Below are 144179 nucleotides of genomic sequence, written 5' to 3'. Positions count from 1 at the left end.
TTCTTTGCAGCACGTTCGTGAATTTGGCGAGTTCGATCCATCTATTATAGATCAAGTTGTTGCCAATTATAACTCGTCGGACTCTGACGCTGGCCAACAAGCAGCAATCTTGCAACCCAATAGACGTATTCGCAGGCGCTTTGGTCAAGCAGCATATGTGAGGCCACAAGATGTAGCCTCTGACAGCTCGGGGGATGATCATGCAGAGCACATTCCCAACGAGGCAATGTTTGAGCCCGAGATTGATGAAATGATCGAGACGATCATGGATTCAGAAAGGCTTATCTATGATGATATGAAAAGTGAAGCCGATACATCATTGTATAATGGAGCACGTATGTCTAGATTGAAAGCACTCCTGGTTCTTCTCAACATGCAGGCAAAGTTTGGATGGAGTGACACTAGCGTCACAGCGCTTTTCAGGTGATCTATTACAATTAGTTTACTTTAATAGAACTCATGGTGTATAATGATCTGATAGATTTTTACACGACTGTATCATATTTTTATGTTGTGTAGATTGCTGAAAGAGCACATTCTACCAGCTGACAATGTGATGCCAGATTCCCGAGATGAAGCAAGAAAGATTTTGCGAAACTTGGGGATGGATTACAATTCTATCCACGCTTGTCCTAATGACTGCATTCTTTTCATAGGGGAATACACAGACATGGAGAAGTGTCCGAAATGTGATTCCGAAAGATATCGAGTAGATCTCCACGGGACAAAAATTCCACAAAAGGTTTTGCGACATTTTCCTTTGCTTCCTCGCATCAAGCATTTCTTCGAATGTAAGTCCATGGCCGCCCTAGCATCATGGCATGAGGAGAATAAATCTTCGGATGGTGTGCTACGAATTCCTGCAGATTGCGCAGCCTGGAAACATATAGATGGAACATGGTCGGATCTTGCCAGGGAAGCTCGAAATTTGCGCTTAGGCCTGGCTATGGATGGCGTAAATCCATTTGGTCAAAGATCAACATCTTACAGTGTATGGCCCGTTGTCATCGTCAACTACAACATTCCCCCGTGGTTGACTACGAAGAAGGGGCACCTATGGCTAAGCTTGATTGTGCCAGGGCGATATAAAGTGGGGAATATGGATGTGTATCTTCGTCCACTATTGGAAGAGCTACAACAATTGTGGATTGGCATAGAGGTGGTGGATATGAGCCGACACACAGGACGACGGAATGCTTTGATCAGAGGTATTCTAATGTGGACCATGCATGACTATCCCGGGCTAACAGAATGCTCAGGTGATCTATTGACACTCCTCTCTCAGACACTGTAAATCTTGTTTTTCCCCATAGTTGATCTATTATCATGTGTATACATGCAGGGCTTCAAACAAGCGGATACAGAGCATGTGTCACATGTGGACCTAGACTGAATGCACGTAGGGCACCCTCACTGAAGAAGCAAATCTACGAAGGTCATCAAGCGTATCTTTCGGAGAATCATGTGTTACGCGACGGCTTTTTGGGAAGAGAGCCACCAAGGATGTCTGCACAAGCATGGTTAGAGCAGAAGGAGATGTGCGATGACGGATTGCCTCCAGGGATGAAGAGACTATCTCTATGGTACGAGTTACCATACTGGCCCCGACTCGTGATCAATCACTTGCTCGATCCAATGCACATATTCAAGAATGTGGGTAATCTACTATGGGACCATTTGACCGGCAAGAAAGATACTTTGGGAGCCAGAGTTGACCTTAGAAATGTGGATCGTATGGAGCAATATTGGCCGCAAACAGCGTCTGATGGATCGATAAAACTTCCTAAAGCACCATGGATTTTCACAGGAGCCCAAGAACGCAAAGTAAAAGAGGCCATTCGATCTTTGCGGACCCCCACTGGCATAATGCACTCGCTCCGAACGTGTTTTACTAAAGAAGGAAAGCTTACCGGTTTGAAGTCACATGATTGGCATAAAATGTGTCAGGTACGTTCATAGTGGACTTTAATATCATTGCATAAAATGTGGACTTTAATATCATTGCTGCACATACTTTACAGTTTATTTTACCGGTTGCCATTGAGGGATGTTTGTCTCTCGACATCCGTAACACAATCTACAAACTTGCAAAGCTGGTGCAATGGATCTCACAAAAGGAGATCGACGTAGACTCCATACCATTCGCCAAACTAAATGCTGCGGAGCTTGTGTGCATGTTTGAGAAACATTTTCCTACTACAATGCTAACCATTCAGGTGCATCTTCTTATTCACATAGTTGATGAGGTGGAAATAGCTGGCACAGTTCATTCCAGATGGATGTTCTTCTTAGAGCGTTTCATGAAAACGCTTAAGGGATATGTGCGTCAAAAGGCACGTCCGGAGGGTAGCATGGCAGAAGGTTGGTTGGTATCAGAGTCCCTAGTGTACATTGGAGAGTGGCTAGACGGATTTGATAAATCCCGGGACACGCTATGGCGAACCATAGATGATGAGCGCATATCTGGGATTGTCATGTGCAATCTCGGTGTTGAGAAGAAGATGACGGAAGATCTAGAGGCTAAAATCAACCGATTTTGCATGCTTCACAATCCAGTGATGCAAAAGTGGATTTCACAATATGAGGATGCAAAGCAAGAGCGACAAAGGGCACGAATCGAGTGGAGACGGGGAAGACGACCACCGATGCACTATCCAGCGGTTCTGGAGAGCCTACCAACCTTCATGAGCTTAAGATGGTTGCACAACCAATTGAAAAGTGCACAACAATGCGGTGACGAAGTGACTGAAGAAGAGTGGGAGTACTCTCGGGGTTGCGCGACCAAGGTAAGTTTGCAATGTACGACTAGCAAGTGACTTTATTTATAAACGTTTGAACGGCCACTCATAATCTTTGTTCGTTGTAGTATAAGTCATACACAGCAGCATGGTGTAAAGGTCGACATTTTAGGGTGGAACGAATCGACAAAAAGCGTTTTACTCAAGATTGTGGAATCATGGCAAAATTTGAACAGTCTAGTCGACGACGTTCCTCTGATGCAGATCCCGTGGTGGCGGAACTCACTTACTTCGGCACGCTGCAAGAGATTTTGAGGATCGATTACAGAGGATTTTTTGTCGACTTGTTCGACGTGCAATGGTTCAAGATAATCATGGAGGGTCGAAACGCTACTGTGCGTAGAGGAGAGTCTGGTTTTCTTGAGGTGGATTCTACTAAGAAATGGACTGACCTAAGAGACACTTTCGTACTACCCGAGCATTGTGAACAAGTAAGTATATAAATAGTTAACATCCCCCTTTTACAAGTTATGTGCTTGAAAGCTCTCATGTAAGTTATGTGGCTCTGGCAGGTAGTATTTCATCCTACAAAGTCTACATCAAACTGGTGGTACGTCATAGAGGTAGCCCCTCGTAGTGCAAGGCTCTCCTTTGTAAGGCTTTAATAGGCTCACATGAAAAGCATTGTGTATGAGCCAATGATTGGGCAACTTAAGTTGATAGGCCATCTCATTGATTGGCCTAAGAATCTGGAAGGGACCATAGTACCTTTTTGCTAGTTTAGCATATTACTTTTGGTGGCCCGTAGGATTCTTGCCCGTCGTGTGCCTTAATAGAGCCTTGGGAAACTTTAACAAGACCCAATCGTTTTCTTTAAAGGCTAGGGCTCTTCTGTGCTTGTTAGCAGCAGCCTTTTGCCTTTGCTATGAGATAGAGATAGCATCCTTAATCTTTTGGAAAGATTCTTGTAGGTCTCGGCTATACTCATCTGCAGCGAAGATCTTCCCATGTACCTTAAGTAGCAAGGGACTTTTTGATCTTCCCTCTATTACCTCGAAAGGTGCTTTTCCTGTGGAATTATGTACAGTGTTATTGTAAGCATACTCTACTAAGGGTAAGTACTTCTCCCATTGGGATCTTTGATCTACTTCCGTTACATAGGCTTTTAGTAGATCGAGAATGGTTAGGTTAGCTATTTCACTTTGGCCATCAGTTTGTGGATGATAGGCCGAAGAGAAGTTTAGCCTTGTTCCTAAATTCTCAAAGACACCCTTCCAGAAATTACTGGTCATTCTAGGATCTCTATCCGACACTATGGACATTGGCAAGCCATGGTACTTGAAAATTTGTGAAATGAAGAGGGTTGCCATTTGATGGGCTTTGATAGTCTTTTTGACAGGTATAAAATGAGCTTGTTTACTGAACCTGTCTACTATCGTCCATATCCCCGTATTCCCATGGATAGACTTAGGCAATCCAAAGATAAAATCCATGGATATGCTCTCCCAAGGTGAATTAGGGATTGGCAAGGGTTGAAGCAATCCAGGTTGCTTCCCTCTATCAAATTTTGTCTTTTGACATACCACACATTTGGAAACATACTCTTGTATGTTCACTTTCATGGTAGGCCAATAGAAATATGTTTCAATTCCCTTTAAGGTAGACTGACTCCCTCTATGCCCCGCATATGGGGGAGCATGAGATTCATACATTACTTTCTCACGTAGTGAGTTAGTAACGCATAGTCTATTGCCATAGAGAAGATAACCATCTTGTAAAATAAATGGTTCTTCTTTCTTCCCTAATGCAAGGGCTGAAATCACATCTCTAAAATCGGGATCAATAGCATACTCTTCTATCATTGAAGATAGATCATTGTGAGTTGCTATGGAAACCGCAGTCACTCTCGGTCGTCTTGAGAGTGCATCGGCTACTTGATTATGCTTGCCAGGAATGTGAGCAATATGAAAATGAAATTGCGAAAGGAAATTTGCCCACCTCATTTGTTTGTCGGAGAGCTTGGTCTGTGTCATGAAGTACTTAAGACTTTGGTGATCCGTTCGCAGAATGAAAGGAGTCCCCAATAAATAGTGCTTCCATGAGTCTAAGGCATGTAGAACTGCAAGGAGTTCTTTTTCGTATATGCCTAGAGCTTGCTACACAGGGTCGAGCCTTCGACTCTCATAGCCTATGGCGTGCCCTTCTTGGAGCAAAACAGCCCCAAGGCAATCACCACAAGCATCACATTGGACCTCAAATGGTTTTGAGAGATCCGGTAGTGTAAGCACAGGTTGAGAGATAAGCTTTTCTTTAAGCTTTTCGAAAGCATTGTTCTCCTTAGCAGACCATGTATACCTAACACTTTTCTTTGTTAGGTCATGTAATGGTCCTGCAATTTGTGAGAACTTTTCTATGAAGCGTCTATAGTATGCACACATACCTATAAAGCTTCTTAGTTCATGAAGATTCCTTGGTTTAGGCCATCCTTTTATTACCTCTAACTTTGATGGATCCATTTGGATGCCATCTTGAGAGATAATGTGACCTAGATACTGAATCTCTTGCAAGAAAATTTCACTTTTCTTTCGATTAACATAAAGTTTATTCTCTCAAAACTTGAAATATTACCTGCAGGTGTTGCTTGTGTTTGTCTAATGAATTAGAGTAGATCAAGAACACTCAAGTGAAGGTTCGATGAGGCCTGAACAGCTTCTCCATCAAGCGGTTGAATGTGGCTAGTGCATTGGTCAAGCCAAAAGGCATGACAATGTATTCATAAAGACCAAATGTGGTGCGAAATGCGGTCTTTACAATGTCTTGATCAACTATCCTTATTTGATGATAGCCATTTTTTAGGTCAATCCTATTGAAGTAGGTCGATCCTTGTAGCTTATCAAATAGGTCTTCTACCCGTGGAACGGGAAACCTATTCTTGATAGTGATCCTATTTAGTGCTCTATAGTCGACACACATACGATATGTGCCGTCTTTCTTTTGCACTAATAGCACAGGTGAGCAAAATGGAGATCAGCTAGGCCTAACCATGCCCTTCTCAATTAACTCATGCACTTGCCGCATAATCTCCTCTTGTTGAGCTTGAGAAACTCTATAAGGAGGTTTGTTAGGCGGTGAACTTCCTGGAAGAAGTTCAATTGCATGGTCATCATTACCTCGTTTAGGAGGTAACTCACAAGGGATGTCGTGAATAAAAACATCTTGAAACCCCTTGAGAAAATTGGATAACTCTAATTCCTTTTGGTTGCTTTTATTTTCTTTTGCTAAAGCATTAGGTTCATTTTGAGAATCTTTAACAAAAATCATGTACACGGAAATAGAGCTCTTTATTGACTTGTTGAAAGCTGGTGTATGTACAATGGGGATGGTGTTACCCATCTCCTTAGCATCTATATACATGTCTTTTTCCCTGAACTTAAAGGAGATTCTCCTTTCAAGAAATTTAACATCGGCAGCCAGGCGGTCAAACCATGGTGCCCCTAGGATTACATCCTCATGCTTGAGAGGAGAGATAAAGAAGACCTCTTTGTCCACATAGCCTTGGACATAAAGCCTCAATTTCCCGATTAAGGGAGTGACTGAAGCTTCTTGCCCCTTGAAGGCACTGTCTGCGGGTAGGATATCTCCCATCTCGTAGGATTGTATGCCTAGCTTGGTGGCTAACTCCATAGATATGAAATTGTGAGTAGAACCAGGGTCAAAGAGAATAAAAGCATCATGTTCTCTTACCTTTCCCCAAGCATGGCATAGAGGAGATCCTTTGTGGTGAGTTTGGTGAATCTCCTCCTCTTGGATTTCAACCAAAGTAGCTCTAGGAGGATCTTGGCGGTTGTTCTTTTGGGGACAAGCGCGGTACGCATGCCCTTGTTCGCCGCACTTGAAATACCGGTTATCCTTACGATAACGCTCAAGCTCTTCAGGAGAGAGTTTATTCTTTCCTTTGTAAACTCCCTTCTCTTTAGCTTTGTTGGAATTGCCCTTAGGAGACTTTTGGACATTGTCCTTCCCCTTAGGCTCATTGGAACCCTTGTTTTCCGGGGGCTTATTATTTCTTTTACCCCCCGTTTGGAAATTGATTCGAGAGGCCACCATAGTATGGTGTATTACCGCCGATATGGTACGTGGCCTTTGGGAGTTGACATACTCCGCCATTTCTTCGGTTAAGCCCGCACAAAATTGTTGCTTTTGCTCTCCAAAATCCAACTTTTTGAAGAGAGTGGCTTTGAGTTGTAGGTCCCAAAACTTGTCTACATATTTGTGGATGGATTCATTGGGAGAGAGCTTTAAGCTTCGCCATTCGGTGAGTACTTTGTCTTTGGCATCAGTGGCCAAAAACTACTTCATAATGGAAGCTCTTAAAGCCTTCCATGTTCGTGGAGCTTCACCGTTGGCTCGTAGGCTAGACCACCATTGTCTGGCGGACTTTTGAAAGTGCATAGCTACATGGCATAGCTTAGAGGACTCCGTGAAGCCCTCATCTCCAAACGCCGCATCGAATTGCTGGATAAAGGCCAAGACTTTGTCCGTAGCACTGAAGGTGCCATCATAGGTAAGGAAAGAGATGCTCTTCCCTCCCTCTTTGAATTTCTTCAGCTTGGACGACCTCTTCCATGCAGCATAGGATTTCCTATGGCCTCTTCTTTTTGATGGTTCAAAAGTTGCACCATCACTTTCTTCAGAAGGTGAAGAATTTGAAGAAGGTGGAGAAGAGGGTGACCTCTTTCTTGCCTTTTTCTTGTCTTGATCTTTGTCGTTTTCACCATAGCTTTCATAAGAGGAAGAGGATGAAGAAGATGGAGAAGAGGGTGTCCTCTTTCTCGCCTTTTTCTTCTCTTGCTTTTTATCATCCCTCTTTGAATTGTGGTGAGGAGAAGAATACGATGGTCTTCTCCGCTTTGGTGGTGATGGAGAGCATTTAGCCCGCCGTCTTCGTGGAGCCATCTCCGCCAAGGTGGCGGGAGACTCGCTTCTTTCTCGTTCCTTCGGTGGAGGCTCTTGAGTTCTCCTTTGGGAAGGAGATGCATCATCAAGAACTAAATTCTTGAGCCCTTCATATGGATTCTCTTCTTCTTCCCGAATCGGAGAGAGACCTCTTTTGGTAGTCTCACAAGGAGGCTTCCTAGGTGTTCTCTCGTCATGGTGATGAGCTTGGAGAATCCCGTGAGCACGGAGCTGCCGTTGCACTTCACTTTGGAGAGATGGATTGCCCATGGCTTGTTGAACTAGAAACAAGATAGTTAACAAGCATTGAAGCATCATTAGTAGCTTGCTCATGAGCAAAATCAAAGTTATCAACATTAATTTCACTCTCTTTACTATTGTCAACCATTCTAACAACTTTTAGGTGTAAACTTTTTAGGTATACTTTGGCACTTCAAGCCCTAGTTGCTACTCCTCTTTACCCCTTTAGAAAAAGCACTCAAGCTACTGTACCCGCGGCTCGAATACCATTAATTGCAAGGAATAGAAGAGAGGGTCTTTCGACACCAAAACAGCACCGGCTCCTGTCAAGCTTCTAATAGCTCAATAGTGGTTAAGCCGTAGGCAAGCCCCGTAGGACTCCACTATTAAGACCATAGCTCTCGACGGTGATGCCCCGTTAACTGCACAAAGGCAGGCGCACTGCAAGGCTGAAAAATCCCTATTCTACTTACTCACAGGCAATTAATAATACCAACCATTTGTAGCTAGCTTGAGGACCTCCCTTCTTGAGCAAGAAAAGAGAAACCTTGAGCTCTGATACCAATGTAACATTTAATGGCCTAATAACTTATGTGTAGCGGAAATTAGCATGAACATAGTGGGCATTTCATTAGAATAGATTCCTAATGAGAATTACAAGAGTGCTTGGGTGGAGAGAGCAACAAAAAGCATAACACCTAGTTAGATAGCATCGACAATACTTTCAAAAGAGAGAGAAATTAAGCTATTGACAACAGTTGAGGACCGGATTTGCATGGAGCCGGTCCCCCCTCCAAAAGGCTTTGTATTATGGTTTCTCCCATCAAGAGAGACATTGTACAATACAATTCTTTGTGTTCCTTCAAGACTAGCTAGTGCAATGAAGATGGAAGCTTCATACACCAAGCAAAACACTTAATCAAACACAACTTGAACTATCCCCGTTCTCAGACCCAAGACCTCACACACCTTCGAAGATGGTGAGAGCTAGCAGGGTATGAGAGTAGATTGAGAGGAAGAAGGAGTATCTTACGAGAAAGATGTACATCTCCTCACATAATCACTCATATTAGCATAGCTTAGCTTAGTAATTAGCTTGGTAGAGGAGATGAGCATGCATTGAAGCTTGGCTCTTGGTTGGATTTGCATCCACATGCCAAGAGAGTGTTGATGTAGGCTTCTATCTCACAAGCTTGGAGTAGGTGATGAGCTCTCCATTAAAGCTTGGGAGGAGATAGAGTATTCTTCCTTCACACATGGTCAAGTGTGAGTGTGTGTGTGTCAATGCCAAGCCAAAAATGAGCCCCCCTCTCTCTCTTGGGCGAGCCCTAGCTGCTAATTAGGTCGGGCTTTTGCCTCATTGCACCTCCCCAGGTCAAGCCAATAGGTATTAAGCAACATAAGTGATAGCCTTCTGACATGTGTCCCCCTTTCCCCTTTTGTGAGAGCTTTAGGTAATTAAATAATTAAACTAAACTCTCATTCGACCCCTTTGTCTCCTGGCCAATAGAAATCAGGCAAGCCATGGGGCTTCTGAATGCTCATTGGACCCTTTGGGAGACTGCCCAATAGTCTTCTAGGAGACTTAATTCTCATTGGTTTCTTTTATTAAATGTTTTTTAAATTAATTAAACTACATTTACTCTAGATTAATTCTCATTGGTCCACTTCAAGGGTCTTCCAATAGGAATTGGGCACACCTTGTGGGCATCTGGCCTAGGGATCTGACATGTGTCCCTCATTCCCTTTGTGTAAAGGGAGCCTGTGTGTGTGTGTGTGGATTTCTCTCTCATCCCCTACCTTTGGGGCTCGCCCCCTCCCATGTAGGGATGTGCAAAGACTTTTAGGGCACACACAAAGCATCCAATTTTCCCTAGGGTTGACCTTTGGACACAACCTTTGAATTTTGGAACCTTAGCATTTTGGAAGTCTTAATGGGCTGAACCTTAGGGTCTTTTTAGCCCATTGTTGCACATGGCTCTTTTGCAGATGGTTCCCCCTTTGGATCCCTATTTTCCCTCCTTTGGATCCCTACTGTGGCCGGTCTGCTAGCTTAACCAATATTCTAGCTTTTTCTCCCTTGGCACTTCCCCACATTAAATGATCAGTTTAATATGAGAAAATCATTTAGGAGAATCAGATATTGGTTATTATGACAACTAGGTTGCAGCAAGCTATGGGCAACCTTGTTTTGCAAGACAAAGTTACTCAACAACTTCGCACTTATGGGATTTCCCTTCCTCTCCAAGAGGAGAGAGCCCATACAAGAGGAGGAATCCAAAGAGCAAGAAAGTAATGAAACTTTAAGTTCCTTTGAAGATGTGGCTCCATGAAGACAGCAGTCTAGATGGTTGTCACCTCCTCCTAAGAGGAAAAGATCAACACACAGTCCTTCTCCTTGTCACTCCAAAAGGGAAGAGAGGAAACAAAGGAAGAAAAGGGTAAAAAAGAGGTCACTCTCTTCTCCTTCTTCTTCACCTTCCTCCTTTTCTGACGAAATCTATGGCTATTCTCCTAGAGAATACAAGAGGGGTGGACATCACAAATCATACCCTGCATGGCAAAGGTCACAAAAGCTCAAGAAGTTCAAAGAGGGAAGAAAGAGTATCTCTTTTCTCACCTATGATGGCACCTTTGGTGGTACTGACAAAGTGTTGGCCTTCATCCAACAATTTGATGTGGCCTTTGGAGACAAGGTCTTCACGGAGTCCTCCAAGCTAAAACACGTAGCTATGCACTTCCAGACATTAGCTCGTCAATGGTGGGCTAGCCTTCCTGGCAATGGAGAAGCCCCAAAGACATGGAAAACTCTATGAGTTTCCATCATGAAGCAATTTCTTGCACGTGATGCAAAGGACAAAGTGCTTATTGAATGGTGCAGTTTAAAGCTTCTCTATCATGAGTCTATCCACAAGTATGTAGACATGTTTGGGATTTACATATCAAGGCTACTGTCTTCCAAACGATAGACTTTGCCGAGCAAAAGCAACAGTTTTGTGCGGGACTACCTGAAGAGATTGCCGAGCAAGGGGAAAACCAATGCCCAAAATTCTTCCCAAGGCAATTCCAACAACAACAATCAGTCCAAGGAGAAGGGAGTTTACAAATTAAAAAACAAACTCTCTCCTAAAAAGCTTGAAGCTTTTCGCAAGGACCATAAATTTTTTAAGTGTGGGGAGCAAGGACATGGTTATCGGTCTTGCCCCAAGAGAAATGCTTGCAATGAGACTCCTATAGCTTCCACCATTGAAGCTTCAAAAAAGGATGCTCATTGCAAAGGTGCACCTCTCTCCTATATTTGGGGAAAGGTAAGGGATCATGATGCCTTCATCTTGTTTGACCCTGGCTCTACTCACAAGTTCATATCAACAGAGTTGGCCACCAAGCTGGGCATTCAGGCTTTTGAGATGGGAGACGCTGTAATGGCCGACACTGCTTTCAAGGGACAACGAGCCTCCGTTACTCCCTTGATTTGGAAGTTGAGGCTCCATTTCCAAAGCTATGTCCACAAAGAAGACTTTTTCATCTCTCCTCTCCAACCATGGTTCAACTGCATGGTTGCCAACATGAAGTTCCATGAAGGGAGAATCTACTTCACCTACAGGAGAAAGAACATGTATATAGATGCTAGTGAGTTTGGTCTTACTATTCCACTTGTAAATCCTCTTGCTTTCGATAAATCAATGAAGAGTTCAGTTTCTGCGTACATGATTTTTGTCAAAGAGTCCCTAAAAGATCCTAATGTTTCTCAAATGTAAATGGTAGGAATCAAGAAGAGTTAGGCTTGTCTAATTTTTCAAAAGGATTCCAAGATGTGTTCATCGATGATGTCCCTATGGACTTACCTCCAAAACGAAGGGATGATGACCATCGAATTGAGCTCCTACCATAAATGGTGAGGCCTAGCTCCTCTCCCTTTTGTTCTCCAGTCCTTTTAGTGCAAAAGAAAGATGGTACATACCATATGTGTGTAGATTATTGAGCACTAAATTATATCACTATCAAAAACAAATTTCCCATGCCTTGGATAGAAGGTCTGTTTGATAAGCTACAAGGCTCCACCTACTTCAGTAGGATTGACCTTAAAAGTGGCTATCATCAAATAAGGATAGTGGATGAAGATATCCTAAAGACCGCATTTCGCACAACGTTTGGTCTTTATGAATATCTAGTTATGCCTTTTGGCTCGACTAATGCACCAGCCACGTTAAATCGTCCAATGGAGAAAATCTTTAGACCCTACCATAAATTCACTGGAGAGTTCTTTGATGATATCATCATCTACTCCAAGTCCTTGGAGGAACATAAGCAACATCTCCAAGTGATTTTTCAAGCATTGAGGGACAACAAGCTTTTTCTCAACCAAAAGAAAAGTGAATTTTTCCTTCAAGAGATTCAATACCTAGGTCATATTATCTCTCAAGATGGTATACGTATGGATCCATCGAAGTTAGAGGTAATAAAAGCATGGCCTAATCCAAGGAATCTACATGAGCTAAGAAGCTTTGTTGGTATGTGTGCATTAGTATAGACACTTCATTGCCAAATTTCCTCAAATAGCAGGACCATTACATGACTTAACAAAGAAGAACGTTAAGTATTTATGGACTGCTAAGGAGAAAAATACTTTTGACAAGTTCAAAGAGAAGCTTACCTCCCAACCAGTCCTCATGATTCCGGATCTCTCAAAGCCATTTGAGGTCCAATGTTATGCTTGTGGTGATTGTCTTGGAGCAGTCTTGCTTCAAGAAGAGCATGCCATAGCATATGAGAGCCGAAGGCTCAACACAGATGACGCATCTTAGGTATCTATGAAAAAGAGCTTTTAGTTGTTCTACATGCTCTAGACACATGGAAACACTATTTATTGGGGACTCCATTTATTCTACGAACCTACCACCAAAGTCTCAAGTACTTCATGACACAAACCAAGCTTTCCGACAAGCAAATGAGGTGGAAAATTTTTCTTTTGCAATTCAATTACCATATTGCTCACATGGTTGGCAAGCACAATCAAGTGGCCGATGCACTTTCATGACAACCAAAAGTTAATGCGGTGTCTAGAGCTACTCACAATGATCTATCTTCTATGATAGATGATCATGCTACTGACCTTGACTATAGAGACATAATGTCAGCCCTTGCTTTTGGGAAGAAAGAGGAACCATTCACCTTGCAGGATGGTTATCTTCTCCATGAAAATTGGCTATGTGTTACCCACTCCCTTCGTGAGAAAGTCATGTATGAATACCATGCTCCTCCCTATGTGTGGCATAGAGGCTTTCAACATTCTCTTCGAGGAGTAGAGACGTATTTCTATTGGCCTATCATGAAAGTGGACATAAAAGAGTATGTTTCAAAATGTGTGGTATGCCAAAATACCAAGTATGATAGAGGGAAGCAACTTGGATTACTCAAGCCATTCCCTATTCCAAATTCACCATGGGAGAGTATATCCATAGATTTCATCTTTGGATTACGCAAGTCTTGTCATGCGAATACATGAATATGGACAATTGTCGACAGGTTTAGCAAAGAAGCACACTTTATTCCTGTCAAAAATACTATTAAGGCACACCAAAAGGCAACTCTTTTCATATCACACATTTTCAAACACCATCAATTGCCAGCATCCATCATGTTAGATAGAGATCCTAGCATGACCAGTAATATTTGGAAAGGTCTCTTTGAAAATCTAGGAACAAGATTGAATTTCTTTTCAGCCTATCACCCACAAACAAATGGACAAAGTAAGATAGCCAATCTTACGATACTTGATCTACTAACGCTCACACTGAAAAAAGTACTTACATCTTGTGGAGTATGCGTACAATAATACTGTACATACTTCTACGGGAAAAGCACCTTTTGAAATAATTGAGGGAAGACCTAAAAGTCCCTTGCTACTTAAAGTACATGGGAAGATCTTCATTGCCGATGAGTATAGCCATGCCCTACAAGAATCTACAGATTAAGGAGGCTATACCATCTCTCAAAAAAGGCAAAAAGCTGCTACTGAAGCACAGAAGGGCCTTAACATTCAAAGAAAATGATTGGGTCTTACTTAAGTTTCCCAAGGCTCGATTAAGGCAAACAACGGGCAAAAATTCTATAGGCCATCAAAAGTATTATGCTAAGCTAGAAAACAGATACTATGGTCCTTTCCAAATCTTGAATCCCATTAATGACATGGATTATCAACTTAAGTTGCCCAACCATTGGCTCATACACAATGCTTTTCATGTGAGCCTACTTAAGCCTTGCAAAGGAGAGCCACCAAATGAACCAATTATTGAAGACCCTCCCAAAATCGAAGACCAAGAAGAGGTGCTACAACCCGAAGCTATCCTTCGGCATGAAGACATGGTACTACCACATGACTAGACTTAGTCATCAAGCACAACAAGCACCTCAAGCACCTTAGTCAAGCACGGCAAGCACCTCAAGCTTGGGCCGGGTTCCCACCTCAAGCTTTTTTTCCATAGTAGTCAAGTGCACCTAAAAAAATATCCTACTCTTTTTGAAGGGATGGGTGATTTTTTGCAAGATGTTTCAATGGGAGGAGAAAAAGCCAAAAGATTTTTGAGCAACCATGACAGTAAACAAGTCGACTCTATGTGGCTGTTGGAAGGATCTCTGTGTCATAGCTACAAACATCAAAATTAGACCAAACTTTAGCCAATAAACACATGGAAGTGTGAAAGAAGCTCGACAATTTTTTGAAGGTCTTGAGACAACAAGTTAGCTCAACTAATTATGCAGATGACTTCAAGAAGGCAAGAAAGATTTTAATAAGTGCATTCATAGATGCTTGGGGAGAAAAAGACATCACATATTACTTGGTGAGTGTTCAATTACTTCTTAAAGTATCCAAAATAGTTCCTAGAGTTTTTCACATTGCATCTCATGAGTTCAACTAACATTTTTTTTTTAAAAGCATATTCTTTACCTGAATGGACCATATTTTGCAAAACAAGGACTCCTTGTAGCATGGAATACCCAAGGAATGGAAAAATCACACTATCAAGTGAGGACTTCATTTTTCAGATGTATGAGAAAGAAAGGGGAGAAGCAATCACTACAAGAATCATTTAATTGGTTCTATAGGAGGCAATCACTACAAGAAAAAAAGGGGAGAAGCAATCACTACAAGAATCATTTAATTGGTTCTATAGGAGGCAATCACAAAGGATGAGATCAAACAACCAAAAACCATGCTGCTCAACCACACAAAGACCTTAAGTTCAAAACTTATGATTCACTTCAAAACTTTGTACCTCTTTCTAAAAAGATCCAAATTCAAAAAATATATCTTTGTGCAAAAGATTGTTAATTTTACATCAATTTTTTATTCTTTTAGTATCACTTGGCATGTCACCCCTCTATCTTAAAAACTTTCTTCTTTTATAACCCCCAAGGATGTTGGCATTTGTCTCCTCAGTTGCAACTACATAGATAGAGTAGGAGAGAAAGTATCCCGCTCTTGACACATTGAATCCTACAACATACTCAAATATTCTAAGTGCTACATCTCTCTCCTATGGCAGTTGTTCTTTGATTTTGGAAGGCGGTTTCTCTTCAAGGTATGTATTAATCTTGATCTAGTATGTAGTATGTCTTGGACCCCGTGCTTGATTCACCGGATATGGAGCTTCCTTATAATCAGCTTTTTTATTTTGAGCTTTCTCCACGGGTATCCACTCCTCCTAACCAGAGTGTGCTTGAAATTCTAGAGGATACCAGTAATTTTCTTGAAGCAAACGAATACTTCACGCGATGTGGTCTCCAAATTTTTCATGACCGATTTTGTAAGTTGGCAGTCTATGTTCAATTGCTTGCCACTCAAGTGGAGCAACTCAATGATTTGATCACCTCTTTCATCTTGAAGAAGGTAGTAGCTACCCAAGGGGAAACAATCTTGATTAGCATGGCCAAGAAGAGACTTTCAACTACAGATTTTCAAAGAGCAAGAGTGCAAATATAATGTTTTAACTATTTTGGACATCATAAAAAAAGGCATTGTCCCATGCAGTGGATCCATAGGGATTTAACGTATGTTGTTAATGAGTGTCCACCGTCATTTGCATGCCATCCATTAGATGATTACCCTTTTAATTATTTGTATAGGATGTAATAAACTAATAGATACAACATATGTAGTCAAAAAACTCTTTTTTTTTTCTTTTCTAATTCTCTGAAGGTTTGTTTGTCACATCCATCCGGTACATCTCTTTGTGGTGTTTGGATTTTTTTTGTTAAGCATTTCTCATGTATCAGTAGGACATGGTATGCCTTGTCAGACTACATCATTTTTGGAGAGCATGAACCATTGAACAAAATTGATTTTTTCTACGAATTGCATGATAGGTGAATGCCTACAGAAGCATAATATGGCTATGATCACAATAAATTCATGAAGCTTTTAAGCTGAAGCAAGGCTTCAATGTTAGGCATCTTGCATAGAAGCTTCCAGAGTTTGGAGTATGCTACAACATACAAACTTGGGAAAACTTTGCAATATTTCTAAATACTATTTTACTGGGTGTTGGTATGTGCCATGCCAAGAGGGCATATATGGTACATACAATAGCTCTCAACTTTTCAACATACATGGCTAGGAGCTAGATTCAAACATAGACAACAAACACTAATTGAAATTCACTCTCAAGTGATAATTTCTTTCTAAATTGCACGGCAACTCGCCAAAAGAGGGCAACAAGTGCATTACAGGCCATATCACAAGCAAGGCTTCTACCCCATATCAACATACTGATCATTTACTTGGAATCAAGAGCAACGGCGAGCATAGGCAATAAGAGGATATAAGCTCACATTATACGTTTAGCACTGTTGGCTTGTGATGTACCCATTGTGCAAGGCATGTATAGTATCGGCTCAAACTATTGAGACCGTCATTGGAGCCAGTTAGTCGGACTTCATTCCATCCATCATTGTTTACACTTCCATCTCTATAACACCAGATACTCTATCAAGGACATCCTTATTTGCCCCATAGTCATGGTGGATTCCACTGGTTGTGATGTCCACATTCATTGGACTCGTATAATTTTTAATATGAGGTAAGACCTTATTTGTTTCCGATGATTTTTCTCGATGCTTCTCATGTTGATGTTTTTGCAAGGGTTATACATAGGTGTAACCTTTTACTTGATAACATTTGAGGCTAATATTTTTGCTTGTGATTATTCTATATGACTAAAATAGTGGGCACTTCAAATCATTGTCTCTATGCGCAAGGTTCATCCAATACAGATGATGATTTTTGTTGGGTAGCAAGTAGGCATGGCCTCGTTATCAAGAAACTAATTCATGGGATGACATGAATAGACTAAGAGAGCCTCAAATTAGGTAATCTCTTATTTGAACACCCAAGGAAATCTAGTATGACTGCCTTCTTTGGGATGTTGGGAATCTTTCTCTTATGTTCATGGAGAGATATGGTTATTTCAAGCTTCAGTTGTGAATAAGATTCCAACTTGAGAAGATCTACTGCTTAGGTGTTGAGGGTCATGGTTCGGCCTCTTCACAGTTGTACTTTAAGGAAAGAATTCCTCAATCCGTCAAGGGGTAGTGGATATGTTCAACTCCACAAGTTGATTATAATCACTATTGGACGCGAATCTAACCAAGGGTTTGGATTGCCTAGGCAAATATTCATTTATTTTCACTAACCTTACAATTAGTGTTTAACATATCAAATACATATTCAGTCTTTTGAGGTCTGCTTTTTAGCAATGTATCTTTCAAGCTTGAATAGTGCACTTGACTCCGGGTAAGTGGATATTATTTTCAACCTCAAGGTAAGCATATGATTTGGTTTCATTTCATTTTTGGATATGCCTTGATTAAGTTTTCCAAGTAGGATGTATCTTCTAGAATTCTTTCATCCATTACACTCTTTAGACACATAACAAGTTCATGAGGGACCAAAGGATTTTGGGATAGTAGTGTACCAGATGATTTTCTGCACCCTACAATTATAGATCTACATGGTAGGGTTTTGTTTGGCACATGTTGTTGGTCACCAAGGTGCAACATGGTCTAGGGACTCATGGATTTTGGTTTAGATAGTGTGGAGTAAGGTTTATAATGGTCCCTCTCACTCATGTCACAGAGTGTTTCCAAATACCTCCACACACAAGTACATTTCATACTTGAAGGATGTCATTTTTTAGGACATCCTTATATGAGACATATTCCACATGTGGAGAATATGAGTCTCCGGATTGACACTGGCACCTGCTATTTCAATTATGTGTCACAACAAAGTCCCTAGGTGTTGGTCATATCCTTTTATTAGACCATTTTGAGCACGTCGTATCAAGAACAATTTCAATGGGAAAAATTTATCGGATGCCTAGTATGACTTGTTAAGGTTACTAATATTGTTAAACAACTTCAATGGATGGTTGTTTACACATGTATCAAAGCTATGTTATGTTAATGAACATGTTTCATTTGGCACCTAGATGTGATTCATTTTCACATTCTATCATGGTCCAACTATGGTACATGGCTTTAATGTGATTGCAGTGGAAAGTATTTAGTTCTTTCCCTATGTGTTGTGAGCATAACATTTTCCATAAGCATTGATAGTTATAGCCATGAAAATATAGGTTTGGATCCGTTTTTGCTCAATGCATGCACACTAGGTGTTATGGCCCTAGTGTTTAGAAAAATATGTTTCGAAACGGCATGAAAATTCATGAAGTTGATAGCTTACAAAGCATGCCACACTCTATGCGTGTAGTATCTCTATGAGATCAATTGTGGGTCTACCAATCACCATCCGAGGTCATGGATCGGTTTGGGTTCTTCTAGATAAGTTTTCTAAACTTTGTACAACTTATTCAATCCACCATTCCAATATTTGAAATTAACCAATTTGGTTGTTTATAATCTGTATTGATTATGTGAATTACTTTGAATATTGGGTATTGTTGTGATCCACATGTACCAGTCTAGAGGACTGTTTGTAAATGATTTGGGAGAAACAACTCAATATTAGTACTACCACTAATCTAAAGATGGATAGGTAGTTTAAAAGAATTAATCTATTGCCAAACCTGATATGTTGAGGAAATACGTTAGCGAGAAGCAATCCAATGGGAAAGATTATTTCTCTACTTTGAAGTTTGCTTACAATAGTGATTGGCATGTAGCAATTGGTTTAAGTCTATTCATGTTTATGTATGGTTTTCAACCTACACCACCAGTTATGGTGGGTTTGGCACATCAAGGAATTCCTCCAAGACCGTGTGGATAGACTGGCCCTTGCTCAACAAGCATGGGATCAGTACAAAAAGTATGTTGATGAGAAACGTCGGCAAGTTACCTTCATGAAAGGGGAAGAGGTATTTATACGTGTGCCAGAGCACTCAAAAAGTAGTATGAAGACAGGGTCAACACCTAAATTATCTCAGAGATATTGGACTTTAAATTACTCTAGTGAGCTGGAAAAATGGCTTACAGACTCTCATTTTTTGCGCTCTCACATTCATCGGTATTTCATGTAAGTCATCTACGTAAGTGCTTGCATAGGGTCAACAATGCCATTGACCAATAGAGTCTAGTTGCTTTCATTAAAACTCCAACCTAGCCACATGAACCTGAGTGTATTCTCGACTATCATGATCTACGTACATGTCATCATGTGTGTCTTAGTGCATTAGACAGACATAAAGAAGGTGCCACTTGGGGAAAATATTAGTGACATTGTTCTTGAGAAGAAAATTTTCACTTTTGTTTTTGAGGACAAAAATACTTCTCCAAGGGGAAGTAATGTCAAGCCAAGGGCCAAAGGCCAAGAAACCCAATCCGAATAGGGCTCGGGGTGCTCATATAAGGGATAGAGGTCAGGTGGAGAGACGGGTTCACTAATCCCTAAAGTCTTAGGATAACTTGATTCTTGTAGGGGCTCTAGTGAGGTTTTTTTATGGTTTGATTTTGAGGAGCCCTTCTATGTGGTATCCTAGGTAAGCTCTGTGATTATCATGTGCAAGTGGTTGCTTTGATTTAGCCCCAACTATGAGACCTCTCCTTTCTCTTTTATGGAGTGGAAATATTAGGCAATGTTAATTCAAAACTATATCATTGCAAAGGTGCACACTAGCGCTCGCTCTCTCTCTCTCTCTCTCTCTCTCTCTCTCTCTCTCTCTCTCTCTCTCTCTCTCTCTCTCTCTCTCTCTCTCTCTCTCTCTCTCTCTCTCTCTCTCTCTCTCTCAATGCATCCTTGTTTGTGTTTTATAAACTAGGTGATGCTCTTACATTTTCAAAATTTTATGTATGGTGCTTGGGTTGTGTGTTGTTACTAGGGATGTTTGCATTTGGTCCCAACTCCTAGGAGAAACACGAGAGCCTTGAGAGGTATTGAGAGAATACTTCTCTTATCACCTGCCTTATATAGTCTCATTTTTTGGTACTTGATGGAGGAGGGCTCTCAACTAATTGTGTGTGCTACTTGCATGAACTAGAGACTATAATTGTCTGATTTCTTTGTGACTACAATAGTATATTGCAAGTTCATATTGCATGAAATCTTAGTCTTTAGGATGATTGATTAAGATACAAAAATCACAAACATAAGTATCAACCATTTATTCCCATCACAAACATAAGTATCAACCATTTATTCATAAGCCCTATTAAATTTCCAGGAGGGTAAGTAGCTACAATAAGTTTTGCATAAAGAAGGGCAGTAGCAATTACAAGGAAAACCACCACAAGGTTATGGCAGCTGCACAATATTATATCCATTAGATACATCATGCATCATAGAGCCAGATTCTCCCAACTAGCAAGGTAAAATACCCATGGTTATTATACAAAAGACAATATATCCATCAACTCTATCATGGATATTGTATACCAATTATAAAAGCTATAGGATAGTAGGCAAAAGCAATAACGTATCGATTTTAGCATGTACTTTGTAGACTTTTTGGTCCTCGTAGGCTAGCAAAGATAACCACATGAGTCAATCCATTTATCCTTTCTCAATAGATACAATGTTTGTTTGGCTGTGCACATTTTTATTTCTTCTAGGTTTTAGTTCATGAGTCACATGCAAGCCATGGAATATGATCCAATAATACAGATTTACCCATTCAATTTTGTGCCACACAATTCAGAAAATATTGCTCCTAGTGGGAATATCCATTTCTAGTGGCTTATGTTGTTTCTATTTGGAGCTCAAAGGGTGGGGGAGATTGTAGCATCACCACGATATATCAGCATGCCTTTTATCAACTACCATACATAATTTGGCATGCATGTTTTCATTTTATCTATAACAAATTGTAGCTTAGCAAAGGAGTGAGTGCATTAAACGAAAACAACAAATTCTCTAGATTAAGGAGTTTAGAGAATTCTCTAGAACATCAACCCATTTTTTCTATAAAATTAAATTGGTTTTCTAATCACAATCTATGGCTTATGAACCTCCACAAATTTTTTTCTAGACATGGAATGAGATGCAAATACACTAAATAATAGGTTTAAAAACCCATACACACTCAAGTGACAAGAAGAAGGTTTCTTGTCATACCAAGCTTTATATTAAGTGATAGATTGCAAAGTTCTAGTGCTACACTTCCTAAGCATGTAAACATCACACATGATAGCCTCAAACCAAAATACATGTGGAAAAACTTGGCCTTTGAGCATACTTTATGTCATTTCCATAAGTAACCAAGACTCATACATGTAGGGATAGTGCCTCATATTTTATGGCCTTTGAGCATACTTTATAGCATTTCCATAAGTAACCAAGACTTCTCATACATGTGCAGATGGTGCCTCAATAGGGGAAATAAATGAATTATGTGATAGTTTTTACAAACATAGTGCAAATAGAGCCTTCAGCTTAGAACATTGCTTGATGATATGATTAGTTTCTTTGGAGTAATTGAACCTTGCCATCACCTTTTTAGACTTATTTTAGATTCTATAAGGGATAGCTGCAATCTTGTTACACAAAGAAAACATTGTGTGAAGGCCCATGTGCCCTAGTCAACTCATGTTCATATGCCCACTAACAATATACCAACCATTTGTGAAATTTTTTAGGGTCAATGTAAGTTGCTACTATGACAAGAGAGTGTCGATAATTAAGTAATGTGATACCAAAACATGATATAAGAGAGACTCAAGATATACATAGAGAAACACTTCTTACTTTCTAAAAAGTAGCTACAAACTCCTTGAAAGTGGGTTTGTGGATTGTTGAAAGGTGGGTTTGAAGTACTTGAAAGTCCTCTTATAAAGTACTTAAAACTACTTTTAAGCACTCTAGCTAATACAGTGAACTTTTGCAAGATGTATGAAGCATCATTAAAAACAGCACTTTGAAGAGTGTTGCTAAAGTCGTTTTTGAAAAACTGCTTGAAAGTGCTTCTGTGTGAGAACCCCCTCTTGAGAGGGCGGGTGATTAAAGTTTCTTTTTTTCAAGGGGGAAGAGGCAGTCATCGCAATTGCCAATGACCCTGGCCCCCTGATCATTTTCAGTATGTAGGTTCCCTACTATCCTTAGTAGGCCAAAGCTACCACACATGCGTACACACACTCACACCCACGATGCTCTCTCTCTCTCTCTCTCTCTCTCTCTCTCTCTCTCTCTCTCTCTCTCTCTCTCTCTCTCTTTGTATATTGCTAGCCATTACTAGAGAATTGCACACATAGATCTCTCTCTCTCTCTCTCTCTCTCTCTCTCTCTATATATATATATATATATATATATATATATATATATATATATATATATATATTAATAGCCATTTTTCGGCTCTCCGTAATTGCGATAGTGAGTTAACCCATCCTACCAAAATCATCCAAACATTGTGGCTATCCCTACCATTTCACTGTATATAGGTGTGTGTGAGTTAGGGGACTTTTCCCATATCTTCTTAAAAACCCTCAGCTAGCTAGTCACTAGGCTAGTTGAGCCAAAAAAATATAAAAATATAAAAAATATAAGTATATTATGGCCCATTTGTGTGTAAATATTTCATTATATATAGGGCCTAAATAAAAGGATTTTTCATAATTATTTTCGTATTTATTTAAATATTTCTACCTATGGTGTGTTATTTATGCTATGTACATTGACTCACCATTACGATATTTTTTCTTACCATTTTGCATACTCTTTATTCCATATAAAAATAATTTCATGCAAGCTTCTCTTATTTTTGGTGTAACTCCATCCCAACAAAAATCCAAAAAAACTAGTTTTATTTATGTGTATATTTTTTCACTATTGTGATTTTTCCTTCCTACATCTATTCTCTTTTACTCTCATAAATTAGAACACCAAAAATATTCATCTTTTTATAGTAGACTTATAATGAGAGAGATTTATTTGGACCCCTTTATATTTTTTCCACCTATATTATTTATATTTGACATGTACATATTTTTTTAGACCCCTCAATATTTGATTTTCTTAGTTGTACTATTCACTTATATCATGATCTCAACAATATCTTCAATTATAGACCTACCAAATAAGGTCAAGGATATGTGGAATGCATGCATACACCATGGGGAGCTCACTCTTGGAGGTATTCAAAAGAATCATCCAAAGAAGGACCTCACAAGGACCTTGTGCAGTGGAAAAAACAGTCGGTTTTGCTGAATTTTTAAAGATCCCATGCTCCCCGAATTTGAAAAGGTGATACAAACAAAAGTTTTAGCTCGTGAGCTGAACTTTCACCTCAAATTCTTTCATATTTTTTTGAGCTACGAGCTGTGAGCTATGATTTTATTGGTGGACCCCAGTTTGCCCATGCTATGCAGCCACACTCTCTCTTCCACTTTATCATTTTCCTCTTTCACACACACTCCTCCCTCTCCTTCCCACTCCCAAACCTGCAACTCCCATGTCCTAATTCACCTTCTTCACCATTGCCACATCTCTCACACCTCCATAGCCTTCATCCTCCATTTCTACACCCTATGTGTCCCCCTTTCTCTCTACATATATGTCCATATTACCATATTCTCTTCAGCTTTGTAAAGAACTTCAAAAAATCAGCAAAAATCCAAGGATAACCTCTGCAAATGAAGGCTTTTATCATGAATTTTCCAAGGTTTGAAGATAACATAGCTTCATCGACACGCGCTACTTCGCCATGCTGACTGCTTCTTCTTCCGGTGCTGTAAAGAGGTGAATGTCAACTTCTCCAAAGCTTCAACCTCTCTTTACAAGCTCATCCCTTCTCTAACTTTTCTCATCATATATCTCACCATTTGGTGAATGATTTTGTAAATATTTTTTAGTGATAATTACTAACTACTAACCACTAACCTTATTGTAAAATGCACCCTCTACTAAAGTAGGCACTCCCAAATTATTCACTCAATCCTCTCTCCTTTCATCCTCAATAATTCTCTTCCCTTGAGCCCACATCCATGTGACTCAAAGGACAAGAGAGACCCACCCTCATTAAAAAAATTAAAAAAATGCATAATCTTTTATTCCTTCAAATAAACTTGATTAGGCCTAATCCTAATAGGGGCTTCTAAAACCTATAAATAGAGCCCTTCTCTCCCTTGTAAAACATCACATGATCACACTACACCACACCATTCTCAACACATAACACACCACTCTTCAAGCCTAGTTGTGTAGAGTGTGTGCATTGTGAGTGCTCTATTCCATCACTACACATAGGTGCATGGAGAAGCTTGAAGTTAGTTATGCCATCTAGAGGAGTGGAGTGATACTATACTCTGCAATCACACTTGTAGCCTACTCTTGTCCATAAATAAGATTCATAGTTTTGGGTGCAATTGTATGCTGCAACTACGACTCTTCTCTACAAATTGACTTGATAAGTTAGCTCATCAGGTGGTTGAAGGTATATTGTCCTTGAAGTTTGTTGTACCATTTCATGCTTGGTGGTTTGAGGGCTTGTTGAATTGTTTGCCTAAGAGGTAAATTGTAAGAGGGTGCTTGGTGAGAGGGCTCCCGTGACCCTAAGACAATTTGTGTATTGGCAACAAGGTCAAGTTTTGTGTTGTCTCTCTATTTCTCATCAAGCTTTGTGTGCATCTAGTCTTTAAGGCTAAGACTGAGTTGCTCAAGTTGATTTGTGCTCTTTACCTCTCTCTAACGTGGTGAATGTTTGTGTTTGGTGTGTGTGGCTATCTTGCATTCCCCTCTCTTTGTGCGTTTGAGTACAAGGAGATATCACGTGCATCCTAGTTCGCATCTACAACTAGGTGGTGCCCCTTTTCTTGTTTGGTTTTTGGCTGTGGGTTGTTGTTGTCTCTGATTGTGCTTGCCCCAACCCCAATTGAGCAGAACGGGAGCCTCGAAGGGTGTTTAGAGGCCGCTCTTCTTGTTGCCCGCCCCGGACCGCCTCAAATTGGTGCCCCCACTGAGGACGGCTTGTGTATTTTTGTGAAGGCTCAACCTTTAGCATAATCAAGTAGCTTGCATGAATCACAAGAATTTGTATGATCCCTTCATTCCCATTGCAAGGCAAAAGGTACACATAATTGTTAGTACTAAGTTGCAATTTCAACGTGTAATTCGTAGAATTTTAGGTCCTCTTAGGTTGGCAGAGATAAACGCATCAGTAAATCCTTTTATTTTGCCTCTCATTAGGTACGACCTTAGTTTGGACGTCTATATTTTTGTTTTGTTTTAAGAATTAGGCCATACATAGACCATGGATAATGGCCCAAGAATGGTTTTCCCCTTTCATTTCACTCCACACATTAGAATAAACATTGCAATTAGTAGAAAAATCCATTTTCAACAACGTATGGTGTTCATGTTTGGTGTCCAAAGAGTAGGAGAAATTCTCGCATCACCAAACCCTGTCATCCTGCCTCTTATTGATTATCATAGGTCATTTGATGTGAATATTTTTATTTTGTTGTAGAATAGATTGCAATTTAGAAAACATTATTGTGTAAATTTTTTAAGAAAGAAAAACAAAAACGCGTCACTTTGAAATCAATTCAATGGTGAGCCAACGCCAAATGTATGGATATCCTCTTTTCTTTGGAGAGCCTGGAGAGGATGCAAAATTATTTTTAGCAAATTTCAAGATGTCTTGTCGTATCAAGAGGATAGTAACTGATCAAGAACGTGTAGAGATGTTTGAAGTGGTCCTTAGGAAAGATGCTAGCACTTGGTTTGACTCGTTGCCTGAGGAAGTTAAAGGGAATTACACGGAAGTTGTGAATCATTTCAAGAGATACTTCTTTGATCCACACTCAAAAGCTATGGCAAGACATTGTTTCTCATAAGCAAAAAGACTTAGATGACTACTACTTGTACAAGCAAGAGTTTCTACGTCTTTGGGCTCTATGGATACGAAATGTTGCTAACCCTGGTGATGGTGCAGAGTTCCTAAAGAAGGAGAGGTTCATAGCCGGACTCTTTCCTGACCTTAAGATAAAAGTTGAGGCGGGTGCACCTGCTAGCTTTGATGCAGCTGAAACTAGGGCTGCTGAGAAATATAGGAAACTCAAGTGCCTAAGGGGAGAGGTTCCAATAGAAGGTCTTAGACCCAAAGGTAAGTCACAAGCATCAACATCTAAGGAGATTCCTGAGGCAACGGCGAAAGTGATTGAGAAGTTAAATGAATCTTTAAGCAGCCTGTCAATTCACCTTGCACAAGTTGTGGGTCCAAAAGGACAAGCAAGGAAGTCTGAAGAGCGAGATCCACGACCTAGGAGAGTCTTACATTGTTGGAATTGCGGAGAGTCTGGACATGGGATGTATAATTGTCCTTGGCCCCGTGGGGAGCCAGGGAGACCTAACTTGAATTACCCAATGATAAATGCAGGAGAAGGAACTAGTCAGCAACCACGGCTTCTACAAAGGCCAAATGGAGCAAGACCACCTCCACAAGGAGTGGAAGGAGTTCCACCTTTGCCAGACCCAAATGTGCATGTAGTAGAGGTGAGAAACTCAAATGAGGTTGACATGGAAGCAAATGGCATTAAGCGTGGCCGAGGAAAAGATAAAGAGAAAGAGGGTGTCACATCACAAAGTTATCATGGATGAGAACAGAAGGCAAAGGAGACCAAGGAAGCTAAGAGGACTCGACGTCGTATCAATCTCCAAGACTTCCCTCTTGGACATGGTATGGCTCCATAAAACCTATTGGAAGACATGAGAGGTAAGGGTCCTGATATCTCATGGCCTCAGTTTCTTGCATTAAGCCCACACGTTAGGAGGGATTTAACAAAGGCAGTTAGCACTAGGAGAAAGGTAAAAGAGAGTGTCTGTTGTAAAAATTTCACATGCTGAAATGAATGAGGATATTACACCTGTGCTAGATTGTTACATCAAAGGAAGATTGGTTAGGAAAGGTCTAGTGGATGGGGGTGCACAAATTTGCATCATGACAGAGGGACTCATGCAAAAACTAGGCATGCACATCCATGAGACACCTGAAATTAAAGTCAAGACCAACAATAGCAAAGCTAGGTGTGTAGGCATTTGTAAAAATGTCTCTGTGGAGGCCTTTGGCATTAAGAAGGCAGTGGATTTCTATGTCATGTCTACCAAAGGAAATGGTTACCCATTTATCCTAGGGAGACCATGGCTAATAAAAATGCGAGCTTTGCAGGATTGGGAGAGTGGAAAGCTAATTTACAGGAATGACAATCATAAGAAGGTTGTCTTTGACATGAAGGAGCAACGCCAAGAGGAGCTCCATGAAGAATCATCTCAAAGTGAGACAGAGGAAGGCTGGACCGATAGCACTTCAGAAGGAGAAAGTAGCGACAGCATTACTGAAGAGGAGTCTTCCATCGAAGTCATGGGGGTAAGGTTTAAGCCAAACAACCAAGAGACCTCTTGCCCAGGTTTGGAAGAGGTAGGTTCCCAAGAAAACCAAAAAGTGGAAGATGAAAGAATGCTAGAAGGTATGTTATCTACAACACTTCCAAAGGATGAAAGAGAGGAGCTCAAAGGTGTGTTAAGGAAATTTCCTAGGCTTTTCGCTAAAGACTACACCGATGTGCGTGGAGTAGATGCTGTTCAACACAAAATTGAGTTGAAGCTAGAGGGCACACCTAAGGCTCAAAAGCTACAAAGGCTAGGAGTCATCAAGGAGCAGGCTTTACTCAAGGAGGTAAGAAAGCTTCTAGCAGCAGGTTTCATTTATCCAGTGGAGAATTCAGAATGGGTCTCTCCCGTTGTTGTCACTCCTAAGAAAAATGGCAAGTGGAGGGTGTGTGTGGATTATCGTCCACTCAATGAGGCAACAAAAAGAGATCACTTTCCCCTCTCATTTCAAGATGAGATACTAAATGAGGTAGCTGGTCATGAGAAGTACACTGTGTGTGTGGCTACTCGGGTTACTTTCAAATAGGTATCGCATTGGAAGATCAGTTAAAAACAACCTTCATCACTCCTTGGGGTTGTTATGCTTTTAGAGTCATGCCATTTGGTCTGATAAATGCTCCTGCAACATTCCAACGTTTCATGAACATGGTGTTTCAAGCATTCTTTGGAAAGTCAATTAGGGTGTTCATTGATGATTTCTGCATTTATAGCTCAAAATCATTGCATCTACAAAGGGTAGAAGAAGGTTTAAAGAAGCTCTATGACATGGGAGGTCAACTCAACCCCGACAAATGTCACATAGGTGAGGATGAAGTGATCTTGCTTGGTCACAAGGTTTCCTATAAATGCATTGAGGTGGATCCTTCAAAGGCAAAGGCTCTTATTGAGCTCCCATCACCCAAAAATCTCAAAGAGGTAATCTCATTCATTCAAAAGGTGAAGTATATGTCACGCTTTATTCACTTAGCTTCGGAGTTGCTTCGTCCTTTGCAAAAGTTGACACAACAAGTAGAATTTGCATGGTCTGATGAGCTTGAAGAGCACTTTTGTAACATTAAAGTTATTTTGTCAGAGCTACCAACACTCATGCCTCCTTGTTGGGAGTACACATTCTTTGTTAGCTCTAGTGTTGGGAAAGAAACAATTGGTGCGGTTTTGCTACAACAAGATCCCCACAGTACCAGAATGCGATCCATCTACTTTGCTAGTAGGGTAATGAATGCTTTAGAGAGAGGCTACACGGAGTCAGAACTCATGATGCTTTCTCTCATGTTTGCGGTGAGAAAGTTTAGATCCTACCTGCTACCAAAACTTTTTGTAATTCTCACTGCAGAAAATTTGTTCCCTTGGGTGTCATCTCAAATGAATCTTAGTACTAGGATTTCAAAGTGGATTATGGAGTTGCAAGAGTTTCAATACTCTTTCAAAGTAGAAGATAGTGTGCGTGCATAATTGGCAGGGATCCTTACTTATAGGGTACATGAGAAGGAGATTAAGGTGCCTGAAGTAAAGACCCTACCATTGCCACCACCTAAAAGTATTCCTAATGCTTTTACCTTGTTCTTTGATGGAGCTTTTCGACGAGCCACAGGAAAAGCAGGGGGAGGGCTAGTATTGCTCAACCCAAGTGGAGAAGTGGTCATGAAAGAGAAGGTCAATCTACCAGGTTCAACTAGCAACAATGAAGCAGAATACGACACACTACTTCATGTTTTAAAGATATGCATTGGCCAAGGTATACAACGTCTCATGGTAAAAGGGGATGCACTTCTCATTGTGAAGCAAATTTTAAGCATTTGGGCATGCAAGAATGAAAGCTTAAGGACAAAATTTCATGCCATTCGTAGATTGTTTAATCAATTTGAAGAAGTGCAACTATATCATATTCCTAGGAAACAGAATGAAGATGCCGATTTAATTGCACAACAAGCAATTACATATGTTGAGAAAGAAGTGCAGGTCATCATGGTGGCAGCAACTGTCAAGCAACCGAGATACCAGGGATTGGAGTCATTGACTCCCATTATTAGCTACATTTTGGAGGGTGAGTTTCCACAAGACTTCACGAAGGCTCAGAAGAGGAGACTCATGAAAAAGGCAAGCGCGTATCTCTTTCTAGAAGGATCCCTTTATCAAAGAGGGAAGGATCAAGTGTGCATAAGAGTACCAACTATTGAGGAAATCCCAGCCACTCTAAAAGGTTTGCATGAGGAAGCGTGTGGTGGTTATTTTGCACAGGAACTCACTGCAAAAAAGATTTTTCTTGCCGGATATGTTTGGCCAAGCTTGCACATTGATGTTTAACATTGGTGTAAAAGCTGTCACAACTGTCAGATTAATGGAAACAAGCGTCTGTTACATGGTCCACGTCAGTTAGTCCTTGCAAATGGTCCATTTGAAAAATGGGGCATTGATGCTATGGGTCCATTGCCTAGGACTAAAAATGGGAAATCGTATATCTTGGTGGCCATAGACTACATGACGAGATGGGTAGAAGCACAAAGTGTGGCAAAGGTAAATGAGAGGACAGTGAGCAAATTTGTATACACTCACATTTGTTGTAGATTTGGCACACCTTTGGAGATTGTTTCTGATAATGGTCCAAGGTTTAGAAAGGGCTTGCTCACAGAAGTCTGTGAAGAACTTCAAATTCTACATCGTCATAGTACACCCTACTATCCCCAATCAAATGGTTTGGTAGAAAAAGCTAATGGTGTCATTGCAGGCATCATTAGAAAGATGGTGAAAAACAAGACAAAGTTGTGGGATGACTTCTTGGATGGTGCCTTGTGGGCGTATCGAACCACATATAGGGAAGCCACGGAGTTCACACCATTTCACTTGGTCTATGGTCAAGAGGCTTTACAACCAATTGAGCTCAACATTCCAACAATGCGACTTCATGACAAAGAAACACAAGATGATCAAGAAGCATGGATGGATCGACTTCTTACCTTAGCTGAGCTTGAGTGGAAAAGAGAAGCAGCATACGAGTGCTACAAGAGGAAAGCTACGCAGGCGAAGGAGAAGCTTGACAAGAAACTAAAGGACAAAGGCATCAATGAAGGAGATCTTGTGCTAAGGTATTACAATCGACTCGACAATCGTTTTGATGCCAAATTTGAAACTAGATGGCAAGGGCCATACATAGTTAAGAAGGATTTCAATTCAAGTTACTATCAACTTATGGACTTGAATGGGAAAGAGCACTCCAGGAAGGTAAACGGGTATCGCTTGAAGCCTTATTTGAGTCGCCTTCTACCAAAGGATCTACCAAAGATCTGTCAAAAGGCAGCTATCTCATGTAGGTATTGTTCCGTGAAGCATGAGTGTAACTCAAACCAAAATTCTGAGGGGCGAAACAATGAAGACCTCGTCAAGGACTCTGAAGCACTCTCTTTGGAAAAGATGCTCTATGATGGTACATGAATATACCATCAATATATATATATATATATATATATATATATATATATATATATATATATATATATATATATATATATATATATATATATATATATATATATATATATGTATGTATATTGCTAGCCATTAATAGAGAATTGCACACATAGATAGAACTTTCTCTCTCTCTCTCTCTCTCTCTCTCTCTCTCTCTCTCTCTCTCTCTCTCACACACACACACACACACACACATATCAAAATCACACACACATACACGACCTCTTGAAAAATTGGTGTGTGTGTGTGTGTGTAATCCATATAATATTCTTGCATACATACATATATCCATATGTGTGTGTGTGTGTGTGTGTGTGAAGAAAAAAATTTATTTCCCTCTTAAGTAGCAAGATTTGAGTTCAAGCCCCATTGAGAGTATCCTTGAGGTCTCTTGGGTTTATTACGACAAAACAAAATCCTTCCTGTATCTGAGACACCCTAGAGTTTTTTACAGGATGATGAGAAAATCTCTATATGACTTCGACAACCAATGATCTGTTTTATAGGGTAGTGACAACCGCATACTCAAGCTTGCATGATAAAAGCTTTTAAAATCCAAAATCTCATTTTCTCCATCAGTTAGGAAAAATATGAACCCCAAAGGGGCCTTGTAAGAGCAACCAATCATATTTTAGTCAACAATAGGACATAAAATAGGGGGTATGGATAGCCCATATCTACGTATCTCAAAATTATATCATGTAACATATCTATGGAAAGATATCTACAATGCGATCCAACTACACTATTGTCCAATAAATTTGAAGTTAAAATGCTCAAGTTATGGTCATTCAAAAAAAATGCAAAGACTGGTGGGACCGTGGCCACAAGCCCATTCTCATTGGTGTAGAGAGTATATTCCAAAAGCATCTTTGACCCTAAAGGGCCCTTTTGGGGTTCATGTTTTCCCTAATAGTAGTCTTGTATTAAAACGCTCTCCATCCTTTCTCTCCATCTCTCCCTAGACTTGGTTCAAATTCATTCTTTTCTCTCAAATGTTGAGACACAAATGGTTCTTCATTCACACTCTCTCCCACGTGGTGAAGGAGCTCCTAACCCCCCATTTTCCTCTAAAAGGTGCTCCCTTCTTGCACTTGAAGGCATGTTGAGAGCTCCCAAGAGTGGCCAAAATTCTCCTTGTCTCACTCTCCCCCCTTGCTCTCTCCATTAATGAGAATTATGTTACCCTTGCACACCATCTTCACCCCCTTTTATCCCTGCTAAGTATACAATAATCTCAACGCAACACAAACACTCTCTCTCTCCCTCCACCCAAACTCTCATCTCCAAACCCTAATTACAAGACTTATATCTCATTCAAGTCAGTATTCTCTACATAAACCCTTATTATTGGTAGATCACTAGAGTCTTTGCTTCCCTTGTGGTCAAGTAGAGGCCTAGATCCTCAAAAAAATTCCTCTCCCACCAAGAATCCAACAATGTAACAAGGATGGGCATCAGCATGGTGGAATTACAAATCAATTTCAATGGCTAGTAATGCTTTATTGGTACCAAATCTTGGTAGTAATGATTGTTAAATGATTCCCAATTTAAAGCAACAAAATAGCCCAGCAATGATAAGGGTACCCTTCTTAGCATGGGGCCCAAGAAGGAGTAAACAATTTTGGGTGTGCATTAAGGTAACCTTGCAGTAACTATGGGCATATCCTCACCCCATAGGATAATTAATGTTGATATGTAGATTGCATTGGGGTGACTACTTAGGATTGGACTCAAACCCTAGGTAGCAAATAGTATTCTTGCTTAGGGCACATGTTAGAGCTAAGGGTTCAATGGTAGTTTCTAATGAAGTGCAAGAGGATGCCTCCCTGTGCGCCATGAACCCTTGTAGCAAGGATGGTGCACTCCTCCTTAGGGGAATAACTTGATGCATCAACAAAACTCAATTGGGCCAATTGAGGGTTTTTTATTTTTTTAAATATTTTCATGATGATGATGATGATTTTAATTTTTCTATGTGTCTATGATGTAAATAAACTCTTTTAAAGGTCTTCATCACAAAAATGACAAATAACATATGTTAAACCATCGAGAAAATTAAGCCACCCAAAGAAATTTTCATCGTGTATTGTAGATGTGCAAACCTATGGTAAATGAGGAAACTCACAACTATCTTTTTCTCCTTGAAAAGCGGGTGGTAGGGTGGACCCGAGGATGTGGGTGCTTTCCTTACAAAATTCAATCATTTACTACAAGGTAGAATCCTCATACATGAGGAATAACTTGTACTCCCTCATGTCTAGGTTAGATTGAGGGATATGTAGTCTCTTCACTACACGGGGGTAGACTACCAGGTGGGTTTCCAACCTTGGCTTATGGAGTATGGAGAGGTATCTTACATTTTGAGCACTACTGGGATGATCTCAAGAACCCATAATATAAAGAATCTTACGTAAATCTAATATAACAATACACACATGGAGGAGGGAATTTTACAAAGACTTCGAAGGTCTGAAAAGCTGCCAGATTCTTAAAAGGAAATGTGTGTTCATCTTCTTCTTCACTAACTCACGATAAGAAGTCTAAAAGGCATACACAAGAAAGTAAAACGTAAAGGGAAACTAGTACAACGATCTAGTGCGAACTGCTAGTGAGTGAGGTCAATGGATAAGTGTGTCATCATTCAGGTAGGTAGGCCAAGTCGGTGTAGTCCAGCTGTAGTATCACTAGCAAAGACATGTGTATACACCAAGGCACTCCAATGATGATGACTATCAATGATAGTCACCCAAGAGTAGTATACATTGAGCTTGACATCTCAACATCTTGTATCACTACTTTTTGTGCAGTCAACTCTGGTCGTCTTCCTCTTTTAGCTATGAGTTTATACCGGTCTCTCTTTTTGGAGTCCTTTTCTCCCAATTATTTGAGGGCCACAAATTTTCCAACACCCACTTTCCCTTTTTTCCTAATATTTTAACGTAAACTAACAAAACGTACACTTATGATGTTTGATTTCAGAGAATTCATGAACATGGCTATGTGGCATTAAAACTTTGATCTCTCTATTTGTGGGTAGGATGTCTTCTCTTGGAGTGTGTTGATTATGGTTGTGGCAAGGAAGCTATGGGCTTTTGAATAGATATGAAGGAATGATTTCACTTATCCTCGCACCTTGAGGGCATTTGGCCTTATGCATGTCGTTGACATGGGGGTGAGAATTTACAATGATATTGCTAGTCAATGGCTCTTGGAGAAAGGAGTTGTGGTTATACATCTAGAAACAGACATTGTTGTGACTAGATGCATGCTATCTGCTTCCTATTGGTTGTTTAGCCAACCTCAACAAGAACCTAGATAGTTTTACCAATGAGAACCATGATCAGATTTTTAACTAGACTGTCTAGAAACTCTTGATGCTACTGCCAAGAGAGAGTTTCAAGTGTGCCTTTTCTTCTTTGATCAAAAAGGTCCTGGGTAGGCCACAAGACATTGACATCCATGTTGATTTCATTGGATGCAAAGAAAAGGCCTCTCTCTAGGTGCAACCATCTATGCAAGCTCCTTAAAGGATGTGGTCTTGACCAAGACCTTGACATGGGTGAGACAATGTTTGAGAAAAACGGCGTCCTTGGTGGTGCTTTGGTCGATACATATGCCATAGGTGGTGCCCACCCTCACCGAAGCATGAAGACTTTTTGATCAGCATCCTCTCTAGGATGTCGTCTCTTTAAGCATGTTGATTGGAAGATATGTCCAATTTGGTTATGGTAAGGAAGCTTTAAAGAAACATGTTATGCTTCTTCAAAATCCTTGATAGATTGCCTATCCAAAATTTCTTCTCTTGGAGCATCTTGATTGCAAGGTATGCCTGATATGGCTATGGCAAGGAAGCTATGGGTTGTTTTAACCAAATGCAAAAGGAAGGGCTTTCTCCAGATGCACTTATTTATTCTCACACCTTAGAGGCCTGTGGCTTTATGCAAGATGGCCAAATGTGGTGCCATCAAGAAATCACGAAAAAAAAATTATGGTCACCCTATAAGAAATGTTTTCTCTTGGAACTTGTTTATTGCAAGATATGCCCAACATGGTTGTGTGACAAAGAAGGTCTATACTATACTAATCATATGCAAATTGACGTACTTTCTTTCAAATGCAATCACATATGCTTGCATGAAAGCATAGACCTTACACAAGAAGTTTTTTTATGCTTTGATCGATATATATTCAATTGTGGTGTGCTTACAAGAGCACATAAATTTCTTGATGATGAGCAGCATGGCTATGGCAAAAGAGCTCGAAGCTATTTTCAGTAGATGCGAAGAGAAATCCGCTATCTAGATGCAATCACCTTTGCTTGCACCTTAGCCTTATGCAAGACATCAACATGGGTGAGAGAGTTCATAGAGAGATTGCTACTCATGGGCTACTAGAGAAAATGTTGTGTTTAGCAACATAATGGTAGATATGTATGTCAAATGTGGTTCCCTTGCCTCTCTCTCTCTCTCTCTCTCTCTCTCTCTCTCTCTCTCTCTCTCTCTCTCTCTCTCTCTCTCTCTCTCTCTCACACACACACACACACACACACACACACACACACACACACACACACACACACACACACACACAGTGTCTAAGATGTATCTTCTCTTGGAATGTGTGGCTGATAGGTTTGTCTCCATATGTGACACACACCCATAGTGTCTCACAATCAGATTTCTAGTCAGCGGCTCTTGGAGGAAAATTGTCGTGTTTAATGAACTCTCGAACATTGGCACCCAAACCCTTCATTCTCTCAAATAAGATCTAGCATGTTGTATCAATTTCTACAGGTCCTATTAAAAGAAGAAAGATATCACATTTTGGCTTGGTTATTAAGTCCTTTAGCACCCCATAAAGGACATCACTTGGCTATCCACAAGCGCTTCTTACAAAAGCATTTTATATGTCACATACTTGATTACTATCTCATGCAATCCTCAAAGCTAATTGCAAAACCAACCTCTTCACCAAGCCCGCAACTAAACTCGCCAACAACCCTCTTGGCTATGGACATTGTGGCCACTCTTTTAGGTTGTTGTGTACCTTGCTTCTGCACCTTTCTTGGCTATGGACATTGTGGTCACTCTTTTAGGTTGCTAGATATTATGTATTCTATATTGTTTTCCCTGAAAAAATTTCTCCAATCACAACAAAACCTAGTTCTCATGGACTACTCTATCTAGCTCATTTTTTAGTTTGTAATTGGGAAGAGTTTGTCGTTGCTCATGTATTTATAGCATTGATTGTAGGACAAATGTGGCTACCTTATCAATTGCATCCTTCTTCCAACTTTGGCATGTCATAGACCACAAAGTTCTTGAGTGAGGTTCTGCCCTCCTTTTCCTAGCATGGGATTTTCCCAAGGATGTAGCTCTCCAAAGTGAACCATTTGCTTTCCTTATGATTTTTATAGGTAACACATCAGTGGACGAGGAAAATCACAACTAAAATGTGGTTCTCAATGATTGATTTGACCAACTCATTCTTTAGCTTATAATTGGGCAAACTTTGTACTTTCTATTATGTTGATAGCTCTGGTTGTTGGCCAAATGTGGGTGCCTTACCCTTGCAACGTTTTAAAACGCCCGACCCTTTGGTACTCTTTGGCAACGGCACTTTTCTCCCATCATTATACATTGACCCAGCGTGTTAAAAACGTTGAGGGCTAGTGGATGTTGGTCAGAGCTTGTCTACCGAGAAGGTCCTTGGAGTCAACATTTTGGTGACTCAGAGCCCAAGAGAGGGGCATCCGAGGAGACACTTTTGAAACTGGCTTGGGCAACGAAGAGGCAAAGTTTTTTTTTTTTGGAGCCTTGATTTTTTTGAGGGATCCCACATGGCAATGACAGAGCAAAATTGTGTGGCGAGCATTATATGTGGGAGCGGCTTTGTGCCAATCTTGCGGCTCACAAGAGGTGACCAGTTTGGAGTTTTGGAGTCCAGAGAGGGACATTGGATTTTGTGGAGCAAATTTGGAATTACAGAGGAGTGGAAAAGAGGTTTGGAGATCTTGCGGCTTGGAATTTGTTGCGGCCACACTTGGTGTACGAGAAGTTATAAGATTACTAGATTTTGCAACTTCAACATGCCCCCCCCCCCCCCCCTTCTCGAGCGCCTGCGACGACAATGACCAAAACCAACAAGTGGCTATGGATAGCGGATCCACCATCCAATTAGCGGCCTATGCACTGACACATGTCTCAAGGAACACGACAAATTGTTTGGCTCAAGATTGTGAAGTCAAAAGCAAATGGACAAGTTCGCTAGAGGACATCGGCAAAGGCAAGTTGGACAAGGATGGAAGTACTAGTACTCAGTTAGCCTCCTTGGTTGGTTGAAAATGTCTCTTAATGTACTATGGGCACCCTCCATTCATATCAAAGGGAGGAGTATATGTCTCATGAGTTTAATGCATTTTTGGCTAATCATGGGATAAAACACCAATGTACAATACCATATACACCTCAGAAAAATGGTGTTGCTGAAAGAAAAAATGAGTCACTTACAAAGATGGCACAATATATGGTCAAGAGTCAAGCTTTTCCACATTCGTTTTGGCTTGAGGCTATCACGTTTGCTACTTACGTAATTAAAATGTGTCCTACGAAAGCTTTGTAGTCTATGAATCCTTATCAGGCATGACATGATAAGAAGCCATCTATTGATCACATGCACATTTTTGGTTGTTTAGCTTATGATTTGGTGCCACAAACCCATCACAAAAAATTGGATGATAAGGTTGTTAAATGCATTTTTTGTTGGTTACAGTATTGAAAGCAAAGGTTAAAGGTTATACCATCCACAAACAAAACATATCTTGGTTTCACAAGATGTCGTGTTTGTGGAAGATTCTATTCAACCTTTGTTATCATATACCAGAGACAATAATGTAAGCTCACAAGACATTTATGACACTTTGTTGCCTCTTTTAAATGGTGAAAACTTGAATGTAAATTCCAATGAGACAAATGTACATCCTATAGGGGTTTCTGAAAATTCTAGGGATTAGCCTATTACTAATTGTGGAAAGGGCCGAGAATGAGGAGGTTAGAGGTATGCTAAAATGGCTGGTGCATACTTTGCGTGAAAGTAAATTGGATGCACCTATGTCTAGTGTACTCATTTAGGTTCTCGACATGCATCTTATGCATCACATTGTTATGCTTTGGCTGTTTCTAGTTTATGTGATGAGAGTGAACCTCTTTCTTTTGATGAAGCACAAAATTCACAAAATTGGATGGCTACCATGCAATCAGCATATGATGTACTTATAGAAAATGGCACATGTACTTTATGTGATTTGCTTCCTGGTAAAAAGGCCATTGCTTAAAAGTGCGTTTACAAAGTGAAACATAAGCCAAATGGTGAGATTTTGGTATGTATGAGATTGGTATTCTTCAATCCTTCCCAAACTAAAACCTCAAGAATTTAATGTTGTAATGCCATAGGTCATGGGACATCAGACGTACATGCAATACTCAAAGGATGCAGTTTACAGATCACAGTTCGATTCTCTCTCTCTCTCTCTCTCTCATACATACCAGATTGGTAAGTCCTGGATTGCTACAAGGCTTGACTTGTTGCAAAAGGTTATGCACAACAGAAAGGCATAGATTATGAAGAGACTTTTTCTCCCACTTGTCATATGACTACTATTCGTTTTCATTGTGCATTGGTAGCTCACTTTGGATGGGATGCACATCAATCAGACATTGTTACTACTTTCTTGAGGAAGTTTATGTAACATAGCCTCACGGTTTTGTCAAGGAACGAGAAGATAAAGTGTACAAATATAAGAAAGCTTTGTATGAGTTGAAGCAATCTCCTTATGCTTGGTATGATAAAGCTGGCACTCATTTGGTTAAACAAGGCTTTCATAAAAGTCCAACAAAAATCACTTTGTACGTAAAGCATGAGGGTGACATATTTCTCATCGTCGTTCTATATGTAGATTATATGTTGATTATTTGTCCGAATGAGAGATACATTGCTAAATTCAAGACTAATTTAAATGCTACTTTCAAGATGAAAGACTTGGGGCTTTTGCATCATTATTTTGGCATACAGTTTAAGCAGTGTGATGGTGGTATTACCTTGTGCCAAACAAGCTACATAGAGATATTACTATGTAAGTTTGGCCTTGAGGGCTGTAGATCTATTGCTACTCCAATGGAAACAAGTTTGAAATTAAGTCTACATGATGTTAGTGATCCTACCGATGTTACTCTTTATCAAATTGTTGTTGCATGCCTTATTTATGTATGCAATACGAGGCCAAATATTCAGTTTTCAATATTGCAAGTTAGTAGCTTTATGCATAGCCCAAGATCTAAACATAGGCAGGTTGTTAAGAGGATCTTTCGTTACTTGAGGGCACTTTACATCTTAGGTTGTTTTATCCCAAGGGGAATCATTGCTGCCATTATATGCTTTTTTGGACTTTAATTGGCTTGGTTGTTATGAAACTATCCACAAGTGGTTTTTGTTTCATGCTTGTGTTACCATACATATGTGGTAGTGACATGTGTGAACACACTTAGGACCACCGGGGCATTTTTTCCCTCACTAGGAGGTTTTTTCCCTTGTGCATTGTATATACGCCCGCACTCTAGGGTTAACTCATATTTCCATTGTGCACTGAGCAATACTACTCGCTATTGTGTGCTTTGAGCTTCTTCATCTTCTCCAAGCTGTGTATGTTTCCCTGCAACCCTATTTCCAACAATTGGTATCAGAGCGGGTTGCGTCCTCCCCGGCTATAGTTGCTAACATTGCCAGTACATGCTTGATCACTTTCTCCAATTTGGATGAGCTTTGGTGAGCATCAATAGGTCAAAAAATACTTTGGACTAGCTCGCAGAGCTTGGTCTGCTTAGAATTTTCATTAAGGCTCATTTCGGCCTCCATTTCCACTACATGCTACTATGCAGGCAACTTTGTCCTTTTGTGGAGAATTTTTGTCAGTGCTATTTTCTGCATAGCAAGTCCCTTATAGTCTTCTTTGGGTTGGGCTATATATCACATGCTAGTCCACTTATTCCTCTTTTCATGCAGTTTTTACATCAGGTGCAGGCACTCACCATGGCTGATTTGACAACACAGATGTGTTCAAGATGTTTGTTGTTGCTAAGGATAAATTAGATGGGGACAATTACCCAATGTGGGATTACATGATGCAATATGTTCTTGTGTCTTAGGGCATTTGGAATGTTGTGCAGGGCATTGATGTACTTCCAAATTCTGTGGTTTGTTGTTGCTAAGGATAAATTAGATGGGGACAATTACCCAATGTGGGATTGCATGATGCAACATGTTCTTGTGTCTTAGAGAATTTGGAATGGTGTGCAGGGCATTGATGTACTTCCAAATTTTGTGGATATAGGCATTGTTGAGGATGTTGCAGGTTTTGGTGGTAGTATTGTTGCTGCTAGACCTGTTTTGCCTACAACTGAGCATACTCGTTGGGATGTTAGAGATGCACAAGCTCATGCATTAATTTTATTGTCTACGAAGTGCATTGTTACTCCTCACATTCGCTCAGCTAAATCCGCTATACAGGCTTGAAATATTATGGTTGGTCTTTATGCAAGGCGCAATGAGGCTAAAATTGCATTGCTACGTAAAGAGCTAGAGTCAAAGATTATGCATGAGGAAGATGACATGGACACTTTCCTTGTTGGTGTCAAGGATATTAATGAGAAACTCATTCTTGCAGGCAAAGTCATTTCTGACATCTCACTTGTGCAAACTATTCTTGCTGCTTTTCTAGATTCTTACGAGACTTTTGATAGTACTTGGAGACTTATGACCCAAGGAAATCCTAACGTTGTCAAGTTTGATGCATTATGCACATTGTTGTTGCAAGAGTCACTTTCAAGAAAGAACAAGGCTAAACAACATGCAATTGAACAAGCTTTTGTCGCTGCTAAAAGAAAAAGTGGTAACAGCAATGTAGCCAATTCTCAAGGTTCTTTCATGAGTGGAAAATCACTTGTTGCTAATGTTTCTGTTGGCAACCCCTCATCTGGGAATTCTGGTGAAAAGGGTAAAAAGAAAATGCATCGCAAGCTCATGCATTAATTTCATTATTTATGAAGTGCACTATTACTCCTCACATTCGCTCAGCTAAATCAGCTAAACAGGCTTGAGATATTTTGGTTGGTCTTTATGCAACGCTCAATGAGGCTAAAATTGCATTGCTACGTGAAGAGCTAGAGTCGAAGATCATGCAAGAGGAAGATGACATGAACACTTTCCTTGCTGGTGTCAAGGATATTAATGAGAAACTCATTTCTGCAGGCAAAGTCATTTCTCACAGCTCACTTGTGCTGACTGTTCTTGATGCTTTTCTAGATTCTTACCAGACTTTTGATAGTACTTGGAGACTTATGACCCAAGGAAATCCTGATGTTGTCAAGTTTGATGCATTATGCACATTGTTGTTGCAAGAGTCACTTTCAAGAAAGAACAAGGCTAAACAACATGCAATTGAATAGGATTTTATTGTTGCTCAAAGAAAAAGTGGTAACAACAATGTAGCCAATTTCTCATGGTTCTTTCACGACGAGTGGAAAATCACCTATTGCTAATGCTTATGCTGGCAGCACCTCATCTGGGAATTTTGGTAAAAAGGGTAAAAAGAAGATGTGTTGCCATGATTGCAAAGCTCATGATCAATTGATTAAGTAGTGTCCTAAATTGAAGGCAAAAGAGGCCAAGAAGAAAGAGGTTGGTTCGACTACAAGTGTAGCTATTGTAGAATCTTCTGTGAAAGAATATTGTGATACTGATGTAGATGCAGAGTGGGCATTTAGTGTAGAATGCACTAATGATCCTTTTGTCCATGATGCATGTATGTTAGTTGTTGCAGTTTACATGTGTGGTACTTTGATAGTGGTGCTACAAAGCACATTACCTCACATCATGACTTGTTGACCTCTCTCAAGTCTATCCCTCATGGGAATACAGTCACTTATGCGAACAATGTCTCTTATCCGATCAAGGGAGTTGGAAAGATTGTGCTAGCTGCTGCAAATGACAGTTCTTTCACACTTGTTGATGCACTTTATGTATGTGATAAAAAAGAACCTTTTGTCTATATCTGCACTTGTTATACTTAGTCTTGTTGTCAAATTTGTGGATGATAGATGTACAACTCATGATCTTAGTTTTGGTGATGAAATTATTGCATTTGGCATTTGTGTGTCGTGGACTGTATAGTCTCACTTTATATGACAAGTGTGGGCAAAATTTTGCAAATACAGTTGTGGATTCAAAGGCTATTTCAGATGCAAAACTCTGGCATGCACGTTTGGGTATCTGAATTTTGCTAGTTTGCTGCGATTTGCAGAAATTTGATATTGTTGCTTCTTTGCCACCTCTTGAAGCACTTGTGAAGCATGCTTGTGAAGGCTGTATTTTGGGTAAGATGTAATGTTCAAAGTTTCCAAAGGATGGTTCAATAAGGTCTACATGTAGATTGTAACTTGTGCATAGTTATGTTTGTGGGCCTATGCAAACTCCATCCTTGGGAAATTACCTTTATTTTGTGACTTTGATTGTTGGTTACTCCAGGCATGCATGGGTGTAGCCGCTTAAAGTTAAGTCCGAAGTGTTAAAGTGATTCAAGTGATTTCTGGTGATGGCTGAACATGTCTCTAAATGTACTATGCCTATTTTCAGTTGTGGAGACTTGAATGTAAATTCCAATGAGGCAAATGTACAACCTATGGGGATTTTAGAAAATGCTATGGATCAGGCTGTTACTGATGCAGATGTACTTGATGTGGAAAGGGTTGATAGTGAGTAGGCTAGAGGTATGCCAAAATGACTGGTGCATACTTTGTGTGTTAGTAAACTGGATGCACCTTTACCTAGTCGTACTCGTTCAAGTTCTTGCCATGTATCTTATGCATCCGATTGTTATGATTTGGTTGTTTCTAGCTCATGTGATGTAGAGGTACCTATGTCTTTTGATGCAGCATAGAATTTTGAAAATTGGATGGCTGCCATGCAATCACAATATGATGCACTTATAGAAAATGACACATGGACTTTATGTAATTTGCCTCCTACCAAAAAGGCCATTGGTACAAAGTGGGTTTACAAGTTGAAACATAACCAGGATGGTGAAATTCATCACTATACGGCTTGACTTGTTGCAAAAGGTTATGCATAGTAGAAAGGCATAGATTATGAAGAGACTTTTGCTCCCTCTTTTTGTATGACTACTGTTTGTTTTCTACGTGCATCGGCAACTCATTTTGGATGGGATGTACATCAATAAAACATTGTTACCGCTTTTTGTGATGGTTATATATTTGAGGAAGTTTATGTAATGCAACTTCGTGATTTTGTCAAGAAAGTATAGGAAGAGAAAGTGTGCAAATGTAAGAAAGCTTTGTATGGGTTGTAGCACTCTCCTCGTGCTTGGTATGACAAAGCTAACACTCATTTGGTTAACCGACTCTTTCATACAATCTAACAGAAAGCACTTTTGTATGGTATTGCCTTGTGTAAAACAAGCTACATAGAATCATTACTATGTAAGTTTGGACTTGAGGACTGCAAGCATATTGCCGCTCCAATGGAAACAAGTTTGAAGTTGAGTCCTCATGATGCTGGTGATCTTGTCGACGTCACTCTTTACCAAACTGCTGTTGGACGCCTTATTTATGTGTGCAATACGAGGCTGGATATTCAGTTTGCAGTCTCACATGTCGACAGATTTATGCATAACCCAAGGTCTAAGCATTCGCAGGCTGTCAAAAGGATTTCTTGCTACTTGAGTGACACTTTGCATCTTGGGTCCATTCTCTTAAACTATGCTTCCAATCGGTGGAGGATATTAGGGGTGGAGAGACGTTGGATAGCTGGCTTATGAGATTGGTGAGGGAGTCAACCACATTGAAATGGTACCCATCAAGTTCTTTTTTGAGATTTTGAATAGGGAGATGTTGGGCTTCAATAAGAGCTTGGATACAATCCAGGATTGTGACTGAGGTAAATTTGGTGTTGAGGAGCTATCAGCCAAATGGAGGCATGGTGGTTTCATGTTGAGGCTATTGGATGCTGTGTGGATTTTATGGACTTCTTCTAGGTGCTTGCCAAATGCGGTAGCTTTGGTCATTTTCATGTGAATTTAAAAATCTTCAAGTAATAGAGTGATAATTTCTTCAAAATCTTTGGGTTTGGCAAGGGAGGGTTAGGTTGGGGGTTTCAGCTAGAGTTACTTTTCCTTGTTCCTTGTATAGAAGCCCATCATTCTAGGTCTAACTTATCTTTGTACTTGCCATGCTAAGCATTAATACACCCTTTGTGTATGAGCTTCTCCTTCTTCACCAAGCTTTGTGTGGTTATTCTACTAAAGCTCATACTAGTTTCCTAATTATATCTCATTTTGTGATGTTTTACTGCCAATAATCTATAAGCTAAGCAATTATATATCATATCTATCAAATGCGTATGCTTTTGTTTCTTAATCTAGCAGGTGGTTTTAAGGGGAATCTAAATGAGATTCTCTCGTGACTTTGAAGGAAAAAAGGGAAGAGGTGATTGTACATCTCTATGACTATAGCAAGCTATCATCAAGATCCCTTGTGTATTCAGGCTTGAGGTTTGATTTATAAAAAAACTATAAATTTAATTTAGTTTTATATTTAGCATTGATAAATGAAGTTGTATAAAAGCCAGAGTATTGAATTAAATTCATATTTAATATCTAAGAGTTAAATGCTTTTAACCTTATCAACGTTTTTAACAAAAAATAGACGTTGAATTGGGTATGGAAGCCCCTTGTTTTGGCAATACTCTCACAACTGTGTGTAATAGATAAATTGCATAAAAAAGGATTCTTATCACTCTTTACAACTATCACCTTTCCCCATGTAAGTAGGCATTGGGAAGGCCTTCTTTAATATCCTTATTTTAACCTCTAAAATACGAAATCAACAATACAGTGCCCACAAAGGCCGCATGGAATTAAGCTTCTTGGTGGAAGGTACTTTGGGGAGCCGTACTGACTGGTGTGCAGGTTTGAGCAAGTGTTATTGGTCTAGATAGATGCTCACAATGCAAAATGACTAGTGAGGACCTCCCTCATTTGTTGAAGGAGTGCGTGGTGATTTGTGGCCTGGCTTGGAAGATCTGCAAATAGATTCAAAAGACTTGGAAGGTAGGCTTCTTCAAGAACGATCTCTCCATGGGAGGGAAGGTGATGAAAGGCTAATTCGTACGCAAATTGTTAGATTTTGCTACTTTAAGCACTTTGAAAGGCCAAGAACGATCGGGTCTTTGAGAACGCCTTGGGAACAACTAGCTTCATGAAGATTTTCAAAGAAAGCAGGGAGGTGATTGTTGCCATTGGGAAACGAAAGAACTCTAAAGAGTGGAACTGAGTGCAATTGGGGTTGCGATGGCTGACTTGCACATTTGAGTGGTTGGGGTCTTGCTCATGTCAAGGTGTGATCCCTCGGCAACCAATCTTTGTTCTGGTTTCCTTGTGATTATGGTGAGGTGGCTCCCCGCTCAACTGATGTATCGTGAATGTTTTTGTGGTATTCGAGAGACACCATGGCTCGATAAGAGAATGGCTTCAATTTGTACATCTTTGTGGTTATTCTAATATATTACACTCACCATTGTGAATTTTGGAAAAAAAAAAACGAACAATACATTACAAAAAATTGGGTTCCATGTATAATGCTATTTGTTTACTTTTCAACTTACAAGCTTTCGATTTTCAAGAAAGTTTCAACTCATTTATAGCACTCCAGGAAGACTCGAAACCTCAGTTACTTTGTTGATTGGAGCTTTTGAGAAGTCTTGACCATTTCACTCCTTACTAGTAAAACGGCGCCGCCGCCACTTAGGCGGCATGGCCCCTCTTACCTTACTCTTGACAAATTTCATAAAAGCAGATCAAGAAAAGTGAAGCTCTCCTCTCAAGGGCTCTCTCAACTCTCTCCCTCTCTCTCTCTCTCTCGTGCACACACACACACGTGTATGAGTATCATATTCCTCGTGTGTGTTGGGAGTTGGTGCTTGCTCATTGTCTTGTTGGGAAAGCTCTGCTCCACTAATGAGGATGACATGATAATGTCTTTTGCCATCCTAGCAGTTGCTCCACTATTACCCCCATCCCGTGCTCCTCATCCCATACCTAAATAGCATCTCTCTCTCTCTCTCTCTCTCTCTCTCTCTCTCTCTCTCTCTTTCTCTCTCTCTCTCTCTCTGTGTGTGTCTATGTTGAGTGTCTGCGTTGCCATCGTATGTGCTGCTCGACTTGCTCATTGTCTTGCTAACGAAGCTCTCCTCCTCTTATAAGGATGATGATCATCACGTCGATGAGGTCTCATGAAGTCCAACTACTCATGTAGTCCTGTTGCCCTTGTCCCCTACTCTCCTTAGCCCGAACTTGAAGAGCATCTCTCTCTCTCTCTCTCTCTCTCTCTCTCTCTCTCTAACTTGACATGTTATGATTCAGTACCGTCATTGTTTTGATAAGCTTGCTCATCATCCTATTGACCAAGCTCCCCTCTTCTCATGATGAGGATGATGACGATCATATCGACGACATCTCCTACCACATAGTTGCTCCTCTTGCTGTCCCCATTTCTCGCGCTTCTCAGCCTACCGACCAGCTTGAAGAGTAATGCTCTCTCTCTCTCTCTCTCTCTCTCTCTCTCTCTCTCTCGCTCTCTCTCTCTCTCTCTCTCTCACACACACACACACACACACACACACACCCCTTCGACATGCATATCACAACTGAAAAAAATGGGGTCTATTATATTTTAACCGGGAAATTGACACAACCTTTAGGGTAAATACCGGCAAAAGCTTCAAAATTTGACCTTAAAACTTTTAGTGTAAATATTGGCAAAAGCTATTTATGAAAAAATGAAAGCTATGCAGTGATAGATATGCCTTTTCTCTCTCTCTCTCTCTCTCTCTCTCTCTCTCTCTCTCTGTGCAAAAGAGAGAAGAGTTTAATGTAACATTTCATCTCTCTCTCTCTCTCTCTCTCTCTCTCTCTCTCTCTGTGCAGAAGAGAGAAGAGGTTAATGTAACATTTCATCTCTCTCTCTCTCTCTCTCTCTCTCTCTCTCTCTCTCTCTCTCTCTCTCTCTCTCTCTCTCTCTCTCTCTCTCTCTCTCTCTCTCTCTCTCTCTGCAAAAGAGATTAATATAACATTTCATTCTGTCTCCCTCAGGCCCGGGCAGTGTTCGGGAAAAATCATTTTTCCAAACATACAAAATTCCTTTCCTTGAATTTGTCAATAGGGAATTTTTAAAAATTATGTTATTTTTTCGGTTTTTGCACTATTTTTCTCTATTTTGTAGCGGAAGTTCTCCTTTTCTCCTTGCTCTCAAGTGGCATTTTTTGAAATTGAAATCGACATGGTATTAAGCTAAGATACATTTTTCCCAAACACTGGAGACAAGGGAAAAAAATCACGTGGAAATTTCAAAAAAATAGCATAAACTATTAAAAATGCCAGTTATTTTGCAAATTTTCTATCCTAAAGGGAATTTTGTATGTTCCTGAAAATGGATTTTTTTGGAACCAAGGTCCCTCCCGTACATCTCTCTCTCTCTCTCTCTCTCTCTCTCTCTCTCTCTCTCTCTCTCTCTCTCTCTCTCTCTCTCTATCTCTCTCTGTGGTTTGTGCACCTTGGCTCGTTGCCGTTGAATTGTTGGCCTACCCTTGTTCACCACGCCATAGCTAGCGCCCCCACAACTGCTACGACACTGCAATCGTTGACCCTAGCAGCCCGGGCCCAATGTTCGAGAAAAACCATTTTCCCAAACATACAAAATTCCCTTTCTTGAATTTGCGAAGAGGAAATTTTAAAAAATTAGGTTATTTTCTCATATTTTTACACTATTTTTCTCTTTTTTGGGGTGGAGTTACTCCTTTTCCCCTTGCCCGGGCCCAGTGTTCGAGAAAAACCATTTTCCCAAACATACAAAATCCCTTTCTTGAATTTGCGAAGAGGAATTTTTAAAAAATTAGGTTGGGGTGGAATTTCTCCTTTTCCCCTTGCCTGGAGGCGGGGCTTAAGGCCGTGCGATTGTTCTGGGCCGTCACTATTTTTCTATATTTTGGAATGGAATTTCTCCCTTTTCCCTTGCACGCACCCAATGTTCGAGAGAAACCATTTTCCCAAACATACACAATCCCCTTTCTTGAATTTGCAAAGAGGAAAATTTTAAAAATTAGATTATTTTCTCAAAATTTTACACTATTTTTCTCTATTTTGGGGTGAAATTTCTCCTTTTCCCCTTGCCCGGGCGGCAGTGTTCGAGAACAACCATTTTCCCAAACATACAAAATTCCCTTTCTTGAATTTGCGAAGAGGAAATTTTAAAAAATTAGGTTATTTTCTCAATGTTTTACACTATTTTTCTCTATTTTGGGGTGGAATTTCTCCTTTTTCCCTTACCTGGGCCCAATGTTCGAGAAAAAACATTTTCCCAAACATACAAAATTCCCTTTCTTGAATTTGCGAAGAGGAAATTTTAAAAAAAGTAGGTTTTTTTTTCTCTCTATTTTGAGGTGGAATTTCTCCTTTTTCTCTTGCCCTCAACATGCATTTTTGGAATTGAAAATGGCACGATATTAAGGTGAGACACATTTTTCCCGAACATTGCCCGGGCCTGAGGCCGAGTGATTGTCCCACCCCGTCACTATTTTTCTCTATCTTGGGGTGGAATTTCTCCTTTTCCCCTTGCCTGGGCTAGTGTTCGAGAAAAACAAATTTCCCAAACATACAAAATTTCCTTTCTTGAATTTGTGAAGAGGAAATTTTAAAAAATTAGGTTATTTTCTCAATTTTTAACACTATTTTTCTCTATTTGGGGTGGAATTTCTCCTTTTCCCCTTGCTCGGGCCCAATATTCGAGAAAAAACATTTTCCCAAACATACAAAATTCCCTTTCTTGAATTTGCGAAGAGGAAGTTTTAAAAAATTAGGTTATTTTCTCTATTTTGGGGTGGAATTTCTCCTTTTCCCCTTGCCCTCAACATGCATTTTTGGAATTGAAAATGGCACTATATTAAACTGAGACACATTTTTCCCGAACACTACCCAGGCTTGAGGCCGCACGATTCCATCCGTGTGTGTGTGTGTGTGTGTGTGTGTGTGTGCGTGCTTCTTTTAAGTTTTCTCTCCTTGGCTGTCAGCGTTCGTACACAACTAGCATAAGCTTGGACAACCGTCATTGACTCTCTCTCATGCTCTCTCTTTGCATTCGCATCCTGAGGTTTGTCGTTCGTACACACTCTCTCCCTCCCTCCCTCTCTCTCTCTCTCTCTCTCTCTCTGTCTTTGTGAGGGCCTGTGCCTGTCACACTGACCAAAAGTCTCTCTTGTTCGCATGTTGCTACAGAGCACACTTGCCTGAGCAAAGATTTAATGACACGTGTTGGGGGAGGGCGGAATCCCTCCCCCTTTTATTATAGTATAGATTATTTCCAATGAAAGTCTCACAACTCAATCTTCTCCAAGATAAACTTCACTAAAAGATGGTCTTCTCATTAGCGCTGGGAAAATCAATTTAGCAAACATACAAAATTCCCTTTAGGGTAGACTCAAAGAGGTAATTTTCCAAAATCATCTGTATTTTTTGCAATTTGAGTCTATTTTCTTAAATATTCCAAGAGGAGTTTCTCCTTCTCCCCTTCCCTTCAACCCTGTTTTGATTTTTCTGCTGGCTCAAGGTTAAGTCGAGGCACACTTTTCTTGAGCATTGCTTCTCATAGGCCATATAAAAATGTTTTTATCTCACCTTTCCCATACCCATATGATGTTTTTTTTTTGACAAGAACGGAAGGAAACGGATAGAGAAGGAGTTGGGCTAGACCCACCCCCTTCTTGTGGTACCCATATGATGTTTGAGTTGGCACATGCACTATATAAAACACGTAGCTAACAAAGGGGTGGTTGAACCATTCCCAAGTTGCACAAATTCACGTCTCAATAGCCAATAGATAGAGGACACAAAGCTAAGAGGTTTTCTCGGTTGCTAGTGCCAGGAATTTGTGTGTGTGTGTGTGTGTGTGTGTGTGAGTGAGAGTGAGAGAGAGAGAGAGAGAGAGAGAGAGAGAGCTGATTTTTTGTCACATGCTTGTAAGTTAAGACGAAGATATCGAGCTTGGTTTTGATCTACTATGGATACAAATCATGATCGGTTGAGAGGTTTAAGAATCATCTTAGCTCAACCATAATTGTGCTTGGGAGTGTCCCATGTGTTAGTAGAATTAGGTCGATTACAAAACATCAAGTTGAAATGATAATCACTGTGGGAGCCATACATACCTATGTGTGTGAGTGAGCTAGTGAGAGAGAGAGACTTCATTATCACCCTTGAAGGTCAAATATGACCTATGGGACCAAAAGAAACATAGCATGTGGGGTGTGTGGATCTGATAAGTGACTCTTGATGCTTAAGAATTGTAAAAATGAGCATCTCAATTGAGAGTCCACATTGTGGTTGGAAGAGGAATGTTTGTAGAGAGAGCTCATGGCTAAAAATGTGGGAAAAGCAAGATCTGAAAATGGCTAAAAATGTGGGACTCCTTGAGGGTGCCCAGATGCTTTGTCTCACATGAGAGCTGAGCCGATGGAGGTGATAGTGCAAATTGCATTCAAGGTGATAGGATCGAGCATGTAAGTGTAGGTGATGTTTTTGTACTTGGGGGAAACATATATGGTGTAATGCATGAACCGTGAACCTCCATACTTCTCACAAGTCATATATTTTTTGCAACATATATGGTGTAATGCATGGACCCTGAACCTCCATATTTCCTACATTGGTGCACTTTGACGTTACGTAAGCCACCCATGAAAAACATGTTTTGTTATACAAGCCGCTTCTTCTAATCAGTGATTGGGCCATAAAAAACGTTTAATCTTTTGAATCGTGATCGGTCTTGAGAATATCGTGGCATCATGAAGCAAGGATAATCCATCCCATCTTCCAAACCATTTCTTGATGCCTTGAATCCATCCGAAACTTAATATTCTGCTTTTGTGTGTCTTTTGCAGAGGAGAAGAGAGTTGGACCGATATTCAAAAGTTTATTATTTCTTGACTTTGATTTGTGATTGGACCTTTCTTTTCATGTGAATAATCAAAATCTTCTTTTAGGTTTTAATGTGTCACGATTGGACGTTTCTTTTCATGTCAACAATTGAAAGCTTTTTTAGGTTTTAGTGTGTGCTTTCATTTCACAGCCTTACATATGTACATGACTTGACTTTTCGTTTTATTTTAAAAGTTTTAAAATGGCAATGTGAACCTTTACCTCCGTGTTCGGGAAAAATCATTTTCACAAACATACATCTGAATCGAAAACTTTACAATACTAGCCAGTATTTTTACAAAATGACACTATTTTCCATGTATTTTAAGCAAAAATTTCTCCTTTTTTCCCTCCGTTCAACCGGCTACTTTGATTTTGCAACCGGCTCAAGGCTAAGCTGAGGCACACTTTTCCCAAACACTGCTTCACCTTATTTTCTTACTTTCCATGTAGTTATCGGAAGTCGACACGAAGAGTTTTACTACATCTTAACCATTTAGTGCGTGGATCCCTCCATACCATAACCTCAACTGGAAGTGATCCAAACTCAAAAGGTGAGAGCATGTATGATTTATGGTGTTTCTGTCTTAACTTGGAGAACATTCGTAAGAACTCGTCTTTGGATATTCTCCAACTCTTTCTAAATAGACTTGGAGATGTTACCACCCCAAACTTTAACTCCATAAAGAAGCATCAATGTCACCAAGGTGTGCAAGATGGATTTCTTGTTTAATCTCTCTGGCATTGCATGCGCTCTCATTTGTATAGTAGTTTCTCTTCTCGACTTCCAAGCGTCATGTACTGCAATCATTCCATTTATGATTGGCTGGAGTATCAAGGACTTGAAGCTCTCCACCACTTCAAGGGGCTTTAATTGCACACACACAGAGAGAGAGAGAGAGAGAGAGGAAGGGAGGGAGTTTGTTGTCACATGCTCGTAGGAGGTTGTGGTCCTTGTTGAAACAAAGAGATCCCTATTTTGGCTTCCCCTCTTTTGACTTGAGGTTCTCTCTCTCTCTCTCACACACACACACACACACACGTACATGCATATGCAAAGGCCGTGATAAGTTTATTCAAACCTATATTACCATTTGCATGGATGCCATTTCAATTTTGTTGCTGTACCCAATTTTGAGTGATTGGTGCTATCAAGATATCCCTCAAAAGGAGAAGGGGACATGAGAACTAAGGGGGGCAATCGGGGGGGGGGGGGGGGGGAGATCGGTCTAACCAGGGAAGAATGGCTTGTAACCGGTTTTGCAGGAATAAATGACGCTTGGGGCATTAAATCTTAGGGCACATGTAGTAGGCTATACACATCAAGGTTGGCAATTGGTACAAGTTGCCATTGACGACCTGCACAACCTTTCCTTGCAGATATGCACGATCGTCGACATGCTAGATCATAAACATACCCACACACTGGCACACAAGCTACGACGACGATGATGACTCTAGTCATCGTCTCTAAAGCTATATAATGACCTCATCGTGTGCATTTTTCAACGGCTTGCCTCTTGGAAGAGTCAAAATTTACAAGAGAGTGGTACAAATAAAACTTTATGTAGGCGTAAGTTTAGAGACATGAGGGACTTTGTCGGAAGGGCATGAAAGGGGGCGTGCATAATATACCCTAGAAATTAATAGTTTAATGCATTTCCGAAGAATTACAATGGAATGGGTCTTTAAATTACACATTCATTGCTCGGATTGTCAATAAAGAATACACGACAGTATGGTGTATATTGGGTGTTTCATGCGAATTTCTAGAGAGCTGAAGCAGAGCTCCTCTACAGTGAGAGCTCTAAAAGCAAGCTATGGCGAGACCTAGTCGGTATGTTTCTTTCACGCTGGTAAAAAGACCGTTTTCTTCTGTTGCTGTTCTCTTCCTGCCTATGGGCCCTCGCTCATTGATCCTGCTTCTGCCCAGTTTTGAGAGCCTACAAAAATCCCCTTCTTTTTGGCGCTCATGGATTTTGATGGAGCCCAAGACCCTCACTGTCTGTGTGATATGTTCTTGCATGCAAGTTGTAGAACTTGCAAAATTCCTTGCAAATGAGCACCAAATGATTAAGCTCACAGGAAAGTTCCTTGTTTTACTCTCTGGCTTGATTTGTGGTCCTCTCATCTAGCAGTTTGGATAGTTTGAATTTGGAAACTGCCTGGCCTGGGTTTGGCATTGAAGAAGTGCCAAGTGTTTCGTTTAATTTGCTTTGCAAGCAAGTGGATAGGGGTATGCAGGTTTTGATTTTTTGATATACTTGTATGGTGCTCATGTAATGTGCTGCGGCTGCCTTTGACTGGCACACTGTGAGGGTACTAATATGCCTCAAAGGCAAGGGTTTTTTGGCTGATGCCTGAACAAGTTTTGTGCTTGATGTCTTCTATGCTAAGAGTTACTTACAAATAATCCCTTGTGGAAAATTAAACAGCATTTCTCTTTTGGGTTGGGCAGACGGGCTGATAGGAAGAAATGAGTACGATCATCACATTTTTAAAAAGGATGACCCTGAATAATTCTGTGGCAATTCTATAGTAAGAAACATGTGCTTAATGTCATGGATTTCAAACTATAATCAGCTTATACAAGGCATATTCATTTATCATGTTGTGATTCCAAATGTATGTATTTGGTAGAGTTACTTGCACGCACGAGTGAGATTTGGGATACCCATAGCTGATATTTGGCTTAGAGTCGAACTCTGTGAGCCTTGGAACTTACCATTTGAGTGGATTGATATTAGGTAACAGGCTAATCTAGAGTGCCACGCTAATTGTGTAGATGAGTGTCTCATGACATTTGAATAGTTTGCTTTGAATTATTCACCGAATCATGACAAGCATTCCTTTTTGCTTATGTTCGGTGAATTCATCCAAGTTCTGGCATTGCTTGAAATTGGTAACATATATGTCGAAATTATACTTAGGTTGATGTGTTGAAGAGTCTACTTGTGTCCGGTTCCAATGTTGCCACCAATGCCTGGCTTGAGAGAGGCCCGAGGGTGGACCGCATTTCTTTGGGTCTGTAAGTTTGGCTAATAGAAAAGTGAGACACAGACTTATGAGGAACCGAATCATTATGCCATGGTTGGCATTTCAATCAGATTTTATGAAGTTGGGTAAGCGCTGAATCGAAGACTGCATTGCTGCACTCATAATGGATATGCTTGGTCAGTGCAGTCTCATAATGGATATGCTTGGTTTTGGTTGCTGCCACTAGCATGCAATGGCCTGCTTCCAAAGATGTCACTCTTGGTGGCATGCCTTCTCACTCTGCTTTAGTATCACTGCATGGGGCTGCTACGTGGAGTAGTGTGGGGAACACTATTCATCCTCCCCATCTTTGGGATCCTCAACCTCAAACCCTTCTATAGATCCTCCTTTGCTAGAGGATCATGAATGGCCTATGCTTTTCTTGTGGTGTGGCAGGCTCTCTAGTGCACAAGGTACTTTTAACAACTTCTTGCTACAATTTGTGATTATATAGTTTGTGAGCTTGGGAGGAACATTACACCATGATGCCCTCTTTGCCCTACCATCCACCGGTAGCCTCCTGGCCTCTACACACACAAGCACGCTTTTCCATTCTCTCTCACACACACATGCGTTGTCCTTACCAACTGTCGACACTACGTGCAAACCTGTCATCCAAAGGATCTCGACAAATCTGTTGTCTATCATCAAGAAAAACTACCCATAGAAGGTTGCAAACCTATCCCGAAATTGGTGCTGACAAAAGGGCAAAGAAGTTGTTACCATATACATGTGGTAGTGATGTGTGTGAACACACTTAGGACTGCCGGGGCATTTTTTTCTTCACTAGGAGGTTTTTTCGCCTATGCATTATATATGTCCATGGCTACCAATCTTTCATTGTGCACTAAGCAATACATACTCTCTGTTGTGTGCCTTGAGCTTCCTTTGTCTTCTCCAAGATGTGTGTGTTTCCTTGCAACCCTATTTCCAACAATTGGTATCAGAGCAGGTTGCGTCCTCCCGGGCTTAGATGCTAGCATTGCCAGCACACACCTGCTCACTTTCTCCGATTTGGGTAAGCTTTGGTGAGCATCAGCAGGTTGACAAATACTTTGGAAAAGCTCGTAGAGTTTAGTCTGCTTAGATTTTTCATTTGGGCTCATTCCGGTCTCCATTTCCAATATAGGTAATACTCTGCAGGCAATTTCGTTAGTTTGTGCAGAATTTCTATTTTTTGCATAACCCGGTCCCTTATAGTCTTCTTCGGGTTGTGCTATATAGCACGTGTTAGTCCCGCTTTGTTTCTCTTCTTTTCGGGCAATTTTCACATCAGGTGCAGACATTCGCCATGACTGACAACAACACATATGTGCTCAAGATGTTTGCTGCTGAGGATAGATTGGATGGGGATAATTACCTAATGTAGGCTTACATGATACAACATGTTCTTATGTCAAAGGGTGTCTGGAATCTTGTGCAGGGCATTGATGTACGTTTTGATTCTGTGGATACATGCGATGTTGAGGACTTTGCAGGTTTTGGTGGTAGGATTGTTGCTGCTAGAGCTATTTTGCCTACGACTGAGCAGGCTCGTTGGGATGTAAGACATGCGCAGGCTCATGCATTGATTGCATTATCTGTGAAGCGCACTATTACTCCTCACATTCGTTGAGCTAAATCTGCAAAACAGGCTTGGGATATTCTTGTTGGTCTTTATGAAAGCGGCAATGAGACTAAAATTGCATTGTTGCGTAAAGAGATGGAATCGAAGATTATGTGAACAGGCCTTTATTGTTGCTCAAAGAAAAAGTGGTAACAACAATGTAGCCACTTCTCATGGTTCTTATGCGAGTGGAAAAGCACCTGTTTTTAATGCTTCTGCTGGTCGTCCGGGAATTCTGGTAAAAAGGGCAAAAAGAAGCCGCGTTGCCATCATTGTAAAGCTAATGATCAATTGATTAAGCAGTGTCCTAAGTTGAAGGCAAAAAAGGCTAAGAAGAAAGAGGTTGGTTCCACTACAAGTGCATCTATTGTAGAGTCTTCTGCGAAAGGAGATTGTGATGTTGATGTAGATGCAGAATTGGCTTTTAGTGCAGAGTGCACTTATGATCCTTATGTCCATGATACATGTATGCTAGTTTTGGTAGATGCTCATGTGGTACTTTGAGAGTGGTGCTACAAAGCACATTACCTCTCATCGTGACTTGTTTACCTCTCTCGAGGATGTCCTTCATGGGAATTCAGTCACTTGTGCCAACAATGTCTCTTATCCGGTCAAGGGAGTTGGAAAGATTGTGCTGGTTGCTGCGAATGGCAGTTCTTTCACACTTGTTGATGCACTTTATGTACCTGGGATCAAGTAGAACCTTTTGTCTGTAACTGCACTTGCTAGACTTCGTCTTGTTGTCAAATTTGTGGATGACAGTTGTACAATTCATGATCTCCGTTTTGGTGATGAAATTGTTGCATCTTGCATTTTATGTCGTGGGCTAAATAAGATCACTTTGTATGACAAGTGTGGGCAGAATTTTGCAAATGCAGTTGTGGATTTAAAGGCTATTTCGGATGCAAAACTTTGACATGCACGTTTTGGGCATCTGAATTTTGCTAGTTTGCTACGTTTGCAGAAACTGATTTGGTTGCTTCTTTGCCGCCTCTTGAAGCACCTGTAAAGCATGTTTGTGAAGGCTATATTTTGGATAAGATGCAACGTTCGAAATTTCCAAACGATGGTTCTGTAAGGGCTACATGCAGGTAAGGACGAAGTTTGCATGGGCCCACAAACATCGCTATGCACAAGGCAATTATCTTTACTTCGTGACTTTCATTGATGATTACTCCAGGCATGCATGGGTATATCCGCTTAAAGCTAAATCCGAAGTGTTTATGTGCTTCAAGCAATTTCTGGCTATGATTGAAAATGTCTCTAAATGTACTATGTGCACCCTCCATTCCGATCGAGGGGGGGAGTATAACCAATTACGATACCGTATACACCTCAGCAAAATGGTGTTGCTGAAAGGAAAAGAGGTTGCTTACGAAAATGGCACGATGTATGGTCAAAAGTCAAGCTTTGCCACATTTGTTTTGGCTCGAGGCTATCATGTGTGCCATTTATGTTCTTAATAGGTGTCCTTCGAAAGCTTTGGAGTCTATGACTCCCTATGAAGCCATCTATTGTTCACATGCGCATTGTTGGCTGTTTGGTCGCAGAAAATTGGATGATAAGGCTGTCAAATGCAGTTTTGTTGGTTATAATGTTGAAAGCAAAGGTTACAGGTTGTACCATTTGCAAACAAAGCGTATCTTGGTTTCGGGATGTTGTGTTTGTGGAAGATTCTGTTCAGCCCTACATTATGACAGTTTGTTACCCCTTTTCAGTGGTGCAAATTAGAATGTAAATTCGAATGAGGCAAATGTATAGCTATGGGGGTTTCGGAAAATGTTACAATCAACGTATTACTGATGCAGATGTACATGATATACTTGATGTGGAAAGGACTAAGAACGAGCAGGCTAGAGGTATGCAACAATGGATGGTGCATACTTTGCGTGACGGTAAATTGGATGTACCTTTGTCTAGTCGTACTTGTTCAAGTTCTCGCCATGCATCTTATGCATCAGATTGTTATGCTTTGGCTATGTCTAGCTTATGTGATGTTGAGGAACCTCTGTCTTTTGATAAAGCACAAAATTCAGAAAATTGGATGACTACCATGCAATCAGAATATGATGCACTTATAGAAAATGACACATGGACTTTATGTGATCTGCCTCTTGGCAAAAAGGCCATTGGTATGAAGAAGGCTAATAAGTTGAAACGTAAGCCGGATGGTGAGATTGATTGCTATAAGACTCGACTTGTTGCAATGGTTTATGCATAGCAGAAAGGCATAGATTATGAAGAGACTTTTGCTCTCGCTTGTCGTATGACTACAATGCGTTTTCTATGTGCATTGGCATCTCATTTTGGATAGGATGTACATCAATGAGATATTGTTACTACTTTCTTGAATGGTGAAATATTTGAGGAAGTTTATGTAACGCAGCCTCGCGGTTTTGTTATTAAAGGATAGGAAGATAAAGCGTGCAAATGTAAGAAAGCTTTGTATGGGTTGAAGCAATCTCCTCGTGCTTGGCATGAGAAAGCTGACACTCATTTGGTTAAATGAGGCTTTCATAACAATCCAATAGAAAGCACTTTGTGTGTAAAATGTGAGGGTGATGTACTTCTCATCGTTGTTCTGTATGTGGGTGATTTGCTGATCACTGGGCCGAATGAGGCACATATTGTTGAATTTAAGGCTGATTTAAATGCTACTTTCAAGATTAAGATTTGCATCATTACTAGGGTATACAATTTAAGCTGTGTGATAGTGGTATTGCCTTGTGTCAGACAAGTTACATAGAGACATTGCTATGTAAGTTTGGACTTGAGGATTGCAAACCTATTGCCACTCCCATGGAAACATGTTTGAAATTGAGTCTTCATGATGCTGGTGATCTTGCCAATGTCACTCTTTACCAACCTGCAGTTGGATCCCTTATTTATATATGCAACACAAGGCGAGATATTCAGTTTGCAGTCTCACAGTTCAGCAGATTTATGCATAGTTTAGGGTCTAAACATTGGCAGGTTGTTAAGCGGATCTTTTGCTACTTGAGTGACACTTTACATCTTGGGTTGTTTTATCCCAAGGGGAGATCATTACGGTCAGATTTACATGCTTTTTCGGTCTCAGATTGGGTTGGTTGTTTTGACACGCGAGTGTCCACAAGTGATTTCTGTTTCATGCTCGGTAGTTCATGCATATCATGGTTGAGCAAGAAGCAACCTGTTGTGGCTACTTCCAGTTGTGAGACTGAGTACTGGGCGGTCTTCATAGCTACGATTGAGTGTGTATGGCTCATATGCCTTATGGCTGATTTGGGTGCTGGACAGGACATTGCCAACATTATCTACACTGACAGTCAAAGCGCATCGGCAATTGCGAGGAACCCAGATTTTCATGCTCGCACAAAGCACATTGAGGTGCATTATCATTATGTCAGGGAGAGAGACTCAGCAGGAGAGATCAGCTTGGCTTATGTGCCAACACAAAACAACCTTGCATATCTTTTCACAAAGGCATTGTCTCGTGAGAAGTTCGAAGCTTTCCGTAAAGATTTGGGCTTACTCCCCTTTGCGGACTGATCGTATTCTCGGGGCATGGCACTTCATTATACTTTGTGCTAGCTCTCCTTCACCGCGCATCACTCCCACGGGGGATTTGTTACCATATACATGTGGTAGTGATGTGTGTGAACACACTTAGGACCGCCATAGCATTTTTTCCCTCACTAGGAGGTTTTATACTCTCATCACTTTAGGGCTATCCAATCTTTCATTGTGCACTAAGCAATATATACTCTTTGTTGTGTGCCTTGAGCTTCCTTCGTCTTCTCCAAGCTGTGCGCTTCTCTGCAACCTTGTTTCCGACAGAAGTGACCAAACCTATAGGGCCACACTAGCACCGGGGAAGGAGGGAACATGGAGAAATGGAGAAGTCCTTACTCCAACGAAACCTCCTCGAACTGTTGCCATTGTTGGCTAAGGGTTTGGCACCACATGCTCCACCTCTAAACCTCATTGACAGTCGGATGATCACACAAGAAATAGTTTTGGAGAGAGAAGCATTCCCCTCTACCAATCGAAGCCAACTCCAAACATGCACTAAAACATGCACCTGAATTGCTGCATACTGGATAAACAAAAGTCTACTGAAGCTGGAACTGGAACTTCCATCCTTAGATGGACAATGGAAAATCAAAGAACATTCTCTGCTTCAAGAAGGGAAGAGAGCCCCCTTTGTCATCCATAATCCACAATCTGGTACAAAAGTGCAACCGAATTATCAACCTGCTACTTATCGGATAGGTAGCTCTGTCGACAATTCCAAGAAAGATGTGCATTTGCAAGAGGCATAATAATTTTGCCAATCCATCTTCTCGAAAAATACATAGCCATAAAAACCTCCTCTAGAAGTGAGGAAGAAGATCCTGCTATTGTCCAAACACTTCTCTGAAGAAGAACCTGGAAATGAATATATCCCCCTCTGGATCCAACAACCGCATGTTTGCTCCCCTTGCGGGAAGGCACGATAACATGACTCCATCTGGGAAATCCAAAGCAATCGAGCATTGCTACACATCTTGTGACCTCCTAATGGTTGACGTGGCTGGCTGCACCCGGAATCTACGGAAAGGATGCCACGTGGCAGCGTGTACGGATCTCCGCATTTTACGGCGTGAATTGCGGCAGCTTGTGCCAAATTTTGGTCATTGCTTTTTCTACGCAATGCAGCCAGAGAGAGGGAGAAGTTCTTGCTTTATTTAAATAAAGCATATAAAAAAGAGAGAGAAAGAGCCTTTGCTTTATGAGGGCTTTTAAAACAAGCTTTTAATTTTCAGCTTTTGACAGCTTTTGAAAGCTTTTGGGGGCTCTGCTTTTAGCATCCCTTTGTAACCTTGAAATACGCGGGTTGGCCTCTCACAACTCAGAGCATCTGGACGTAGAGTCTGAGTGTGAGCACCTGCCCGCACTCTTGTACTTTGTACACAGATAATACAAGAAGAAATACCGAAAGGGGCGTCAGTCTTTGGGGCCAATATCTTCAGGCACGGAACTGCGCCGGCCAGTGTCGAATAAATTGTGAACTGTGAACTGTTTTGAAGTGGTTATTTGGTGCTGTCGTGGTAGATTCTTGACTTGGAGTGTCCAAGTCTGTTACAGAAAGTCTCGAACTGAGTGTGGAAACAACTCCTTGTCATGAAAGAAATGCCAATAGATCTGCAAGTGTCCTGCCCAATAGGATCTGTGGTGTCTGTAGTCAAACTGTTTGGAGAAAATGAGGAAGCCCAGGAACCGTCATGAGAATGACCGGAAGCTTGTCAATGCATGAACTTGTACACCCAGTGTGGCCAGGTGGCTAAGCTATGTAAAACTCCAAGAAGGCCAGATGTAGTTATCTGTGTCATAAACTTCTCCGAATCAAGGAAAGCCAGACTAAACAGTCTGCACTGTAGAGGCTACCATAAGCTGCAATAGTCACTGGGAGACCACACGGACCACCACCAGATGGTGTCCTGTCAGTAGGTAGGGTAATCCAAGATGAGGGGAAAGCCAAACTCAACAGTCTACGTTGTGAAGATCCTCTGAGAAGAGGAAAGGCTAGACCAATCTGTCTGCGCCGTCTTGCCTGTATCTCCTGCCTCCAATCCTCCGGTGTGAACCAAAACAAAATCCACGCCAACAATGCCACCAAACCGCATCTCGGTGTGGCTCTCAATGTGAATGAGCTGGGAGTGGCCTACTGCCCAGGTCGGGGGATAAGTCTGCTAGAAGGTTACCGAGGTTGAGTGTAAGCAACTCTGAAGGTAGCCATCCAAATGATCAGGAGTGTAGAAGAGCAACTGCACTACCATCCAAGCCAAGCTCCGGGTGACTCCGGATGTAGTCACGTGATGCGTGATCTCCCGCATCTCGCGGGTAAACTCTCCAAGAGAGTCCAAAGAACTGAAGTCCCACTCCAGTTTGTAGATTCAAGCAATGAACTTGTCTAAGAAGAGATCTAAGATCCTCTCCCTAAGTCCATGTAGATGCTCCTGTGTAAGCAACTGATCTGACGTGTCGAGGTCAAGTGGTAAGTGTCTGTCCACCCAAGATGGTGGTGTCTTCTCTAGGAATGTTTGAATCCCATATGCCATGAGCATGGCCATATCTCGTGTGAACTCCTTTGATGAGTGCACAGGTGTGTCCATAGCAAACCACAAGTCACCACCCCCTCTGAAGTGCGCAACCGCCGAATGATGGTTGGAATGAATGGATCTCTTAAGGATTGTACGCCCGTAGATGATCAAGCCGATGTCGAAGATACCGTGTATTGCCCCATAGTCTAGGCTGTTGTAAGTTGTAACAGACTTGGACACTCTAAGTCAAGAATCAATCACGATAGCACCAAATAACCACTTCAAAACAGTTCACAATTCACAATAGATTTGCACTGGCCCGGCGGAGTTCCCTGCCTAGAGATATTGGCCCCAAAGACTGGCGCCCCTTTCGGTATTTCTTTATGTATTAATCAATTCAAAGTACAACAGTGGTTCGGGTCTCACTCTCAGACTCCGGCCAAGGTGAATTCTGGGTTCCATTTGGAGTAGACTATGCTAAACCAAAAGCATGGAGGTAAAGTTTCACAATTTGAGGAGTATCTGCTAGGTCCTCCTCCTCCATCCACTTCGCATCCAATGCACGGTAGTTCTTGAACTTAACAAGAACCGCCTTCGGACTTTACCTTTCTTTGTATCCTTATGTGCCAAAATCTGTTCAAGAACAAGGATCTCCTCGTTTTCTTCCACTTCGGGTTGCTCATCAGGCTCCCCATCATCAGGCACATGACCTTTAAAAGGTTTCAAGAGACCCACATAAAATGCATTGTGAGTTCTCCAAGTATCAGGCAGTTTCAGTCGGAAGGAGACATCATTTATCTTTTCAGAGATCTGGAAAGGTGCGTAGTATCGCATACTAAGCTTTGGAAAAAGCCTCTCCTTTTCCTTTTTCTTTGTCAAGCGTGCCTTCTCAAAACGTAAGAGCACCCAATCATCCTCCAATTTCAAGTCGCGATGATGGCGATCCGTTGCCTTTTTTTGTCGTTCTTGAGATTTTTGCAAAGTCTCGCGAACCTTGGCAAAAGCTGTATCTAAGTCTCGCGTATATTCATCCGCTTCAAAAAATCTTATCTTTCGTGCTTAGGAAGGGCGGAACGTTCGCAACACCTTCAACAATCTCAAATGGCGTCTTCCCCGTCGAAGAGCGTATCGTGTTATTGTAGGCAAATTCCACCAAAGGTAAGCACTTTTCCCATTGAGTCTTCTGATCCGAGATATAAGACTTCAATAAATCTAAAACCATTGAATTTGCAATCTCAGATTGCCCGTCAGTCTGCGGGTGGAACGGTGACGAGAACTGCAACCGCGTGCCAATGCTCTCCCAAATTGCCTTCCAAAAGAAACTCGTAAATCTGGGGTCTCTGTCGGAGACAATCGTCTCAGGCATGCCATGTAATCTGAAGATCTGGGCCACAAACAATCTCGCTAAGTGATCCGGCTTGATTGTTTTCTTCACTGGAATGAAATGAGCCTGTTTGCTAAATCTGTCAATAACGTTTCAGATACCATCGTGACCACTCTGTGTTCTCGGGAGATCAGAAATGAAATCCATTGCAATACTTTCCCAGGGGCGGGTGGGTATGGGCAAAGGCTGTAACAATCCCTGTGCTTTATGCCTGTTAAACTTGACCTTGTGGCATACTAAGCGACTGCGCACAAACTCTTCCACATCCTTCTTGAGTCTCGGCCAAAAGAAGTATCTCTCTACCCCTTTCATGGTGGTAGCAATGCCGCGGTCACCTGTAAAAGGTGGACAGTGGCATTCAGTCATAACCTTTTCCCTCAACGGATGTGTAACGCACAACATGGTTTTTCTCATCAAGTAGCCATCCTGAATGGAATATCCCGCTACTGTCTCCCCATCTCATATCCGTGTGAAAACGTCTGCAAAATCTGTATCTGTGGCATACTGGTCGACCATATCCTCGAAGCTCCTATGATGTATCGCGTAAATAGCCAGAACCAACGGCTTCCCGAGACAAAGCATCTGCCACCACATTCTTCTGTCCCTGCACATGGACAATCTAGAAGTGAAACTGCGACAAGATGTTCACCCACCGCATCTGCTTTTCTGAAAGCTGCTTCTGTGACAAGAGGTAGCGCAAACTCTGATGGTCTGTAAAGACAGTAAAATCCGCTCCGAGTAGGTATAGTAAGAGCATGGATAACCGCCAAAAGCTCTTTCTCATAAATCTGTGCTGTCATTTCCGGCCTTGAGAACGATCAGCTCTCGTAAGCAATGCTGCAATGACACGGCCTTCCTGCATTAAAACCGCACCCATACTACGACCACAAGCATCACAATATACTTCAAATGACTTCTGCAAGTCCGGCAAAGTCAAAACTAGTCCCATAGTCAATTTCTCTTTCAATTTCTGAAAGGCAGTCACCTCTGTGGGTCCCCACGAGAAAGGGACTCCTTTCTGTGTTAAGATATGCAAAGGGGAAGCAACTTCTACAAACTTTCGAATGAACCGCCTGTAGTACGAAGAGAGTCCCAAGAAGCTTCCAACTTCATGGACATTCTTCAAATCGGGCCAATCACGGATAGTCTCTATCTTGGCCGTATCCATTTGCACTCCTACTGCTGAGACAACGTGTCCCAAAAAGTGTATCTCTTGTAGGAAAAATTCACTTTTCTTTGCATTAATCACTAAGTTGTGATCTCGTAATGCCTGAAATACCTGAAGCAGATGATCTCTGTGTTCTGCCTCATTCTTGGAGAAAACAATGATATCGTCAAAGAAAGTGCCAACAAATAGCCTGTACTCTCGAAAAATCCTGTCCATCATCCGGTTAAATGTCGCAGGAGCATTGGTTAAGCCAAAAGGCATCACCAAAAACTCAAATAACGCAAAAGTCGTCCCAAAAGTTGTCTTTGTAGACGTCTTCCGGTGTGATTCGAATCTGATGATATCCACTCTTCAAATCAATCCTGCTAAAACACGAGGATCCCTGTAATCTGTCGAGTATATCATCGATCCTAGGGATTGAAAATCTGTTCTTGATGGTGATTTTGTTGAGTGCTCTATAATCGATGCACATTGTCCAAGATCGGTCTTTCTTCAAAACCAACAACACTGGAGAGCAATATGGTGAAGTACTAGGCTAGACAAGACCCTTTTCTAAGAGTCTTTCACTTAGTTCATAATCTCTTCGTTCTGTGCTCGGCTCACACGGTAAGGTGGCCGGTTCGGTGGTGTGCTTTCAGGTTCATATCAATAGTAGGACGAGTGGATGGTAACTCGCCTGACAGGCCCTCTGAAAAGCAATCGGCATGAGTGTGGATCTTGGCGTTCTTTTGTTCAGGTCAAAACATATTCGACCTTTATCCATCGTTCAGTGTTCTCCCAAAAAAAAAGAGTAAAGAAACTGAAGTTCATCAAGTATAATCTGTGAGCCCTTCATTTGTAAAAGTCGCTTTCTTGGCTCGATAGTCAACCACGGCGTAATTCTTGTGGTACTAAGGGATTTCGAGTAGAACGTCACTCGCGTGCCTTGAACACCCCTGTCATTGCAAACGACGTTTGCCAATGCTCGGTGTAACGGCAACATCCCGTCCGGGTGCCTCTCGAACTACCTCCGCTTGTGGCCTCAGCTTGTCGGGCGAAGTTCCAAATCGAGCTGCCAATTCCAAGTGAAAAGAAGTTGGCCTTGGCTCCTTCAAAAGAGCTTCCTGATCCTTCGCTTTGCCCCAAAAGCGGCAAAGTTTGTACTTTCATTCATTTGATTCGGTTCAGGTCCCACGCCATGTAGTACATGTAGTACCAGTTCTGCTTTTTATTTGCCTTTTCTGCCATGTCTCTCAGGTGCTTTATAACTTTCTGGCCTATCTTCATCTTGTTCATTCGGTGCCTTGTTAGGGCACTTCGCGGAGATATGTCCATGTTCCCCGCATCCAAAGCACTTCCCCTCCCTGATGAAGCGAGCTCTCTCCTCAGGAGTAAGCTTGGGTCGTGCATCCTTCTTTTCTGGGTTACTCTTTCTCTTTCTACTTTCATTCGCTGAAGTCTGTTCGGCTCGTTGTGTCATGACCTCATCGGTGGGGTAAGTCAGACTGCCAGCGTGAATGGCAAAACCCCGCTTCGCACGACTCATCAACTCCTGAATAGAAGCTGACTTCTGTTCTAAGCAGTGATCTCGGATCTCTGTAGGTAGACCCAAGGTACACCGCTCAATGTGTTCTCTGAACGAGATCTTCTTGAATGACGAGGCGGGTAGAAAAGAGCTCCAAAATCTCTCGCAATAAGCATCCACTGTATCTCTCTTGGTCATTCGAAGATGGTTCCAAGCAGCCGTATATCACGTTTATACTCTTGAGTCAGCTAAGAAGAAATAAAAAGCTTCTTAAATTTCAGCCATTTTACTGGCGCAATCTTGTTTAAAAGAAGCGTGGACCACCAAGTTCGAGCATTCCCCTTAAAATAAGAGGCAGCTCTCCGAATCTTGGAGTGCTCTGAGTAGCGTCCTCCTTCAAAAGCGATGTCAAACTGCTGTATAAAAGACAGCCTTCAAAGCATCTTTATATCCTGGAAAAAGTGTCAAATTTGATCGACTGTCCGCCTCCTTCCTTAAACTCTGGGACTTTCTTGCTTTTATCTTCCAGAAAGTCATACTGGTTGGCTTTATGAAAATTCTTCTTGTTCGCATAAAAGTTGCCGTCATCAGAGTTCGAACTATCTATAGACGAGTCCACTGTAGAACTGTCACTCGCTGGGCGAGATTTAGACTTCCTTGCCTTTTTCTTGCCCTTTCCAAGCGTTGTTTCTTGCTTCGCTTTTTTGCCTTTTCTGTTTTCTTCGCTCGAATCTGAAGAGCTAGAAGAACTGTCAGAAGAAGAAGAAGAAGAAGAAGAAGAAGAAGAAGAAGAAAAATTGGGTACTCCTTCAAATCGAACACGCTTCTTTTGTTTCTTTGCCTTATCAAATGTCGATTGACGACCCAAATAACCCGGGAAGTCAGTACCTTTCTTCTGCTTTTTGCCGCGCTTTTTTGCTTTGTCTTGCGCGTCAAAAAGCTGAGCAATCCGTGCATCGACCACCTCTTCTAATTCCTTCTCTGAATAGGTCTTGTGAGTAGAAGGTTTCGGGGGTGGTGTTGTGGTTTTTTGCCACTGCTCGTGCACTTCCTGAAAAGAAGTCTCGCTCATATATTTTGCCAATTTCGGGTCCTTCGCAAAACTGAGCATCATCTTTGTTGCATCGCCGATCAATTGACAACGCTTCATCTCTCGTTGCTCCGCCTGAGTAGGCCGAGGCGGGCCATACTCTCTGTCGGAATCTTTGTTGTGATCCCTGACCGCATCTACGGATGCAGAGGGAGTCGATTGATCCTTGCGTGAAGCCATAGGTGCCGTGGAAACAAAATTGGGATCGGATTTCTCCTAGAAGAGAAATCGGCCATGCTCTGATACCACTGTAACAGACTTGGACACTCCAAGTCAAGAATCAATCACGACAGCACCAAATAACCACTTCAAAACGGTTCACAGTTCACAATAGATTTGCACTGGCCCGCCGGCGGAGTTCCGTGCCTAGAGATATTGGCCCCAAAGACTGGTGCCCCTTTCGGTATTTCTTTATGTATTAATCAGTTCAAAGTACAAGAGTGGTTCGGGTCTCACTCTCAGACTCTGCGTCCATATGCTCTGCAGAGTGGGAGCCCAAACCACTTATTTAATGTTTACAAGGGATGCCAAAAGCAGAGCCCCGAAAAGCTTCAAATCAAAAGCCTAAAAATAAAAGCAAAGGCTCTTTCCTCTCTCAAGCTCTCTTGAGTTTTTAAAATAAAGCAAAAGTATTCTCTCTCTCTCTCTCTCTCTCTCTCTCTCTCTCTCTCTCTCTCTCTCTCTCTCTCAATTTGCGTAGAGCAAAAGCTGCTTTTTCCCCGCGCAAAATCCGGAAAGCTTCCGTACGGTGCCACGTCATCATGTCAGCGCTTTTTCCGGGATTCAGCTTGCTGCCCTTTTAGGGTTAGGGTTAGGGTTTTCTGCTGTTTTAGGGTTTCTGGCAGATTTTAGGGTTTGCAGGTTTTAGGGTTAGGGTTTCCAAAATTAGGGTTTTCAGCAGCAGTCAGGGTTAGGGTTTCCCGCATGCTCTCGGGCAGACACGTCATCACTTTGTGACAGCTGTACTTGGTCCAGCCGCTTGAGTTTGGGGTCGGTCGCCCACTCTGTCTGGGCGCCCTCATATATTTCCATATATCATTTTCTGTTGGGTTGTGGGGATTTTTATCAGGCCTTGCCCTACCTCCCCTTGGGCATGTCACAAAGTGATGACGTGGCGGACAACAGAAACCCTAATTTCTGCTAGAAGCCCTAAAATTCCTGCAAACCCTAATTTTTGCCAAAAACCCTAAATTCCAGAAATCACGGAGGCGGATTATTATTATTTTTATTATTATTATTATTTTTTTGGGAAAATGATGAGCGACGCGAATTTTGCTTTTGCTTTTTTTTATAAAAAAAAGAGAAAAGACTCTCTAAGAGAGAGAGAGAACTGATGCTTTTGATTTTAAAAGCTTTTGGGGCTCTGCTTTTGGGCATCCCTTGTAACCTTTAAATTAGTGGTGAGGGTCTCACTTCTCAGAGCATCTGGACGCAGAGTCTGAGAGTGAAACCCTAACGGCTCTCTTGTACTTTGATGATTGATTAATACAAAAAGAAATACCGAAAGGGGCGCCAGTCTTTGGGGCCAATATCTCTAGGCACGGAACTCCGCCGGGCCAGTGCAAATCTATTGTGATCTGTGAATTGTTTTGAAGTGGTTATTTGGTGCTGTCGCGGTTGATTCTTGACTTGGAGTGTCCAAGTCTGTTACAGTGGTATCAGAGCACGGCCGATTTCTCTTCTACGGGAAATCTGATCCCCGAATTTTTTTTCCGCGGCACCTATGGCTTCAGGCAATGATCAGTCGACTCCCTCTGCATCTGGAGATGTGGGCTGGGATCACAACGAAGATTCAGACAGAGAGTATGGCCCGCCTCGGCCTACTCAGGCGGAGCAAAGAGAGATGGAGCGTCGTCAATTGATTGGCGATGCAACAAAGATGATGCTCAATTTTGCCAAGGACCCGAAGATGGCAAAATATATGAACCAGACCTCTTTGGAAGAGGTACAGAGGGAGTGGCAGAGAACCACAACCCCACTCCCGAAACCCGCTCTCAAGAAACCTTCTGCCTCCAAGAATACAGAATGATCACGATGATTTTCCGATTACATGGCACGTCTGAGACGATTGTCTTCGACAGAGACCCCAAATTTATGAGTTTGTTTTGGAAGGCAATTTGGGAGAACATTGGCACGCGGTTGCAGTTCTAGTCATCGTTTCACTTGCAGACTGACGGGCAATTTGAGATTGCCAATTCAGTGATTTTAGATTTATTGAAGTCTTGTATCTCGCATCAAAAGACTCAATGGGAAAAGAACTTACCTTTGGTGGAATTTGCCTACAATAACACGATACACTCTTCGACGGGGAAGATGCCATGTGAGATTGTTGAAACTGCTGCGAAGGTTCCATCCTTCCTGAGCACGAAAGATTAGAAATTTGAAGCGGATGTATATTCGCGAGATTTGGATACGGCTTTTGCCAAGGTTCGCGAGACTTTGCAGGAGTCTCAAGAACGACAGAAAAAGGCAGCGGATCGCCATTGTCGCGACTGGAAACTGAAGAAGGATGATTGGGTGCTCTTACTTTTGAGAAGGCACGCCTAAGAAAGAAACAGGGAAAGGAGAGGCTTTTTCCAAAGCTTAGTATGTGATACTACGGACCTTTCCAGATTACTGACAAGATAAATGATGTCTCCTTCCGATTGAAACTGTCAGATACTTGGAGGATTCATAATGCATTGCATGTGAGTCTCTTGAACCCTGTTAAGGGTGATGTGCCTGATGATGGGGAGCCTGATGAGCAACTCGAAGTGGAAGAAAACGAGGAGATCCTTGTTCCTGAGCAGATTTTGGCACATAATGATACGAAGAAAGGTAAAGTCCGAAGGCGGTTCTTGGTTAAGTTCAAGAACTTTCCTGCATTTGATGGGAAGTGGATGGAGGAGGAGGACCTAGCAGATACTCCTCGGATTGTGAAACTTTACCTCGATGTTTTGGTTTAGCATAGTCTACTCCAAACGGAACCTAGAACTCAGCTTGGCCGAAGATCTGGTGCAGTGGGATGCACAAGAGGGGAGTTACTCCGCTCCCTTGTCAACAGATGCCTCGATTTTGATACTAAAGTCACTGATGTCTCTCTGAGCTTCAGGGATACTGAGAGCTGACAGTATTCTGCTAGATGACTTTATGAAATGGAATTCCTGATTATGATACTGATTTGTTCTTGACTTCTTGTGAGTGCAGGAACTGGTAGACGAAATGACTGCAACATTTTGGTCTGATTGATCTCGAATAGACATGGTTGCAATAGGGGTTAGTCAATCGGACATCGATGAGGTCCCGATTGGACCTAGATGTGATTGCTAGCTACATTGCCGATAAATCATGGTCTAAGATTCGAATGAATGTTGAATGTCATGTGATGTCCTGTGATGTCTGGTGATGTCCCGTGATGTCGTGTGATGTGACTGTCGATTTTGTACATGTGCTAGATGTGTGTTCCTAGTACGTAGGTACTAACAGTTAGTGTCTGCTAAGACGGTTTATGGCTTTTGTCGGTTTTGCAGGCGTAATCGCGATCGATTACAATGCTTTCAAGAGGGGGGTATGTCACAAAGTGATGACGTGGCGGACAGCAGAAACCCTAATATCTGCCAGAAACCCTAAAATTGCTGCAAACCCAAATTTTTGCCAAAAACCCTAAATTCCGAAAATCGCGGAGGCGGATTATTAATTTTTTTTTTTTTTTGGAAAATGATGAGCGACGCGAATTTTGCTTTTGGTTTTTTTTATAAAAAAAAGAGAAAAGACTCTCTAAGAGAGAGAGAGAACTGATGCTTTTGATTTTAAAAGCTTTTGGGGCTCTGCTTTTGGGCATCCCTTGTAACCTTTAAATTAGTGGTGAGGGCCTCACTTCTCAGAGCATCTGGACGCAAAGGCTGAGAGTGAAACCCTAACCGCTCTCTTGTACTTTGATGATTGATTAATACAAAAAGAAATACCGAAAGGGGCGCCAGTCTTTGGGGCCAATATCTCTAGGCACGGAACTCCGCCGGGCCAGTGCAAATCTATTGTGATCTGTGAATTGTTTTGAAGTGGTTATTTGGTGCTGTCGTGGTTGATTCTTGACTTGGAGTGTCCAAGTCTGTTACAGGGCACCTATTTATGGGGTCAGGGGGGTACCCACTTCCACACACATCTGGTTTTTGTGTATTGGGTCTTCTGCTCATGGTAGTCATGGGGGGCTGATCGCCCCCTCTTCCTACATCTTGTGTTTGTGGTCTAGAGTCTCTCTCTCTGTCCCGCAGACGCGCACTGTCGCATGGTATCAATCGCCAGAGTTTGGGGCGCATCACCTTCAGCAACAGGTTTCCTCCCAAGGGATCCACACAATCAGCGTTTTCTAAAAATCTGCCAGCGTTTTGCAAAAAGCTAGGCAAGCGACGAAATCTGGCGTTTTTCGTCGCGAAGGACCCCCCTCCACCTGCGTTTTCGCAGATCAGGCCAGCGTTTTTGCTTCTGGCTGCCAGCGCCATGCTTCTGGGGCGTTTTCGTCACCGGAACATCCCTCCCTCCCTCTACTTGTGTTTTTGGCCAGATCTGCTGCGTTTTTGGACAGCAAGGCAGCGTTTGATGCACAGAGGGGGAGCGTTGGGCTTCCTGCCCTCGATCTTCCCTTTCGACACACTGGCTTGGCATTTGGTGCCTTGCCGGCCCGTATCCTCTCCATTTCCGTCGGATTTCAGCCATTAACCCCTTGCTGTTTTCTTTGTTTTCAGCCCATCAGGGGCAGTGGGGCAGTGATTCACCACCATTCCCAGACCCTCTGCACCGCTCCGGACCATGCCGGGAGCGTATGAGCACGCTGAAAATCGCTGGACAGCAGCGTTTTCATCACCTCGCAGTTGCGTTTTTGGGTGGACAGCAGCCTCTTGCTCTGATGGAGCCTCTGTCAATGTCGTGGTTGCCTTGCCCTCGTAGATGTGGGCGTCTAGCTCTCCCGAGCTCAGTGGATGTGTCCACTAATATACCTCTGGTTTAAGTGGGCTCTGAAGTCTGCTGTGAAGCATAGTCATCTGGCTGCTGAGTCCTGCTCTAAAGAATTCAGTAACCTCCCTCTGTGAATGTCTCCCATTGCTCGGTCTCCTCAAGAGACTCTTCGTGTGTTTCCGCAACTCTAGCAAAAACAACCCGAGGCATCTCTGATCCTGATATCTCATGACTCTAGCCAACGGTCCAAAGCCCTCTTTGAATAGACAGTGAAAGCGGCCTCGTATCTCATAGTATACCTGACAATGACAAATGTGATGTAACTCTGTCTCTGGCTTTATAGATATGACAACTAGCATATCCTGGCCTCTGCTGGTACTCTCCTAAATGTGCTAATCTCAATCTGTAGCTGATGCGATGATGTGTGCATTGGACCAATAGCACATCGTATCCCATAGGATAAATGAGATAGATAGATAGATAGAACAGATAGATAGATAGAATAGATAAGATAGATGGATAGATAGATAGATAGAATAGATAGATAGATAGAATAGATAGATAGAATAGATAGAATAGATAGATAGAATAGATAGATAGATAAGATAGATAAGATAGATGGATAGATAGATAAGATAGATAGATAGAATAGATAGATAGATAGATAGATAGATAAGATAGATGGATAGATAGGATAGATGGATAGATAGGATAGATGGATAGATAGGATAGATAGATAAGATAGATAGATAGATAAGATAGATAAGATAGATAGAGCTCCACGTGCTAGGCCCTAGACCAGTGGATTGATTTCAAGGTAGGATCAAAACTTACATACGACATGGTTCCGTACGGATCCGCACCGTACGGAACGATCCGTACCGTGCTTTTTTTTATATAAAAAAATTGTCCGGCTTTTCGTGTGGTTGAGGGTTTCGCATAAGCTGGGCGAGTAGTTTTGGGGCTTCAATTTTTAGATGTTTGAACACCAAGGCCCAGTTGCAGAAACTCTTCACTGCAGAGAAATTGCAGGTTGCAGAAACAAGTGCGCAGGTAAATTCTCTCTCTCTCTCTCTCTCTCTCTCTCTTTCTCTTCTCTGAGTTCCTCCTGCAGGCGCTCTCTCCTCCTCTCTCTCTCTCTCACTCGTGTCTGTCTTGCTGCTTGCGACAAAATCATCATGCCTAAGCCATGCAACACATACTGGAAGGAGCATACGACTGTCATCCGCATTATCAACACTCCAGGCCAAGCGGGTTCCGGCACTGGACTATGGCAATGCAAGTACTGCAATTTTCAGCTCACAAGTACAATTTCTCGTGTTGTCAAGCACCTGACAGGCATTGGCACGACCAACAATTGTGGAGGGTGCAGAAAGGTTCCACAGGATATTAGGGACAAGCTGGTTGCAGAGAATTTTCCGGAAGTACCAACACACAAAAAAGATACAGGTGGACAACATACACTCAACTCTTCAGTGCAGAGAAATTGCAGGTTGTAGAAACAAGTGCGCAGGTAAATTCTCTCTCTTCTCCGAGTTCCTCCTGCAGGCTCCCCCCCTCTCTCTCTCTCTCTCTCTCTCTCTCTCTCTTTCTCTCACTCGTGTCTGTCTTGCTACTTGCGACAGAATCATCATGCCTAAGCCATGCAACCCGTACTAGAAGGAGCATACCAATGTCATCCGCATTATCAACACTCCAGGCCAAGCGGGTTCCCGCACTCAACGATGGCAATGCAAGTACTGCAATTTTCAGCTCACGAGTACAATTTCTCGCGTCGTCAAGCACCTGACAGGCATTGGCACGACCAACAATTGTGGAGGGTGCAAAAAGGTTCCACAGGATATTAGAGACAAGCTGATTGCAAAGAATTTTCCGGAAGTACCAACACCAAAAAAAAAAAACAAGTGGACAACATACACAGGATGCTCTTCATGAAGCTCTTATTGGGGATTTTGGTGGTTCATCTTCCGAGGTTCAAGAGGAGCAGCCAAAATGCTGGTTCTAGTAGAAAGAGGGCTCGAGTTGTGCAAGAGGAGGAGGATGGAGGTGATATGGATGCACGTAGGCAAAGCACCTTGCCTTCGCTTGTGAAATCTCTTTCTTGGGTAAAGGAGCGTCAAAAGGTTATTGAGATGGAGATTGCTCACACTCTCATTGAGTGCAACATCTCCTTCAATGTTTTGGGGATTGAGCTGTGGAAGAGGATGGTCCGGGCTATGGCATATGTTGGCCACACAGATTCATGGTCAGGGGTGGAGTATAGGAAGATGCGCACTACAATGCTTGATGAGCAGAAGGCTTTGGTAAATAAGGCTCTGGTCCCGGTCAAGGTTGGTTGGCAGCAGTTTGGGTGCACCATCGTATCAGATGCCTAGAGTGATGTTCGTAGGTGGCACATCATTAATATTCTTGTGTTGTCTTGTCTTGGCACATACGACAAACGAGGCTGTTCGTCTCATTGAGGCTTCGATAGATGCAGTAGAGGATAATCTACATCAGGCACAAGTGTCCGTGATGGCAGAGCCAGAGTACGACGAAGAGGGCAATGTCGAAGAGGGCAATGTCCTGACGGATGGGGAACTTGCTCTCTTCAACAGTCTTCATCTGCATTTGATGATGATTTTTGAGGATGGGGCCATCACATGGATGATGGGCTAGCTTTGAGCTAGCTATTTAGTGCTTTCTACTACTATATAAATAGGCTTTTTGAGTAGGATGGTTTCATTTATGACTTTTGTACGCTCTATGATGAGCCTTTTGTTATGGTCTGGGCTTTGTAGGCTATCACCTATGGTACTTTGTCATTTGATGTTTTCAGTATTGGTGTGTTCACTGTTATTTTAGATCTCATTGAGCTTTGATGTTCTTGTTCAATTATCAGTGGCGTCTCAACTTTTAAGTCTCTTGCAGTAGTTATACAGTGTGTGGTTGTCTTGTAAAACATGTCTTTGAATGTCTCTATAAGTTGTTGGCTTCTCTCTTGTTTTTTTATTGGAAATGTCCTAGAAAATTTAGTGCTTTGCGGTTTTTTTACAAGAGTACGTATTTTTACGTACATAATTTTTTTCCTGTACGGAACAACGTACAATACGTTTTGTACCACCTTGATTGATTTTCCATTGTGACGAACGGCTCCCCACCTTAAGCAAACACCGTACTTTTACCTACGGTGGTCGCTTAAGGTTTACAAAACCGTAGGTGCTCTACTTGGCCGCCTTCACCAAGTATTTGTTCCCCTCTTATGTCACCTGTGCTGCCTGTGACGGTTTCTTTCCTTTTGTTTTGCTTGCTGTTCGTATTTTTCTTAGTTTCTCATGGTTTCTGTTTGTTTAGCTTGCTTGATTGTATGCGCCTTATTTCTTTTGTGTGTGATGCATGTGCTTGGGGTGAGTGCGTTCTGCATGATTGCTTGTGGTTGAGGTGTGTGTGCGTGTATGTTTGCTTGCTTATTATTTGTTCTTTTTTGTTTTTTCTCCTATCGGATGGGTGATTTAGGTTTGGAACGGGTTTGGTGTGTGGGGGTTGGTGGCGGTTCCGGCCTCCCCTGCAGATTTGCACCATATACTACCTCTGCTAGAGGCTATCTTTCTCCCGGATTTTTGGTGCAGAGTCTTCTTGTGGTGGTGATGTCTCTTCTGCTGGGATGGCCGTTGTATACGGCCTTGGAGATCTGGAGTTGGCTATTGGAGATTCTTTGGTGGAATTTTCGGCCTCCTCTTGACATCAGGTTGGCGTGTTTCTGCTTCAGCTCTCTCCTACTTTCTTCCCTCACTCCCGTGCTCCTAGCTTAATTCTGCATCATTGGTAGTTTTCCCCTATGGTTTGTAATCATTAAATATCATGGTTTTTTTCACTTTCAACTCATTTGTGTGTGCCTACGAGTAAATGTAAATTGTAATGCCTTTGGGCTTGTAATTTTGATTACACAATACAAAAGGGTACAAAGATCCACTTTTTTGGAGAGAGAGAGAGAGAGAGAGAGAGAGAGAGAGAGAGAGAGAGAGAGAGAGAGAGAGAGAGAGAGAGAGAGAGAGAGAGAGAGAGAGGAGGAGGAGGAGGAGGAGGAGAATTTAAACGTCGTAGGAAACTATCCCAAGAGACCTTATAGATCTATGCGACGAGGAGAGTTGAACTCAAGACCTGTTATGAGGCCTGTTAAGAGAGAGAGAGAGAGAGAGAGAGAGAGAGAGAGAGAGAGAGAGAGAGAGAGAGAGAGAGAGAGAGAGAGAGAGAGTTAGAGAGTTTTTTAATGTCTATGAGAGAAAGAAAGAAAGAAAGCTTTTTAATGTCTACGTGAGGCCACCGTACATGTGTGTATGTCCTCTGTTTATTGGAAAAGACAAAGTAGTTCAAACTGGTACAAAATAAAAGAGAGAAGGACGTGTGGTGGGTGATGAAATCTATGGAGATGGGGTGGAGCCCTAGTACTAGGGATATGTTCATGTCTATATGCTGAGGTAGTACAACCATGCAAATGCATCAATCTAGCTAGCTCATCCTGTGCTAATGAGGGGGTTTAAAATGTAGTACATGGGAGGGTCGGGAGCAAGGGCTTCCCTGATGAACGCCTCTGGGTGAGCCATCATCTAGGCTCGTCTCTCCTTAGTAGATCGATGTGCTCCAGTTCGGATCTCCTCGATCTCAAAGTTACCCGGAATGGGAACGGGGGCCTCCGGAACGTTTCCGGAACGGCTTCCCCCCAGGAAAGCGGAACGGGAACGGGGGCCGGAACGGTAAGCTTAAAATATGCTTAAATTAGGTTAAATTTAACCTATATGTTAGTAGAGAGCCATACACACCCATTAATCCAAGTAGAATCCTATTTAGGCATGATTTGCAATGATTCTTCAGTCTTAAGGCTTACACGCGATTGTTTGCTACACACAATACCTGAATTGGGATCATCCTTTACAAAAGCATCTTGATTCTTCATAGAAAGAACATTAACTCAAATTTGAATAGAGTCCGGTCCACACAAAAGCTTGGAGCCAAAAGATGATAGATCATAGATTACAAAGATGGCTTACAAGGCTAGCCAAGGCGCTACAAAAAGACATGTAGAGGCTAGAGTGCTAAAAACAACTGTAAGAGTCACTAGGTGACATGTCAAGACTCAATCACTCATGTGGTAGTGCAATACAAGAAGGGGGCAAAGCCGGCGGCAACAAAGGAAACAAATATCAAAAACCAATGAGCAATGAGTCATGACTCATGCTTTATGTTCACCTCTGGGTAGGGGCAAAAGAGCATCCCACCTCTCAACTTGTAGTGGAGTCCTGGACGTCGTGAATATCATCTCAATCCTCCTGCATAGGCTCATCCTCATGCGTAGATCCTCCTGCCTCTCCAAGCACCTCTGGCTCTGTCTCCATCTCCCACTGTAGAAAAGGATCTGTCATTTTGGATGCTGAGTTGCAACGCATTCTTAAGTTTGCACTGACAAAAACAAGGTCATTTGCTTTCTCCACTCCAAGTCGGTTTCTCTTTCTAGATGTAATGTGGCTATATACTGAAACGAAAGAGGAGATAGGATCTCCCGGCCACATGGACCGCCTACAGATGCGCGTTGGACGAACCACCCGACCATAGCTACCATCCGGCAGCTCCCCCGTGCTGGGGCCAGCATCCGAGGACGTAGGCGTGCACCTGTAAGACCGAGCGTCCCATACCACCCGGCCTCACCTCCTCGAGGTGACCTCGCGCACTCCTAGCCTCGCGGGCTAACCACTGGCACTTTGCCAGTGGGGTCGATAACTGCAAATGAGGCCTTGGCCTCCCTTTTATAATAATGGCCGGCCACACTGGCCGTGTTCACACTACGTCTGTCCGGACACCGGACGCCCATCCCGACGGCATCTGGGCTAGATCCCCTCTCTTGTGGAGTGGGACATAACATACTTTTCCCCTTAAGAACCATTGATGTCCTCATCAATGAAGTGAGGATACTGAGCCTTTAGAGCTCTAACAGGTTCCCAAGTAGCAAACCTTTCAGATTGACCCTTCCATTTAATTAAGTACTCGTCATAAGCCTTTTGGCGCGAATGACGGGTATGATGATCCAAAAGTGCTTTTGGTTCTCGAGGAATATACTCAGTTTGCATATCTTGCCATACATTTTCCTCGCTAGGCACAACAACGTCAACTTCGCCCAAGTTCACTTTAAGGCGGCTGACATGAAACACTGGATGTACACTAACATCCGAAGGAAGAGCTAGTTTGTAGGCAACTTGGCCAATCTTCTTTGTGATCAAGAATGGACCACAATATCTAGCTGAAAGCTTATAATGCTTTCCTGTTCGCATAATCTTGGAATCCTTGGGTATCTTCAGATAAACCCATTGTCCCACATCTAGAGTCCTTGGAGACCTCTTTTGATTAGCATAAGTAGTGACTCGATCACGAGCCGTTCTTATACTATCCTTAGCCAATTCGAGCATTTCCTGCATGTCATACAGGAAATTACGAGCTTGGCGGTCCTTGACTTTCTCTAAGCCAATAGCAATCGGGGATTTAGGCTCGAATCCATACATTAGCATGAATGGGCTACTTCCAGTAGCGGAATGCTTGCTACTATTATAGGCAAACTCTAACTGTGGAAGATACCTTTCCCAATCAGATTGCCTGTGAGAGACATAGGCTCTCAACATGTCCTCTAAGGTCTGATTCATCCTCTCAGTTTGTCCGTCGGACTCGGGATGGTCAGAAGATGACATACTCAACTTCGTCTGAAGATGAGCGAACACATCTCGCCAAAATCGGCCAGTGAACTTAGTATCTCGATCATTGACGATCTCCTCTGGGAGACCATACAGCTTATAAAGCTGATTGACAAATAAAACCGCCAACTCATGGCTTTTTACTGTCGACTTCGTTGGTATAAACTTCGCCATTTTTGTGAGTCTATCGACCACAACCCAAATAGTGTCATTGCCCCGACTAGTATTTGGCAAACCAACGATGAAGTCCATGGAAATACTCTGCCACTTGGCATCTGGGATTTCCAATGGATGTAGCATGCCAGCTTTCCTAAGGCGCTCTGCCTTATTGACCTGACACTGAGCGCATCTCTTCACGTAGCTCTCTATGTAAGAGCGCATTCTTGGCCAATAGAAATATCGCTTGACCAAAGCCAAAGTTCTCTGGATGCCTAGGTGCCCAGCGCTAGGAACATCGTGGAATTCGCACAAAATCCTTTGTTGAATCTCATCAATTTCAGCACGCAGACTTTGCCATTTCTAAACAATAGTCCACCTCTAATGGAATATTGTCGCTGTCTCGTCCCTCCAGCACGACTCACTTGGGTCTCCGGACCACCCAAGCCTGTATGCGAGTCATGCCCGCTTCGACCTCGTTCCATATCTTGCCAAAATGGCCATCGAAACGACATAGCCCTCGGAGAGAGAGATAGAAATCCGTCGAGATTTCAGCCATAGACAAGGCATTAACTTTAGGAATCCTGGTGAGGGCATTGGCAACTCGATTGTTGGATCCTTTTCTATAACGGATCTTAAAGTCAAACTCTTGCATAAGCTCAACCCATCTAGCCTTCCGGCCTCTGAGATCACCCTGATCACAGATATAGCGCAAGGAGTGATGATCTGTCCATGCAACAAACTTAGAGCCATACAAGTAGTGCCGCCATTTCCTCAGGGCGTGGACTACGGCGTAAAGCTCCTTCTCGTACGCTGGATAACGCATCTCAGCGTTAGAAAGCTTCTTACTTTCAAACACAACAGGACGTCCATCCTGGTATAATGCCGCACCAATAGCATAATCACTAGCATCTGTTTCAGCCACAAACGGTTTTCTAGGATCCACAATGTGTAATATTGGCGTAGTAGTCACCAAGTGCTTTAGTGTCCGAAAGCTCTCGTTGAGACGCTCATTCCAGACAACAGGGGGATTACCTTTACGACGAGGACCCGAAGTCTTCGGCCCTTTCACCCCTCCTTTTAAAAGTTGCGTAAGCGGAGCAGCAACTTTAGAGTAATCCTTGATAAACTTGCGAAAGAATCCAGTAAAGCCTAAAAAGGACTTTACTTGGCGCACATTCTTCAGATGGGCCAATGTCGCACTTTATCTAACTTTTCAGGGTCAACGCGAATTTCATCGCGAGTAATTATGTGACCCAAGTACAGAAGCTCATTCTTAAAGAATTCACACTTAGAAGCCTTAGCATAAAGCTTCTCAGTTCTCAGTACTTCGAGAACAGTACGTATATGCATTAGGTGCTCAGACAAACTTCGGCTGTAGATCAAGATATCATCGAGAAATACAACAACGAAGTTGCCTAAAAATGGTCTAAGCAGATCATTCATTATCTGCTGGAACGTAGCTGGAGCATTGGTCAAACCAAAAGGCAAGACCAAAAACTCGTAGTGACCAAAACGCGTATGGAAGCCTGTCTTAGGAATATCTTCCAGTTTGATCCGTATTTGATGATAGCCTGATTGCAGGTCTATTTTAGTAAAATACAACGCTCCATGGAGCCGATCTATCAGATCGTCCATACGCGGGAGCGGATACTTGTTCTTGATAGTGAGCCTATTTAACCCCTTGTAATCCTCGCAGAAGCGCATAATGTTATCCTTCTTTCGAGAAAGTAACACTGGCGCTCCCCACGGGGATTTGCTAGGCGAACAAAACCCCTGTCGAGATAATCCTTCAGCTGTGGCTGAATCCCGTCCTCCTCGGTTTTACTAAACCGATAGGGTTGCTTTGAGAAGGGCTGACTACCAGCCACCAACTCAATGCCATGATCTACTCCTCTCGAAGGCGGCAAGCCAGGAGGTAGATCATCATGAAAAACATCCTTGAAGTCAGTCATGATTTCTCGGATAAGGTTTGATTCGTCGGAATCCCCAAGTTCAACAGAAGAACATGAAACACATTTACGAAATTCAGTGATAGAAGTACCAAGCACTAATGAATCAAACCAAGCAGATGGTACACATTGATAAAAGTCAACATGAGAAGACTTTATTTCTTGATACATTTCCAAAGCATTAACAATTGGTATTGCAAAACCATTATTTACAGACTTCTGATTACAAAGCGACACAGATACATGAGGCATGTTCTGCTTAACAAAAACAAGAGAGTGATGTACATAGTCTATATACAATGATTCTTGTTTATCATAAAACCATGGAATTCCTAAAATAACATCTGCTTTGTCCAGGCGCATGATGTGGAAATCTAGGTTCTCTTTGTAATCAACCAGCTTGAGCAACAAGTCTGGAACCATCCGATTCCATACATCCGTATCCACGCCACGAGCCATCTTCACGTGATACTCATGGTCACTGTCTTGCGTCCGCAGGTTCAGTTTCTGCACCAATTTTGCATCCACAAAATTGTGTGAGCTTCCATTATCAAGGAGTACGGTCACGTCGTGACCATTGATCTTCCCGGGGAAACGGAGAAGATCGTGCTTACCAAACACTTTGGTGCTAAAAGTACAATTTGTGCATGAAACTGTTGTCTAAATGATGGATTTCAACTTGAACAACATCAGAGTTACTTGAGATCTCGTGAATCTGAACCGAAGGATGGCCTTGCGGTTTTTGCGTCTTTTTCTTTTTAGGACAATCCTTGATTTGATGACCCGTCTGGCCACATCCGAAGCAAGCCCCCTTCTTCACTGCTTCAACAACTGAAGCATTTCTGGCTTTCTTCTTTTCCTGAGAAGATCTCGGCAGTGATTTAGACTTATGCTGGAATCGGGGCCGCTTCCCCGAAGCACCCTCACCGGATTGATGGTCTTCAGTTCTTTTCTTCTCATAATTCGCTCCATTTATTAAATGGAACGTCCTGGCCTTTGCCACTGCATCCTCAACATCAGTCGGGGCTTTGTCCTTGATCAAGGCCCAACGGTAATCTTCATGTAACCCCAACAAGTACATGTGCACGGCGTGCGTAGAATCCACCTTGCAGAAGGTGAGCGCCTCTTTGAAAGCTGTCGTATACTTATCAAAAGATAGAGTTTTCATCAAAAGACTCTGCAATTTGGCATAGGCTTTCAAAGGGTCCATTTTGGCGAAATCCCTCTTGAATTTCACACAAAAATCAGCCCATGTCGTAGGCTTCTCTGTCATATCACGTCACTAGGTAAGCGCCTTACTGCGCCGATAGAGAGGAATCGTTTGAATCCTCCGTTCGTCATGCTCCCCATGGAGATCAAAGTATGTGGTCCATTGGTGCAGCCAATTATTTACGGCCAATTCCGTACACTCCTTCTCTTCTCTTGAAAATTTGTAGTTTTATACAGAATTGTGGCAGTCGGACCACCCTGTGAGCGCCCAAAAGCAGCAATCTGCATCTGCAATTGCTGGAGATGGGTTTTCCCCTCGGAAATACGCGCAGTCGTCAACTGAGCCATATTTTCGAGAGTAGAAAGTCGGGAACTGAGCCTCGTACGACCCCTTCGAGAGAGGCCAAGCGAAGGTTCGTCTGAACATTTGTGTTTTCCAGAGCGGTGACATGCTGGTCAAAGCTTTGGAAAGTGCTTGTAATCCATGTTTAGAGAGCATGCGTGAATGGAATTTGAATGGTACCTGGCGCGTTGTCACGCTGCACATCTGAGCTGGAGGAATCCATGGCAAAGTGCGTGAAAAACTGGAAAATTCACGCGAAACCGGGCCTTTTCTGCACTTTTCGATCGCGAAAAGTCGAAGTTTGAAGAGCTCTACGCGTCAGTGTGAGCGTCGGAACGCGAGCAGGTGATGGCGGGAGCGCGAGCAGGTAGAGGGAGGAGCAGTAGAAAGAAGTAGAGAGCTCAAAAATGAGTTTCTCTGCAAACTTTGAAGTCTCTGTAAGTGAGTTATTTTAATAACTCAGGTTTCAGACCATAGCTTAAAAAACTCAAAAAGTCCTGGCCATACTTTAAAATAAAAGGCCCACTTAATAAAAGTCACTTAATAAAATATAACGAAGAGAGAGTAGAGGTGTGTAAAAAAACAAAAAAATCTGGCGTTGAGAGATTCTGCCGTAACCTCGGGGTGACGCGTGGAAAGAAAGGGGCAGTAGCCTACGCGTGCCTGCGTGTGCCGAGCAGACGAAGGAGATGCCAGGTAGGAGCCAGCGCAAGGGGACTCTCCACGTTGGAAAAAAAACCCAGCAACGCTACTCCCTCTCCCAGCCTTTTCCTCACGCTTCCCTGCAGAATTCCAACGCAGCTCCATGCCAAGCTAGCATACAGAGAGAGGTCTCTCTCTCTCTCTCTTTCTCTCTGTGTGTGTGTCTCTGCGTTTCATACAGAGAATGAGGTTGCAGAGAGATTGAAAGAGTCACCAGATGCTGAATTTTAATATAAAACCAGCAAATTAAGGGTAAATACACTGCTTTTCATCGAAGACCAGTAAATTCATCGGAAATCTTTCAATTTCCAGCATTCCCATCTGTTAATTTGCTAATTTTTATAAAAAATCAGCAGTCGAACTGTATTATTTACCTGCAAACATGCTTTCGAGAAGAAAAGTAAGTAATTTCGGCAATTTAATCACAAAAAAATTACGCGAACACGAGGTTTTCCGACCCGAACCGTTCCGTAGGTGTGCACACGGTCCTTCGTGCAGCCAAGCCGGCTCTGATACCATGAAATGAAAGAGGAGATAGGATCTCCCGGCCACACGGACCGCCTACAAATGCGCGTCGGACGAACCACCCGACCATAGCCACCATCTGGCAGCTCCCCCGTGCTGGGGCCAGCGTCCAAGGACGTAGGCGTGCACCTGTGAGACCGAGCGTCCCATACCACCTGGCCTCACCTCCTCGAGTGACCTCGCGCACTCCTAGCCTCGCGGGCTAACCACTGGCACTCTGCCAGTGGGGTCGATAATTGCAAGTGAGGCCTTGGCCTCCCTTTTATAATAATGGCCGGCCACACTGGCCGTGTTCACACTACGTCCGCCCGGAAACTGGACGCCCATCCCGACGGCATCTGGGCTAGATCCCCTCTCCTGTGAGCGGGACATAACATATACACTCCACAATTGCTCCAAGCAAGAGGAGCTAACCGCTTGGCTGAGAATGCGAACGGAAAGTCGCTGAAGATCGGGACCATCTAAACCATTTTCTTGCCACCACAAGACGAAGGAAATCTTGGTGTGATCAATTTGGGCATCGGCTGTCCCAAATGATCCTCGCATATTCCTGTAAAATGCTCACGATCAAGGTGAAGCTTCTTCAAGATGGTGTTCCAATGTGTGCGTACCTCCGAATCATGCTCCTGCCCTGCACCCTGGAACTCTGGGTACAACACAAAAGCTGGACCATGAAGCGGTGAACTATAGGCATTCCACCTGCTACTGCAAAGCTCTTTGATTTCTTCGAGCCTATCTGGGTCCTTCTCATGATCTTCAAGCGCCTCGACCATGCGATCCATTGCTTCATAGACCTTGCCAATGCAAGGTTGCATACCATCCATCACTCTAAGCAAGTGGATCACTGGTTTCACCATTTTATCAATAGTCTTTGGAGACTCCGAAAACTCAAGATCTTCTACCTTCCCTATACAAACGATCCCTGCGACTGTACTTGCATGGGAAGTCTCAGCAAACTCTGTACCGATGAAGAGCTGCCGCATTGCACTTTGACACTCTACAAAGCGGCTTACCATTAGATGTAGGCGAAGCGGGTCCCACAATACTTTAGAAGCACTTTGCCCCTCGACTCGGCTTGAAGTATGTTGTGGTTGTTGATGAAAGCAACCACCTTGGACGTGGATGCAATGAGAGGCTCTATCCAAGGTAGTTTGCCGAAATCCTTCAAGAGGTTGTTAAGGTAATGTGCTATGCAAAAGAACACCGTGATGTGAGGATAAGTGCCTTCCAAATAGCTCCGGCTTCCCTGTTTGATGCTTCCCCATCGGTGACTAGACCTATCACAAGGTCCGACCCAATGGTCTCTACGGCGGAGGCCCACTCACCCGCAAGGATATCTGCTGATTTTCCCGTCTCCGTGGCGTCATGGGAGTGGGAAAAATACATCTCCCCTTTGGAATAGGCAACAATGCCATGGATGGACCTCCTCCTAGTGTCGCTCCATCCATCCGCAATGAGGGTCACACCATACTTCGTCCATTGCCTCTTCATGTTGAGGGTAGCCATCTCCACAACGGCCTTCTCTCTATCGAGTAGAGTAGTGCGGAGGGCCTCGGAAGAGGGTGGTACGTAGCGTGCCCCATACTCTCCAATCCTCGTGCACATGGTCTTGAAGTACTCTGACCTAGACATTGCACACAAGAGGTATTAGTAATTACTATTTAGATGAGAATGAGAATCGAGATGATTGATTGTATGAAAATGATAGTAAGTCTTACCGAGTCTTTATGAAGGGGATGTGATCATGATAGAAAAAGCGGGCAACACTTGCATCCACACCCTCCTTCCTTTTTGGATCCCAAGTTGTATGTAGGGTGCGTTGCTGAGATTTGGGAGTGGAGACGGGAGTAGTATTAGGCATTTTCAACCGATTGAAATGATGTCGCCGTCGTCTCCGTCGTTGCCGCTTTACTATCACCACCATCCAATGAAGAAGGTGTAGTGTCACAAAGTGATGACGTGGCGGACAGCAGAAACCCTAATTTCTGCCAAAAACCCTAAAATTCCTGCAAACCCTAATTTCCGCCAAAAACCCTAATTTCCGGAAATCGCGGAGGCTGAAATTTATTTATTTATTTATTTTTTTTGGAAAATGATGAGCGACGCAAATTTCGCTTTTTCTCTACTTAAATGAGAAAGAGAGAGAGAATGCTTTTGCTTTCATGTTTTGACTCTCTGTGAGAGAGAGAGAGCAATTGTTTTTGATTTGAAGCTTTTGGGGCTCTGCTTTTGGGCATCCCTTGTAACCTTTAAATTAGTGGTGAGGGCCTCACTTCTCAGGGCATCTGGACGTAGAGTCTGAGAGTGAAACCCTAACCGCTCTCTTGTACTTTGATGATTGATTAATATAAAAAGAAATACCGAAAGGGGCGCCAGTCTTTGGGGCCAATATCTCTAGGCACGAAACTCCGCCGGGCCAGTGCAAATCTATTGTGATCTGTGAATTGTTTTGAAGTGGTTATTTGGTGCTGTCGCGGTTGATTCTTGACTTGGAGTGTCCAAGTCTGTTACAGTGGTATCAGAGCACGGCCGATTTCTCTTGTACGGGAAATCCGATCCCCGAATTTTTTTTCCGCGGCACCTATGGCTTCAGGCAATGATCAGTCGACTCCCTCTGCATCTGGAGATGCGGGTTGGGATCACAACGAAGATTTAGGCAGAGAGTATGGCCCGCCTTGGCCTACTTAGGCGGAGCGGCGAGAGATAGAGCGTCGCTAGTTGATCAGCGATGCAACAAAGATGATGCTCAATTTCGCCAAGGACCCGAAGATGGCAAAATATATGAACCAGACCTCTTTGGAAGAGGTACAGACGGAGTGGCAGAGAACCACAACACCACTCCGGAAACCCGCTCTCAAGAAACCTTCTGCCTCCAAGAAATATACGGAGAAGGAACTGGAGAACGTGGTTGATGCACGGATTGCTCAGCTTTTTGACATGCAAAAGAAAGCCAAAAAGCACGGCAAAAAGCAGAAGAAAGGCACTGACTTCCCGGGATATTTGGGTCGTCGGTTGACATTTGACAAGGCAAAGAAATTGAAGAAGCGCGTCAAGTTTGAAGACCTACCCAGTTCTTCTTCTTCTTCTTCTGATAGTTCTTCTAGTTCCTCGGATTTGAGCGAAGAAGACAGAAAAGGTAAAAAGCGAAGCAAGAAGCAACGCTTTGGAAAGGGCAAGAGAAAGGCAAAGAAGGCTAAATCTCGCCCAGAGACTGACAGTTCTATTGAGGACTCGTCTACAGACAGCTCAGATTCCGATGACGGAAAGTTTTATGCGAACAAGAAGAATTTTTACAAAGCCAACCAGTATGACTTTCTCGAAGATAAAAGCAAGAAAGTCCGAGAGTTTAAGGAAGGTGGCCACTCGATCAAGTTTGATACTTTTGAGGATACTCAGATGCTTCGAAGGCTTTGTCTTTTATACAGCAGTTTGACATCGCTTTCGCGGGAGGACGCTATTCAGAGCACTCCAAGATTCAGAGAGCTGCCTCTTACTTTAAGGGGATTGCTCGTACTTGGTGGTCCATGCTTCTATTAAGCAAGACTGTGCTAGTTACATGGCTGAAATTCAAGAGGCTTTTTATTTCTTCTTGGTTGACTCAAAAGTTTGAGCGAGATATACGAGCTGCTTGGAACCATCTCCGGATGACCAAGAGCGATACAGTGAATTCTTATTGTGAAAGATTCTGGAGCTCTTTTCTACCCGCCTCTTCATTCAAGAAGATCTCGTTCAGAGAACAGATTGAGCGGTTTACCTTGGGTCTACCTACAGAAATCCGAAATCACTGCTTGGAACAGAAGTTAGCTTCTATTCAGGAGTTGATGAGTCATGCGAAGCTGGGCTTTGCCATTCACTCTGGCAGTCTGACCTACCCCACAGATGAGGCCATGACACAACGAGCCGAACAGACTTTTGGGAATGAAAGAAGAATGAAAAAGAGCAACCCAGAGAAAAAAAAAAGGATGCACGACCCAAGCTTACTCTTGAGGAGAGAGCTCGCTTCATCAGAGAGGGGAAGTGCTTTGGATGCGGGGAACATGGACATATTTCCGCGAAGTGCCCTGATAAGGCGCAGAAAGAACAGAATGATAAAGACGACGACAGGTCTGAGAGTTCGAGAGCAGCTGAGGAATGTGGCAGAAAAGGCAGATAGAAAAGCAGAACTGGTACCACATGGCGTGGGACCTGCACCGAATCTAATGAATGAAAGTACAAACTTTGCCGCTTTCGGGGCAAAGTGAAGGATCAGGAAGCGCTTTTGAAGGAGCCAAGGCCAACTTCTTTTCACTTGGAATTGGCGGCTCGATTTGGAACTACGCCCGACAGACTGACGCCATAGGCGGAGGTAGTTCGACTGGCACCCGGATGGGATGTTGCCATTTCACCGAGCATTGGCAAACTTTGTTTGCAATGACAGGGGTGTTCAGGGCACGCGAGTGACGTTCTACTCGGGATCCCTTGGTACCACAAGAACTACGCCGTGGTTGACTACCGGGCCGAGAAAGCGACTTTGATAAATGAAGGGCTTAGAGATTGTACTTGATGAACTTCAGTTTTCTTACTCATTGTTTTGGGAGAACTGAACGATGGATAAAGGTTGAATATGTTTTGACCTGAAGAAAAGAACGCCAAGATTTTTTCTCCACGCTCATGCCGATTGCTTTTGAGAGGGCCTGAAGATCATACCATTGATCTGATATCTGGAAGCACGCCACTGAATCGGCCACCTTATCGTGTGAGCCGAGTACAGAATGAAAAGATTATGAACTCAGTGAAAGACCTCTTGGAAAAGGGTCTTGTCTAGCCTAGTACTTCACCGTATTGCTCTCCAGTGTTGTTGGTTTTGAAGAAAGACGGATCTTGGAGAATGTGCATCGATTATAGCACTCTCAAAGAAATCACCATCAAGAACAGATTTCCGATTCCTAGGATCGATGATATACTCGACAGGTTACAGGGATCCTCGTGCTTTAGCAAGATTGACTTGAAGAGTGGATATCATCAGATCAGGATAGCGCCAGGAGATGTGTACAAGACAGCTTTTCGGACGACTTTTGGGTTATTTGAGTTTTTGGTGATGCCTTTTGGCTTAACCAATGCTCCTGCGACATTTAATCGGATGATGGATAGGATTTTTCGAGAGTACAGGCTATTTGTTGGCACTTTCTTTGACGACATCATTGTTTTCTCCAAGAATGAGGCAGAACACAGAGATCATCTGCTTCAAGTCTTTCAGGCATTACGAGATCACACATTAGTGATTAATACTAAGAAAATTGAATTTTTCCTACCAGAGATACATTTTTTGGGACACATTGTGTCAACAGCAGGATACAAATGAACCTGGCCAAGATAGAGACTATCCGTGCTTGGCCCGATTTGAGGAATGTCCATGAAGTTAGAAGCTTCTTGGGACTGTGTTCGTACTGCAGGCGGTTCATACGAAAGTTTGCAGAGGTTGCTTCCCCTTTGCATACCTTGACACAGAAAGGAGTACCTTTTTCGTGGGGACCCACAGAGGTGACTGCCTTTCAGACATTGAAATAGAAATTCACTACAGGACCAGATTTGACTTTGCCGGACTTGCAGAAGTCATTTGAAGTATTTTGTGATGCTTGTGGTCGTAGTCTGGGTACGGTCTTGATGCAAGAAGGCCATCTCATAGCTTACGAGAGCCGTTTGTTCTCTAGGCCGGAGATGACAACACAGATCTATGGGAAAGAGCTTTTGGCGGTTATCCACGCTCTTACTTAGTGGCGGCATTACCTACTCGGAGCGGATTTTACTTTCTTTACAGACCATCAGAGTTTGCGCTACTTCTTGTCACAGAAGCAGCTTTCGGAAAAGCAGATGCGGTGGGTGAACATCTTGTCACAGTTCCACTTCCAGATTGTCCATGTGGAGGGACAGAAGAATGTGGTGGCAGATGCTTTGTCTCGAAAACCGTTGGTTCTGGCTATTTCCGCGATACATCATAGGAGCTTCGAGGATATGGTCGATCAGTGTGCCACAGATACAGATTTTACAGATATTTTCACATGGATACGGGATGGGGAGACAGTAGCTAGATACTCCCTTCGGGAAGGCTATTGATGAAAAAGACTATGTTGTGCGTTACACAGCCGTTGAGGGAAAAGGTTATGACTGATTGCCACTGTCCACCTTTTACGGGTCACCGCGGCATTGCTACCACCATGAAAGGGGTAGAGAGAGATTTCTTTTGGCGGAGACTGAAGAAGGATGTGGAAGAGTTTGTGCGCAGTTGCTTGGTATGCCAGAAGGTCATGTTTGACAGCCATAAGGCACAGGGACTGTTACAGCCTTTACCCATACCCACCCGCCCCTGGGAAAATATTGAAATGGATTTCATTTTTTTTGATCTCCCGAGAATACAGAATGATCACGATGATTTTCCGATTACATGGCACGCCTGAGACGATTGTCTCCGACAGAGACCCCAGATTTATGAGTTTGTTTTGGAAGGCAATTTGGGAGAACATTGGCACGCAGTTGCAGTTCTCGTCATCGTTCCACTTGCACATTGACGGGCAATTTGAGATTGCCAATTAAGTGATTTTAGATTTATTGAAGTCTTGTATCTCGCATCAGAAGACTCAATGGGAAAAGAACTTACCTTTGGTGGAATTTGCCTACAATAACACGATACACTCTTCGACGGGGAAGATGCCATGTGAGATTGTTGAAACTGCTGCAAAGGTTCCATCCTTCCTGAGCACGAAAGATTAGAAATTTGAAGCGGATGAATATTCGCGAGACTTGGATACGGCTTTTGCCAAGGTTCGCGAGACTTTGCAGAAGTCTCAAGAACGACAGAAAAAGGCAGCGGATCGCCATCGTCGTGACTGGAAACTGAAGGAGGATGATTGGGTGCTCTTACTTTTGAGAAGGCACGCCTTAGAAAGAAACAGGGAAAGGAGAGGCTTTTTCCAAAGCTTAGTATGTGATACTACGGACCTTTCCAGATTACTGACAAGATAAATGATGTCTCCTTCCGATTGAAACTGTCAGATACTTGGAGGATTCATAATGGATTGCATGTGAGTCTCTTGAACCCTGTTAAGGGTGATGTGCCTGATGATGGGGAGCCTGATGAGCAACTCGAAGTGGAAGAAAACGAGGAGATCCTTGTTCCTGAGCAGATTTTGGCACATAATGATACGAAGAAAGGTAAAGTCCGAAGGCGGTTCTTGGTTAAGTTCAAGAACTTTCCTGCATTTGATGGGAAGTGGATGGAGGAGGAGGACCTAGCAGATACTCCTCGGATTGTGAAACTTTACCTCGATGTTTTGGTTTAGCATAGTCTACTCCAAACGGAACCTAGAACTCAGCTTGGCCGAAGATCTGGTGCAGTGGGATGCACAAGAGGGGAGTTACTCCGCTCCCTTGTCAACAGAAGCCTCGATTTTGATACTAAAGTCACTGATGTCTCTCTGAGCTTCAGGGATACTAAGAGCTGACAGTATTCTGCTGGATGACTTTATGAAATGGAATTTCTGATTATGATACCGATTTGTTCTTGACTTCTTGTGAGTGCAGGAACTGATAGCCGAAATGACTGCAGCATTTTGGTATGATTGATCTCGAATAGACATGGTTGCAATAGGGGTTAGTCAATCGGACATCGTTGAGGTCCCGATTGGACCTAGATGTGATTGCTAGCTACATTGCCGATAAATCATGGTCTAAGATCCGAATGAATGTTGAATGTCATGTGATGTCCTGTGATGTCTGGTGATGTCCTGTGATGTCGTGTGATGTGACTGTCGATTTTGTACATGTGCTAGATGTGTGTTCCTAGTACGTAGGTACTAACAGTCAGTGTCTGCTAAGACGGTTTATGGCTTTTGTCGGTTTTGCAGGCGTAATCGCGGTCGATTACAATGCTTTCAAGAGGGGGGTATGTCACAAAGTGATGACATGGCGGACAGCAGAAACCCTAATATCTGCCAGAAACCCTAAAATTCCTGCAAACCCTAATTTTTGCCAAAAACCCTAATTCGCGGAAATTGCGAAGGCTGAATTTTTTTTTGTTTTGGAAAATGATGAACGACGCAAATTTCGCTTTTTCTCTACTTAAATGAGAAAGAGAGAGAGAATGCTTTTGCTTTCATGTTTTGACTCTCTGTGAGAGAGAGAGAGCAATTGTTTTTGATTTGAAGCTTTTGGGGCTCTGCTTTTGGGCATCCCTTGTAACCTTTAAATTAGTGGTGAGGGCCTCACTTCTCAGGGCATCTGGACGTAGAGTCTGAGAGTGAAACCCTAACCGCTCTCTTGTACTTTGATGATTGATTAATATAAAAAGAAATACCGAAAGGGGCGCCAGTCTTTGGGGCCAATATCTCTAGGCACGGAACTCCGCCGGGCCAGTGCAAATCTATTGTGATCTGTGAATTGTTTTGAAGTGGTTATTTGGTGCTGTCGCGGTTGATTCTTGACTTGGAGTGTCCAAGTCTGTTACATGTAGAAGAGGAAAACACCAAGTTGTTGGGGTCGATCGCAGCAAGCTTAGGCTTTGCTGCTTCTTTCTCTCTTTGTTGGCTTTGATGGCGGCATCCTTGGCTTCAAATACCTTCAACAATTGCTCGTTGACGGCCTTGCATATTGTCCTCTAGCTTAAGGAGGCGAGCACAGACTTTGGTTGTGCCAGATTGCCGTTCGAAGCCGCATAGTTTGCACTTCCATGCACGTGCACCACCGGACTTTTCCAACACTCGGAAATGCACTTCATCCCACCATCATGCTTTGTCCTTCTTCTTCTTGGCACCCAAGGGGTCACGCTCACTTGATGCGGAAGCTTGCGCCATAAGTGATGAGACTCGAGAGAGGAAGGAAGCTTGAGAGAGAGAGAGAGAGAGAGAGAGAGAGAGAGAGAGAGAGAGGGGAAGATGGAGCTCCGAGCGTGAGGCTTGAGGCCCGAGGGAGAGGGAGACGGAGAGAGCGCCTTCAAACTTGAAAGTTGTGGGAAAGGGAGAGATGGAGCGGTGGTGAGCGAGGGAGAGGTGGAGTCTTGACTCTCAAGCTTGAGCCTTGAGGCCCAAGGGAGACGGAGAGAGGTAATGGAGAGAGATGGAGAGGTGGAGCTTGAGGGAGAAGTGGAGCCTCAAGCTTGAGCTTTGAAGCTTAAAGCCTTGAAGCCCAAGGGAGGGAGAGAGAGGCTTTGCCTTGGCTTGATGAAGAGGTGGAGACTCGAGAGTGAGCCTTGAGGCTTGAAGGCTTGAGGAAACTTCAAGATCTTGCCTTGGCCCTTGAGGCTTGAGGGAGATTGAACTTTGAAGATATGCCTTGAGACCCTTGGCTTATATAGGAGAGGAGAAGACTCCCTCTCGCCCCCCCCCCCCCCAAAACCATTCAAAAGCGCCCAAATATCCCCAATAATCGGATTTTAAAAACCTGTCAAGCAACCGGTTTTTTTTGAAAAGCGTTGTTCCGGTCTACCGTTTTGCCTGCCGTTTCGGTTACAGAAATTTAGGGAAACACCGTTCCGTCCATGTTTCCGTTCCGCCCCCCTCGACCTCTTTGGAAACGCGTTCCGGGAATGGGAGGGGCCCATTCCGCCCGTTCCCTGTTACTCTGCTCGATCTGTCTGCGGTGGAGTCGTGGGGCCTCGGGTGGAATGGGAGGGGCCCATTCCGCCCGTTCCCTGTTACTCTGCTTGATCTGTCTGCGGTGGAGTCGTGGGGCCCCGGGCGTCGTCGGGCCCGGCTCGCCTCAGCCTACTGAAGGGTCACTCCCCTCGGTGGGTTTGGGAGTGAAAGGGGTGTAGCTCTCTGAAAGAAACCTGTAAGCTGTGATTGTCTCCCCCCCCTCCACCCCCCTCCCCCCGGGTCTCTGTAGGTGGCTGCAGAAGTGTCCCTGTGCCTCTGTATCTCTAGCAAGTAGCGTTCCAGCTGTCTCTGATCTCGAGAGTGCATGATATTTCGGAGGGTAGGTTGTCCTCTGAATAGTGGCTCGTATTGGCCTATGATCTCCGCATAAGCTCTGCATTCGCAAACAAAGTGCTCCTTACTCTCCACTTCCTCTCTGCATTCTCTAAACACTCTGCTCCCTGGGAATGTCATGAGCTCGCCCCACCTTGATCTTTAGTCTGTGTAATGACCCTCTGAGTTGACCAATCACCACTCGTGAGTTGTGTGGCATGTAGGCGTCCATATAACGTGGTTGTTGTATGAACCCGTCCTCCAGTATGGTAAGAAAATGGTCTCTGTAGTGTGACATCTTCTGCTGGAGGGGAGATGTGATCCAAGTCTGTCTGATATAGAGCTACCAGAGATGTTGTCGGGTCACTATGTTTCTCTCACTACGTGAGCGATGAACTTCAGGGGAGTTGGGGTCGTATTGGAAAGGTGGAAAACTCTCCATGTCAAGGCCGTGCTTCGAACCATGCTCTAATATGTGTACCATGCTCTGTCATATCCAGCCTTTGATATCTATATAGCTGACTCAAATGCTCGTCGTGTGAGTCTATGGATCGGGAGCTCTCACTCTCTGGATGAAGCAAACTGTCTAGAAGAGTGCATCCACCACCATGGGGAGGGTGGCAAGTTCGGCCCTGATGATGTCCGGTGGCACTATGTGCTTGCCTTGAAACATGCGAGAAATCATATAGATCTATGGTCTCTCAATCCGTGCCCACTGGCTATTTGTCAATCCGGGTGTCCATACTACTGCTGCATACATCAGGGTTGGAGTGACCAATGTGTCGAATAGCCACTCCTTCGTGCGGGGCTCTTGAAAGTGTGCCTGATGGCATCTCCACTCTAGCATGGCCAATGCTGCATATCCTCTGGTGACCCTGTTAGTGGCGGCCTGTGCCATGGAGAAGGGCCCTCGTCTGCTGGTGAATGTGACGCCCAGGTAGATGTTGGAGGTGACCACCTCTACTGGTCCTACTGTTGTATATGTGGTTGCTCCTTGGACTGCTCTGGAGGTGTGGAAGATCATGATCTTGGTTTTGCCAAGATTCACTGTGAGTCCCCTGTTTGTACAAAACTCATCCAAAGCTCTCAATGGCTCAATAGGCCCTCTGGTGACTTTGAAATCAGTCAATGTCATCAACATATAGCATAATGTGGAATGGGTACTTGCTAGGTCCGCTCCTGCCCCTCCCGCTCGTAGGATGTAGTCGGAGATCTCGTCAATGTAGAGTCCGAAGAGGGTTAGGGAGAGGGGGCATCCTTGCTTAACACCAATGGTGCTAGCAATAGATTCATACGGCTTGGGCAGCGAACTCTCCCAGTCACCCTCTCATAGAGAGCATAGATGGCCCATATCATCGCCGAAGGTATCCCCAAACTCTGAAGTCGTCGAAAGAGCCTCTTCCATGGGACAGTGTCAAACACTTTATGGAAATCCACAAAGCAGCAATAAAGCCTCTTCTTCCGCACCTTTGCCCCATCAATGAGGCATCGCAGAACAAAGATGTGGTGATGGTGGAGAAGGTCCGCCTGAACCCTACCTGGCGAGGAGCCCGTAGGCCCTCAACCTCCCCGTAAAAACTAAGCTCAGCCTCAAGAACGGCCCCATATAGTTTGACCATTGTATGGCCAATCATGATACTCTTGTAATTCCTTGGGTCCAAGGTGTCTCAAAACTTGTCGATCGGCACAATGGTGTGCTTGGTCCACTCCTTTGGGAAGCCCTTCCCTATAGCCCCATTGAATGCATGTGCGATCAACCGGGCTATCGTGGCGGTTGCATAAATGAGGTGCTCACTTTGTAAACCTGTATGATCTGATGATTGGCGGTGTTGTAGTCGGTGAATGGCATTCTTGACCATCTCTGTTGTGAAGGAGGAGGAGCTTGGGGTCGAGGCCGGGGAGGTTGTGGAATTGGAGGCTGGTTCAGCACCTCATAGAATTTTACCTGTGGATCCTCAATGGGGGTAGTCGGTCGTGGCTCCCTGAGGGTGCGCCATGCTGTGGCAGTGTCCATGCTCATGAACAGGTGGTGTAGCTCTAGCTCCTGTGCCTCCTCGAAAGCCCGCCGCTTTTGGCGTGTGAGTGTCTTCATGCTGGCGTCCGGCCTCTCGATCAGTGGTCTCTCCAAGAGTCCCTTGTGCACGCAGCCGGCGGTAGAGGTCTCTTCACTCATCATCGTACCAATGGTTCTGTGGCATAGTCCTTGGGGGAAGGTGTAACAGACTTGGACACTCCAAGTCAAGAATCTACCGCGACAACACCTAATAACCACTTCAAAACAGTTCACGATTCGCAATTTATTTGACATTGGCCTGGCAGAGTTCCGTGCCTAGAGATATTGGCCCCAAAGACTGGCACCCCTTTCGGTATTTCTTTTTGTATTAATCTGTGTTCAAAGTACAAGAGTGCGGGGAGGCGCTCACACTCAGACTCTGCGTCCAGATGCTCTGAGTTGTGAGAGGCCTGAGTTGTGAGAGGTCTGCTCACATATTTAAAGATTACAAGGGTTGCCAAAAGCAGAGCCCCAAAAGCTGGAAATCAAAAACTCAAAAGCTTTGATAAATAAAGCCCTCGTAAAATAAAGCAGAGACTCTTTCTTTCTCTCTCTTATGCTTTTATAAAATAAAGCAAAAAGGAATCTCTCTCTTTTCCAATTGCGTGGAGCAAATAAAGCAAAGGTTGCCAACGCACAAAAGCTGCCATGTCAGCTGTACGGTTTTCCGTGATTCGTGCCGCAAAACGCGGACTGCCACGTCAGCACTGCACGGAAATTCTTGCAACTTCCTTGTGGACAGAGAGTGTGTATGAGTTAGGGTTTCCTGTTGCCAGGTCATCATTCTGCAGAAGGTCTTTCCCGCACCTAGGGGTAGTGTGTGTGTGTACATTGGGCAACCACGTCACCACTTTGTGACATACCCCCCTCTTGAAAGCATAGTAATCACCCTCGATTACGCCTGCAAAACAGACATAAGCACCTTCAACAATCTCAAATGGCGCCTTCCCCGTCGAAGAGTGTATTGTGTTATTGTAGGCAAATTCCACCAAAGGTAGATACTTTTCCCATTGAGTCTTCTGATCCGAGATATAAGACTTCAATAAATCTAAAACCACTGAATTGGCAATCTCAGATTGCCCGTCAGTCTGTGGGTGGAAAGATGATGAGAACTGCAACCGCGTGCCAATGTTCTCCCAAATTGCCTTCCAAAACAAACTCGTAAATCTGGGGTCCCTGTCGAGACAATCGTCTCAGGCATGCCATGTAATCTGTCACAAGACGGGCACCACGTGCCAATAGAAAAGAACAGACTGAATAGACTTTTAACACTTCAATAACAGCTGAACTGAGAGAAAGATAGACGACACGCGACACGGAGTGGTGGAATTCCACCCCAGAGAGTATTGGCCCCAAACCTTGGCGCCCCTTTCGATATTTCTTTATATTGCATCAACACAATACAAGCCAGTACTCTAGACTCTGCACCTTCTCTAGGAAGCATGCCAGAGAATGAGCCCTAGCCTCATATTTAAAGGCCTTGGGCCCCAAAAGCAGTTTTACATGAAAAGCCTTCAAACTCAAAAGCTTTTGATCCAAAAGGAATGCCAAAATGCTGCCAGCGTAAATCATGGAATTTCGTATAGCAGTCAGCACAAAACGCGGAAATCCGTATAGCCTGCCACATCATCATGTCAACGCAATTTTCTAAAACTGCCATGTCATGAGTTGCGGGTCTTGCTTTATTTTAATCTTTATGTCACTTGGGGCCCCATCGGATGGGGTCCCCATAAGTTGGTAGGACTTCTTCTGTTACTTGTTCTTCTTAGGGTTTAGGCCCCTCGGCCGGCATCTGTAAGTTGGCTCCATTCTTTAGGCTTTGACACGTCAGCAGTTTGTGACATCTCCCCTTCTTGAAAGAGAGTAATCGTCCGCGATTACAACATATCTGCAAACAACTCAAGTTAGCTCAAAAATTTCCGAGGGTCATTCCGAGGGACAATCAGTTTGCTCTTTTTGTTAAGGAGTGAGCTCCTCCTTTCGTCCAGATTGGAACTCTTGATATTCCGGCGTAGTAAAATTAGCCATCACACCCAGACCGCATTGATCTTCCACGAGTGTCTTGATGCACTAAAATTACATACCCTGTAATCTCATCCAATTAGGAATATTCAATGGTTGGCACACATGATAATGCAACACAAATGCTCACATATGCATGTTACAAGACATAGAAACATAAAGTTGCCGATGAACACTCCCCTTGCAAATAACCATCTAGGTTTGGGCCATGAGCTGTTCAATGACTCCCTCGTCACTCCTCCCGCATAACCTAAAAAGGTCCGCGCCGGGAGATATAGAGGCCTTTTACAACCAAACGCCTCCCAGACCGTAGCCTGCGTCGTTTATAAGTGCTGAGAATAACCACTGCTCAGACTTCTTAATACTCCTCCCGCATAATCATCCAGGTCCGGGTTGGGAGTCACAACAACAATTCTCCCCCCGTAAATAACCACAAGGGTCCGAGCCATGAGTATGAACAAGCATTCTCAAACATTATTTCTCACTACTCCACCTAGGAGTAAAATCACCAATCATTGAAACCAGTATTAAAACCAGAGTCAAACATTTCAAATCGGCACCAAGACAGTTTCAAAATAGATACCATCCATTTCAAACAAATTCCAAACAGGATCACCAAACAAGTTCTAACAAAACTCAAACTTAAAAAGCAATCTCGACATCAATCGAGCTCGAAAAGGTGACCGACTTTCCATCGTGAAACCTGCACCAAAATATTAGGGTTAGGTTCATTCCATAGGGTTGTGGCCGAGCACAGTAGGGTCCATCAGCTCTCGGACAAACAGTGTTTCTTTAACGGTGATGGTAGTTCCAAGATAGCAATCGCATTGGACCTCCAAGGTCATCTGCTCGTGAAGAGACATCTATTGGGAGATGTCGAGAAACTTCAAGTTATAATCTGCTAGGGGTTCCATGACGAGCATTTTAGGATACCCCACTCTGCCAGAAGTTGCACTCTGAAGGAAGATGTCAGAAACCATATAACTTCGGGCAAATTTTTTTTTTGAAAGCTTGCCAAGTCCTCGGAGTACGCTACTTGGTAGCTATTAACATCTACATGGTACTGTCTCTAAGAAAAACAACAGCTGCAAACAAATGTTGGATCCTTCTCTTGCAAGTGATCTTAATGGCTTATGCCCTGTAAGACATGAGCGGTGAAGACGGGAGCACGTCCGATGCGCGATGAAATAAGGGTGGGAGTGGCTAATAAGTTCGAGATCGGAGCAGGGGATCGGAGCACGAAGCTAAAATTTATGCTTTCAGAAAAGCACACGCCTGATGCTCTGATACCACTGTCACAAGACGGGGGCGATGTGCGATGAAGTAAGGGTGGGAGTGGCTAATAAGTCCGAGATCGGAGCGGGGGGTCGGAGCACGAAGCTAAAATTTATGCTTTCAAAAAAGCACACGCTTGATGCTTTGATACCACTGTCACAAGACGGGCACCACGTGCCAATAGAAAAGAACAGACTGAACAGACTTTTAACACTTCAATAACAACTGAACTGAGAGAGAGAGAGAGACGACACGTCATCATGTTAGCGCAATTTTCGGAAACTGTCATGTCATCAGCTGCGGGTCCTGCTTTATTTTAATCTTTATGTCACTTGGGGACCCATCGGACGGGGTTCCCATAAGTTGGTAGGACTTCTTCTTTTGTTACTTGTTCTTCTTAGGGTTTAGGCCCCTCGGTCGGAATCTGTAAGTTGGCTCCATTCTTTAGGATTTGACACGTCAGCAGTTTGTGACATAATTAGAAAATTTGGGTCACAAACAGTCTCGCTAAGTGATCCGGCTTGACTGTTTTCTTCACTGGAATGAAATGAGTCTGCTTGCTAAATCTGTCAATATCAGTCCAGATACCATTGTGACCACTCTGTGTTCTCGGGAGATCAAAAATGAAATCCATTGCATTACTTTCCTAGGGGCGGGTGGGTATGGGCAAAGGCTGTAACAGTCTCTGTGCTTTATGCTTGTCAAACTTGACCTTCTGGCATACCAAGCAACTGCGCACAAACTCGTCCACATCCTTCTTGAGTCTCGGCCAAAAGAAATATCTCTCTACCCCTTTCATGGTGGTAGCAATGCCGCGGTGACCCGTAAAAGGCGGACAATGGCATTCCCTCATAACCTTTTCCATAAACGGCTGTGTAACGCACAACATGGTTTTCCTCATCAAGTAGCCATCTCGAATGGAATATCCCACTACTGTCTCCCCATCTCATATCCGTGTGAAAACGTCTGCAAAATCTGTATCTGTGGCATACTGGTCGACCATATCCTCGAAGCTCCTATGGTGAATCGCGGTAATAGCCAGAACCAACGGCTTCCAAGACAAAGCATCTGCCACCAAATTCTTCTGTCCGTGAACATGGAAAATCTGGAAGTGAAACTGTAACAAGATGTTCGCCCACCGCATCTGCTTTTTTGATAGCGTTCGCCCACCGCATCTGCTTTTTTGATAGCTGCTTTTGTGACAAGAAGTAGCGTAAACTTTGATGGTCTGTAAAGACAATAAAATCCACTCCGAGTAGGTAGTGCCGCCACCGAGTAAGAGCGTGGATAACCGCCAAAAGTTCTTTCTCATAAATCTGTGTTGTCAATTCCGGCCTTGAGAACAATCGGCTCTCGTAAGCAATGACATGGCCTTCTTGCATTAAGACTGCACCCAGACTACGACCATAAGCATTGCAATATACTTCAAATGACTTCTGCAAGTCCGGCAAAGTCAGAACTGGTCCCGTAGTCAATTTCTCTTTCAAAGTCTGAAAGGCAGTCACCTCTGTGGGTCCCCACGAGAAAGGGACTCCTTTCTGTGTCAAGATATGCAAAGGGGAAGCAACCTCTGCAAACTTTCGAATGAACCGCCTGTAGTACGAACACAATCCCAAGAAGCTTCTAACTTCATGGACATTCTTCAAACCGGGCCAATCACGGATAGTCTTTATCTTGGCCGGATCCATTTGCACTCCTGCTGCTGACACAATGTGTCCCAAAAAGTGTATCTCTGCCATAGATACATGGAGACGGGTACGGGTCTCGGGGACGTGGCGGGTCCTAGGGACGGGGACGTGCCAACAAATAGCCTGTACTCTCGAAAAATCCTGTCCATCATCCAGGTAAATGTCGCAGGAGTGGGTTAGGCCAAAAGGCGTCACCAAAAACTCAAATAACCCAAAAGTCGTCCGAAAGGCTGTCTTGTAGACGTCTCTCGGCACGATTCGGATCTTATGATATCCACTCTTCAAATCAATTCTGCTAAAGTTAGAGGATCCTTGTAATCTATCGAGTATATCATCGATCCCAGGAATCGGAAATCTGTTCTTGATGGTGATTTTGTTGAGAGCTCTATAATCGATGCACATTCTCAAAGATCCGTCTTTCTTCAAAACCAACAACATTGGAGAGCAATACGGTGAAGTATTAGGCTGGACAAGACCCTTTTTTAGGAGGTCTTTCACTTGGTTCATAATCTCGTCGTTCTGTGCTCGGCTCACACGATAAGGTGGTCGGTTCAGTGGTGTGCTTCCAGGTATCAGATCTATGGTATGATCTTCAGGACGAACGGGTGGTAACTCGCCTAGTAGGCCCTCTGCGAAGCAATCGGCATGAGAGTGGAGAAAATCTTGGCATTCTTTGTCAAGTTGACATATTTGTCCTATCCTCATCACTCAACTCTTTCATAAAGATCGAGTAAACAAACAGACTGGATTTATTAAGTTTGAAATGGCCGAAGCCGATACAATAGGGACAGACTCGCCCTTAAGTTTGATGTCAAGTACAATGGTTTTGCCCTTCTCTGTTGTCAATGTCGCTTTGCTTGCCCGATAGTTGACCACGGCGTTGTTCTTGTGGTACCAGGGAATTCCCAAGAGGACATCACAACCTTCCTAAGGCATTATGTAAAAGTTCTCATGCCCCAAATACCCTTGACAGTGCAACCGAAGTTTGCCAATGACAGGTGTAATGGCTACGTCCCTGCCGGGTGCCGCTAGAACTGCCTCCGCAAGTGGTCCCATCTGATCGGGAGTGATCTCGAACCGTGCCGCCAATTCTGGTGAAATGAAGTTGGCCTTGGCTCCTCCATCAAAGAAGATCAGGGCTTCTTGGTCTTTCACTTTGCCCCAAGCTCGACAAAGTTCTGTACTCTCGTCCAACGTGCTGGGATCGGTAACCACGCAATCTGGAACCAGTCCTGTTTTCATCTTGTCTTTTCTTCCACGTTCCTCAGTTGCTCTCGAACTCTCAGGCCTTTCGTCGTCGTTGTCGTTTTGTTCTTTCTGTGCCTTTTTAGGGCACTTCGCGGAGATATGTCCAGTTTCCGCGCATCCATAGCACTTCCCTTCCCTGATGTAGCGAGCTCTCTCCTGAGGAGTGAGTTTGGGTTGTGCATCTTTCTTTTCTGGGTTGCTCTTTCTCTTTCTACTCTCATTTGTCAAAGTCTGTTCGGCTCTTTGTGTCATGATCTCATCGGTAGGGTCGGTCAAACTGCCAGAGTGAATGGCAAAACCCCATTTCGCATGACTCATCAACTCTTGAATGGAAGCCGACTTTTGTTCCAAGCAGTGATTTCGGATCTCTGTAGGAAGACCCAAAGTAAACCGCTCAATCTGTTCCTTGAACGAGATCTTCTTAAATGAAGAGGCGGGTAGAAAAGAGCTCCAGAATCTCTTGCAATAAGCGTCCACTGTATCCTTCTTGGTCATCCGAAGATGGTTCCAAGCATTTCGTATGTCGTGTTCATACTCTCGAGTCAGCCAAGAAGAAATAAAAAGCCTCTTGAATTTCAGCCATTTAACTGGCGCAGTCTTGTTTAATAGAAGCGTGGACCACCAAGTTCGAGCATTCCCCTTAAAATAAGAGGCAGCTCTCCGAATCTTAGAGTGCTCTGAGTAACGCCCTCCCGCAAAAGCGATGTCAAAGTGCTGTACAAAAGACAAAGACTTCGAAGTATCTCTATAACCAGAATAAGTGTCAAATTTAATTGACTGTCCACCTTCCTTAAACTCTCGGACTTTCTTGCTTTTGTCTTCCAGAAAGTCATACTGGTTGGCTTTGTAAAAATTCTTCTTCTTTGCATAAAAGTTGTTGTCGTCAGAGTTGAAATTGTCTGTAGACGAGTCCTCTATAGAACTATCACTCACAGGGCGAGATTTAGACTTCTTTGCCTTTTTCTTACCCTTTCCGAAGCGTTGCTTTTTGCTTCCCTTTTTGACTTTTTGGTCTTCTTTGCTCGAATTAGATGAGTTAGAAGAACTGTCAGAAGAAGAAGAAGAAGAAGAACTGGGTTCTCCTTCAAATTGAACATGCTTCTTCTGTTTCTTTGCCTTTTCAAATGTCGACTAACGACCCAAATAACCTGGGAAGTCAGCGCCTTTCTTCTACTTTTTGCCGTGCTTTTTAGCTTTGTTCTGCACGTCCAAAAGCTGAGCAATTCGTGCATCAACCACCTCTTCTAATTCTTTCTCTGTGTACTTCTTGGGAGTAGGAGGTTTCTTGAGAGCGGGTTTTCGGGGTGGTTCTGTGGTTTTCTGCCACTGCGTGTGCACCTCCTCCAAAGAGGTCTTGCTCATATATTTTGCCATTTTCGGCTCCTTGGCAAAATCAAGCATCATCTTTGTTGCGTCGCCGATCAATCGTTGACGCTCCATTTCTCGACGCTCTGCCCGAGTAGGCCGAGGAGGGCCATACTCCTTGCCTGAATCTTCGTTGTGATCCCTTCCCGCATCTTCGGATGCAGAGGGAGTCGACTGATCTTTGCCTGAAGCCATAGGTATTGCGGAATTTTTTTTGGGATCGGATTTCCCGTAGAAGAGAAATCTGCCGTGCTTTGATACCACTGTAACAGACTTGGACACTTCAAGTCAAGAATCTACCGTGACAACACCAAATAACCACTTCAAAACAGTTCACAGTTCGCAATTTATTCGACATTGGCCCGGCGGAGTTCCGTGCCTAGAGATATTGGGCCCAAAGACTGGCGCCTCTTTTGGTATTTCTTTTTGTATTAATCTGTGTTCAAAGTACAAGAGTGCCGACAAGCGCCCACACTCAGACTCTGCGTTCAGATGCTCTGAGTTGTGAGAGGCTGTCACAACCTAGTGACGTGGCGCGCCCAGTATACATACACACACACCCTCTCGGGCAAGGAGGGGGGGGGGGGGGGGGGGGGGGGGGGGGGGGGGGGGGGGGTGCTGCCTTGTACGTACACCCTTTTGTGGCATGGACAGCCCCGACGTGAGGAATTTTGTCAGCAGCTTCATTTTGGCAAAAAGATGACGTGGCATGCTGTACGGCACCTTTCGCGATGCACGCTGGCTTAGCGTACGGAAAGTAGGACATATGCGGTGATTCGCTTTTCAGCTTGGCGCAGCTTTCGAGATTGCTTTATTTTACATAAAGTTTTGGCTGCGTGGATTCTTACGCGGGGACTTAAAGGGAGAGAGACAAAACTTTTAATTTGCGTTATTTTTGAAAGCCTTTAGAGGCAGTTTTTATGGGCAGCTTTTTAAAGAAGCTTTTAGGGCTCTACTTTTGGCATCCCATGTAACCTTTAAATAACGGGATGGCCTCTCACACCCCAGAGCATCTGGACGCAGAGTCTGAGTGTGAGCGCCTGCCCGCACTCTTGTACTTTGAACTCAGATTAATACAAAAAGAAATAGCGAAAAGGGGCGCCAGTCTTGGGGGCCAATATCTCTAGGCACGGAACTTCGCTGGGCCAGTGTCGAATAAATTGTGAACTGTGAACTGTTTTGAAGTGGTTATTTGGTGCTATCGCGATAGGTTCTTGACTTGAAGTGCCCAAGTTTGTTACAGTGGTATCAAAGCACGGCCGATTTCTCTTCTACAAAATATCCGATCCCAATTTTTTTCCCATGGCACCTATGGCTTCAGGCAAAGATTCGGAGAGTTGCCTCTTACTTTAAGGGGAATGCTCGAACTTGGTGGTCCACGCTTCTATTAAGCAAGACTGCGCCAGTTAAATGGCTGAAGTTCAAGAGGCTTTTTATTTCTTCATGGCTGACTCGAGAGTATGAACGGGATATATGAACTGCTTGGAACCATCTTCGGATCACAAGAAGGATACACTGGACGCTTATTTCGAGAGATTATGGAGCTCTTTTCTACCCGCATCTTCATTTAAGAAGATCTCATTCAAGGAACAGATTGAGCGGTTTACCTTGGGTCTACCTACAGAGATCCGAGATCACTGCTTGGACAGAAGTCAGCTTCCATTCACGAGTTGATGAGTCATGCGAAACGAGGTTTTGCCATTCACTCTGGTAGTCTGACCTACCCCACCGATGAGATGATGACACAAAAGAGCCGAACAGACTTCGACAAATGAAAGTAGAAAGAGAAAGAGCAACCCAGAAAACAAAGATGCACGACCCAAGCTTACTCCTCAGGAGAGAGCTCGCTTCATCAGGGAAGGGAAGTGCTTTGGCTGCGGGGAACTAGACATATCTCCGCAAAGTGCCCTAAAAAGGCACAGAAAGAACAGAATGACAAGGACGACGAAAGGCTTGAGAGTTCGAGAGCAGTTGAAGAACGTGGAAAGAAAGGCAAGATGAAAACAGGACCGGTTCTAGATTGTGTTGGTATCGATCTTAGCATGTTGGACGAGAGTACAGAACTTTGTCGAGCTTGGGGCAAAGTGAAAGACCAAGAGGCCCTGATCTTCTTTGATGGAGGAGCCAAGGCCAACTTCATTTCACCGGAATTGGCGGCGCGGCTCGAGATCACTCCCGATCGGATGGGACCACTTGCGGAGGCAGTTCTAGCGGCACTCAGTAGGGACGTAGCCATTACACCTATCATTGGCAAACTTCGGTTGCATTGTCAGGGGTATTTGGGACATGAGGACTTTAACATAATGCCTTTGGAAGGTTGTGATGTTCTCTTGGGAATTCCTTGGTACCACAAGAACAACGTCGTGGTCGACTATTTGGCAAGGAAAGGGACATTGACCACAGAGAAGGGCAGAACCATTGTACTTGACATCAAATTTAAGGGCGAGTCTGTCCCTATTGTATCGGCTTCGGCCATTTCAAAATTAATGAAATCCAGTCTGTTTGTTTACTCGATCTTTATGAAAGAGTTAAGTGACGAGGATAGGACAAATATATCTGAACTTGATTCTCCACTCTCATGCCGATTGCTTCTCAGAGGGCCTGCCAGGCGAGCTACCATCTTCTCGTCCTGAAGATCATACCATTGATCTGATACCTGGAAGCACCCCACCGAACCGGCCACCTTATCGTGTGAGCCGAGCATAGAACGAAGAGATTATGAACCAAATGAAAGACCTCTTGGAAAAGGGTCTTGTCCACCCTAGTACTACACCTTTTTGCTCTCAGTGTTGTTGGTTTTGAAGAAAGACGGATCTTGGAGAATGTGCATCGATTATAGAGCTCTCAACAAAATCAGCATCAAGAACAGATTTCCCATTCCTAGGATCGATGATATTCTCGACAGATTATAGGGATCCTCGTGTTTTAGCAGGATTGATTTGAATTGTTGATATCATCAGATCCAATTCGCGCCGGGAGACGTCTACAAGACAGCCTTTCGGACAACTTTTGGGTTATTTGAGTTTTTGGTGATGCCTTTTGGCTTAACCAATGCTCCTGCGACATTTAACCGGATAATGGATAGGATTTTTTGAGAGTACAGGCTATTTGTTGGCACTTTCTTTGACGGTATCTATAACCGGCCTATACAACGTAGAGGGAGGTACTATTTCAATTACCTGTTAACTTTACACAGAGCACTGAGAAGGGAAGAGAACACAGTTGCATCCAACGACTAGAATGTCACTGCGCAGACGAGACCGACACCTTGTAGGCCCCAAAGACTGGCGCCCCTTTCGGTATTTCTTTATTCAAATTAAGGTAGACGATTTGACCACTTAGCACAAGCTTTCACAAAGCTGTCCAAACTTGGCGAGGGCTGAAAACGCAGGTTTTTGACCGGATTTCGGCAGCATAACGGCGCAAAAACCCCTGTAGGTCAAAAGCACCTATCTAGGACGGATTCCCTCGCTATCTGGAAGCTTTGTGGTGAGCTGTCACAGAAATTCAGCGGGCTGTAATTCTCTGTTTTTCACTGCCGGGTGCCCAAAAGCCTGTACACGCATCCCAAGGCTCTCACGAGGCTCCCCCGGTGTTCCCTTGCAGTTTAGGTGCGAAACCCTAAACCTGCAGAAAAACACAGCAGGCTGTAATTCGCTGTTTCGGATCGTTTTTAGTGGAGCGAACACGCCTACGCGTGTCCCAAGGGCTCCCGCACACAATGGGACAGTTCCCTTGTGAATTGGACGAGTTTTCACGCGAGAAAACTCTCCAAACTCGCAATCTTTTGCGATGGAACTGTGCGTACCTGTGGGGGATTAGCAATTAGCTAATCCGGTTCTTGTTCAGAAGGCTCTTGCCTTGGCAAACGTGCATAAACCCCCAGAACTGTTCATGTTCATCTGAGTAGCCCATCTAGTGGGGCATTACCATATGTGCCAAAGGGGAGAGAGAGATGCACGAGAGCAAATCATCGCGCTACATGAGACAGAGGAGAAGGCAAGCTTTCCATTAAAGCTGTAGACCTGCACCCACTACTCACACACACACACACTGTAGGTTACTTGTGATAAAAAATAAGCCTCTCTCTCAAATTGGGCGCCTCCTCTTGCTGAGGTCTCCTGCAGATTAACCTCCTCCTGCCAAGTGTCCAGTTTGCCCCTTTGAATTAATTCCCTAGTTCCCACTCAGTTATAAAGTTGTAAGTGACTTTCCGAGTGGCCCAGATTTCATTTGGCGGGGGACACAGGCTTCCATACTCATCAGGATTTAGTGCTAACCTGCCCGACCAGTCCCTGACTGACCGACCCAGACTCCCGATGTGAGAAACCTATTCGGCCGCAGCCGTTTCACATTGGCCATGCAATGTCCACTTGCACCTTTTCAAGGGTCTCGGGGAAACAAGTAAAAATAAAAATAAATAAAAATATCTAGTACTTATTTATTGAAGGCAACAGGAAAAATACACCTCCTGGTGACACACCCCACCCTTGAAATACTGCAAGCGACCTCGCTTGCATGTCAATAATACATGCGGTATCTCTTGAAATCACACATATTCTATGATGGGAATCCAAGATATACATGCTTCCGGAAATGTAGCGTTGGACGATTAAACAATCCCACCAACCTGGCTACGACACATATATCAAGCATAAAAGTCTTCTAGTGTACTCTCAAGCACAAACTTCTCGAGCTAAATTCTGTATGGAAAGAGTAGATACAATTTCTTAACTACTCTCTTGAGCATCATGAACCATGCCCTTGCCTTGCTCCAGAAAAGGCTACATCAAGTCACTGTGGGTTCCATCTGAAAGGCTTCAAGATACAATTGCGATAGCTGAGGTGAATCAACCAATTCAGACTCTTCCATCCATTTGGCATCCAACGATGGATAGTTCTTGAACTTCACCAAATAGCGTCTTGCAACCTTTCCTCTAACCTTTCTTTCTTTATGTGCCAATATCTGTTCAGGAACAAGGATTTCATCCAATTCTTCCACTTCGGGCTGTTCCTCATCAAGCATATTCTCTGGCACATCACCAATAAAGGGTCTTAGAAGGCTGACATGAAAAGCATTATGTATTTTCCAGCCTTCTGGTAGCTTCAACCTGTAAGCTACATTGCTGATCCTTTCTGAAATCTGAAAAGGACCATAATATCGCATATCGAGCTTAGGAAACAAACGTTCCTTGCCTTTCCTTTTCTTTAACTTGGATTTTTCAAAGCGCAAAAGCACCCAATCACCAAGTGAAAATACAAGTTCACGGCGGTGACGATCAGCAGCTTTCTTTTGCTTAGCTTGAGTCTTCTCAAGAGCAATCTTTATCTTCCTGTATGTTTCATCCATATCTTGTACATACTTGTCTGCCTCAAAAATCTTGTCCTTAGTCTGCAAAATGGGCGGGACTTTCTTTCCTCCTTCCACTATCTCAAATGGTGCCTTACCTATTGACGTATGCACAATGTTATTGTAAGCATATTCAACCAATGGAAAATGGTGTTCCCAAGTTGCCTTGTGCTTTGACACATAACATTTGAGCAGGTCTAGGACATTAGAATTTGCCTCTTCTGACTGTCCATCAGTTTGCGGATGAAAGGAAGAAGAGAATTTAGCGTAGTGCCCATGTTCTAAAACAATGCCTTCCAGACAAGACTCGTCATACGTGGATCCCTGTCACTGACAATTGACCGAGGCATCCCGTGATATTTAAAGATATTGCTCATGAATATCTTGACCATGTGTTTAGGCTTTATCTTCTTCCTCACAGGAATGAAATGGGCTTGCTTGCTGAACCTTCAAATGATAGTCCAAATCCCATCATTGCCTGTTTGCGTCCTTGGAAGATCAAAGATAAAGTCCATTGCTATGCTTTCCCATGGCCTATCAGGGATCGGCAATGGTTGCAACAATCCCGGTTGCTTTTGCCTGTCAAATTTGACTTTTTGGCAAACTAAGCATGCTCTTACAAATGTTTGACGCAAAGCTGGCCAATAGAAGAATGCCTCAACCCCTTTCACTGTCACATCAATTCCACGATGTCCAGCATAAGGTGGAGCGTGACTTTCCATCAAAATCTTTGGCCGTAACTGTTTAGTAACGCATAACTTTCCATGCATCATAAGAAAGTCATTCTTAAGCATATAGTGCTCATGATGTTGCCCATCAACAAGCTAGTCATAAATCCTTGCAAAATCTGAATCTTCAGCATATTGTGTCTTCATTTCGTCTAGTTCACAATGGTACGGAATTGACACTGCTGAAATTTGGGGCTTTCGTGACAACTCATCAGCCACCACGTTCTTTTTCCCTTGCACATGCACAATTTGAAAATGGAACATTGACAAGATATTTGCCCATCGCATGTGCTTCTCAGACAACTTCGTCTGTGTGAGAAAATATCGCAAGGTTTGATGATCTGTTTGGACAACAAAATCAGCCCCTAGCAGATAGTGTTTCCAACTAGTGAGAGCATGAATTACTGCCAACAATTCTTTCTCATAGACTTGCAAGTTTCTTTCAGTCTTCAAAAGAATTCTGCTCTCATGCGACTACTCGGCCATTCTGCATTAGAACTGCACCAAGACTATGGCCACATGCATCACATTGAACCACAAAAGGTTTCGAAAGATCTGGTAGAATGATTACCGGATCTGAAGTCAGCTTCTCTTTAAGTGTTTGAAAGATAAAATTTCCTTGGCTGTCCACTTGAAAGTAACACTTTTTCCTTGCAGTGCATGGAGTGGAGAAGCAATCTCAGCAAAATTTCGGATGAACCTCCTGTAGTAGGAACATAAGCCTAGAAAGCTTCGAATGTCATGTACGGACTTCAAGTCTGGCCATGACCTAATTGCTTCCATTTTAGCGGGATCCATGTGTACCCCATCCTTTGAAACAATGTGCCCAAGGAAGTGAATTTCTTGCAAAAAGAATTCACTCTTCTTCGCATTAATGAGTAGCCTGTTCTTACGTAACTCATTGAAAACTGCAGTCAAGTGATCCCTATGCTCCTCTTCAGACTTCGAGTAGACAATCATGTCATCAAAGAAGGTACCCACGAAGTTTCTATGTGGTCTAAAAATTCTGTCCATCATTTTATTAAACGTGGCAGGAGCATTTGTGAGACCAAATGGCATGACAAGAAACTCATAAAGACCAAATGTTGTCCTGAACGCAGTCTTATAGACATCTTCTGGCCTAATGCGTATCTGATGGTATTAGGTAACCACTCTTTAGGTCTATCCTTGTAAACAATGACGCTCCCTCAAGCTGATCAAGAATGTCATCTATCCTCGGTATGGGGAACCTGTTCTTGATGGTATTCTTATTCAAGGCACGATAGTCAATGCACATGCGCCATGAACCATCCTTCTTCTGCACTAAGAGTACAGGCGAACAAAAAGGGGATGAACTGGGCTGAATCAACTCCTTCTCTAAAAGCTCGTTGACCTGACTCATAATCTCTTTCTGTTGGGCTGCACTAACCCTGTATGGTGGTCTATTCGGTGGACTAGAACCTGGCACAAGATCTATAGTATGATCCTCAGGTCTCTCAGGAGGTAACTCCCTTGACAAAGAGTCCGAAAAACAATCATTGAAACCACTCAAAAAAGTTGACCTGTCTTTATCTAAGGTAGACAAATTAGATACAACTTCAGGTACTTCTTTTGCAAAGATCAAGTACGCAGAAAGATGATTCTTTATTACAGATGAAATAGCAGAAGCAGAAACAACTGGAACAGACTCGCCTTTAAGCTTTACATCAAGGACATGAGTCTTTCCTCTATGTACAAGGGTAATCTTTTTGTTGTAAGTATCCACCATTGCATGCAACCTGTAACACCATGGGATACCCAGTAACACATCACAGCCCTCAAGTGGCATAATATGAAATTCTTCCGCATCCACATAGCTCTGAATGTGCAGACGAAGCTTCCCCAAAATGGGAGTAACAGGCTTAGAATGACCTGGGCATGCCAAACCTGCTTCCACTGTCATACCCATCTCCTCTGCACGAATGCCCAACTTTGATGCCAATTCTGGTGATATGAAATTTGCACGAGCTCCTGGATCAAAGAAAACCAGCACTGTCTGGTTTCTAACTTTGCCCCAAGCTCTGCACAGCTCCGTGGCAGCTGTGTTTGGCTGGTCTCCAACCAAATCTGGAACAAGTCTTGCACTTGGCTTTTTGGCTTCTTCCCTTTATGGTCTGACTTGTCATCCTTATCCTGTGACTTCTTCTGTGGGCATTCATGTGCAAAATGTCCTTCTTGTTCACAAATATAGCATTTCTTGGCTTCCCTAAGAGCTTTCCTTTCTTCAAAAGTTTTACTAGAAAAATGTCTTTTTTGTCCTTGTCCTTGTCTCGAAGAAGATTTAGATTGCTTCTTGGACAAATCAGCTTCTTCAGTGGAGGGCTTCTTTGTGGGAGGCTCAGAAGGCTTTGCTGCAACATTGCCTTGCCCTTGGCTGAAAACCGTTTGCCCTGGGACCCTTTCTTGTGGCTATTAAATCCATTGGAATCTCTCTTCGACAGATTGCTGGCCACTCTTGCATTCTCTATCAACTGAAACATATTCATGACAGTAGTCTTTGTGCAGTAGTCCTTGATTTTCTTGGGCAATCCGCAACCGTACTTCGCAATCTGTTCTGACAATGGCACAAACCTGTAAGAGGTGACTGGCAACAGTGCGGCCCAAAACTGTTTATTGTACTCTTCTAGATTCGCACATTGTTTAGCATTCAACTCGTGCCATTCTGTCATCACTTCCACTTCAAAGTGTTTGTCAACCATGCAGGCGCAAAAAGCTGTTTGAATTGGACCCACGTTGTTGGGGCTTGACCCTGGTTCAACAATGCAGTCCACCATTGAAGCGCATTCCCTTTCAAGAAAGTGGTAGCCTTGCGTATCTTTGAAGATTCCGTGAAGTTGCCTCCAGCATAAGCTACATCGAACTGTTGTATGAAGGTTAAGGCCTTCAATTGGTCCTCAGTTCCTCTGAAAGTTTCAAACTTCACTCCCTGCCCACCTTCCTTGTAATCCTTAAGCTGACTCAAAGGAGCCACATTATCATAAACAGGTGTCTGTAACAGTGGTGCTACATGAGTGTTCATTCCAGCACTCGCATCAACTGTTTTCCCTGTCATATCTGCATTTTGTACGTATGGCTGCATTTTCCGTGAAGTTTCCTCCAGCATAAGCTGCATCAAACTGTTGTATGAAGGTTAAGGCCTTCAATTGGTCCTCAGTTCCTCTGAAAGTTTCAAACTTCACTCCCTGCCCACCTTCCTTGTAATCCTTAAGCTGACTCAAAGGAGCCACATTATCATAAACAGGTGTCTGGAACAGTGGTGCTCCATGAGTGTTCATTCCAGCACTCGCATCAACTGTTTTCCCTGTCATATCTGCATTTTGTACGTATGGCTGTGAAAAACCAGCCATACCAAATTGTGTTCCAGGCACTCGAAACTGGCCATAGGCACCCTGAAAACCTGGTTGGACACCCATGTTCGCGTACATAGGGTTACCCATGCCTGTTTGCATTGTCCCAAACACATTCCCTGGCATATAACCTGTGGCAAGTCCAGCCATAGCTTGAAATATTGAACCAACCAGGATAAGTATTAGGTAATGGAAGGGTCTGACGCATAGCCTGTTCATTGCTCCCTTGACCATTCACAAACGGTTCCTGTCCAGCTAAAGCAAGTTGCTTTGGATCATTGGACACCGCTAGTTGCTCAACCACATGGGCTTTCCCTCGAGCATCATGAGTCCTCTGCGCATTGGAAATTTCCTTTTCCTGCAACGGCTCAGTCATGCCCTGTGTAGGAGGCTGAAAACCCTGCGTCGGAGCCTGTAAGAACTCCTGCATCCTTGGGTTGTTAGCCAACTGCTGAAACATGTCCATGCAGCAACGCAGTTGAGTTCTAAACGACTTGTCCTCTTCTTGAAGAGTTGAAGGAATTTTCTCTGTGCCATGTGGGGAAGATCCCTCTTCAGGTACTTGGTCTCTCTACCATAGGTCTATACCTTGCACTTTCCTTCAAGGGTGAATCTAGGCTTATCTTGGATTCATATGAGTATATCTCTTCTCTGCCATATCGACAAGCTCTGTGTTGCTTTCAACCACAACAATCCACGCTGCACTTTTTGAAGAAAAAGTGACTATCCCGTCGATGGAACCACATAACCGGCCTATACAACGTAGAGGGCGGTACTATTTCAATTACCTGTTAACTTTACACAGAGCACTAAGAAGGGAAGAGAACACAGTTGAATGTCACTGTGCAGACGAGACCGACACCCTGTAGGCCCCAAAGATTGACGCCCCTTTCGGTATTTCTTTACTCAAATTAAGGTAGACGATCCGACCACTTAGCACAAGCTTTCACAAAGCTGTCCAAACCTGGCGAGGGCTGAAAACGGAGGTTTTCGACCGGATTTCGGCAGCATAACGGCGCAAAAACCCCTATAGGTCAAAAGCACCTGTCTAGGACGGATTCCCTTGCTATCTGGAAGCTTTCTGGTGAGCTGTCACAGAAATTCAGCGGGCTGTAATTCTCTGTTTGTCACTGCCGGGTGGCCAAAAGCCTGTACACGCATCCCAAGGCTCTCACAAGGCTCCCCCGGTGTTCCCTTGCAGTTTTGGTGCGAAACCCTAAACCTGCAGAAAAACACAGCAGGCTGTAATTCGCTGTTTCGGATTGTTTTTAGCAGAGCGAACACGCCTATGTGTGTCCCAAGGGCTCCCGCACACAATGGGACAGTTCCCTTGTGAATTGGACGAGTTTTCACGCAAGAAAATTCTCCAAACTCGCAATCTTTCGCGATTGAACTGTGCGTACCTATGGGGGATTAGCAATTAGCTAATCCGGTTCCTGTTCAGAAGGCTCTTGCCTTGGCAAACGCGCATAAACCCCGAGAACTGTACATGTTCATCTGAGTAGCCCATCTAGTGGGGCATTACCATATGTGTCGAAGGGGAGAGAGAGATGCACGAGAGCAAATCATCGCGCTACGTGAGAGAGGAGAAGGCAAGCTTTCCATTAAAGCTGTAGACCTGCACCCACTACTCACACACACACATTGTAGGTTACTTGTGATAAAAAATCAGCCTCTGTCTCAAATTGGGCGCCTCCTCTTGCTGAGGTGTCCTGAAGATTAACCTCCTCCTGCCAAGTGTCCAGTTTGCCCCTTTGAGTTAATTCCCTAGTTCCCACTCACTTATAAAGTTGTGACTTTCCGAGTGGCCCAGATTTCATTTGGCGGGCACAGGCTTCCAATCTCATCAGAATGCAGTGCTAACTGGCCCGACCAGTCCCCGACTGACTGACCCAGACTCCCGATGTGAGAAACCTATTCAGCCGCAACCGTTTCACACTGGCCATGCAATGTCCACTTGCACCTTTTCAAGGGTCCCAGGGAAACAAGTAAAAATAAAAATAAATAAAAATATCTAGTACTTATTTATTGAAGGCAACAGGAAAAATACACTTCCTGGTGAGAGTATCATTGTTTTCTCCAAGAATGAGGCAGAACATAGAGATCATGTGGTTCAGGTCTTTCAGGCATTACGAGATCACAAGTTAGTGATTAATGCGAAGAAAAGTGAATTTTTCCTACCTGAGATACACTTTTTGGGACACATTGTGTCAGCAGTAGGAGTGTAAATGGATCCGGCCATTTGTTCTTGACTTGTTTTTAAGTGCAGGAACTGATAGACAAAATGACTGCAGCATTTTCGTTTGAATGATCCCGAATAGACATGGTTGCAATAGGGGTTAGTCAATCGGGCATCGATGAGGGTCTGAGTGGATCTTGATGCGATTGCTAAATCATGGTCTAAGATCCGAATGAATGTTGAATGTGATTTGTCATGTGATGTCCTGTGATGTCTAGTGATGTCTTGTGATGTCGTGTGACGTGATTGTCGATTGGCACATGTGCTAGATGGATGTTCCTAGTATGTAGGTACTAACAGTCATTGTCTGCTAAGACAGTTTATGGCTTTTGTCTGTTTTGCAGGCGTAATCGAGGGCGATTACAATGCTTTCAAAAGGGGGGTATGTCATAACCCAGTGATGTGGCGTGCCCAGTTTACATACACACACACCCTCTCGGTCAAGGATAGGGGGGCGGACTGCCCCGTACATACACCCTTTTGTGGCATGGACAGCCTTGGCGTGAGGAATTTTGTCAGCAGCTTCATTTTGCGCAAAAAGATGACGCAGCATGCTGTACGGCACCTTCCACGATTCACGCTGGTTGAGTGTACGGAAAGCAGGACATATGCGGCAGTTCGCTTTTCAGCCTGGCGCAACTTTTGATATTGCTTTATTTTATGTAAAATTTTGGCTGTGTGGATTCTTACGCAAGGACTTAAAGGGAGAGAGAGAGAGAACTTTTAATTTGCTTTATTTTTGAAAGCCTTAAGAGGTAGTTTTTATGGGCAGCTTTTTAAAGAAGCTTTTAGGGCTTTGCTTTTGGCATCCCATGTAACATGTAAATAAACGGGCTGGCCTCTCACAACTTAGAGCATCTGACGTAGAGTCTGAGTGTGAGTGCCTGCCCGCACTCTTGTACTTCGAACTTAGATTAATACAAAAAGAAATACCGAAAGGGGCTCCAATCTTTGGGGCCAATATCTCTAGGCACAGAACTTCGCCGGGCCAGTGTCGAATAAATTGTGAACTGTGAACTGTTTTAAGTGGTTATTTGGTGCTGTCTTGATAGATTCTTGGCTTGAAGTGTCCAAGTCTGTTACGGTGGTATCAGAGCACGGGCGATTTCTCTTCTACGGGAAATCCAACCCCAATTTTTTTTCCGTGGCACCTGTGGCTTCAGGCAAAGATCAGTCAACTCCCTCTGCATCCGGAGATGCGGGAATGGATCACAACGAAGATTCTTGCAAGGAGTATGGCCCGCCTCCGCCTACTCAGGCGGAGAGTCGAGAGATGGAGCGTCGTCAATTGATAGGCGATGCAACAAAGATGATGCTCAATTTTGCGAAGGACGAGCGAGACTTCATTCCAGGAGGTGCACGCGCAGTGGCAGAAAACCACAACACCACCTCTAAAACCCGCTCTTAAGAAATCTTCTGATCACAAGAAATATACAGAGAAGGAATTAGAAGAGGTGGTTGATGCACGGATTGCTGATCTTTTTGACGCACAGAACAAAGCTAAAAAGCATGGCAAAAAGCAAAAGAAAGGCACTCTCTTCCCAGGTTATTTGGGTCGTCAATCGACATTTGAGAAGGCAAAGAAACAGAAGAAGTGTGTTCGATTTGAAGGAGTACCCAGTTCTTCTTCTTCTTCTTCTTCTTCTTTTTATAGTTCTTCTAGCTCATCTGACTCGAGCAAAGAAGACCGAAAAGGCTAAAAGCGAAGCAAGAAGCAACGCTTCGGAAAGGGCAAGAAAAAGGCAAAGAAGTCTAAATCTCGCCCCGTGACTGACTGTTCTACAGAGGACTCGTCTACAGACAGTTCAGACTCTGAAGACAACAACTTTTATGCAAAGAAGAAGAATTTTTACAAAGCCAACCAGTATGACTTTTTTGAAGACAAAAGTAAGAAAGTCCGATAGTTTAAGGAAGGTGGACAGTCAATTAAATTTGACACGTTTTCTTGTTATATAGATGCTTCAAAGGCTTTGTCTTTTGTACAACAGTTTGACATCGCTTTCGTGGGGGGACTCTACTCCGAGCACTCTAAGATTCGGAGAGCTGTCTCTTACTTTAAGGGGAATGCTCGAACTTGGTGGTCCACGCTTCTATTAATCAAGACTGCGCGAGTTAAATCGTTGAAATTCAAGAGGCTTTTTTTTTCCTCATGGCTGACTCGAGAGTATAAACGTGATATACGAATTGCTTGGAACCATCTTCGGATGACCAAGAAGGATACAGTGGATACTTATTGCGAGAGATTCTGGAGCTCTTTTCTACCCGCATCTTCATTTAAGTAAATCTCGTTCAACGAACAGATTGAGCGGTTTACCTTGGGTCAACCTACAGAGATCCGAGATCACTGCTTGGAACAGAAGTCAGCTTCTATTCAGGAGTTGATGAGTCATGAGAAAGGGGGTTTTGCCATTCACTCTGGCAGTCTGACCTACCCCACCGATGAGATCATGACACAAAGAGCTGAACAGACTTTGACAAATGAAAGTAGAAAGAGAAAGAGAAACCGAGAAAAGAGAGATGCATGAACCAAGCTTACTCCTCAAGAGAGAGCTCGCTTCATCAGGGAAGGGAAGGGAAGTGCTTTGGATGCAGGGAATTGGACATATCTCCGCTAAGTGCCCTAAAAAGGCACAGAAAGAACAGAATGACAAGGACGATGAAAGGCTTGAGAGTTCGAGAGTAGGTGAAGAACGTGGAAGAAAAGGCAAGATGAAAACAGGATTGGTTCCAGATTGCGTGGGTACGGATCTCAGCACCGTGGACAAGAGTACAAAACTTTGCCGAGCTTGGGGCAAAGTGAAAGACCAAGAGGCCCTGATCTTCTTTGATGGAGGAGCCAAGGCAAACTTCATTTGACCGGAATTGGTGGCGCGGCTCGAGATCACTCCCGATTGGATGGGACCACTTGCGGAGGCAGTTCTAGCGGCACTTAGTAGGGACGTAGCCATTACACCTATCATTGGCAAACTTTGGTTGCATTGTCAGGTGTATTTGGGGCTTGAGGACTTTTAAATAGTGCCCTTGGAAGGTTGTGACGTTCTCTTGGGAATTCCCTGGTACCACAAGAACAACGCCGTGGTCGACTATCGGGCAAGGAAAGCGACATTGACCACAGAGAAGGGCAGAACCCTCGTACTTGACACCAAACTTAAGGACGAGTGTCCCTATTGTATCGTCTTCGGCCATTTCAAAATTAATGAAATCCAGTCTGTTTGTTTACTCGATCTTTATGAAAGAGTTAAGTGATGAGGATAGGACAAATATGTCTGAACTTGATAAGGAACGCCAAGATTTTCTCCACTCTCATGCCGATTGCTTCTCAGAGGGCCTGCCAGGCGAGTTACCACCTGCTTGTCCTGAAGATCATACCATTGATCTGATACCTAGAAGCACCCCACCGAACCTGCCACCTTACCGTGTGAGCCGAGCATAGAATGAAGAGATTATGCACCAAGTGAAAGACCTCTGGGAAAAGGGTCTTGTCCAACCTAGTACTTTACCATATTGCTCTCCAGTGTTGTTGGTTTTGAAGAAAGACGGATCTTGGAGAATGTGCATCGGTTATAGAGCTCTCAACAAAATCACCATCAAGAACAGATTTCCGATTCCTAGGATCGATGATATACTCGACAGATTACAGGGATCCTCAGCTTTTAGCAGGATTGATCTGAAGAGTCGATATCATCGGATCCGAATCGCATCGGGAGACGTCTACAAGACAGCCTTTCGGACGACTTTTGGGTTATTTGAGTTTTTGGTGATGCCTTTTGGCTTAACCAATGCTCTTGCGACATTTAATCGGATGATGGATAGGATTTTTCGAGAGTATAGGCTATTTGTTGGCACTTTCTTTGACGATATCATTGTTTTCTCCAAGAATGAGGCAGAACATAGAGATCATGTGGTTCAGGTCTTTCAGGCATTACGAGATCACAAGTTAGTGAGTTATGCGAAGAAAAGTGAATTTTTTCTACCTGAGATACACTTTTTGGGACACATTGTGTCAGCAGTAGGAGTGCAAATGGATCCGGCCATTTGTTCTTGACTTGTTTTTAAGTGCAGGAACTGATAGACGAAATGACTGCAGCATTTTCGTTTGAATGATCTCAAATAGACATGGTTGCAATAGGGGCTAGTCAATCGGCATCGATGAGGTTCTAAGTGGATTTAGATGCGATTGCTAGCTACATTGCCGATAAATCATGGTCTAAGATCCGAATGAATGTTGAATGTGATTTGTCATGTGATGTCCTGTGATGTCTAGTGATGTCCTGTGATGTCGTGTGACGTGACTGTTGATTGATACATGTGCTAGATGGATGTTCCTAGTACGTAGGTACTAACAGTCACTGTCTGCTAAGACAATTTATGGCTTTTGTCTTTTTTGCAGGCGTAATCGAGGGCGATTACAATGCTTTCAAGAGGGGGGTATGTCACAACCCAGTGATGTGGCGTTCCAGTACACATACACACACACCCTCTCGGGCAAGGATGGGGGGGGGACTACCCCATACATACACCCTTTTGTGGCGTGGACAACCCGAGCGTGAGGAATTTTGTCAGCAGCTTCATTTTGCGCAAAAAGATTACGTGGCATGTTGTACGACACCTTCCGCGATTCACGCTGGCTGAGGGTACAAAAAGCAGGACATATGCGGCAGTTCGCTTTTCAGCCTGGCGTAGCTTTCGATATTGCTTTATATTACGTAAAGTTTTGGCTGCGTGGATTCTTACGCAAGGACTTAAAGGGAGAGAGAGAGAAATTTTAATTTGCTTTATTTTTGAAAGCCTTTAGAGGCAATTTTTATGGGCAGCTTTTTAAAGAAGCTTTTAGGGCTCTGCTTTTGGCATCCCATGTAACCTTTAAATAAGGGTTGGCCTCTCACAACTCAGAGCATCTGGACGCAGAGTCTGAGTGTGAGCGTCTGCCCGCACTCTTGTACTTTGAACTCAGATTAATACAAAAAGAAATACCGAAAGGGGCGCTAGTCTTTGAGGCCAATATCTCTAGGCACGGAACTTCGCCGGGCAGTGTCGAATAAATTGTGAACTGTAAACTGTTTTGAAGTGGTTATTTGGTGCTATCGTGGTAGGTTCTTGACTTGAAGTGTCCAAGTCTGTTACAATGGTATCTGAGCACGGCCGATTTCTCTTCTACGGGAAATCCGATGCCAATTTTTTTTCCGCGGCACCTATGGCTTTAGGCAAAGATTAGTTGACTCCCTTTGCATCCGGAGCTGCGGGAAGGAATCACAACGAAGATTCCGGCAAGGAGTATGGCCCGCCTCCGCCTACTTAGGCGGAGCGTCGAGAGATGGAGCGTCATCAATTGATCGGCGATGCAACAAAGATGATGCTCAATTTTGCGAAGGACCCGAAATTTGCAAAATATATGCGTGAGACTTCTTTCTAGGAGGTGCACGCGCAGTGGCAGAAAACCACAACACCACCTCCAAAACCCGCTCTCAAGAAATCTTATGCTCACAAGAAATATACAGAGAAGGAATTAGAAGAGGTGGTTGATGCACGATTGCTCAGCTTTTTGACGCAGAGAACAAAGCTAAAAAGCACGGCAAAAAGCAGAAGAAAGGCATTGACTTCCCCGGTTATTTGGGTCGTTAGTCGACATTTGAAAAGGCAAAGAAACAGAAGAAGCGTGTTCGATTTGAATGAGTACCCAGTTCTTCTTCTTCTTCTTCTTCTTATAGTTCTTCTAGCTCATCTGACTTGAGCGAAGAAGACCGAAACGGCAAAAAGCGAAGCAAGAAGCAACGCTTCGGAGAGGGCAAGAAAAAGGCAAAGATGTCTAAATCTCGCCCCGTGAGTGACAGTTCTACAGAGGACTCGTCTACAGACAATTCATACTCTGATGATAACAACTTTTATGCAAAGAAGAAGAATTTTTACAAAGCCAACCAGTATGACTTTCTGGAAGACAAAAGTAAGAAAGTTCGAGAGTTTAAGGAAGGTGGATAGTCAATTAAATTTGACACGTTTTTTGGTTATAGAGATGCCAAAGGCTTTGTCTTTTGTACAGCAGTTTGACATCGCTTTCGCGGGGGGACGCTACATTTTACGTAAAGTTTTGGCTGCGTGGATTCTCACGCAAGGACTTAAAGGGAGAGAGAGAGATTTGCTTTAGTTTTGAAAGCCTTTAGAGGTAGTTTTTATGGACAGCTTTTTAAAGAAGCTTTTAGGGCTCTGCTTTTGGCATCCCATGTAACCTTTAAATAAACGGGCTGGTCTCTCACAACTCAGAGCGTCTGGACGCAGAGTCTGAGTGTGAGCGCCTGCCCGCACTCTTGTACTTTGAACTCAGATCAATACAAAAAGAAATACGAAAGGGGCGCGAGTCTTTGGGGCCAATATCTCTAGGCATGGAATTCCGCCTGGTCAGTGTCGAATAAATTGTGAACTGTGAACTGTTTTGAAGTGGTTATTTGGTGTTGTTGCGGTAGGTTCTTGACTTGAAGTGTCCAAGTCTGGTACAGAGGCCTGCTCACATATTTAAAGATTACAAGGGTTGCCAAAATCAGAGCCCCAAAAGCTGAAAATCAAAAACTCAAAAGCTTTGATAAATAAAGCCCTCATAAAATAAAGCAGAGACTCTTTCTTTCTCTCTCTTATGCTTTTATAAAATAAAGCAAAAAGGAATCTCTCTCTTTCCCAATTGCGTGGAGCAAATAAAGCAAAGGTTGCCAAAAAACTGCCGCACAAAAGCTGCCATGACAGCTGTACGGTTTTCCGTGATTTGTGCCGCAGAACGTGGACTGCCACGTCAGCACTGCACGAAAATTCCTGCAACTGCCGCGTGGGTAGAGAGTGTGTGTATGAGTTAGGGTTTTTGCTCCCGCGTCATCATTCCATAGAAGGTCTTTCCCGCACCTAGGGCTAGTGTGTGTACACTGGGCAGCCACGTCACCACTTTGTGACAGGAGGAGTGTGGCTTGTATGGGTGGTGTGCGGGAAAGAGTTGATGGCTGATGTCTGAGGAACAGATGTGATGTGGGAGGCAAGCATAGGTAGCGGTGTAGAGGGGTGGAGGAGGAGGAGTCCCTTCTCGACCTTTGCCGAGTATAAGGGGGCTAGCTCATGTGTGAAATGGATCATGGTGTGAGGGGTGCGTGTCATGGGTGTGTGGGGTCGTAAGTGAAGCAGAGTGCAAGATAGGTGTGGTCGGCTCCAATCAGTATGAGAGAGAGAGAGAGAGAGAGAGAGAGAGAGAGAGAGAGAGAGAGAGAGAGAGAGAGAGAGAGAGAGTTTTATTATCGTCCTGGGAGGTCAAATATGACCTATGGGACCAAATGAACATGTCACGTGGTGTGAGTGGAGTTCATAAGTGACTCTCGATGCTCAAAAATGGCTGAAATGAGCGTCGCAATAGAGAGTCCACATCGTGGTTGGGAGAGGAAGGTATGTAGGGAGAGATCATGGCTGAATATATGGGGAAAAGAGGACCTAATGTGGTCAAAAGCTGAGCACTCAAGTAGTGTGTGGTACTAACTCTCGCACTTGACGAGGGCATAAGGTGCAAAGTCGATGACACTCCTCGCCAGTGCCCCAACGTCCTGTCTCGCATATGAAGCAAGTCAAATGGTTCAAAAGACATGCAAGAGCAAAATACTAAGTTCGGGGTGGATGCTTGATATCAAGAAATGGTTTGGAAGATGGGATGCATGTCACTTGGTCAAGGATGCGTCGATCGACTCCCAAGTTAATGAGGCCTTCTTACAACGCCAATGTATCACGCCTTGGGGGGAGAGAGAGAGAGAGAGAGAGAGAGAGAGAGAGAGAGAGAGAGAGAGAGAGAGAGAGAGAGAGAAATGAAATGTTATATTAACGTCTTCAAAAGGCCATAGTGACCTATGAGACCAGAAAGTTACAAGGTGGTGGATCTGATACAAAGTCAGAGTAACAAAATAACATAACAACAGTACAAAACAAAGATATATACTATGGGATCCTAGATTGGTCGATGTGAACTAAGCAAAAAACTAAGCAAAAACTGAGACTGAGAGAGAGAGAGAGAGAGAGAGAGAGAGAGAGAGAGAGAGAGAGAGAGAGCTTTAATGTGTTCAATGTTTTCTTTTACAAGACAGAATAGAGGATGCTGGCATACTAGGTGGAGTGTCTTCACAGAATATGGAGGCAAGTTTTAATGCGTTGTCAGCCAGGTTAATGCACCAGGAACACTTTTCTCGTTTGTATCATGGTGGCCCGCCAGGGGTTCCATCAAGAGGTGATCCAGTAAGGAGTTTCAGGCCAGAAACTGTAGGCAGTGTTGATGGACAGGGATATGGAACTTTGGATAGGGATCACTTTTTAGCAGGCTCAGTAAGAGAGTTCAATAGTGGCAACAGTCAAGTGCTAACCTCCACTAATAAAAGTGAGGGCTTGGTTGATGAAGGCCAGAGGTTTGCTAATGGAAGTTCTCACATTTCTAATGCCATAAACACATCTCCAAGAGTCTTGGACTGGGCAGGAAGTGAGCAACCTGTCGAAATGGGAAGTGAAGCAGAATATAGAGAATTGGAAGATGGAGATGGTGGGAGCAGTGGTCAATCACAGAGTGATGGGTCCGATGAAGAGGATGATGATGATGGAGATATTGATGGTGAAGGTGAAGACATTGAATCTCATCAAGAGGTAGCAGGATTAGTTGACCATAGGTTGTCAGGTCAAAGGAACTGTGAAGCTCTGGGACCCATGCAAAATAAAGGTGCAGAGGTTACAAGGCAAGAGTTAGTTGCTAGCCTACAAGGGTCAGAAAGTCTTCAAAAGTCAAATTTTGACAGAGATTTATCATCACATGCTTCTGCATCATCTGCTGCGCCAGTGAGTATGTTTCTATCCCCATCATCCACTATTCCTTTTTTAAATTCCTTTTCTCCCCCCCCCTCTGCAGGGCCTATTTTAGGCCATACAGATAGCAACCCTGCTGCACCAAATGGCACGCTGGTGGTGGCTAGTGGGCTTGGTGCCTCACATGCTTCGCATGGATACTTCAGGGATACCATAGAGAAGGAGACAAGTTTGAAGGATGGATATGACAAAGAAAAAGGTAATTACAGTAATGAGCAGTCGCGAAATGCACATAGCTCACCTGTACCTGAAGCTGTACCGATCCGATCAGCGACAGCTCAGTGCTATAGCTCACTCGTTCAGGCAACATCAGTGAATTCTCAGAAGGACCAAGAAAGTCAAATTGTCACCTTCAGCCAGAGAAAACATCATGAAACCATGGAGATGCCACTTCGATCTGCTTTGACCGACCCGCTTACGTAAGTTTGAAGCTTAATCTCCTTTCAGTTTTTTTAGTCAGGTCAAGGTAGACGGGGGTCTAGATCAATTGGTCCTGGCTTTGAGGTTTACGGCCCTGAAGACTGTAATTACTAGCTAAATTGATTCTGGATTTGCAACAAGATAAATTGGCCAATCTTTCAGTATTTATCAACTGTCTGTTACTGGAAATTTGAACAGTAGCACATATTTTGCAAGAAAAGCCATACTCTCGGGTCTTTTTGAGTAGTCAGAATTAAATCGGGTGTAAATGAAGGGTAATGAGTTTCTTATTTGTTGCTTAAGACTCAAGAGTCTTAGTAGGAGTGATTTGAGAGAGTACCAATTAACCTTAGCAATGATTGCTATGCTTGCTTGAAACTGAGTTTCTTATCTGACTCAGTGTGGCCAAGGTCTTTTTCAAGAAGCGTAGATTAGAGTACCTGCTACTAGGAATGTTTTTTTTTAGCTTCCATTAGGTATGAAGGGCTAACCAACCCTTTGACTAACGGAGCAAAGAGATAAAATTCTTTGTTTATGGGTCAAATCATTTTTGGTCTTTATTCCACCTCTTTTTTGTTAATTTGGATTGCATGATTGAACCTCTAACCTATGTCGTTTTAAATGTTTTAAGTTTGCGCCCATGTTTCTGAACCAGGGGTGCTCTCATGGATGATGCTACAATACTTCTATGTGGCCATTCTTTTGGAAGCGAGAGCCTTCAACGTGTTTTAGAGAATGTAAGTAGGTTACCTCGTCACAGGATTGAACTATTACTCTGTTGTGCTTTTTTAGACTCTCCTGCTGGTTGAGACTTTATGTAATTTGCAAATGGCATTGGTTTGATGCAAGTTTAAATTTGTACATAGAATATTCGGCTGGAAAAAGAATGTACTTGCATCGTTTAAATTATAGGTGCTCCATCCTTCATGCTTCGTAGGAAGGACAAAGATATCACGTTTGGATTGTGTCAGTGTAAGCAGGGCATGGTTTCTGTGATGCTCATGGTCAAGGGGCAATGGGAAATTCAGTGGTCGGTATAGGTTCTTTAGCAGTAAGTGCTGCTGCCGCCCTGGTTTTGCTCATATTTACTGGCCAAGAGCTTAGGATTTCTTGCCAACACCTTAGGATTTGATGACACAAATGATGAATGAGACAGCAGAACTCATGACTGAGCTGATGCTCAGATTCTGTAAGCTTTCTTGCTGCATGTATTCTACCAACTTAATCACTCTCTTCCAAATGTCTACTTGAATGCTTGCGATAATTTACTTGAAGGCCAATTTTGAGCCAGCATGTGGAAAGATCCAAAATCTTGCATTTTGTATACAACAAGGGGTTCTTTGTCTGGAAAGTGGCCTATAAACAACAAAGAATGGAGTAAATGTTAGAGACTATTGCACTTTAAATTCTCTGGAATATAATTTCAACACTTACGAGCTATCTAGCTGTTTTTATTTGTCCAATCTTCCAGAAACTTGATAAGGATTAGGATTGTTAAGATCCATGGGGATGACTTTTAACCCTGTGGTATACTTTGTTCCTCGGGTAAGGGGCAATTTAGATATTTCTATTCAACATGTAGTGCAATAAATACACGTTCTGAAGAACACAATAAGGTTTGAGCCGGCATGGATTGACAAACAAGCTGGAAATTGATCACCTTGGACATTGATGGCCTGACCACACAAGTTGTAGGCACTGTGCAACTCAAAATGGCACTAAGCTAAAAGAAGCTCTCAAAAATAAAATCAAGGCCCTTCTCCAACAAATAATTCATTGCCTAAGCTCAAAAGCAAAAGCAGAGGCCACCCTTCCCCCAGCGACCCTTTCCTTAAAAGCTTAAGAGGTAAAAAAAAACTTAGAAAAGAGACCCACCAACATCCCATCCCCTAAACTGAAAGTCTTTGGTTATCTGCGATATAGCTTGCTATGTCTATTTTTGCACACTGCTGGGTAAGTGCCCTAATTAAGTGGCAATACAATTTTTTGCTTACATCAAGGTAGTCGTTTCAAACTGGATTGTTTGGTCCTGTGCAGAATGCATGCATATCATGTGGAGCAGCAGCAAGACGAGAGGATATGGCTCCAAATCATGGTTGGTCTAATCGTCTCTTTAGGATTTCTCTTGGTTTCCTGGAAGTCAAAGGTTTTTCTAGCTTTGTTTGAGGGCACTCGTTTCTTGTTTTTTGGGAATCAAAGGTTTTTATAGCTTTTATTTAGGGCACTTGTTTCTTTTACTAGCTCAGATGATGCAATAGACCTCGTCAATTATGAGCATGTGGAGCATCGGTAATTATGTGAAAAGATCTGGAGACTTGACGTACTTGAGAGTCGGCATATTATATAGGAATTCTGCAGTAAAATTTGTTTATGTTTATTTTTTTATATTGAGCTTATAGGTCGTGTCTGCTTCAGTGCGCACATCATTGGCTGGAAATACACAGGTTGTAAATACACTAATCTCTGCCTATCGATATGGCGGGGAGACTGACCGACAAGGTGTAGTGGGAAAGAACCGGATACAGGAGGCTAGAAGGCCTGTACATGGTGGAGAGTTGGTTGCCTTGAACCACCTTGTTAGTGCCCCTGTAGGTACTTCTTTTATTGCACAAGTAGGATACCAGAGTCATCGAATTCCTGGCCTTGCGCTTCAAGGCCACCTTTGCAAACTTCGGATGATCTGCAGACTAGTGGTCTTTGTCTAAGGGGCCCCTCTAAAATGCAATCAAAGATAAAACACAGCTAAAAAGGAGGACCGCTGTTGAAACTCCCACGCAGCCATAAGGCAAAGCTGCTGATCTCATAAAAGTGAAGGCAGCAAAAATCAAATCTACACAAAACTGAATTTTCCATGGCATGCAATAAAGGGAGATGGAGCTCACATGAGGACCAGCATGAAACCCGGGGTGTCCACCCTCATGTCTCATTTTTGGCGATTGTTTCGATTTTTGAGTTGTTAGCAATGGTAGAGGTGGCTGTCTATGACCTAAAAAGCAGGAGCTGTTGAGCAGAGGAATAGGGCGTTATGGACTGAGATCTATAGGTATGGCAGCAAGAACGAGTGACCAAGATCTGGCTTTCCCCTCCAGGTGGAGACAATCGAGAATTGAAGATTAGAAGTGACTGTCTATGACCTGCACAAATGCAGACCTCGCAGCAGAAAAGGGAGTGGGGGACTGCAGAGCAATTAGGGGAGGAAGCGTGCAACACAAAAGAAAGTGGTGTGACGCAAAGCGGAATGCCGACCAGGAGAGGAGAGAGCAATGAGGCAGAGATGGCTGGCTAGCAGTAGCAGCGAGCACTTGTTCTTCCAAGGCTTTACTGCTAATCTCTCTGTTAAGGTGAGTTTGTGAAAGTAGATGGTTTAGCAATCTCTTTCGTAGCGAACTTTAGCTCTCTTTGCCCAATACTAAACATAGGACGCAATTCATCTCACAATCCATACTGATAGTGATGAAAGATGCTCCCAATCACCTTCGAAGGGAAAGACCGTTGGGAGGTACCAAAAGCAGGTGCCTGTAACTGGATCAACCGCCACACTTAAGAACTCTTAAACTGCCAAGAAAGTAATATGCAGGCTTGAGATCCAAGGTATCTCCCAGACCTGAATAAGCATGATATAGGCCATTGCCTAGTGATGCTACAATGTTGACCGGATTCTGGAACAAGAAGCACATTATTGGATGTAATCCATAATCAAGACCTTTTATCAGCTGTGTGTCTGGAAATCTCCAAGGAACATGTCTCATTTTCGGTGACCCTAATAGGCCCAAAACCTCTCCTTTTTGGTGGAATGTTGAGATCCCCCATAAAGGTTGTTAAAGGAGCCTCTTCCTTTTGGCTTGCCGGTAACCACCTTGAACATTGGCATTAGCATAGCCATCAACCAGCTCTACTAGCATCTCTTTGGCTTGCATTATTGGTCCACACCATCTCAGTTGGGGCTGCTGAGGTACTTTCTTGTTGGTATCAATGGCTTTATTGATCCATATTGCAAATTGCAGCCGCCTGCTTGTGAGTAGAAGCATCAACATCCACCATCCATATTACTAGGGTTTGTTGATCTATATTGCAATTTGCAGCCGCCCGCTTGCAAGTAGAAGCCTCGACATCTCTTCATCATATTTGGACATCAAGAAGACTAGACCATGTTTGGAGACCAGCGAGTTTGCATGAGCAGTGTTAATGGAGTGGGGGGCTCTTGAGAGGTTTAAGTTGGGACCCGATCAGTGTGTTGTCTTCTCTACATCTCACATACGTTCGTGTGTGTGTATGTGTGTCTGTACTCCATACCATCTTAACATAAGTGAACATAAGGATTATGACTGTGTGACTGCTAGATCCTGTCTCTTTTCTCTCCATCACTCCTGACATCAGATGTCATGGATCCAGATGACTCTAAAATTTGGGCTGGGACTGTGCATAGTGCCTGAAGTGAGCCTAGGCCTCAAGGCCAGCCTATGCACCTACCCTAGTACATGATTTGGGATAGGTATCTTATGTCACCACAAGATATTCCTTCTTAGATTAATTGCCTCTTTTTGGAACACTGAAATGAACGTTCTTAGGCAAGAACTCCCTTCACCACTCGTGTTGCAGGCCGATGTGGTCTTGAGGGGTTGACTCTTCATCACATAAAATAAAGCATGGAGTGTTTGATTGTGATCCGGTTAGAATGTCGTTTACCTGTGAGACACATGGCTAGGATTGCATCACCGCTACGCTTGTTCAAAAGATTTTCTAGCTTGCGAGGACAATTGAGTCATGCTCTGGCTTGAACTAGTAGACTTGAGAGGTTGTTGGCTCAATTCATGTCAGACATCATTCTTCAAGTGACCGATGTGGACTTTGTTGACTGTCACAGTTCCAAGTTTTTCTCTCAACCCTTAATATTGGCATGTAGTGCATTCCTCGATTTGGAGCAGTGGTTGTTTTCTTGTCAATAATCTTTTCCATGAACTTTGGCAGCTTTGCAGCTAGTTGTACAAGCATACAGACGAGAAGAGCAACGCTGGAAGGAAAATGCATCTAGAGCTGCAAAGAGGAGAAGAGAAAGAATGGAGCAGGTCAAATTTGTGCTCTTTTAGGATATTGAGATGGATTGTGCACACCAGAACTTTCCTCTGCAGAACTTGCATGCTACTTACACATTTCTTTTATTTCTTGCTTGGCTGTTATTATTTGACAACAGGATAGGCAGAATATAGGTGAGCTTGCTCCAATTGACTTTTCCCGGCACAAGGGTGTGCAATTTCCTTATAAGGTCAATGATAAAGTTTTGATCAAGGTATTGCTGATCACATCCCAAGTCTCAGATGCACCTTCACACAACTCACAATAGGTTTTTAACGAGGTTTGTAGTGGTTTGCAGGGAAATAAGAGAACTCCAGAACGATTTGTTGGACGGAATGCAATCATAACTACACAGTGTTTAAATGGATGGTAAGAAAAACAAACTAGGTTCTTTTGACAGCTTTGCTGAGGATTTTTATTATTCAGATAGGCAAGTTTGTTTCTTCTTTTCTTATTTGTTGTTTTTGCTTGATTTTCAAGTTGTCCTTCTCATTGAAATCAGATTAATAATCAAATGAAGAACCTTCTTTCTTTGTCAGTGTCTTCTACTCTTCTTATAAATATCTTTTTAACCTTAGAGAGGTATATGTTTTCTATACATTTCATTATCTTTTTAACCTTATAGAGGCATATGTTTTGCTGGCATGGTAACTCTGTTATCCATGCATTGGGTTCTTGAAGGTATGTTGTAAGAACGTTAGATAATGGGGAGAGTGTGAAGCTGCAATATCGTTCTCTAACAAAGACTGAAGAACAAGAGTCTCAACCAAATGTAGCAGCGCCAAACTGGCTATGATGGTTTTATGAGGCAAGTGGCTCATTATTTGCATCGATGTTTTGCATGTCATCTGTTTGCATTGCTAATTTTAGTACAGCTTTTAGTAGCATACATGCATGCCAAATTAAATCAAGTCTCTTAGTGAATTCTTGTTGGCTTTCTGGTTTTGCAGTCTTTTCAGTCCTATGCTCCAAACGTGGAAACTGCTGAAAGGTCCAAACCCCGTTGGGGTCTGCAGTTATGGCAAGTAGATTGTGTGTTTCCTCTTATATTTAACATTCAACTTTTATTGTTTCCATTCATTGTATGACCACCTCCATGGCATGTGTTCTTGAAGTCGACTCCCTTTGCACAGTAATGTGATTTCTCCATTCCTTCAGTGCTCCACATATCTATCGCTCCATATGTGTTCATAAAGTATGTGCTCTGGACAAGTAGTATGTGCTGCACATATGCAAATCACGTAACGCCAACCAACTTTCTTTTAAAGACAGAACAACTTTATGTTTGGAAAAGAAGTTTGTCTTTTCATACATTGTTTCTTCTTTCAACATCTTGGCCTATTGTTAGATTTCAATATTTTGTCGTCTTTTTTGTGTAGTAATCAGGAAGCTTGTTCTTCAAGTATGCTCACTTGTTTGTTTTCTTCTTTTCCAGAGAACCAAAGCAAGGATGGTTCACTCTACATACAGAAGTTTTGTGTGAAATTTGTTTGGTTGTAAATTACCACAAAAGAAAGAGCCTCTTTTTGAGAAGGTAATTTGTTAGGTCTCTGGATGAGTTGGTATTTAAGTCAAAAGTGTTAAAAGGCGCCAGATGAATTTTGGGTGTTTCTATGATTCCCACACCCTTGTGGTATTCGTCCCTTACACCCTAGCTCGTATGACCTCGCTTGTAAAAAGCCTTATGTCATCAATCCCTTTTCCACAATTTGAGTCACTCACGCCCACGCTCCTCGGATTAAGATGAAGCAATGGTTGTTCTTTTCATGATTTGTTTTATACTTGGATTCTTCAGAAGCAAAGAAGCATTTTTCCAAGGTGCCATGGATGATCTCGCCTCAAAAATATTGGCCTTACAGCTCATTTACTCGTGTTACAAGCAGTATCATATTTTCGTTTTCTCACGTCATGTTCTATACGCTATTTCATGTTTTCTTGGAGTTCCACGAAGCATGATGAAAACACCCATATAATCTTTTGAGATTGAAATAGTATTAACTCCAGTGGTATGGCTTGAGCTTCATACCTTAAAGTTTGTTAGATCCAAGTCCCGTCCGACACTTTCGGGAAACACCTGGTGTGTTGAAGTGGCGTTGCTCTCATATGCCTTGGCTATTTCGTTACCTTGGGTGGCCGTGCTGAGGGAGAAAAATCCATTGAGGCCAATGTACATAACGAAATTATGTTATTGTCTTGAGATTTTATCATAGCCAAGGCAGGGAATAACCGAGGCATTTGCTCCAACAAGTAAGCTTTGATGATCAAGACTTTTCTACTTACAAATGATCTAGTAGTATCTGAGCATCAGATTGTTGTAAGACCTTATCAATGAGTCCTTTTCTTGCTTTGTCCTTTTCAGGCATTGTAGAAGCTTGTAGATCCCATCCTTGCTTGGTACTTTGTAGAAGCTTGTATGCCATTTATATTGCATCACTCCAAATTTTTCTTGCTTGGTACTTTATAGAAGCTTGCAAATATGACTTGGCTTGCTTACTGTGTATACCATTTGAAAATTTTCCATTTTGCTTGTGTTTGTCTGGAGTGTTTTCTTGTAATTTGAAGGAGGGACATGAATGTGGGGTACTTGCGGACTCACAAAGCTTGGAATATTTCAAAGGCTTACCCTTGCAACGACTGCGCGGCAAGGGAAATTGTATTGTAGCTCATTGTGGGCTTGAAGATTTTACTTTTGTTGATGTTGCTTGAGAATCTTGTGGCAATTCCATTGAAGATTATGGTCATTGTGTCCAAGGAAAATTCTGAAATGCTTGCGTACTTTTGAACATGTTTCAAATGCAAATGGTTGGAAGTATAATCATTTGCAAATGGCTTTTACTTGTATAACTGAATAGTGCTTCAAGCTCAAAATGAAAAGAACTAATGGTCGCACTATTTGTAGAAACAAGCAAAACATAAACTCCGATTTTAACTTCATAGTGCGATAATAATTTTTACTTGCCAGTGGCATTGGTTGTTGGGAGTTTAGACTGTCTGACTAGGTCTTGGTTGATGGCTTTGTCTCTACAATATAATTGTAATTTTGTGCATGATGGTTTGATTAGGTCTCCCCAATCTCAAAAAAATAAAAATTCTTTCAAAACACATTAAGTGCATGAGTGAAGGGTAAGTTTAGGAAATGGAAAGACGAATGAAGGTGGAAAGTCAAAAGACGAATGAAGATGGAAAGTCAAAAGACCTTTTGTGTCCATATAAATAGATGTTTAACTCTATTCTTTCATTTTTTCTTAAGCGTTTTCTTCTAAGTTATCATTAGTCTCTCTCTCTCCCTCTCTCTCAATGTTGTATTCATCTTTCTTAGGTAATATTGTTGCAAATTTATGTGCTTCGTCATTGCGTGTCATTACGTGCTATAGATTAACACATTGTTTTTCTTGTTTTTGAGTGGAATCTTTGAAGTGGGAGCACCTATTAATTTTTTGAAGCCATTAGGAACACCTTTTATTTTTTTTGAGTACATTGTTCATCTATCGAACCTATTATTGGGATCAAGTTTACCTGCAAAAATATTAATGGTGCAAACATGTTTACTTATCACAAAATTGTCCCTTCAAGTACTATCAATAATTAGCGTAATTTATAAAAATCTAGTTTCGCTTTGGCAAAATAATTGAATACCATTTGGCATAGTTGACTTGTTGGACCCAAAATTTGATTTCTAAACCAACCTTCTCCCTCTCAGTAAGAATTTTATGTGGTCAGGTTGAACACGACATCGTGTGCAATACCATACCCTTTTGCATTAAGTCACTATGTGATTCCATGAATCACAAATCCTATTATGATGTCAAGCTTATTGTTGAAGTTTGTAGGTTTTTCCTAATATAAAGTTGTTTGTGTATTGGGCATTGTTCATTCATATGGAATGAGGATGCAAGGTTTGGTTACAAACCCTACCTTTGCATAGGCAATTACCAACCAATGCTTCATGCCACTAATCAATTTGCTGAATCAAGTAATTGGATTGGGATTGATCCTTATATATGTGGTTGAGGGATGTGACATGGAGTGAGCCTTGAGAATGATGTAGCTTGAAGCATGTAATCTGACTCATTTGTAAAAGGATCACTTGCCCCCTAAATTCTCTACCTGTGTAGCTCCAACCATTAACGATGGATTCTCCAACATAATAACCATGACATGGGGTTTTTCCATGCCTTGTGTAAGGAAGTTGTGAAAAAATTCACCACTTTACTAAATATTAAGCAATCACATGCACAAATCTTAATTTCTATATCACACGAAGGTTGATAGTTAAAGAAAATCAAGGGAGGAGAAAGTACTATGATGAGTGGTTAGCACTAATTGATGTAGTCAATTCCTTATGTGATGCATTTGTAAAGTAGACGCTTGGATAAAACATTGCAGCATGGTACCATGCTTTAGAAAAGCTCAACTAAAAGTGTTGTTGAGTGGAGGAAGTATGTCACTCCATCTGGGGTGTTCTATACAGCATGGTTGTTACTACAAGTCTTCTATATAATACGTTGTGACTTTGCCATAGTAATCTCAAGTAAACAAGAGAGGTTTCTTTCGAATAAATTGAATTTAAAGAGAGATTGCTACGTTCAAAAGAGAGGGAGATGTCTAAGAAGCTAAGGCCTAGAGTGTCCTTGTATCACCATGTATTTTCTTTTTGAACTTAAAAGGGGCCTTTTAGAACAAACGAACCCTCCCCCCAACCCCAATCTTCCCTTTTTGCTTTCCCTTTTATAACAAACATCTATATGTATGTGGTACTTAGACTTGTCTAATTGTATGGCTTCCAAATTCAACTATTGTAGCGCGAATATAAATCTACAACCTAGGGATGAGGCTTGCCTCATGCATGGGCCACTATCATCACTATGTGTGGTGTTGGGAGGCAATGTGCCCATAAAATCTTGATGTGGTGGGGTTATCATATACTTGGAGATGGTTGGATGCCTAACATGTATGAGATTGGGATGGTGGGCGCATAGAGACCTTAGCCAACTTCTTGAGCTATGGGCAACAACCACGTGAAATGTCTATGAGCCCAAACTTCTCTCATATGTAGTCACAAAACTTGGCATTAAAGAAAATACTCAATGTTGACAAATGGTGGCGGAAACAAAAAGATAAAAGGTCAATGGTAACGAGAGGCAACGATCAAGATGGTTGAAATCAATTACGGTGGCTCTGCTTTACCTACTATACATGCTCCACGATAGGGCATGGACATAATGTGGCTAGAAAAGGTGTAAAACATAGATTTTTTAATTTTTTTTTGATGTGGAGAAATAAAAAACATTGCAAGAATGGAGACTTCAAGGGAAGTGATTTAAAGTAAAAACAATAAGTTGAATTCTTTAATGGAGAACTATTCCAAACTGGCTGGTGAAGCGGTAAAAAAAAATTCAAGTAAAAAAACTTTCAATTTCAAATTTTGCAAAGTGTTGCTGTATGTTGTAAAGTAGGCTTTATTTGAGTTTGAGCTTTTATTTGCAATAGAGTCCCTCTTGATAGATAAAAGAGGTAGATAAAAGAGTAAGAGTCTTTAAAGCCACTGAGGTTCATCTAATGAAGGGTTTCTATATACAAAGTGAGAATTTTCCTCCTCTTTTGAGTGTTCAATAGTGCTCTCACATCAACTCGGTTTGGTATATAACATGAGTGGATTCCAATGCATAGTATATGGTTTTGATGCCAAAAGCCGTTGTTTTGTTGGAAAAATTTCCATCCAACCTCCCTTGCATCTTCTCTTATACTAATCTTATCTTAAATACTCACAAATCAAGTGCATATTTGTGGTTTAAGAAAGTTGTCCTTAACATTTGAGTTCTTGGTTTGAGCTATCCAATTTTTTGCACGTATGGAATTACGATTTCATATTGGTCTTAGATTAGTTTATTTTGACCCTTGTTGATGGCCCGTTTTGTAGGCTAAAATGTTTGTTCTCTACATTTTTCATTTGAAGCTTTTGAAAAGTATGTGGTATGGGCCCCTGATTGTGAGGCTTCACGGCTTCCTTAGCAAAAGCCACTTATTTAAAAGAGAAAAACATCTTTAGTTCATCCATGGAATCTCCACTCATACATAGGGCCAAGATCAACTCAAAACTCATGTGTGTGTGATGATTTCATGTAGTTGCAACACTAATTGGCCATATACAATGTTTGTTTGCCCTATAGAAAACCCTAGATTCTTCTCTCAATTCTTTGTTGAGGCGATTTCATGGAAGCTTAAGTACCTCCATGCATAATCAAATACACCTTTTTGATGAGAGGAAACCATAATTGGAACCTTGACACACTCGAATACAACATAGGAGTAGCAAGGGACTATACTAGCGCACCATAGGTGAACCCTATGTATCCCTCTTCAAAGAGGCTTAAAATGATGATATTCAACAATGATTCAGCTAATCCCTTGCTTAGAGTCACGTCACCATGATTGATGTGGTGTTTTGAGCCATACTTCACCCAAATTGGGTTATTTTTGACCATTTTATGAGCTTTTTTTTCTCATGTTTAGCCCAACAACCCTTTTCGCATTAAAAGCTCAAACAAGCTCGAAAAAAATCTACAAAACATGTTGGACAATTCAATTAGGCTCAATTTTTATGAAAAAAAAAAATTCCACTTTTCATGACCTTTAAACACATCATTGATGGCTATATACACCATCAAACTTTTTACCGTGTTTGCCTGCATCGAACTTTTTAAAACAAAACAAGTGTGCCACCATGATGCACTTGATATATGTACATTATTAAGCCTAATTAGGCATGTTTTGAAGTTGGAAAACATGTAAAGGTGCCATGATTATGGCCTTAATTCCCTGGGTAAGGTATGTACACGATTGCAACTATAGCAACGACTTTCACATGACACACATTGACACAATGTACATTGTAGCATTTGCTTTCATATATCAAAAAGCATAAAAACATTTTTATTTCACATTATGAATGTCTCGTGACAATCACACGCCTTTTCTTTATGATGAGAGGAAAATTTAATTGGAACCCTCACACACTCGAATACAAGGTAGGAGAAACATTCGACTGCATTGACACACCTTAGGGGAACCCTATGTATTCCTATTGAAAGAGGCTTAAACTAATGATATTTAGACATAGCTTAAGGGTCCCCCTTGTTTAAAGCTATGAAAGCATGAATGATGTGGCATTTTGAGTCACATTTTACTCAAATTTGGTTATTTTTAAATAATTTATGGCCTTTTTTGACCACTTATAGACAAAAAATGACCCATTTTAAATGTAGAAAGCCCAAACGAGTAGGGCAAAGATCCCTAATATTGTGGAAAAATTCCCTAGAGCTTAATTTTGATGGCTATGCATGCTAGCTGCTATTTTCTTACGATATTCGCTTGCACTGAGCTTTCTAGGCGAAACGAGGGTGCTACCATGATGCACTTGATATATTTATATTATTAATCAGAGTATGCATGCTCTAAAGTTGGAAAACATGCAATGATGCCATGTCAAGGCTTGAACTCCCTATTAAGGTATGTGCACAAATGCAACCGTAGAAATTGTTGTCACACATTGACCATTGTAGCATTTGCTTCCACATATAAAAGAGCATCAAAAGTGAGGTAAAATTTTCATTTCACATTATGTATGTGCCACAATATGACATTCACCACCTTAAAACTTGCACATCCTTCGGCATGTGCCACAATACTCTATTAAGCATTAAAAGGCATGGTCAAACACCATATCTTCACTTCTTCATTTTTCATACATTTATCTACATCATCTTCTTGTATTTCTTTTAATAAATTTTTCCATAGTAGGTATTTAACTTCATATCCCATCAAGATCACTCAAGGTATATGTAGGATTTCCATGCACAAATTTAACAACATATGGCCCAAATCAATTTTTTGTAACCTTTCCTATTGTAGTATGTTGGTTATCAGCTTGTATATGATATATTGCTATCATAGAACCACCTACATGGTGTGGTTACCCCTCATAACGTCTTTGCAGCATGCAAGGGCCTTCAACCCCACCTAGATGATAAGGTAGCATCAAGTATTTCCACAATCCTTTTCAATATCTTCAAAGTTCTTGGACCTATAAATCATACTCATCTCCATCCAATCATTTTGTACGTAAAAGCATGCAATCTCTTTTTCTAGCTTAAAAGTCTCCTTGAAACACTCTGCGATGTAGATGACCATGAAAGCTACCCATATGTTGCATATTCTAGCTAGAATGAGCGTGCATAATATCCGAAATCTTTGTGCATTGATTCTCAACTTTGCTTACACTCCAAAAGCGGTAGAAAAATTATTGAAATAGCTTCACTATATCTCCAAAAAACTGGAAGTTTGAAACTTTTAGAATGGCTAGCATGAAATTTTGCCCCATCATGGAACGTGGATCATAAGGATACATCTTCAATTTTAAAACACTTGACACATTCGTTATGGAAAAACCTGACATCATCTAGCCTTTTGGATAAAATGTTTCATACATCATCGTCAACACAAACCAAAATGGATCTTTGCCGCCTTGGTGAACATATTTGTATCATACCTTGGTTTTCATAGCCACCTGGATCATCTAGTAGCACGAGAAATCGCCAGACACTAATGCCTATTCTCATAAAGCACGTTGAATCTAGCGTTGCAAATATTTCACAGTCCACCCCATTCCATCTCTCATCCATCTTTCTCATATCCAACGATGGATGTAGTGACCTTGTAACAATTTCTCTTGGATGATAAGTCATAGGATGGCTCTAGCTACTGCACAATATCTTCTAGCACCTCATCGAGTAGGTGTATAAGCTCCATATCATCCTCCACTTGTTCCAAGTCATGTGTCAAGTAATGCTGTTTAAAACCCTTCTTGTTTGTAGCATTGTACCAACCCTCAAAAGCTTCATCTAGAAGACACATGAGTTCTATGTCTACCTCCTCAGAAGAACCCCCTAGACAATCTCTCTCATGTTCTAAGAAAGTCTCATCACATGTACCATGCAATACAACCATATCACATTCTTTCAAGTATCTATACACCTTTGCTTCATAGAACTCTATATGTTTCACAACGATAGCATTCAATTATCTTTCCAAATTATTGTTATAACCCTTCTACTCATTTGTATCAATAAGAAATTGATGGTTATTCTGTACTCCCAATGAATAGGCAACCACATCTTTGGAATTTCCCTCAACTATCAAATCCCAAACATATGAAACACGTACAAGAGCATTATCATCATCATGTAACTTTACGTTTTACATAGAGATAACATTGCCATCTTGATTTAAGTCATCGCCATATGCACCCTTCTCATCTATGGTAGATGAATGCTCATACATGTGCTTTCAATTACCCTATGACACATTATTTTTATCCCCTTTATGCATTTGAAGTAGTTCACATACCACAAAAAATCCTTTTAATGCCCTAGATATTGTTTGCATACCCTTTTATGCATTTGATATAGTTCACATACCACAAACAATCCTTTTGATTCCCCATATATTGTTTGCATACCCGTGGACAACCCAAAGTCATGGTTCCCTGTATAACAATCACTTCATGGCAAGAATCTTCATTTGAATCTCCGCTTGATTGGAAATAACACCCATACCATACATCATCTCTGAACAAGTTTCCTCACCATTTATTTCATTCTCAACATGTATACCATCCATAGATACTTCTTGCGATTCAATTTATGGGCTTTGAAGCTTCATATATTTACCTTTGAAAGTACAAACCTCGTGTAAAGAAAGTGAAATATCCAATTTTGTGTGCACAACTTTGATTATTTCCTCATTTTCAACTTGTAATAGTTGGTCATCTTGTAAAAGACACTCATCTATATTAGCTTCTAGCTTTGTTCAAACTTGATAGTGAGAACGTGCAAGTTTGTATTAAACTATGGTTTCCATTATTTTAAACTCTCACCCTAGAATGTTCCGCACCGCATTAATTTGAAGCATATTGGAAAGTTTGTAGTAGGGCTAGGAAGGTGTTGGGTCCTTGAATGTGAGGATTCACTGCTTAATTGTTAGCAAAAACCACTTATTCAAAAAGTCAAGCAAAGAAGAACATCTTTAGTTCAGCCATGGCATATCCACTCATAAAAAAGGCCAAGATCATTTCAAAACTCATATGTGCGTGACGATTTCATGTAGCTTTAATACCAATTGCACAGATACAATGCCTGTTTTCCATGTTGAAAATCGTAGCTTCTTCTCTCAATTCTTTGTCGAGGTGATTTAATGGAAGATTAAACACCTCTATGGACAATCATACACACATTTTATTTTTGATGAGAGGAACCCTACTTGGGACCGTCACACAATCGAATACATTGTAGGAGTAGCATGGGATTGCACTAGCACACCATAGGAGAACCCTGCGTATCCCTTTTCAAAGAGTCTTAAAGTGCTGATATTCAACAATGATTAAGCTCTCTCGTTGCTTAGAGTTATGACACCATGATTGACGTGGAATTCTGAGCCATATTTTACTCGATTTGGGTTATTTTTGACCAATTTATGGCCTTCGTGGGTTAGAATTATTGGAAGAGTTGCAAATAGATTTTTGAAGTGTTCCATATCCATAAGTGTTGTTAATGAGTTGAAAAAAGCTTGACATTTTTTGGGCATATGGATTCCACAATCAATTTTGTGCTTGCAAATGATCTTTCAACCTAAATTATACTAAATACATGTGCTATTTTTGGAGTTTTTTCATCATTTGTCAGTATGACTACCTTTAAGCAAGTTGGGTGTGACTCAGTTGGAAACTTGATTGTGCATATGTATTCCATATTACATGAACTTTCTTACTTGACTTTATGGCACCTAGTATGTACCTCATACAACTGAAGATGCAACATTGGGATTTTTTTTCGGCTTGTACAACATTCATAATCATTAAGATGAATGTGTATTCTCCTGTATATAAGTAATTTTATAGGGCAAGAATAATAAATTTTCAACTTATAGAAAGACTTGCTTGTACATGTATAATTTGGATGTTAGTTAGTATTTCTCCAATGGAATGTAAAAGAAATATTGTGGAAACCTGTTTTCTAATGCGTACAATTTTACTACTTTATATTTGTCTCCAAATTGGCATTAGTTTGGAAACTTTCAATGCTTTTGAGAGTTTCTACATGGCAATATATGCAAGTCAAGGACACAACTATAACCTGAAAACATGTTCTTAGTGGTAATTTTGAGCTTAGATGTAGAACATTGATAATAGGTCAATAAACTGAGAAAAATGTGCTAATTTTCTAGCTCATTGTATTTTCAAAACAAAAATATGTTGCCTTGAAAAATCATCAATAACCCATTGAAATTATTGGGAAAAATGCTTTGATAATCGACAAAACTTCCTAAAGTCATGAGGATAATTGATTGACCTTGTCATTTTTTTTCCTTGAAATGCACCAACACATCAACTTTGGAGGATTGGCATGAACAAATGGTACCCATTACTTATTTCTTCCATATACATTTGCCTTTCAAGTTTAAGGTCAAGTAAGCATGAGAATTAATGAAAGGTTGAGCAAGAGTATAGTTTTTTTCCCAAAACCTTGAAAAAACACTTTTATATCCTATTAGGTTACCAAACTAGTGTTAATCTCTTATGCATTGAGTGCACAATCAACCTTTAACTTAATTATAATTTAACCATGTATTAGCCATGAAAAGTACACTAGATGACCAGCCCTAATCTGTATCACGTCTAAGTCCATGTATTCTCTCTCTCTCTCTCTCTCTCTCTCTCTCTCTCTCTCTCTCTCTCTCTCTCTCTCTCTCTCTCTCTTCAAGAGATAGAAGAAGAAAAAGAGAGGTTCCCTTTCAATTATTATTTTAAAAAATTTCACTAGCCATCCCCCTCCCTCTTTCTCTCTCTCTTCCCTTCTCTCTTGTAACATTTGCAGAGACTTTGAAGTCTAGTCTTCATAGGATTGTGTAAACCCGACACAAATTGTGCCACTTTTACTCATGAGTCATCCCTCCTAGAGCATACTTGACTAGGGTCAAGAAATGCTTATAGTATGATTCTAGATCTTTGGTTCCCGGAGTACAATCAAGAAAATAATTCATGCAACCGGAATGATATACCTTGTTCTGATAGTTTTTCTTTAGCCGAGTCTTAAGATAATCCCAAGTTGCCGTATTTGGGTTGACGTTGTTTTCATTACAATGATCTTACGACCAATGCTCGGCCGTCTTCTCTAATTTGAATTTGGCAATAATGGATTTGTTCTCTAGGGATAAATGAGCCAAATGAAAATAATTGTCCATATGCTCAAACCAATCCTCAAGAACTTTGCCCACATCTTTTTCTTTCCCGTTAAAATTCCCATGTTGAGACTTATGAAGCATAGCATCAATGTCTCAATCGATGATTGTCGGTTGAGGTGAAATTGGGACATTGGCATTTGTAGCCACTTGGCATTCTCTATGAGGCATGATTAGCTAATGTAATATATCGATTCAAGTTCACTCTTAGTCCAAAACATCCTATTCCACTTAAAAAAAATAAATCTATTAATTGAGAGTATGAGATGAAAGGAAGAAAGAGAACAATAATGTTGAGTAAATCAAATCAGTTTCTATAAATTCTTGGTGTTCAAAAATGTACTTCCTTTTGAAGAATGTCAATATTCTCTAATAGTCCTAACGTAATGTACTTTATGATAACCATTGTGGCACCCTTCCACTACTAGATCATAGTGGTCCCACTCTACAAGTATGTCCTCTGGAGTATTCCCTTCATCCAAGTTTTGAAATGTAGATAAGAACATGCCCTCGTTTGCAAAAAAAGAACCATACCACTCTTCTATGAGTGAGCGGTCTGTTCACGGGTGTCTACATGTTGCTATGGATTGTAGCATTCCTAACAATGAAGTGATCAATGAAGAGAGGATAATTCTTAGAAAACTTTTCTGGTGTCTCCCACCCATATGTATGGTGTATGCTGACAAAGTCAACCAAGCAATGATGTCTGCCATAGACATTGAATAAGATATTTATGTTATGTCGGTTATGACATCAAAACACCCTGTTGTCACATGACCCAAGAAAGTACAACCCTTGCTATGTATTCTTCATTGGTCTCATGATAAGCTCGTGGGTGTCGATGTACAAGAACCATTTGGTGACAATGATTACTTTTCCAATCTTGAACTGTACTTACTTGATACTCTTCACTGGTGTTTCTCTATGCTCAGGTGGTCTGAACCCTGCATTCCTCACAACATAGTGGTACCATGCCCTGGAATTATTTGGTACTTCATAGTCTGTGGATATCAACCTCTTCTTCTCTGCCACATTTCACCTGATAGTGATGAGATGTTGTACTTCAACTCCCATCTATAGACTCTCTTTGACTATCAACCATGACAGTATGTTTACCCATATTCCATGAGGTAAAATGTTAGTCATCTACACACACACACACCCCATCACTCAAGTTAGTCAAGAATTGACAAAACATAGGTTACAACTAAAAGATTACTAGCTTAAAACTATTCAAATCAACTCAAAATTAAAAATTTCAATTATAAATAATAAAAGGTTACATCCTTCTTTGAGTTATAAATACGTAAGGTCCAATAAACTAATTCTTGGATCCCATAATTCAAGTTCTACCCTTGTATTAACTCACACCTCCGGTTTCAAAATTCAAAAATTTCTACTTGAGCACTTAAGTTTATGTCTTCTTCCTTATACCATTCTTCCCCATGAGAGATATCTATCGACGGTAATGCACAAATGTAGTTTACATGAGCATGCCGTTCATTACCACCTTGTCTATATAAATATTTACTTGGGTTCATCACCATAGGATTCCTGAGCAAAGTTCCAAACAACCTTGTCTTTTCATATTCATCAAAAGTGATAATGATATTGTGAGGATTTTACTTAAGAATATGGCCATAGAATTTACTAAACCAGTCTTGAGGTACATAGTAGAATTGATTGTCACTCTTTGACTTCTTCCAGACTCTGAATATGAACTTCCCACAGAAGCCATATCTTTGGTTAAGCATGAGTTCTTTCTTACCAAGAATGATGTCACGGCTAGGTACTTCCAAAAGTGAACATAGGTTAATGTAAAGAATATATCCTTGCACTTTGGTCGCCTTCCTAAAGCTTTTCCTTAACCCAAAGCTGTGGATTGACCATGTACCTAACAAGTACTTGGGTTCGATGTTTGGGTTGGGCATCAATATACAATTCTCATTCTACGTAGGATTTGAAACAACATAATCTCTAGTTTCCTTTAAAGTTTGAACCACTTCAACTCCCCAACAAACATTGAAAGAAAGAACTTAGTACACAAGGATACCAAAATTGAGTCTATGCTCTTTATTCATCAAAAATTTATTTTTATGGGTGTTTACAATATTGTGCATATCATGGAGCTAACTCTCTAAATATCCTCTTAACTCTCATTACTGGAAATTCCCTTCGACCTCTCATACGATAGTGTGGTCTATAGTTATCTTCCAGACTTTCCTTTTCCATAATGGCAACAAGTGCTAATTTCTTAGTAACTTTGGCAATTCTAAGCATCTATGAGTGCATTTCCAAGTAATAGTACATATCTCCTCGGCCTAGCCACATTCTAAGTTGGCAAACCAACCCTTTGGGCTATCATCGATATAGATAAAGGATTGACGGAAAGGTTCTTGGTTCTGAGTGAGGTAACTACGTTCAACACTCTTCCATCAAGTCATGGTTCCTTGTGTTGCAAAGAATTTGGTCCCATTTGAAGTGTGCGAGTAGGAGCGTGTGTGCAGCAATGGAGAAGAGAGGAGAAGAGGAGACCTTGTGTT

General features: G+C 42.5%; 1 protein-coding gene across 4 annotated transcripts; it reads left to right on the top strand.

Moving 5' to 3' along the window:
• Positions 1 to 52975: 52975 nt before the first annotated feature.
• Positions 52976 to 131688, top strand: LOC147437991 (uncharacterized). Of its 4 annotated transcripts, XM_086487379.1 has the most exons (11): positions 52976 to 53165; positions 75722 to 75840; positions 123087 to 124268; positions 124925 to 125006; positions 126307 to 126364; positions 129238 to 129335; positions 129461 to 129556; positions 129641 to 129711; positions 130024 to 130150; positions 130293 to 130374; positions 130778 to 131688. In XM_086487379.1, exons 2-9 carry the CDS (start codon positions 75740 to 75742, stop codon positions 130136 to 130138), a joined length of 1803 nt encoding a protein of 600 aa, XP_086343505.1. In that variant the 5' UTR covers positions 52976 to 53165; positions 75722 to 75739; the 3' UTR covers positions 130139 to 130150; positions 130293 to 130374; positions 130778 to 131688. The 4 variants fall into 4 exon arrangements, with proteins under 4 accessions (XP_086343505.1, XP_086343506.1, XP_086343508.1 ...); XM_086487380.1 differs by lacking the exon at positions 75722 to 75840 and having other exon boundaries at positions 52977 to 53165; positions 130293 to 130363; XM_086487382.1 differs by lacking the exon at positions 75722 to 75840 and having other exon boundaries at positions 52977 to 53165; positions 123083 to 124268; positions 130293 to 130363.
• Positions 131689 to 144179: the final 12491 nt, after the last annotated feature.

This window comes from Adiantum capillus-veneris, chromosome 17 (assembly GCF_014529385.1).
Source record: "Adiantum capillus-veneris isolate H3 chromosome 17, ASM1452938v2, whole genome shotgun sequence".
NCBI lineage: Eukaryota > Viridiplantae > Streptophyta > Polypodiopsida > Polypodiales > Pteridaceae > Adiantum > Adiantum capillus-veneris.
The sequence above is the reverse complement of the archived record's forward strand: the minus strand, read 5'-3'. Positions and strand labels throughout refer to the sequence as shown.

Excerpts from the sequence above, each read along its gene's own strand:
- LOC147437991 (XM_086487379.1), top strand. The coding sequence starts at position 75,740 with ATGTCTCTTCTGCTGGGATGGCCGTTGTATACGGCCTTGGAGATCTGG. Across the intron at positions 124,269-124,924 it reads GCTTTGACCGACCCGCTTAC|GGGTGCTCTCATGGATGATG; the intron begins GTAAGTTTGAAG and ends TTTCTGAACCAG. Across the intron at positions 129,336-129,460 it reads GAAGAGAAAGAATGGAGCAG|GATAGGCAGAATATAGGTGA; the intron begins GTCAAATTTGTG and ends ATTTGACAACAG.